The 144,179-nt window shown below is 45.9% G+C and overlaps 1 protein-coding gene across 1 annotated transcript; it reads right to left on the bottom strand.

Moving 5' to 3' along the window:
- Positions 1-42,437: 42,437 nt before the first annotated feature.
- On the bottom strand, positions 42,438-93,976 carry NGF (nerve growth factor). The gene is made up of 3 exons (XM_080800756.1): positions 93,937-93,976; positions 49,784-49,907; positions 42,438-43,336 (listed from the first exon to the last, which is right to left on the bottom strand). The coding sequence occupies exon 3, from the start codon at positions 43,322-43,324 to the stop codon at positions 42,599-42,601; it is 726 nt and encodes a 241-aa protein (XP_080656882.1). The 5' UTR covers positions 43,325-43,336; positions 49,784-49,907; positions 93,937-93,976; the 3' UTR covers positions 42,438-42,598.
- Positions 93,977-144,179: the final 50,203 nt, after the last annotated feature.

Genomic DNA, 144,179 nt, shown 5'->3' with positions numbered 1-144,179 from the left:
GTGAATGCTTTTTCCGAAGAATTAACAGGATATGATGGTGTTGGAGTCAGGAATAACAAAAAGAAAGAGTCAAGAATGCTTACGAAGCTTTCACTCTGTGAGGCTAGAGGGAGAACCATGGTGGTCAGGGAAATAAGAAAGGATGATGAATTCAAGCACAGAGGGGGCTTTGGCTGGTAAAGGCCCTTGTTACACGAGTGGGTGAAAACCCTGGGATTAAACATTCTGAGTATTCAGAGTTGGGCTAGGGCCAATTATGGTTTTTATTTTGTTTCAAACATTTCTGAATGTGGTGAGATTAGCTCACGTCATTTATACGACCCAGTCTCACAGAACAAACACATTTCTGTGTTTGTTGGACACAGGGCAGGGCAGGAAGTAATTCTGGCGTATGTTGTCCTGGAGCCAAATGGCTCCACAGGCTCTTTGGGGCTTTTATGCTCTGGGACTTTTCAAATGTTCAAACACTATGGCTCCTATTCTGGGGCTGATGTGTGTCTGAGACAAATTCATATGGATCCCTAGAACCTCCAAATTGGCTCCTTTCTGCTATTCTCCATTGACGTCTCTACCAGCTAGAATAATCCCAAAACCATTCATTGACTGACCCCTTTCTTTCAAAGATATTCTACCTGCTACCTTCTTCTTGGTCCTTTTGGGAAAGAGTAAGCTTTTGCTTCCTCCTGGTCATTCTTTGCTCCCATCTTCCCCAGAGTCTCATACCACAGTTTTGGGTCTGTTTTTTCCACCAGCTTTTATTTTCTGGATGAGGTAGGGTCTGTCTAAGAGGAAACCTGAATGGTGAGCTATAGGACGGTGATGACCATCTGTTGTCACCCATCGTTCCCCACTGCCATGTGCTCAGCACCTCTCTACCGCTAAATATGCCTCAAGGTCTTAGAGGACCAGAGGTAGGGTAGGGTAGCTCAGGGATGATGAGAACTTGTGCAGATCCCTCTGTTCCTCATCTCTCATGACAAATGACTGGCTAGCTTTGTCCATATTCTTTGGTCTATATTTCTTTGGTATAGCAGTACAATTCCTCTTCAATATGCCTTTAAAGAAAGCAAGTTTCCTGTAGTGCCTGGGTGGCTTAGCCGGTTAAGCATCTGCCTTCAGCCCAGGTTATGGTCTCGGGGTCCTGGCATCGAGTCCCACATGGGGCTTCTTGCTCAGCAGGGAGCCTGCTTCTTCCTCTGTCTCTGCCTGCTGCTCCCCCTGCTTGGGCTCTGCCTCTCTCTCTCTCTGTCAAATAAATGAATAAAATCTTTAAAATGAAAAAGAAAGCAAATTTTCTTCTGGTGGGAGACTGGAGGTCTCAAGATTTATTGAAGAAAACCTTATATAAAATAAACTGAATTTTTCAAACAAAAGAGCTTAGACTTTACAGCAAGCCTCACCACGAGTTCCCTAATCCATAGTAGTTATAATCTAATATTACTCACTAAAAGATCTTTGCACTGTTTCCTTTCTTCCAAAGGCCTCATGTGCTCAGTAATTAGCCCCATTTTACACATCAGAAAAGATCAAAGAGATAGGAAAGGATTGAATCCCTTTCCTGACAATGAAAGTGCTGGCAAGTGCCAGGATGCAAATAAGAACCATACCCCCCCCCCTTCAGAACTATGCCTTTAGCCTCCACACTATGGGACGGCACCCTGTACACTGGAAACATTCACATCTGTCTTCCTAGGAACGTGTTCTTGGAGTGAATCCGCCCATTCTCTCCCCTCTTCCATAAGGTCTCAGCATTGGAATAGCTAATATCTCCAGCTCTATTTCCCAGGCCCAGGTCTGGGATGATGGTGGAAAGTTCTCAGATGATAAACTGTTGACCTCTATCTTGAGTGTCCCCAGATTTCTGGTCTGTTGCTCCTCCTAGTAAAGCTGGGACCCCCCAGGTTCAAATTAGTTCAGAGCTACACAGGGAAAACGAGAGGCTGTAGTTGCCCATCTGTGAGGTCCTTAGGATGAGTGTGGCTTTGAAGGAATCGCTCCCCAGTGGGTAGGTGGGAGTCCCTTAGTTCCTTGTGTGGCTGAGTAGATGGGGTTGGGCATAGGGAGAGAGCAAGGGGAAGGGCCACAGCTCTAGGCCTTTCTTAGCCCCAGAACATTTAAGGATTTGGGGCTTCCCCATGACTTCAGGACATGAATTGTTAATAACTAAATCTCAAAGGAAATAGATAAGAATTAACCTGACTTAATGTTACCTGGGAACACTGTTCAATTCAGCATTGTCCATTTGTATGGCTTAGAGCAGAGAGACCCGTGGGCATTTGTCCCAGCCTGGGGCACTGTGTGTGTAGGGATGGGAGAGGAAGGGGAAGAGGAAGTGCAGGGTCTGGGAAACAAGATGTGGCCGATGGAGCTGGGAAGTGCGGATGGGATGGAGCCAGCAGCACCTTGTGGAGTCCACCACTGCCAGCTTGTGCTCCACTAATGAGCAGGCATCTCTCCCAGCGTACTAGGCTTGGGATGACCACCCTGCCTCACCATCCTACAATGCAGGCAGGCATGTTAAGTCCTTATGAGTCATCGAGGCCACTGTCTCATTTTATGCACAAGGACTCCCCGGCCCCCAGAAGCAAGATGTCTTGCCCAAGGTCATCCAGCTAGTTAGGGACAGAGGAGCAGCTAGAAACTGACTCTTCAGATTTCCCGATTTGTGAACTCTTTCTTGGACTTGGGTGAGGCCCTATGGAATCTTAGACAAAGCTGGCTTTCAGAGTCATGGACACCAGGGACTGCTCAGTCACTTACTGGCACTGTGACCTTGGTCGTTGTCTGAACTCCACTTTCATCATCTGTGAAATGAAGGTGGTAGTACTACAGTGGCAGTGAGGGTTGCATAGACAGGGTAAACAAATCTACCTACTGGAGGTGTTTAATGAACCATCTTCCTCCCCACACAGATTGGCCTCCCTGTCCTGTGAGGGCTCAGTGTGGAGAGCTGGCTGCCAAAGCCTGGTTTCCTTTGGCTCTGACCCAGGGCCGAGCGATCCCGCTCAGAACCCCTCGTCTAACTTCACCCTGATGAAGCTGTGGCACTTGGGTGGTGTCAGCCTCAGGCCCAGGCACATGGGACACCTCCTCCCCATGGACTACAAGGTCTCTGCCATTGCCTTCTACTGAGACACCTTTTCCAAGGTGGCTAGCCCTGGCTTGACTCCCTCCAAGCCCAGTGGACACTGGGTGCTGGAAGGAAGGAGACTGTCTCCATTTTCTTTCTTTGTTTAAACTGCATATACAAGAAAATAAACTCACTTTACCTCCCCCAGTCCCCCAAAGCGCATCTTTCCCTACCATTCCAAAGAAGAAAGGATAACCAGCACTCTGATATGTTGACCCAAAGATCCTAAACCCACATGTTCTTAGACTTCCACTCCATTCAACTCTGACTAGTTGGTTGGCATATTAAGCCCTTAATGATAATTAGTAATAGTTATTACAACAATAATTGCAGTAGTTAGCAATTACTGTTTTGTGGGAGGCTCTATGCCAAATACGCACATTATCTCATTAAATCCTTGCAGAAATGGTATGATGTGGAGTTTATTATCCTCAGGTTACAGAAGAAAATGAGGCTTAGAAAAGTCATATAATTTTCTCACAGTGGCATAGCTAGCCAGTGGCAGAACCTGGATTTGAATCTAGATTTGGCTGACCCTGGAGTTCTCTCAGCCACCGTGGTTTGTATAACATACTCAGTATGTGAGGCTCTGCGGAAAATTGACGTCGTGAGCCTGCCCCCCCAGATTGGGTCCACACCCTACCCCCCAACCTCAGATATGGAGCAGGTTGGCAGCCCCAGCAGGGTTCTCTGCCAGGAGGGACTTGTCTTCATCACTTGCACAGAGACTGCAACAGAAGCAAATAAAATATGAAGAGAAGGCCTCCCAAAGCGCCCAGCCTCCCTGGTGGGGCTGGCTGTTTTAAATCCTTCAGCACAGCCTGAAGGTCATAAAATGGGAGGCTGCAATTTCCTCCCTTCTGCACTGGCTCTGGCGGCATACGGAATTGATGGAGGAAGGGGACACTCTAGCAGGGTCTCCACTCCTTGCTCAGCAGGGCCTGGGATGTTTCATTGGCTGTGCTATAGTTGGGACTGAAATGGCATTTCCATCTCTGGGTTCAAGAACTTGGGAAGTGGTGCCTAACAGAGATTACCAACCACCACTAACACTTTCTTGAGTTTTATAATTTAGAGAGCATTTGTGCTTTATACTTTGTACCTGTATCTCATGATTATTTTCCAAATTTCCTGAGCCAAAGTTTGTGAGTCTTTCTGACCTTAAGTACTGAAGTTTCAACAATGGCTGGAGTTAATCAAGAAAGTTGTCAAATTATTTTGGTCCTTTTGACCTTGAATGAGCACTGCCTTAGAAGTCAGAAGAAATAGATTGCGAGCCTTAGTTTGCTCATGTGTAAAAGGAGGACAAAGCTGACCTTGCCTGTTGTATATGGATATTGTGAATATCTAGTGAAATGCAGGTAAATAGATGTTAGGAGCTCTAAAATCCTATAGCCAGGTGAATTGGAGATAATGTATTATTGCTCCTGCAACATATTATAATTTAATTATAAATGCATACATTTAGCTTCTTATTCATGCCCTGCAAGTATTTCATTGTTCATCCCTGAAATTTATCTATACTTTTTTAAAAATTGCAATCTATTAACTTCTATTAATTTTTCAGTGCATAGGCTTTTAAAAAAACTTTATTTTTTAGAAAAATTTCATGTTTACAACAAAACTGAGAAGAAGATACAGAGATTTCCGACATGCCCCCCTACTCCCACACATGCATAACTTTCCCCATTATCAACACCACCTCTTAGGATGGTCCCTTTGTTACCAAGGATGAACATATATTAACCCATCATAATCATCCAAAGTCCAAAGTTTACCTTAGGTTTCACTATTGATGTTCTGTATTTTACGGGTTTGGACAAATGTATAGCAATATATATCCATCATTATGATATCATACAGAGTATTTTCCCTGCCCTAAAAATCCTCTCTGCTCTGCCTATTCATCTCTCCTCCCCTTCCTGCACCCCCGGCAGCAACTAATCTTTTTATTGTGTCCATAGTTTTGCATTTTCCAGAATGTCATATAGTTGGAATCATACAGTAGATTGGCTTTTTTCATTGAGTAATGTGCATTTAAGATTCCTCCATGTTTCCCCATGGCTTGATAGCTCATTTTTTTTTTAGCATTGAGTAACATTCCATTGCCTGGATGTGCCCCAGAGTGTGTATCCATTCACCAACTGAAGGACATCCTGGTTATCTCTAAGTTTTGACAATTATGAATAGAGCTGCTATAAACATCCATGTGCACATTTTTGTGTGGACATAAGTTTTTAATTCCTTTGGGTAAATACCAAGGAGCACAACTGCTGAATTGCATGGTAAGAGTATGTTTAGTTTTGTAGGAAACCACCAAAATATCTTCCAAAGTGCCTGTACCATTTGCATTCTCTCCAGCAATTTCTGTGGCTCCTCACCCTCATCAGCATTTGGTGTTGTCAGTGTTCTGGGTTTTAGCCCTTCTAATGGGCATCTAGTGGCAGTTTATTGTTTTAATTTTCATTTTCCTGATGACATATGATATGGAGTATCTTTTCATATGCTTATCTGCCACTTGTTTATCCTTTTTGGTGAGGTGTCCAAGTCGGCCTATTTTCTAATTGAGTTGTTCAGTTTTTGAATTGTTGAATTTTAAGAGTCCTTTGTATATTTTGGATAAGAATTCTTTATCAGATGTCTGTTTTGCAAATATGTTCTCCTAGTCAGTGGTTTGTCTTCTCATTTTTGCAATAAATGTCTTTTGAGGCAAGAAGTTTTTAATTTTATAAAGTCTTGCTTAGTGATTATTTCTCTCATGGATAGTGTCTTTGATATTATATCTAAAAAGTCATCATCACACTCAAGGTCATCTAGGTTTTCTCTTATGTTATCTTCTAAAACTTTTATAGTTTTGCCTTGTACACGTAGGCCTCTGCTCCATTTTGAATTAGTTTTTATGAAGGGCATAAAGTCTGTGTTTAGATGTTGAAGTCCACCTGTTCCAGCACCATTTCTTGAAGAGACTATCTTTGTTCCATTTTGTCATCTTTGCTCCTTTGACAAAGATTTGTTGACTGTATTTATGGGGGCCTCTTTCTGGGCTCTTTATTCAGTTCCATTGATCTGTTTTTTCTTTTGTTAATACCACACTGTCTTGACTACTGTAGCTTTATCAAAAGTCTTGATGTCGGGTAGCATTTTATTTTATATGTATTTACTAATGAGAGAGAGAGAGAGTGAAAGAACACAAGCAGGGAGGAGGGGCAGGGAGAAGGAGAAGCAGACTCCCCGCTGTACAGGGATCCCAATATGGGGCATAACGCTAGTTAGTATTAGTCCTCAATTTTGTTCTTCTCTTTTAATATTGTGTTGGCTAGTCTGGATCTTTTGCTTCTTGTATAAACTCAAGAATAATTTTGTTGACATACATAAGAAAACTTGTTGGGATGTTTACTGGCATTTCATTGAATCTATAGATCAAGTTGGGAAGTAATTATACCTTGACAATATTGTCTTTTATCTACTAACATGGGATATCTCTCAATTTTTTAAATTCTTCTTCAAATTCTTTGTCCTTTTTCTGATATCTTACAGCAACCATAATCAGTAATAGTCATTTAGCAATAAATCATTAATTGTTTCATAATAATCCAACTATTGTTTCAAGCTCTTAATATCACTTAGAATTTTATGTAATACTAATTCCATGCTTTCTAATTATATTTTAAATGCCATCCTCAGGGGAAATAAGTCTTAGAAACATTAAAAAAAAAACTTAGAAAGTTTTAGTATCCTGTCCAGGGTCACATGTGACTCACCTAGGTTAGCATTCTTTTAAGAGTGACAGTTTTCCTTTCTTGACACTATCACTTTCACTGCAAATGTCAGTAAGGTCCATTTCAAATAGTTCTTAACAACCCCCCAAATTCTTTTATGTGGGCTTTCAATAAGAGCAATAATAAGATGGTTGATAGAAAATGAACCTCTACTATAGAATGAACCAAGTAGAATTTATTAAACAGTTAATTGAAGAGCATGGTGAGTGTATGTCTATGTACCCCAGAATACATACATGCTAAAAAAAAAAAAAAAAAGGAAGACTACTACAGTTCTGGTTCTGGTGCTTACTACAAAAAAAAAAAAACCTTGCTCTGTAGGGCACTAGTGAAATACCGAGCCAGGAATGATTAAGGAGCCTGGATTCTAGTTTTGGGTCTCTACCTCTGTTGTTCTTCTCTGAGCATCACATTGATTCCGGACAGTACACATACATCCCTTCCTTTGACTACTCCAAGAGGCTTACACTAACTATGGAAAATGTGCTCCTATGATTCTCTGCTTGTGATTGGGTTAAGATACAAAATTGCCATCCCCTTTATTACTGTGATCTTCACTCTAGCCCTGCTGTTTATTGTATGTCTTTGTGTAACGCTGAACCTAAAGAAAGGACTTTGCTTCACTGTCTTTTCTGCAAATTTTCCTGCTTTGATGACAGACACCTGCTCTCTATGGCCTGTGGCAGTTAAAGAGGATTTATAAGGCTCTTATGGCAGAGCAACTCAGGGCTGAATGATGCCACCTTTGTCTTCCCCCATCACTCATGGTTCCTTTCTGCCCACTGCCAAACCCCTCCCTCCTCACCTGCTGAGGTAAGCTGTGTTTACCAACATCATGTTTACTGTACATCTTGCACTTAAAACTTCTTTTGTAAATTTTGTTAATGCGGTTCTTATTTTGATTTTTAATGACTTTTATTTTATTGCATGTCCTCTGCAGCATTGACACTGGGAAAACTCCAAGGGCGGTTGGGTTGGTCTTTGTCTTTTCCCTGGGTTGGTGGGGGACGGTACCTCCAGGGTCCAGGGATCCCATGTCACCTCTTGCAGACAACAGTCTGTGGCTTAGGACAGCTTTTCTTATAAATCTGTTCTCAGTTCACAGAGAGAAGGTGGTCATCACTGATGTGGGCTTTAAATAAAGTCATGTGTCTTTCAGGAGGAAAAGGCAAGGGACTGGAGTCATGCATCATGACACCCCAACATATTAGAAAGAATAAATGACTTCTGGACTCCTAGGCAAGGTGGGAGAAATAAAGCAAGGTAGAAGTCAGAAGGGATGGTGTTCTGAGAAGGAAAACAGGGATGAAAATGAGTGCTATAGTGTGAATGAGGGAGAGGTCACAGCTGGGGGAGATAGAGGTGGGATAAAAGCAGTGCCTTTGGAGCTATGTATAGATAACTGGGGTGAGAGGCTGCCCTAAAAGGTGAAGCTGAAATGTCTACCGAAGTAGCAGAACACCTGATAAATTCTGGTAATACTTCATACATTGCTCTCTTTGTCCACGGAAGAAGCAGTGAGGGGAGCTGTTATTCTGGACTTCATCTTTTAAAATGTATTATTTTATTTTGAAGAAAAGTGTGGAAAAGTACCCAAAACAATCTAATGGAAATGAATGTATTAACTAACCTCTGGAATTAACAAATGTTACAGTTTTGAGATCGAGATAGCTGCTCTAGACTTTCATTGGCGAAGTAAACCATTTTGAGATCGAGCGAGAATCCCTTTGTCCCCCAACTTCAGTTCTGTATCCCTACCTCTCTTTGAAGACTGCACCTCTTGAATTTGGGAGAGTCCTTGCAGTCTCTGGACTCAAAGGTGAGCAATAAGAAACAACAGAATTTGAAGATAATGAAATGACAGAAAAATTGGGGGGAAATAGTCCTAGATAGAAGTAGCCAAGGATGGCAGCCCTGGTACCTTCCCTAGATTTCATGAAACTAATGCCATAGGAAATCAGATGTCATTTCCAGTCTTTGAAAAACAGAAGCAGGTTTAAAAGTCGTAGAAAGTCTCGGAAATAGATTTGGGACTATTCAACTGCAAAGGAATCTGCTGAGGAAGAAAAAGGGAAACTACCTTGAAGATAATGTAGTTGCCTTCGGAGCTCTCCTTGAGTTCAGCTTTCCAAAAGAACATCCTGGAAACATGGGAGGATGTGAGGAATCCAAGGTTAGCACTGAGGAACCTCCTTTCAAATGGAGTCAGGGTCCAATGTCATGCAGGTCCCACTCATGGCAGCCCGTGGAACCACTACAAGAAGGAAGACCAGGATTATCTTGACAAGCGAGGACATTTCTCACGTAGGAATCTCACCTCCTGCTTTTAAGAGATCCCTCCCTGCCCAGCAACAAAGCTCTAACCACCACTTGCAGTTAATGAGAAAGCACCTCAACCTTGAACTCTTGTTCTTCCGCAATGAACTTCTATTTTAAACAATCCTCCCTAAGTTCCTCCTAAAGCCTAATGAAGGTGACTCTCCCTTTGTCTCTTCAGACTTGCTAAGATTCACCCTACTTTGCTTGTCCCAAATTGCAAATCCTCTGCTCTTCCTGAAGAAACTCAATTTACTGATAGAGTAACTGACTCTTTTATTTTAAGGTTGACTGAAGGGACCTGTAAGAAGAGCGTCAGAGTTCTGAAATTGCCAAAGGAGAAGAAGCTCTCAAGTAGTGTTGAGAACAAGAACAAAAAAAAACTGCTTTTAACAGTCTGATCAGAACAAAAGAGAGATCAAAGGGGTTGCAGGCCCACTTCTTGGGACAGCTGGTGAAATGTTAATGGATGGTTGAAAGAATCCAGAACAACTCATTTTCCATTTTTGTTCATTTGTTCATTTCCTCCCTTTTTCTATGTAGGAAAAATGTAGAATAATCAGTTACAGCAGGGCCTGAGGTCTCAGAGAGGTGAATTGTTGGTAAGAGAACACACAGCATGGCCCAATGAGCCATCATCCCAATGAGCCATCACCCAGGCGGGTGAATGATGTACCAGGGGATAAGTACAATTTCAGATGTAATTATAGAATCTTAAGTGCTTCCAAACACGGGATGGGCAGGTGTCTTAATTTTCAAAATGGTGGAAAAAAATTATTTGGGATTTAGAGGCCAGGAAACTTTTCTTGCTTTCCTGTCTCCTCCCTCCCCTCCCCTCCCCTCCCCTTCCTTTCTCTTGCTTTCCCTTCCCTTCCCTTCCTTTCTCTTTCCTTTCCTTTCCTCTCCTTTCCTTCCCTTCCTTTCTCTTTCCTTTCCTTTCTTTCCTTTCTCTTTCCTTTCCTTCCTTTCCTTTCCTTTCTTAGGAAAGAAAAGAGGTGTGTTATGGAGAGATGCCCGTAGAGGCAGATCTCTGCCAAGAGATTTCTTCCACCTGAGGCCCTTCAGTTCCTGGTGGCAAAGGAACCAGAAGACATAATCTTGAGAGGACACCTTACCTCCAAATGTTACAGTTCAGAGTGGAGCTACCAGAAGGCAGTGTGTTCACCTTTGCGACCCTGAGGAATCCCTCACATCTCTGAACTTCTTTTTGAAAGAGTCTCCAAAAATCCTTTATCAACCTTAATTTGATAGACATGGAAGTTTAGGTGCCTGGATTGGCAAGGTCCAGAGAGAGGAAGCAACCTGTCCAAGTTTACACAGCTGTTAATGGCTGAGCTGGGATCAGAGCCAAATGGACTGAGTCACCACCTGGGGTTCTCCCCCTGTATGCCACAGTTGCACGGCCTCATGTGCACTTTTCATTGGTACCTGTATAGCTTTTATCTACCCAATAAGACTGCATTCAGTTCACATTCATTGTGCATTTGTTGCATGGCAGCCATTATGCTAGCTGTTTTGTGGATGTGAGGGTGATGAAAATCTGGTTCTCGCTGAGCTTCTCCTGTAGCGAGGGACATGAGCAGTGATCCATTCACAGTGTGAGACTCAATGGGCAGAGGAACAGGCAGAGTGCCATGGGATCATGGTGGAAGGTGCCACCGTGGCCTGGAGGATCCAAGGAGCCTCTATCAGAAGGCATGGACTTTCTGTGGACAGGGACAATACTTTACATAAGTATTCTGTATTCTTTCCAGATCATTTCAGTGTGGTAGAAGCCAAGAACACTGCATTGCCACTATCATCCAAGACATTACAGTGCTTCTTGGTTTAGAATTCAGAGAACTAGCCCAATCTGCCAATCTGCTCTTTAAAAAAAAAAAAAAAAAAAAAAAGATTTATTTATTTATTTTAGAGAGAGAGAGGAGTGGAGGAGGGGCATAGAGAGAGGAGAGAGAATCTCAAGCAGACTCCATGCTGAGCCCCAAGTGGGGCTGGATCTCATGACCCTGAGATCATGATCTGAGCCAAAACCAAGAGTCAGACGTGCAACCAGCTGAGCCACCAGGCACCACTAGCCCAACCTTCTCTTGATCTCTCTGCTCTGAAGGGTACCTGAGACCAAGACATATATCTTTCTTCTTCCTCTCTTTTTTCTTTCTCATGCCATTCAGTTCTCCTGGGCTCCTCTTCAAAGATTTGGTGAAGATTAAAATTCATTTTTGAGCCAAGATATGTCACTGGCTGGGAAATGAGAGACCAATGAATCATACCAAGAGGCCGCCAGTTTCTGGTACTTGCACTGGCTCTGAGGCTGGACGGCACCCAGACCTGCCTGCGGGAATAAGAGGGAGCTATGGGGCAGGAAAAACTTGCATCGTGGGGCCTCCCTTCTGAGGCAGCATGGAAGCATCCATAGCCCAATGAAGAAATTCAGAGAAAGAAATGGAATCAAAGATATGGATGTTAGGAATACATTCTTTCCCATTGAGCCTTGCTCCCTGGGGTTCAGGCCTGTGGGGTGGTTTGGAACAGAGACAACTCCCTGGGTGCCGGGACTACACTGGAAAGGATTAGACTTGACCTGGGGATCCTTCAGGCTAGAGGCCAGTGGTGAGAACCAGGATACTCTGGGGCGGCCGGCTGGGGTCTCTGCCCCCAGCCCCAGGTACCCACTAGCCTCCACTGGGTGTCTGCAGCAAGAGCTTGGTCTAAACCAGACAGAAGGGATTGGGGAGGACAGTGCTGTTAGAGCTGTTAGGTTTTAAAAGTCAGCTTTGTTCTCGTACTAGGTTGACCTTCAGTTCAAGTGCACATAACTAATTCTTCAAGGCTAAGGAGGACTCCATATAGCTGGTGGGTGTTTGGAACAGAGAACCTCTACAGCTCTTTCCATCTCAGGAATCTGGGAGACCATAAGATAGAGTTTAAGAAAGCTCATTTGTCTTCTTTTCTATCTTTGTTGCTATGTGTGACCTTGGGCTCTTACCTTCCTTAAGTGTCAGTCTCCTCACTTGTAAAATGGTCATAAAACTTCCTACTGTCCTGGGTTGTCCCAAAGATTAAGTAAAATAATGTATGTGCAAGTGTGTGATTAAGCTTTATAGGATACAATTTCTTTCTTTCTTTGCTTTTTCTCGCCAATATCTTACAGAGATGCTGAACATAGTCAGGCATGAAAACTGACGCAGGTCTTTTACAAACTGAAGTTGCCCTGGTGAAATAGTGTTAAGAAGACCCTCCTTGTCCTACCCTAGACAAAAATGTTATCCTCCAAACCCTGTGTTAATGATTGTGATAATGCCTGTTGAGGTGCCATTAATCATTGTTTTTATCATATGATACCATATTATATGTATTAGTCATTAAAATCTTAGTGGGAAATAATTTTAAAAGCATAGCCCCTCAGGGTTGGAGGTCACTTGATCCAATTTCCATTTCCACCCCACCCCCCAAAATTGTTTTGATAACTCCCTGACAGAGGGTCATCCAGACTCTTTTCGATTCCAATGGCAACGTGCTCAGTACATTATGAGATAGCCCATTCCACTGTGGTGGAGCTGAAGTTGACAAGACAGTCTTTCATAAATAGAAGTAAGTTGAGTTCCCTGGGTCTTTGTTTCATTGGCCTGAGTTCTGTGAAATAGAGCAAGCAGTCTGTTCCCTCTTTCACTTGACAGAACTTTTTTTTGTTGTTGTTTGTTTGTTTGTTTTTATAATTTTTATTAAAATATAATGTATTATTAGCCCCAGGGGTACAGGTACACACTTCACAGCACTCACCATAGCACATACCTTCCCCAATGTCCATAACCCAACCACCCTCCCCTTACTCCCCTCCCCCTGCCCCACAACACTCAGTTTGTTTTGTGAGATTAAGATTGACAGAACTTTAAATACTTGAAGACAGCAAACTTCTCTTTTGCAGCCTCTGTAACTTGTTTTATCTGATCGTTTCTCCTGTGACAGTTTCTAGACCCTGTACAATCCAGGCTGCTCTTCTCTGAGGTTGCCCACAATTTCCAGTGTTCTCTAAATGTCTCACCTGAGTGCAACCCCAGGAGGGTTCTAACGTTGTAAAGGAGAGAAGGTTAAAATCTCCCTTGGTCTGAATTTGGGCTGATAGCATTACAGTTTTTGTTTTTAAAATAAGATTGCATGATTATTTAATATTCAGTGTCTAATCAATTAAAACCTCAAGACATATCCATAGAAATTGCCATCAAGTTAGTCCTTACCTGGATTAGACTAGTACATTAAGCAATTAATATTTTAACCTAAATGAAGATAAATTTATCATTAGGTAAAAATTTCTCTCTCTCCCCCTTCTGTTTGTTTTGGGCCATTGTTCTTGTCTGTGCACTGAATCTTAATTTGTTACCCCACCTATGAGTGTCTCCTCCTGGCTCTGTATCATCTGTAAGTCTGAATAAGCAGGTCCAACGACAGAGCTCTTCAGCCCAACACTGAAGTCTTTCTTAAAACTGGCACATATCCACCATCCCTGAATAAGGTTGCTGAACTGCAAAATTATTTAATAGTGCTGTCATTGAGTACAATCTTGAGAACTCCCAAGCCCGGATGCTTCCATAGTCATTCAGTTAGTGAGTGAAAGTTCATTCGTTAATAATCCGAGTTGGGTTCTTAACATGCGTATGCTTGGCAGACAGTATTAATCAGTATGAGGTTTCTGGATGCCTGCAATGCCACCTACACGGTGGAGTGGCTCTGTCCCAGGGGCGATATACTCATTCACTGAATAACAGGAATATTGAGAAATGCACATGACAAATTCTCGATTTGCCTAGATGTCTCAGAAGGTTGAAGAAGAGCTGGCTGGATTTAATTCTGACGGCAAAAGGAATCCTGATCCACCCAGGGGCCACCATGCCCATTCTTCAAGTGTTTTTTTATTTTCACCTTGCCCCATAAACCAGTAATTGTATGAGTTACTTCTGCAGTTGTGAGAGACTGCTAAGATATTCAAGGACTTGGACGATAGGGAAAGAGGAAGGACTGCCATTAGGAGGAAACCTAAGCCTTATACAAAGGAAGCTTAGAACACTGGGCTCCATGTTGGGAGAAGTGGGCTGGGGACTGAAGTCAGTGGGAGCAGGACATTGTGCCATATAGTTATTTTCCTGAGACCATAGACTTAGCTTGGGCAGTTGAGTTGATTTTCCCCCCCATCAACTGGTATGCACTGTTGTAGGAGACCAGCATGAAGCCATCACCACTCTCAAGTCTGGCCCCAATATGTAGAATCCCTCAGCATACTGGGAAAGCCAGTTATCAGGGTCCTAGCCTCCTCTGGAAATATTTAACAACTTATCAGGGAGGTGGAAGACAGGAATTTTGGGTGAGTATTATGTTTTCATGTAACTGGTCAAGACCAACAGAGAGAACTTCTTGTTGAAAATGGCTTATGGCTTGAGGTTCCCAATACAGCTTCTCAAACTATCCCAATGACATAAACGCCCCTGCAGGACCAGCAAAAAGACAAAAACCAATGAAACCAAACGAAAATAAAAATTATGGAAAACCTGATGCTTAAAGAATCTCTTAAGTGTAAGAGGGAAAGAGCTAACTTGTGGGAATAAATCCTGTATAGGTTTCTCTTCATGGCCCATTCAAGTTTTGTTTAACCTCATGAGACGGAACACCTGGGGGGAAGAAAAAACTACTTCAGAGTTCTTGACATCTGCTTCATTGATTAGAAGCTGAGGGTTTTCACAAACCAGAAATTAGGGAAATATTCTTTTAGGGCCCAGGGTAAAACACTTCAAGGTCTCCTGAAAACTGTTCTCCTGCCACTTAGCCATCTTTCATAGAAAGACAGATACAGTCTCATCAATTATGAAAATGATATCAGTGAGTGTCCTGGGAAAAGCTATTGAACATCTGGAAAAGAGTTGCAATGGCAAAAATGGACAGGGAGGAATTAGAGAAGAATTGGAGGAACTGGGGGAGAATTGCATTTAAATAGGTATTCTCCTGAGCAACGTAGGTGAGAAAAACAGTGAAAGAAAAATGTCACAGAGAAAAACAATGTTGATAACACATGCTAGAAACTAGAGATCTTCTTTTTTTTTAAGATTTTTGAAATTTATTTGACAGAGAGATCACAAGTAGGCAGAGAGGCAGGCAGAGAGAGAGTGGGAAGCAGACTCCCCACTGAGCAGAGAGCCCGATGCGGGGCTCGATCCCAGGACCCTGAGATCATGACCTGAGCTGAAGGCAGAGGCTTAACCCACTGAGTCACCAGGTGCCCCGAAACTAGAGATTTTTTTAAGCCATATTTGCTCAAAGTATTAGAGCCTGGAACAGTAAGTATAAGGGAAAATGCCACTGAAGCTGAACTAGATGAACTAGATATTATCGCAACGTGAGCCATGAATATCAACCTGCCCTTTATTATAAGGTCATACACCCTGTTGTTTGCAGACATTCAGACATATAGATCCTGCCTTATATGAGAATGAGTGAAAAATACAGTAAGATAAAGAAAATTTAATAAGAGTATGAATACTCAGAGGAAGAAGGCTTCAGTTTTTCATTACATGAAGAAACTGGAGAAACTCTCCATGAGAAGAACATCTAAAGATGTTGGATAATTTATTTAAGTGCTTTGCTGAGTTGATGGAAAGATAAGAGAAATCTTTAAAGTCTGGAAATGACAAGAAAGTTCTGGCCAACACTTGCTCAGGATCCCTAGAGCTTAGTATTTAACTAGACAGATGACAGAGCCTCTGTCAGGTGGAAGGTTAGTCAGATCTAAGACTCCTGTTTAAAGCTGGCATCCCTGAAAAACAACATCTTCAGTGGTAAACTAGTGAAAAGACCCACACTACAGAGATAAATAGTAGGAATACTTGCATGTCCCAGCTTTGAGTTTGGGTGGAGGAAAAGAAGACAAAATTCTTCTACAAGAATTCCTAACCCCAAGCTTACCTTGGAGTATCCAGGACCAAAATTTACAACCACTTTAAGATTTTAAAGCCACCTCCAAGGTGAATACTCATTTTAAAGAGATCTCAGGATTCATGGCCCACTAGGTCCCTGGAAGAATTAAATGAAAACCTGTCTGTGGGTATATTTTTTAAATTTCAGGACCCAAAAATTCCTAGAGATAAATTTCCAAGGACTATGATTTCACACACACACACACACACACACACACACACGTGCTAGAATCAGAAGACACAATAAATTGCAGAACAGAAACAGAAAGTCAAAGCCTGAAGATACTCAAATTGTCAAAAATAGGATGTAAACTATGTTCAATAAACTTAAAGAAAAAAGATGGCATCTAAAATGTTACAAAGGGGGATGCCTGGGTGGCTCAGTTGGTTAAGCAACTGCCTTCAGCTCAAGTCATGATCCCAGGGTCCTGGGATCAAGGCCCGCATCGGGCTCCTTGCTTGACAGGGAGCCTGCTTCTCCCTCTGCCTCTGCCTGCCCCTCTGCCTGCTTGTGCTCGCTCTCTCTCTCTGACAAAAAATAGATAAAATCTTAAAAAAAAAAAACACACAAAGGGACAGGGACTACAGTGACTGAAAAGAACTAAAAAGGAACCAAATGGAACTTCAAATTGAAATTAGAAATTCAATGTGTGGATGACTGGGTGCCTAGTCTTGGCTAGGCACTGCGAAAAAGGTGACAAAATAGACTGGATATTTGTTCTTATGAATCAATAAGGGAGGGGAAATGAAATAATCACACAAATACATGTAACTATAAAATGTGGTAAGTGCTATGAAAACAAAGCAAAGAAAGAAGTGAGAGAGTGTGATGGGATTCCTTCCCTGAGGAAGTGGCATTTAAGCCATTTCAGTGGAATGCCTGCCAAATGGAAGGCACCCAGTGTATACAGGTTTTGAATGACTGCTCCTTCTACCTTCTCCATTCATTCAACAGTATGTATTAGGAACTTCTTCTATGATAGGTATCATTATAGGTGCTGGAGATACAACAGTACCTCCTCATAGAAACACATCCAATGAGAAAGCAAGTAAATTGCCTGCCGTATTTGAAGGCACTGAGGTCTGCTGAGAAACATAATGAAGGAAGGCAAGGCAGAGAGTATTGGGTAGGTATTGGCATTTAAAATAAAGTGGGCAAAAAGCTGTATTTCCTTGAGAATGTAAAATCTGAAAAAGGTTTGAAGGTGGTATAAAAGCAAGAAAAAAATGATCAATCTATAAAGGGGAGCAAAGATAAGGGCAAATTGAGGTCCAATTTAGCTAAGAAGTAGTTACTTTCAGTTACAATTTCTAACCCTAGAGATCATTCATCCTAGGGGATTTAAGAAAAGGTGTAGAGAATCTCTTCACTCAAAAGGAGACACATAAATATTCTGGTTTTTATTTTTTTTATTTATTTATTTATAAATTTTATTTTTTCAGTGTTTCAAGATTCATTGTTTATGCACCACACCCAGTGATCTGTGCAATACGTGCCCTCCTCAATACCCACCACCAGGCTCACCTAACCCCCACCCCCCAAAACCCTCAGTTTGTTTCTCAGAGTCCACAGTCTCTCATGGTTCGTGTCCCCCTCCAATTTCCCCCAATTCACTTCTCCTTTCCTTTTCCTAATGTCCTCTGTGTTATTCCTTATGCTCCACAAGTAAGTGAAACCCTATGATAATTGACTCTCTCTGCTTGACTTATTTCACTCAGCATAATCAGAAAATGTGGATTCTGGCTCTGACCAACTGGTTAGATTTCCCTGCATCCTTGATAGAATTCTAGAATCCATAACAAATGAAAGATTTGTGAGCGTTTATTTTACTATTTTAAGTAAGTTCTGCACCCAGTGTGGGGCTTGAACTCACAATTGAACCAGTCAGTTTGTGAATATTTAGACAAGGAAATAGTTAATTGATGTCCCAATATACCCTATTATATAATATACCTCTATATCCTTACACTAGTGTGTGTGTATGTGTGTGTGCATGTGAGTTCCCAGCACAGATTTCCTGGTCAACTAATGTGATGTACTACATAGAATATCACTCTAATTAAAACTTCACAAGGCACATTAGCATATTAAGAGCTCCACAGTGAGTGAACTAATTTAGTTTTTTAACCCAAGAACCACTCCTTAAAAACAAACAAAAAAACCCATCAACCTATTACTGGTAGAAGGCGTGTTCCATGAAACACACTCATAGATACACTGTGTGAAAAGAAAGGATCAGTGATGGGGCTAGAATGCCAAGGAATTCGACTAAGCAGGGGAGGGTTTGGGAATAAGACTCGGCTGGACTGGACTAGAATAAGCCAGAATAGCCCTGTGTGATGACCGTGAGCAGCTGGGTAGGTGGCGTAGGGGAGCCAGGATGACTTAGAGGGCCAGAAGGAGGGCAGACAAGCACTGGTGCCAGCAGAGATCCTCTAAGAGCCAGTCATTCCAAAATAAATCACTTTCTTTGATGGGTTTATTGACCTTGAAGAGCAAGGGAATGCTGTACTATAGACAAGTATGTTTTGACTCGAGGAAAGCATTTGACCGAGTTCCTTCTAATATTTTTATGGAAAGGATGGATGGAAGGAAATAGGTTAAATGATAGTACACATGTCTGACTTCTAGCTGGCTGACTCAGTTGTTCCTAAAGAGTATTGGTCTTTGGTTTAATGATGTCAAAGTGAAGGGAAGCCTCTTGACGTCCTCTAGCAGGGACAATGCAGAGCGCTGGGTAAGACCATATGCTCTGGAGCCAGACTGCCTGGCTTCAACTCCTGCCTCTGCCATTTTTTACTAGCTTGGCAAGTTACTTAACCTCTTTGTGCCTCAGCTTCCTCATCAGGAAAGTAGGGCTACTAATCACACCTATGTATCAGGACTGATAAGAGGATTCAATGCGCTAACTCATGAGAAGTGTTTACGTATTTATTTATTCATTTTTTTAAAGGTTTTATTTATTTATTTGACAGAGGGAGAGAGAGCACAAGCAGGGGGAGCAGCAGGCAGAGGGAAAAACAGACTCCCCACTGAGCAGGGAGCCCGATGGGTACCTCTATCCCGACCTGAGCCAAAAGCAGATGCTTAATAGACTGAGCAACCCATGTGCCCGCAAGAAGTGTTTAGAACAGAGCGTGGCACATGGTAAATGCTCAGTAAATGTTGTTAACTGCTGTATCTTCTGTTCTGGGCCCTACTGTATGCATATGGTTTCCCCCCCCCCAATCTTGGGCTTAGATTAAGATAGAGAAGTCACTTTCCTCCCAAAACCAGGAGGGGTAAATGAAATGTTAGATGACAGAGTCACAATTTAAAATGAGTTCAATAGACTAAATGTGGCCTTTAAACTGTGAACATAAAACTTTCAGAGGTGAATGTCAAGGTCAGCACTATACTCAACAAATTCCAGGATGAGGGACTTCAGGAAGAAACACAGATAAACTACAGAATGCTATGATGGTGTTGTTTTTTTAAGGAACAAAGGACAAGGGAGATAGCGATTCCAGTCTCCTCTGGATACAGACCATGTCCAGAGGATTTTATTCCTATCTGGGAGCAACCTGCCTGTCTGTAAGACATCTTCAAGCAGCAGCATGTCCAGGGGTTGCCCGAATGGGGAAGAATTTGACAATCCCATCGCTTGGGGGCCAGGTTCGGGAAACCAAGACTATTTAGTCCAAAGAAGGGAAGACTCAGAGGAGGCCTGACAACCATTTCAACATATTTGACTGTCTGCCACGGGAAAGAGGGATTTGATGTACCCTTTGAGGCTTCACAGAGTAGAACGGGTCTGATGGTTTGAGCATTTGAGAGTGAAACATGGAGAAGAGCTAAAAAATAAGAGGCCTGGACCACTCCTTGAGATGGCAAGCACCTATCATTGGGAGACCCCCTACAGAGGGGAGATGACACCCCTCCCCCCCAGTCCCTTGTGCCACAGGAAAACTCCCACACGCGGACCAGTGTCCCACTGGATGACCACAGAGTTTCCTGCCCACTCTGAGATTTGCCGTTCTGTGAACAGGCTCTGGTAGATTTGGGAGAAATTCCTTTGAAGAAAAAAAAATTCATGAGTCTGTCTGGAGGGAAATGTAAAGGGGCCTTTGGGAGTTGGTCTATTATTTCTGGAAAGATGGCAGTAAAAGGGGCCATTGCCCATCTTCTGGCCTCAGCCTACTGGCTAGTTACTGGCCTATAACCTCTTTTATGTCATGGATAATGCCTTGAGACAGACCCATTTTTGGAAAAAAATAAAAGAGAAATGAAACAAGTGTAAGCACTATAGAAGGCAGACACTTGTTTGGAGAATTTGTTTTATTCTCCTCTCTTGGTTATTTTCTAAACAGCTTGGCAGCAGGACCTATTGGAAATGGCATTTATGCTCCCAAATGTGAGTTTCCAAGCATTATAGGCACAGATGTTTTGGAAATCTAAACAGGCTGTCTGAAACTGCTTTTTAAAATGAAGGACTGTTTTCAAGTAATGTGGCAGTCCATTTGGACTGAATATTTAAAAAATATTCTGTATTTGGATAAAGACCAGTTTTAACTCCATGGCCTGACCATAACTTTTTCAAGAAGATGATCAGAAGAACCTCTGTGCTATTGAAACCTGGGGCCGCAGGGAACAGATTCTACAGCAAAGGAGGACCTGCCCCCACCTCCAACTCTTTTGTTTCCACCCCTAGAGGATCTTTCTCCTGACTTCTCTCATTTCAGGGCGGATTTAAATGTACTTAATAAGGCTTCTGTGCCTGAGTGATAATACGGTTAGACAGAAAAACAGGGCTCAGGTCTTCAGGAAGCGTAGACTCCAAATCAGAAAATAGTTCTACCTGCACAAAGCGACTTGAGGTTAATTGTACAGCAATTAACAGATCAAGAGGTCTGGCCACGCCAAGGTGGAGGCAAGCCATGTTCAACACCTCACACGCCAACGCAATTTTCTTTTTTCTTTTGTAGAACGACTCGTGTGATGGCAGCTTCTTAGGAAACACAATTACAGAGGGGGTAGTTCCCGAGTCTGTTCCATAAATCTCAAAGCGTCATGGCTGACACAACTGCTCTACTTGGCCTCTGCTCCTCAGGAGGCAAATTACAAAGTATCAAGGAGGAGTTTGGTACAAACTTGCTGGCAGGAGGACACGTGTATCTTTCACTTGGCTTTGAGCAAGAATGGAAACTAGTAAGAGTTCAGACAACTTCATTGAGTAACGCCGCTTAATTCATGCTCCTCAGATGAGTTGATAGAGACTGTCATTCAGCATTCATGCTTTGAGTCTTTTTTATGGGCTGAACTCGGCTACGTGTGCAGCCTCTGACGGCAAGGGAGGGCTTATGCCTGTGTGGGGACACAGATTTGTGAACACAAATTCTTATATGCTATGTGAAGAATTAATCAGGGTACCCTGTTTTCCAGTCACAGAACCAAAAGAATTCTGCAAGGACTACTTTGCTTGTCAAGTCTTCCAAAGGGAGCCTTGAAAGAGTCTTATTTTCTTAACTTCTAGTACATGGTGGCTAAAAAGAAAGCATTGATAGGAAGGGGTAAACTGCATTTCATTTGGGGCCAGGAGAAGGAAGAATGCATATCTTTTTCATTCTTTCTTTCTTTCAAAAAAGATTTTATTTATTTATTTGAAACAGAGAGTGGCAGAGCGAGAGGAAGAAGCAGGCTGCCCACTGAACAGGGATACCGATGCTGGGGCTGGATCCCAAGATGCTGGGATCATGACCTGAGCCGAAGGCGGTCACTCAACCAACTGAGCCAGCGAGGTGCCCCTTCTTTTCTTGTAATGATTACCCATCTGCGGCGATTATGTCATTATTTATACAATCCTCATGATCCTCATTAGTGACAATGATTTCCCTGTAGTGAAAATTATGTAAAGGGAGGGAAATTGGAGGTAAGACTCACTCTCTTGACCCTGAAGGCTTCCTGCGGTGTCCCTTGCCTGAAGGACAGGGGTTGCTGAAGGGAAGTTGGATGTGGTTAACCAGACACATGTACTCATTGCATTTCTTTAAAGATTGCAACACAATGCAGCCATTCTCCCTTTTCTGTCAGGATTCTTCCCTGAGTTTCGTTTCTTCAGAGAGTATTGGGAACTTAGTCTCTGGTTTTAGGCTGGACATGCATCTTCTCTTAGAGCCTGGCGGTTTGTCTTTATTCTAGAGGAGACTGTCCACCTGAATGCTTAGCATGCCTTCGCATCTCACACAGAGTCTTCAACAGGGACCCAAATTACCTGTTTCCTTCTCTCAGAGGTTAAAGAACCATGTCTGCTACTTCAATGTCCTTGCTCCCAGCTGTCTGTCTGCACAAGAATTGATTATCAAAGTGAACAGAGAGCTTAGGGGTAGAAGATCATTATCTGAGACTCAGTGAGTCTTAGTGGTCAAGTGTGCTCCCAGAATACTGCAATGGCAAGAAGTTTCTTATCAAATTCCTGTTGCCTGGAAAAACTGGAGTCATCTTCAGCCTCTTCTTTTTTATCACCTACATCTAACTTTCTAGCAAATCCCCCCGATTTCTCCTCTGTGGAGCTTGGCATTTTCTTCCTATTATTGGCACCCAAGTCCAGGCTGTCATCTCACCATTGTATCTCCATCCACAGTCCCCTCTCTGCGGCTCAGAGAGCTACTGAGCTGCTCACTACTGATGCCAGCCATCCCGCCTCTTCTTTCTGGCCTCCAGCGCCGTCTACCACCAACACATCCTAGACCCCCTTCTCACCGTCTTATTTCTCCTGATTCATTAACATGCATCCCCCACTCTTAAAAAGAAAACAGATTTGCCACCACAGGAATGTGACTTCAACTGTCTGGTTTTTTTATTCTTTTAACCATTTCAATAAGTGAATTTTTTTTTTCCATGTCAGGCATGATATACTCTGTGCTGATTAGTTGAAGTACTATAAGACATAGTCCTTGGTCTCCAGGTTATACTGTGGAGTATGAAAGATCTGGATTCAAATCTTAGCTCTGATATCTGCCAGCCGTGTGAGATGCATAATCTTTGAACCTCAGGTTTCTCATTATAAATGAGATAATGTGCCTGATCGACCCACATTGTTGGTGTTCCATAAATGTTGGGTTTGTTATTGTTGTTGTTATTATTATTATTATTATTAATGAATCAAGTCATCCAACTACTGGAATTCACTCACTGTAAAGAGCTAATGCAGGAAAGAAGGACCTGGTGGGCCCCGCCTGTGGAAGACAAGAGGACTCTGTTTGAGGGAACAAGTGAGCTACTCCTTGGTGCCATCATAAAATACTTGAGAAGAATTTCGTGGGAAATACCAGTTTGTTCTCATGTTGGGTCCTGTTGCAGCTCCTGTGGCTCAGGGAGGCACAGTTACACTCAAGGGAGGGGCCATTCTCCTAACCACCTGCCTGAGAACATCAGGAACACCTACATTTACAGGCTGTCTCCCATCTTTACACTCTGTGCTTCTGTTTCTGCTATGAAACATAGCAGATTCTGCCTGTGCTACAGAATAGCTCTTTTATTTCCTAAAGTTTTGTGAGTTCCTGGAAGGCAGGGAATTTTCTACTAATATTTATGCCTCCCATAATGTTAAAGGAGTAGGTGCTTTCAAAAGTATATTATATATACTTAACTTGAACTTCAGTGAGTTCTCATCATTTATCTTAGTTCCAAACTCAGCCCACAGCCAAAGTTCTCCATCAGTTTTATCTTCTGCTATTTTCCAGGGCTGCTTTAGACAACCCTGTCTCCTTGTGGTCCTGGGAAAACATAGAGCTTATTGCTTTCGTGGCGTGGAGTAGAAAATTTCACAGGCTTCGGGAATAAGCACAAGGTCAGAAGGTGCATCAGAAGGTCAGTTCTACAATTATTAGACATGTTTTTGGGAGAACAAGCCTCATGGTCAGTCTGAGACCCAGTCTCATCTACAAAATGGGGGGCATAAAATGTAAACTTTCCTACAAAGTACTTGTACCACAATAGGTGATATATAAAGTTTAGTTCTCTTCCCACTTTTCTCTGTTGCTCTCCGCCCTTGTGGAAATGTTATTTTCCTCTCTGCAACCCATACCTACTCACCTCCCCGCTTTTAATGTGTGTTCATGTCCCCCCTCTGTCACCAAATCTTCACTTACTATTTGGGTCACATGGCTTCCTCACTAACTCATTAATTCGTCAAACATTCCCTTGACAATTTCTTTATTTAGACCTTGATTAATATTGTCTTAGATTGTTGTCCAGTTGTCACATGTCTCTGTGATACATTTGTATTCATATTTGATACCTTCGTATTTGTGGTAGACATTAGTCCTACTCGTCAGTATTTCTGGTTCTCCTTGTGGGCACAGTAGGATCACACTTCCTGCCTCTTGAAGGCAGTCATGCCATGTGACCTGCTTTAGCCCAACAGGTCAAGCAGAATTGACAAGTATCACCTTCAGGCAGAAGATGAAGAGTCAGTACAGGATTCTCCCTCTTCTCCTCCTGCCATCGCCATGAACAGTGCCCACCCACCCCCTAAAGTTGTTGAGACTCTGTTAACCTGGATCCCTGAGGAGGACAAAAAGCAGAGACCTGCCCCTCCCTGCCCAGGACTTATGAAAGACATGTAGCGTATATGAGCATTTAAGCATTGATCATTTTAAGTCTCAAAAATTAGCCTAACAAGGTGTCTTATTTCCTAAGACTAAGCACCAGGATTGAGACTTCATTTGTTTCCATGTGTCTCATGGTACCACAGGGGTATGGTGTACATACCACCCTCTTGGCATTGGTTAAAGGAAAATGTTTTAATTCAGTCATCTCACCTTAAGGTTGAAGGGATAACTAAGGTCATCTGATAGCAACAATTACTTGTTTGTTGGAATCTCTTCTACAACTCTTCTGCCTGATGTTCAGTCTCTTGAAATAATTTTGGTGACAGGAGACTCCATCTATTTAAAAAAAATGCTAGAAAGTTCTGTCTTCTACTGATCCAAAACTGATTTCAGTATCACATTCTTGGTCTGAACTACCTCTCAAGCTGTGAGGAAAGTGTAGGCTCATGAGGTCAGCCACTCACTTGTTGGTGCAGAGGGGAGGGGTGGCTCCCTCTTCCCTGATAGAACGCCCATCGGTGACTTCCATGACTTGGGTTGAATATTCCTCCCTGTTCAGGAAAAGCCTCAGAAGGCCCCAGGTCACTTGTGGAACAGCTTTCAAAGGTACAGTCATCAGGTGAAGGAAGGTCTTTCCTTTGGCCACTCCCAAGCTGCACCACACACTGGTGGGGGTTGGAGGCAAAGTGGGAGCTCTCTGTGGCTATGAATGGCAAGGACACAAAATTGCTATGTGGAACTCCACTCATTTGTCCCATAGATAGGATAAGCACCCCCAACTGATGGCCGCAGAACCATGCAGAGCTGCTCACTTCATCAGCCCTGGCCTCGGCTGCACTGCATCTGGCCACAGACCCTGTGCTTTCTCCAGGGAACATTCCATGATTGAAAAGATGCGAGAAGGTCCACTTGCAAGGATGCTGCTGACATGGGCCTGAATAGAAGCCCGGGGAATGGTGATTTATTTCTCTGAGCTGTGTCTCCAGGTTCTGCAGCCCGGGGCAGACTCGGCAGAGGAGCCATGAGATCCACCCTTCAGAGTACTCCACCGCCTCAGAGCTGTTCCTGCCTCAGAGGAACAGTTTAGAAAGTTGAAATCTCAGCAGAGGAAATAATATCACAAATTAAATGGTTTTGAACCATAACAAAATGAGTTTTCCTTGGAAACTCTTTTGTTTCTTTAAATCAAAAACCAAACCTCTCAGACTATGGAAAAACATGACCCAGAGACTTAGGCAACGTGGAAAGCCTGGGTCCTCCTTTCTGCCCTTCCCTCCACTTGTTCTGTCCAGGAGGCATGGGACGGGGTGACCCTGAAAGCTGGTGGCACGTGACTTCTTTGACAGTTGCACAGTCCCCAGAAAAGTGTGTGACTTTCTAAGGCCAAGAGATTGAGTTTTCTTCAGGGCACTAGCAAGAAGAGAATAGAAAATGGGAGGAATTTATTCAGTTCCTCCCCCGGAACAATGACCTAACCTACCTCCCAAGCACTGGAGATGTGAGGAGGAATAAGAATCAGTCCCTGTCTTCAAGGTGGGAGAAATACCCACTCAATAAATAATTATGTTTGATACATAGATATTATTCATTATATATTAATATATTGTGTATTTGTTACTTAATATTAAATATATGTGTTTTAGATTTATAGCTGTAAAGCAGCTTTCTTAGGAATAATTCACATTGGTTGAGTGCCACTATGTGTCAAGAGTTCAATATTCCTCAATAAATCCAATGAAGGGGCACATGGGTGGCTCAGTTGGTTGGATGGCTGCCTTCAGCTCTGGTCTTGATCCTGGGGTCCTGGGGTCGAGTCCTGTGTCAGGCTCCCAGCTCCATGGGGAGTCTGCTTTGCCCTCTGGCCTTCTCCCCTCTCATGCTCTCTCTCTCTCTCTGTCTCAAATAAGTAAATAAAATCTTTTTAAAAATCCAATGAAGGTAGAGATACCACTTCTGTTCTCCCTTTATAGATGGAAAAACTGAGGCATAAAACATCTAAGTAATATGTTCAAGGTCACACAGCAAGTAAGAGGTGACACCATGACTAGTACCAGATCTGTCTGTTTCTAGCACCACTGGATTTAACTGTGGATTTATGTACACACAGTCTATTTAGCCCTCCAAACAGACCTAGGATGTGGGAAATCATATTATTGTTTCACTAAATGAGGAAACAGAGGCACAGCTTAAATAATAGCCTGCTCGTCATCTCACATCTAGTGAGTGGCAGAGCCAGGGCTTGGTCCCCGGTTTATGTCCAGCAGTAAGCTCTGGAGGATGGTCCGAAGCAGCTGGTTAGGAAAGCCCTGCAGAGGAAATAATATCAGAGAAGCGGCTTTCCAAGTCAGTGAGCACTCAGCCTGGTGCCTGGCACCTACCACAGTCTCTGTAGGTGTTTGTTGAATACAATTTCATTTGTACTATAACTCCCTTGTAAATGAAGAAACTGAGAATCAGAGAGGTAAGTGACATGTGTGAATTTACATAGCTAGTAAACACAATGAACTAAAGCCGGGGAGTAAGAGGGTTTTGCAAGAAAAGAACCCGGTTATTAGAATAGGGTGAGGTGGTGTATCTGTATTCATCAAGATAAGCTCTGCACATTTCGATAGCATCTCCAAATCTCAGTGGTTGAAAAGTCCATAAACCAAAGGTCCCCTCCTTCCTTCCTTCTTACTTTTCTTTTCTCTTCTTTTTTCTTTCTTTCTGTCTGTCTGTCTGTCTTTCCTTCTTTCTCCAGAGCCAGAGATTGAGCCTGAGATTGAGTTGGGGGTGGGGTGGGGCAGTGAGGTGCTGAGGGAGAGAGAGAATCTTAAGCAGGCTACACACCCATCACAGAGCCCAGTGCAGGGCTCCACCTCATGACCCCAAGATCATGACCTGAGCTGAAATCAAGAGTCAGATGCTTAACCAACTGAGCCACCCAAGTGCCCTCCCCCCAAAGGTCTATTTCTTACTCATGCTTCAATCCTGTAAGTTGATGGGAGACTCAGCTCAGCTTGGTCACTCAAGAACCAGGCTGACAAGGGCCCTACCCTCTTATGATCCCACCAGGTCTGCAGAAAGCTCTGGAGTTTGCTGCAGCAGGGAAGAAGAGTATGGAAAGCTGCACACTGGTGTTTGGATTCTTCTGCCAGAATATGATTCACATCACTTCCGCTCATTTCTCATTGACCAAAGCAAGTGGCCACTCCTACCTTTATAGAGGCTGGGTAGTGTAATCCTCCCTTGTACCTGGAGGGAGCAGGGAACTGGAAATACTGGTGAGCACTAACAGTGTCTTCTTCAGTGGCAAGTGGCTATGTGGGTAGGTCTGGAGTTGGACAGTTATATCTTTGAATTCCATCTGAGACACATACTCATCATGTGATCTTGACTCAGTCTCTCTCAACTGTGGTTTTCTCTTCTGTAAAATGGCGACAGTAGTAGTAACATGTGAAGCCCTTGGTTCAGGGTCTGGCACAGTGTAAGCCCTCAAGAAATGTTATCTACATCTATGAGGTCACAAACACTTACAAAGTATGACAGTAACATTTGTGGCTTAAATAGTGTGTGACCTGGGAGAGGGAGGGGGCGGGTATGAGGCAATGAGACTGGAGGCAGACACATCAGGGAGGAAGCAATTGAAATATTCCAGGCAAGAGATAATGAGGCTTACCACAGGGCAGTAATTGCTGGGAGAGAGGGAACAGGTTTGAAAAAAGGAGAGGCTAAAACTGGCAGGATTCTTGTTGATTCTGAGCTGCATCTTAAGGTTGCTTAAATTCTCTTCACTACCTTAGCAGTCCTTGGGGAGTGAAGCACCATGGCAAAGCAGCGGCATCCTTGGAAGTAGTGGTAGTAGGGGGAGCCCAATACCCCTCAAGACCCTGGAGAGGGTGGTGGTGGGGTGGTGCCTCAGGACATGTCAGACTTCAGCTAAGGCCAGAGGGAAAGAATACAATGGGATATGAAGTTTCTGAGTATGCAAAGGGATGAGAGGAGGAACCAGGGATAAATAGCATAGCGCCATTAATACTTATCCGTGGACTGATTTGAAGCCACCACCCAGACCCCTTGGGCTCTAGATCCTTTGAGGAGAGGCCAAAACCTGCAGACCTGAGGTCTGAGAGTTGCCAGTGCCTTGACCACAACAAGACCACCATGTCTGGTTTCTCTATGTGGTCCCGGGATCTTGGATGTGGCATGGGGTCACCGTCTGATTAATGTTCATTGAGTTGGAAGGGAGACTGACTTTAGAGAAGAGAGAAAGTCTGGAAAGCCCTCTTCCCAGCCAGACCTGAGTGCTGCTGTTGGACCGAGGACATTAGGCAGTAAGCGTCTCCACCATCTGAAGCTGGAAAATGTGCAAGTCTGTTCTTGTAGATTCTTCTTCAGATACTGTGAGCTCTGACTTCGATCACTGTCTCTGAGCAGGACAAGGAGTGGCCCTGAGCAGAGGGTTCCCTGGACAGCCTCCCTGGCATGGAACTAATAGAGCTTCTGAGGACAGGACCTTTGGGAGTGAGCATGTGGAAGTCTCTCCAAGTTGCTGTGTCTCCAGAATGCCTTTTCCTACCAGGAGCAGCTGTGAGCTTGGGAAAGTACGTGTGTCAGTCCATTTTAGCACCAGTCCAAGGAAAGCAAACACAAAGGAGAAGCAAGTGGCTAGGTCTGCATCTGCAGCTACCTGCCATATATCTTCTTGATGCTTCCTGAGGAAGCGCAGAAGCACTTTCTTTGCTTGATCTTCTTTGGGTTACTTATCAGGCCGCTCTACTCCCTATGGGTAGTAACCTAAAGTATCATGTCCTAGAATGGAACTGACAAATATTCCCCCTGCCCTCACTATTTAACACCTAGTAACACCCCATAGAGCTAGTAATCTGCAGAACACACTCTAGGAAGAACTGAGCCAGCTCTAGCTGTCTTTTCAGAGATTCTGTGATTGCTACTAATGTTAAGATTCTCTGTCAAATGAATCAAGATAATACCACATGTGAACTGTGAAATGTGTATGGGCCAACTGGTCACTGGTGTGAGATGAATTAAAATTCTCCGTGATTTTTCATGATTACAAATTATGTCTCTACATCTCTACAACCTCTGCCAGGTTGATCTTCTAAAGTGCCAACTGGGCCTTCACAGGCTAAGCCATTGCCTGTGGGATAAAATCTAGATTCTGGAGAACAGTGTTCAAGGCTCATCACGAGTGACTCCTAACTGCTTTCCCAGCCTCATCTCTTTCTTGACTCCCAAGGACATGTTGGACTCTGTCCAAGCTATCTTCTTCCAGTTACCCAGAATCCCATGCTTCCCTTTGCCTCCCTGCCTTTGTAAATGCTGTTTTCTGTGCCTGGGACTTCCTTTTGCCCTTGTAGTGTGCTCCTACTCATCCTCTGAGCCTCAGCTCAAATTCCCCCTCTTGTCAAACTCTTTTCTGGCCTCTTTAAGCAGAGTTAAAAGACTTCTCTTACCTCATGTTACATTTTATCACATTCATATCTATTCCATTACTCACTACTTGGATTGTGTCTGGTTTTCCCGCTAGACTATGAGCTCTCCGAGGGCAAATACTCTGTCTTATTCATATTCTACCCCCTCCCCATAGTGTCTAGCACATAATAGAAACTTAATACGTGCTTGTTGAAAGAATAGAAGATTAAATGAAAGAACAATAAAAGTAGAGGATGTTGCTGCCTGGTTCCAGATTTGTAACTGGTGTTCGATACTCCAGGAATGAAGGCAAATGAGCTTCAGATTGCTTGGTCACCAGCTGATTTCTTATCAACAAGGAAAAACAGTGAGCAAATGGAAAGCACTGCTGAATGATGTGATCTTTAAGGAGTAGTGAAACCCTTCAGGAAAAGCTATCAGGCAAGTACCTAGTGTTCCCTCAGGAAGGACTTTGTTTTTCACCATTATCAAAGCTTCTCAGCATCCATAGCTTCTCCCTCTTTGACTCCTTCCTTATGCTTTTTTAAAAAATTATTAATAAACATATAATGTATTTTTATCCCCAGGGGTACAGGTCTGTGAATCGCCAGGTTTACATATTTCACAGCACTCATCATAGCACATACCCTCCCCAATGTCCATATCCCCACCTTCCCTACGCTTTTAAGTAGGTTTGTATATCCCATGCTAAACAAGAGAAGCAAACGAGTAACCTCTAATTATGCCTGAAGTTCTACCCCTAAGATCTGTGATGGAAATTCTCAGGGTCTTGATACACAGACAGTATTTTTGACTTCCTCAAGGCATTTGGCAATGTAGTTCATGAAATCCTTGCAGACAGGATGGGGAAAGCGGATTAAAGGTTTACGACAATCCAGTTTAAGGAACACTGGTTATAGATCGAAGCTAATCTGGAGGCAGGTCTTGGTGACAAGCCAAGTGGTTCTCTCCCATGGCCTCATCTTCCTTTAGGCTCTCTGTTCTGCATTCCATTCCAACCATGCTGGCCTCTTTTCAGCTTCCAGTACTTTCCAGACTCTCTTCACCACCAGACCTTTTGCAGGCCTTTGCCTCTGCCTGGCAACTTCCTTACTTGCATCCTCACTTGGTTGGTCGCATGCTTCCCTCACCTCACACATGACTTCCTCCTCCCCAACTAGACCAAACCCCTTTATTGTGATACTCAGAGGTCGCTCATATTTCTATTTGTAGCACTCCTCATGGGTGCAATTTTATTTATTTGTGGGTTATCTTTCTTCTTGACTAGACCCTGAGAAGATGTTTCTTTTCTCATGTCTGATTTTTCTTACTGGTGCATTCTCAGTTCCTGTACAGCTCTTGGCTTGGATGAACAATGAATGAATAGAAAAGCTACAGTCCAAGTTAAGCAAATTCAAGATCTGAAAGTATGTGAGAGGCTTCCTGGGGTCCAAAGCTGACAGGAACAAGCAAACAAATATATTCAGACAAAGTGAGTTTGCAGTGAATTCCTTGGACCAAGGTCACATATGTTGGTATTTCTTTCAAAAGCTCCAGGTAGGCCTGATTCTTCCTCAAGTCACAGTTCTCTGGAGGTTGAGAGGATTGAGCAGTATGTTGGATCACCAGATCAGGATTCAGAAAGAACACAAGATCAATGAAGGTTCAAATCATTGAGCATCTCTCTTATCAGTCCTACACTCTTACCTCTAGGGGGAGCTCTAGGCTTCTCCTCCTCTCACCAGGTGACCAAAGTAGCAGGGGTGGGGCTCCTAGTGGGAGGAATAATGCAATTGTAAGAGGAGCTGGACTGAGCAAAAGCTCTTTTATTCTTCCCCTCTTTCATGGTTTTCTTTTGTTCTTGGTTTATTTTCTTTTTCTTCCCTGCTGTGTTTGTCATCAGATGGGCTTGTTTGGATGAGTTCACACAAGTTCTACAACAGTCAGAGGTGGTCCAGTCCAGGTTGTCAGCGGGGGAGACATTATAGGGATTGCGGGGGGCGGGGGGGGGCACGGGTGGAGGGCAATGCTATAATTAGGGGTAAAGATCAAGCTTTTGCCTGGTGCAGTCTTGGTGCCTTTATGCCTTAAGCTGTCATCATGATGGGAGGCAGCTGTTACAAGACATAGCTAACATGTCAGTGAGCCAGGCACCGTGCTAGGCTCTACAACATCATAACTGGTTAGACACAGTTCCTGCCCACAGAGGCTTTCAATCTCACCTTTTAGCCAGTCACATTCCTATATTTAATCTCAACAATCACTAGCAGAAATGCAAGATGGAGGAGTCCTGGTTTAATAATAGTAAGAAAACAAAACAAAACAAAAAACCCAATGAATTATAATTTACCATAAACTCAAAATGAAAATCTAGAGTGATGTGGCAGCTGAAAAGGTTTTTGTAATTTTAGGCTCCATTAATAGAAATATGCTATGTGGATCAAAGGAGTTAATAGTCCCATTGTAATTAGTGCTGGCCAGTCCACATCTGCAGTATTGTGTTTCCTTCTGGACACCACATCTGAAGAGAAACACGGACAAATTAGAATGTGTCTAGTGAGGGCTGCCCAGGATGGTAAGGGGGCTGGAAACCCTATCATACACAGATAATTGAAGGACCTGGGAATGTTTAGGCTAGGAAATAAAAGACTTAGGTGGGGGACATAATAGCTATTTTCAAAGATTTGTCATACAGAAAGAGCATGGGCCAATTCCATGTGTTGCTACAGAGAACACTTCTCAGGGATAGCACTTGGGTAAACTGGTGGAGATGTTGGGGAAAGATTTTTAGTTTGACACAAGCAGAAACTTTTCAGCATCTGGGCTGTCCAACTGTGGACTGGGTGTTCTCTTTTCTTAGCACTTCCCCTTCTTGTCTTCTTTTCTGTCTCTCTTTCCAAAAACTGGATTGCAGGTTCTCTTTTCCTCCCTAATGATCTCGAATCCTTTGTTCTTCCTGGTTACAATAGAATGAAGATTTAGAATTTTCTTCTGTGTGAAAGAAATGGTAATATAGACCACTGTCACTGCTGAGCACTTTAGAGTGGTGATACTGATTGCTTAATGCAAAGTATGGAACAAATATAGTCATCATTCCATTTTATAGAGGAAGAAACAGAGCTTAACTAACTTGCTCAAAGCCACATACCTATGCTGTGGACTGAACAACGTGCCCCTAAAATTCACATGTTGAAGCTCTAACTCTCAATGTAACTGTATTTGGAAATGGAGCCTCCGGGGAAAAAAATTAAAATTAAATGAAGCCTTAAGGGTAGGGCTCTGATCCAATAGGGTTAGTGTCCTTATAAGACCTCTTCCTTTTCCTCCCCATTACACCCCTCCTCTCTCTCTCTTCTTCTTCTCTCCATGGGAGGACACAGTGACAAGGCAACATCGATAAGCCAGGAAGAAAGCCTGTACCAAAAACCAAATCAGCCAGCACACTGATCTTGGACTTCCCAGCCACCAAAATGGAGAAAAATTAATTTGTGTTGTTTAAGCCACCCAGTCAATGGTATTTTGTTAAGGCAGCCCAAGCTGACCCATACAGTCAGTAAATGGGAGAGTCAGGATTTGAACCCAGAAATGCTACCTTAATAGCCTATTCTAACCACCCTGCTATCCTTGTCTTTCTGCTACAAAAATAGAAATTCATGAAAAAACAAAAAACAAACCAGGTAGATGAGGAGTTAAGACCTAAGTGGACTAATGGAATAGGATTTTTTTTTCCTCCAGTGAAGAGAGGGCAGAAATACATGGCAGAAATAAATATGTAACTTGTGTGAATATGTTGAGGGCAGTGTTGCTTGGTGTGTTCTCCTGGGCTTGTTGTCACTTCTTGCTGCCTGAACAGTGCATGGTGTCTTTGTTAAAAGAAAACAGTGCTCAGATCCACTCTGATGGCCATTCCAGATGGCCTTCACGTGTCACCAGGCTGAGCCTACTTTATTTAGGGGCATGGCCAGGATTCTGATTTAAATATTGCCTTCTTTCTCTGACACCCTCCCCTGGTGCCACAGGGATCTGGGCATTCTGTTTTAATTGTGTCTTTATTGCTTTATGTGGGACAAAGTCTTTTATAATGAGTAAGACAATTGAAAAACTCTTTCCTCTTAAAAACCTCTGTGACTCACCAAATACACTCAAACCACAACTCAATAAAGCCATGATTAAAGTGTATGTTGAATAAATCTCTCAATGAGCAGAGTTTTGCATGCTGTTACCACAAGTCATCCAAACCCTTTGATGTATGTTGGACCCTCTTCCTCATAGACCTCTGTCCTATCATCACTTTCCCCAGCCATGAATCTTGTGCTCGTGTGATTTCTCAGTGGAGAAGAAGTCTTGTCTAATGGGAGGTACAGAGGGAAGGCTTCCTGGAACATGTGGAGAAAAACCAGTGACCCAAATGAAAGGTAAGACTAGAAGAAGAAAATCAGCAGCAAATGGATAGCTTTCCCAGCTGGAATCCTTGCCCGTGCTGAATCCAGGGGCTGCTGGAATAAGTGAGCCAGACTGATTTAGAGGGAGTTTTGCCCACATTTTTGTCTTTTGGCTCTTGTTCTATGTAGAATCATGTTGTGGGGGAAAAAAACACCCCCTTAAACAGTGTCTGAAGCAAAATTCCTTCCAGAGATAAATTTATATTTACCACCTGAGGCTGTAAGTACCAATACCAAGAGGTTCACTGAGTTATAGGAAGATGACTTCTGGTATACACATACAACATTTGCTTTGATTTTATTGCTTCCAGCAACTATTAATTCAGAGAGAACTAACTGGCCATCTGTTCTGATAAACTTGAGGTGGGTTGAATTCTTTGTAATTTTTTCTAGCAAAGCTTCTCTTAGGGCAATTGAAAGCTTCATTTTACTCAGAATAGTGATATTTTCACTTAACGGGTAAAAGAGAGATTGTAATTACAGCAGCAACTGTCATAGATCCAGAAAGGAGCCACCTAAAGGGAGAAGAATAGAACTGGTTGTCATTTTTAAATGATAGTCTTCAACTAGGACGGGCCATAAATAAACTGTATATTGCCCTTTAAGGGTGAAAGCCAGAGGTGGAAACTCCACATATGGCCATCGAGAGATCTGGTTTGGGGTTTTCAAATGCTTCACGTGCCTCCTGACATGGTTGGGTTATGGAATTAATCTATTTAAAGCTGAAGGGAGACAAACTCTGAGACCAATGGGAGCTACTTGTTGTACACACTTAACTGCGACATTTTTCATTTTTATAACCATTGCCGATAGCTATATCGAGTGTTATGTAAACTGTCCCGGGTAAAACAGTAAAAACAGCCTCTCGGGGAAATTTTAGGACAGACCAGAATGTCTCACACTATTGAGGATGACTTTTCATTCCTCTGTTATCAAGATGAAGAGACTAAGGGTCAGGGAAGAATGGGAGCTTGCTTAGATTTATCTTGAGAGGGAGAGACTCTGTTGTGGCCTTTGATTGTCACTGACTCTTTTTCTGCAAGTAGGACTGAGTCTGGTGTTGTGTGCCAGATGCCCCCTTTTCTGCCTTGCCGCTAATGCCCTTTTGAGGCCTGACCATGTGACCCTGCTTCGGCCTCTGGCTTCCCTTTGGGATGAGTTCCTACCTCTTCAAGCCTTGGTTAGAGCCCCTATTGCTCTCTTCCCAGGAGTATATGTATCAACCAAGTCTGCTCCTTGCTGACTGACTTCTCCCCATCTAGGGAGGGCAACTGCACTGAGTCAGATCCCCAGGTGATTCAGGTCAACATTAAGCTTGAGAAGTACTTCCCAGGGTCAAGGTCAGAGCCATGGGCCAGGAGTTTGAAACTCAGTAGGGGCGAGGTGGGAGTGAGAGCAGGTGAGGACAAGCAGGCAGGGGTGCCAAGGTGAGGGGCAGGGTGGTTGCTGCCAACATCAAGTGGGGGTTGGTTTGAGCCTGCCCCTGGGAACTATGGTGTGGGGTATGGGGATATATCCGGACTCAAAGCTCTATTCAGCTTCCTCCTCGGATGGAGGGGTCTAGAGGATAGGGACCTAGCTTACCTTCTGTCTCCTTGGGACCTAGCATGGCACTTACACAGCAGAGAAGTGCAGCTGAGGTGTCTGCCCAACTAAATGGGTCCCCTTAGTCTCTCCTGTCAGTCATGCAGCTTGGCGGGGAATCAGGGTGGAGAGGGGCCAGTGAGTTTGCCTTTCCCTCCGGGGTCTCCTAGTAAGATAGAGACATTTTGGGATCTTTAGCAGAAACCACCCAGCTGGATCAGAGAGGATTCAGCATCAGAGTCCTTGAAAGCCCAGGCGGTGGCCAGAAGACCCAGGCTCCCACCCGGGGTGTCGACCCAGCCACGTGCCACCTCTGTGCTACGGAAAACGGACCTGCTGGTTCTTGCTTTTACTGCCAAGAGAGCTGGTGCCAAGCTGCCAGATCCAGAGCCCTGTAGCACATGGCTAGGGTGGGGGTCGGGGGGGGGGCTCATTCGTGCCAACCTCTGCAGAACCTCAGGAATGAGCTCTGCTTGCAATAGCCTCCTCCTGGCAAGAGTTAGCACTAAGGTGCAGCTGAAGGAATGTGAGGGCCAGGGAGCCAGCTCAGGGGATTGCTATTGCAATGAGAAGACAGCCCAAGTCAGAGCTCCCAAGTCCTTTGAAGGGATGCCAGCGCAGACACATGGTTCCAATTATCGTATGCAATCTCGAGACAGTGTGCAAGTTGCACTTTCATTATGTCAAAGTGAAAGGAATAGCGAGGGCGAGAGAGGCCGCCGGGCCCGAGACGGCCCTGAACTCTGTCCGTGAATGTCAGCCCTGGTGGCTAGCGGGCCTCCAGTCTGAGTCCATCCCAGAAGCCAGGGGCTGGTGGTGCCCACTCGGAGGGCCAATCTTTTTCTGACTTATTTTGGGCGTTAAGGAACACTGGCCGATAAGGGTGGAGGAAGTTGCATCTTCAAGAAGTTATTTGACCAGTTTGTTAGCATTTGGGCTGAGTACGAAGATTTTATGGCTGACATACAGGCACCTTGTGTTCGTCCGCAGGATTTCACACTGTTCTTCCTTGGGTTTTCCCAGGGTCTGTCTCTGCAGGAGAAGCTAGTTCCTTTGCCAGGCTGTAGCTTAGAATGAGGAAGCTCTCCTCTCTCTCCTGCCCAGGGCTGGGCAACCTCTTAGGTGGGCTTTACATGGCTTGTTAATCTGGGAGAAGTCCCAGAGCAAATAGGACTTTTTGCATTTCATTCAACTTCTTTTTCCAAACATAGTTTTTGAAATTGTCTCCTTCAGGAAGTCTTCCCTGATTTACTCTTTGCACTGACTACTTCTTATCACTGTAGCTGTCATTTGGAATGTTTATCTGCACTGATTTGTATGTCCCTCTGTGTTCTTTTCTTAAAGGTTTTTATTTATTTACGAGAGAGAGAGAGATCAAGAGCAGGGGGGAAGAGTAGAGGGTGAAGCAGACTCCCCACCTAGCAGGGAGCCCAACGTGGGACCCGATCCCAGGATTCTGGGTTCATGACCTAAACCAGAGGCAGACGCTCAACAGACTGTGTTTTTAAGTCAGTGTGTGGATGCATGTGGGTGTAGGAGGTACATTTCCTGGCTGCTTCTTAGTTCGCGGGGGCTCTGTGTGTGTGTGTGTGTGTGTGTGTGTGTGTATTTGTGTGTTGTGTCTCTATGTGGACTTATATACATATACATATATATACGTGCATATTTACATATGTTTTATATACAATAATCTACAATGTGCCAAGCACTGGACTGAGTGCCTTACTACTCAACAAGATAGGTTCTATTATTATCATCCACATTTTCCATATAAGAAAACTGAAGTGCAGAGAAATAAGGTAATTTGTCTGATACCACTCAGCCAAGCTGGCAGTGAGGCCAGGATTTGACCGTGGCAGTCTGAATACGCTTGTCACCATGACATCATCCTCAGAAACCCTCTCAGACGACTCTCCTACAGTAGCCTCAGGAAGGACTTTGTCTTTAACCTGTTAACCCGTTTATTGTGGACACAGAGTAGGCACAGACAGGGCGGGGGGTGGCTGGGGGACGGAGAAGAAGATGGGAGTTAAATTCCGACTTACCTGCCCTAAGGCACTGATTGAGCATCTGTCACACGCAACATCGGGCCGGATGCCAAGGGGAACACAGATGGAATGCATCCTGGATTTTAAGGAGCAGCCCCGGGTTGGAGGGATTCTCCTTCCGGCTTCTGCTGCAGGAATTGAATCTTGGCCCTGACCATCCCGAACCACCTCCACAAACCCAGGTGAATGCTGGCAAGGTCACGGCTTTTTGTTGTTGTTGTTGCAGACCCAAGTGAATTGGAGCGAAACAGATCCCACGTGCTTGACACGTGGAAATGCTCAGAGCCAATGGTTTATAAACTTGCCAAAGGCTGGAGGAGTAAACACATCCATGGAGGCTGGAGGCGTCGTCTGGCAGTGATGCATGCAAACAGAGAGACTGGACTTCCGGCGCTCGCCTTAAGGTGGCCTTGGTTTTAGAAGTGGGGGGGCTTGCTCAGAACTTCGCCACATGCACGAGCCTGCGCATGGCAAGCTCTTAGTGACTGCTAACAGTCACTATCATTACTGCCTGTCACGGAATGAACCTCTGAGGCATCCACGAAGCTGTCTGTTCACGAGCCTCCTTGCCTTGCTGAAAGCCGTTCCACCCCGTCCTAACATCCTTTTAGGGTTTCGCGGCCAACTCGGCTTTTCAAAAACTAACATTTATTACGTGCTTCTGAAGCGCCAGGTGCTTATGTATATTTATACGTTGTCTCCTAGAATCACCTCGAGGCCCTCTGAGAAGACTGCTGCTATTTTCTCCATTTCACAGATGAGGAAATGGAAACCCAGAGAAGTGAAGCAACTTGCCTGAGGTCACACAGTCTAAGTAGAAGTACCTGGCTTGTCTGACCCCAGAGCCCACACCCTTGCTCTTGACCTTCTGGGCCTGACTATGCCATACCCACATTCATATTCCATGACGCCCACTGATCAGAAGGTTTCCTTTACTGGATTGATACCTCGGCCCATAAACCAATGGTTCCCAATTACCAGCACAGTGGTTACTGCCCTACAATCAGCACAGGAATTGTTCCGTTGAGGTTAAGTTTCTCTGCCTTACACTTGCATAGGATGGGGCTGTTTACTTTCAGATATGTGGTTTGCCTTCACGGTAACAACTCTGGGAGACAGGAATGATTATTTTCATCTCACGGCTGCAGGATCTGAGGCCAAAGAGGGGCTGTGGCTTGCCGAGGCTCACAGATAGGAATGGGGGAGCAGGGGCTAGAATGTAGCTCTGCTGACACTGAGCTCCTTGTCTGTGGCATCACACCCTGCTGTTTCCTCATTACCAGGGGCCTGGGGGCGCTCACTCTTCAGTTCAGGCCCGTGGAAGAAAGCCTGAAGTCACTGCCGAGTTGGGCCCCTGTGATCTTCATAGCCCACATTTGCACTCATTTCTGTACCCCCATTCCTAATGTCCCTTTTTGTCTAAGGAGCAGAGAACACGTGGTCCATGAGGGGCTGCGCCTGTGTCCTCTGTCCTCCAGGTCTGGGGTGGACTCTTCTCCCAGAATGCAGATTAGACAGAAGAGAAAGTGGTGAGACTTTGAAGAAGAATATTCCCATACCTCATGGGGATGAAACTAGCTGTTTCGTTGGCTGCTGAAAACCCGTCTCTCTGTGGTAGGTGTTTTGCTAATGGTGGAAGCATATCTAGGGGCCGCTAGTGCCCTGGCTGGAGGACAGGAGGTCAGAGGGACAGACTGGGGATATAAACCTGAGTTAGGCACCGTACTGCTCTCATGTCCCAGAACCAGGAGTTTTGCTTTGCTAGGAGGGCTGGGCTGTGACCGGCTGAGGACGAGCCCGGGGCTCACTCTAGTTTTCTTTGGCATGCTAGAGGGAGGCCTTCCGGCCAAGGAAGCTGCAGAGGGGAGGGTATCAGCTCCACTCTCCGGGCTTTGGGGGAACTGGGCAGGAAATCTCGCATGGCGAACAAAGGAAGGGCCAGTGGGATCCTCAGCAGCCTCCCCTCTGTGGGACATAATGGGTGGTTGTGAGCTATCGTTTCAACGGGTTCGAGTGTCTGGCGCCCCGATGACCTGGGCCCGCCTCTCAGAGGCAGCTGGGGTGGATCTGGGAGCCAGAGCTCCCCTGGGTGTGGGCGCAGAGTCCAAGCTGCACAACCACCGGGTTTGGGGTTGTTTTTGGACCACTCCGACTCTCCTGGGCCAAACTGATACCCGGTGCAGGGTGTGAAAACACTGCCTCCCCCACGGTGACTCAGGAGCTGGACCGTGAGCTTTGATGCCTTTGGGGAAGGCCTTGGCATTGGTGGGGTGAAGGGACCTCCTCATACCTGAGCCTCGGCCTCCGTCCTTCCTCAGAGGCTTGGAGGCTGCCTTCCCTCAGGCAGGCCAGGAGAGTCCGGAATATACATTGTCGGCATCCCAGTGGCCTACAGTGCTGGGACAAGCTCCCCAGACTCTTCATGCTGGTGTAGCCGCTCATAAATGGAGTTTTGGGGCTGGGAGCTGGCGAAATGCGTCCCTCACTGCCTGCCCTCGCCACGGCCAGGACCCTGCAGGCCTGCCAGCCCGAGGAGGAAGGCCCTCCAGGAACGGTCTGCAGGCAGAGCCAGGAGGGCCGAAGCCTCGGGCCCTGGAGTCCAAGGGAAAAGCCACAGACACAGGCCAGTGGGAGGGCTCCCTCTCCCCAGCCTTTATCTCACCAAGTATCTCGGCACGCAATGTTCTGGTTGATGTTTCTTGAGCATAAATCTTTATTCCAATTGCAGTAGCTTTGATAGGAAAAATAGGGTGAATTTCATCATGCTTTCACCCTAATCAAATGCCTCTCTTGCCAGAGCTCTCTACATTTCTAATTTGGCCCTATTTGGATTGGGTTGGGGGCAGGAGGGACAGACGGTGTTACAGAGGAATGGATATGACCTTTTTTTTTAAATCAGAGGGACCATTTGGGTCTAAAAACTGGAGTAGGCCTTTCACCCTGGCCAGGAAGGGATGGCTAGGAAAGCAGGAATTCCATTTCAGTGTAAGTGTTCCTCTGGGGGGGGCGGGGGGGAAATGCGCCTTCAGGGAAAAAATAAGGAAGGTACAGGGGAAGGTGGCAGCTGGAGGATGGGTGGAGCCCTGCTCCAGGCTGTCGCCTGGAGTCACTCTGTCACCCCTACCCCCGGCCAAGACCTCTTGAAGTAATTAGTGTTGATGAGCATAACCCCCCCCAAAACACAATTGCTCAGGGTGCTGGAGTTTTTGGAGGCCCAGGATACTGATGCTGGTCAACACAACACACTTTTCTCCTCTTCCTGCCCTGTGGCCCCGTCCTCACCAGCCTCTCCTCTCCCCTCTCCTGTTCACTGTCCCCTGTCAGGGAGCAGCAGGAAGTCTTTGTTCCCTTCTGGCTTGGCCCACCTTTCCTCTGCACCTCCCTGAGTTTTGTGTGGGTTCTCACTGTGTTTACCTCTTTTCCCCTCTACCACCATCTACTCTCCCGGTTTCCTGACCCCTCCCCACCTTCAGTCACTTACAGAAGTCACCCAATTAGTTCTTTCTGGGAAGTTCTTGACCCCGCGATCATGGGCCAACACTGGGGCCATTGGAAGCTGCTGTGGGGCCGTCAGTGGGTGGCAAGAGTGCCGGAGGCCCTCGTGTGTTCTCGGGTAATGATCTCTTTCTGCAGGAAGCCTCTGGAGGATAAGTGGAGGACCCGCCATTCGTCCTAAGGCAATCTTAACATGAAATCAGATCTACCATGGCAGCTCTCATGAGATTATTTCATTACCATTCTTCCAGACAGCATTTCAGCCAAAAGCAGATCTCCCCCGCAAAACAGGCCAGCCTCATAGGTCTTTGGTGCAAGTCTCTTCCTACTGTAAGGCGAGTCCCTCCAGGACTCTGAGGCGGTGGACCTGCTTCTGCCGAGGCTCCCCAAACCTCCCCGAGGCTCACGCACTGGGGCAGTGGGCCAGGTAATCCAAGGATTAGGTAGCTTTGGCTCTGGAATGCTGAGCAGAGTTGCAATCCAGCAGACGTCCCTTTCTAATTATGTCCGGCTTAGGGGAATCTGTGAACCCAGTCAGCTTTCTCCTGAAGTTTGCAGAGCTGGCTGGGGTGGGAGGAGGATGACAGCCGGGGGTGCCAGGGGTAATTCACCCCACAATGTCCCCAGACTTGCAGAGGGTCACACTTGGGGAAAATGACTGGAGTGCCGGCACATGGGATGCTTCCAAAAATTTAATAAATAATGATTTTTTAAAACTGTATAAACTATAAATTACCATGCAGTCCTTATAATTTAAAATAATTTACAGGTTGAGGTAGGGAGGGGCCCAGGAGGGTGTGGAGGGGGAGCTCGGGGAGGGTGGGGGCCGTCCTGCAGGTCAGGCTCTTCTCCCAGCCTTCCTGCTGAGCACGCACACGCAGGCCGTGTCGATCCGGATAAACCGCCAGGCAGCCTGCTTGCCATCCATGGTCAGCGCCTTGACGAAGGTGTGGGTCGTGGTACAATACGAGTTCCAGTGCTTGGAGTCGATACCCCTGCACCCGCTGTCCACGGGCGTGGGGTCCCGGCACTTGGTCTCAAAAAAGTACTGTTTGAACACACTGTTGTTAATGTTCACCTCCCCCAAGACCATCACCTCCTTGCCCTTGATGTCCGTGGCGGTGGTCTTGTCCCCCACCCACACGCTGACGCTGTCGCACACCGAGAACTCGCCCCGGTGGAAGACAGGGTGGGACGACGACCGCTTGCTCCTGCGAGTCCTGTTGGCCAAGGCGGCTCCGCCGGCCTCCAAGTCCAGATCCTGAGTATCTGCGGCCACAGGTGGGGGGTGTGTGCTGAACAGCACGCGGGGTGAGCGCAGTCGCCGCTTTTTAAAGAGTTTGGGGTCCACAGTGATGTTGCGAGTCTGCCCGGCCACCCTCGCAGCTATTGCCCCCGCCGGGGCGCTGCGGGCTCGGCGGAGGGCTGTGTCAAGGGAATGCTGAAGCTTAGTCCAGTGGGCTTGGGGGATGGCGTGTCCTGCTGGGACATGGCTCTCGGGGTGGGCTTCTGCCTGGGTGCCGATCAAAAGAGCTGTGATCAGAATGTAGAACAACATGGACATTACGCTGTGCACCTGGAAGGAGACAGAAACGGGGATTAGTCCATGGGGCACGGAGTTCTGTACAAAGGCAGTTTCTGGGTCTTGACCTCCTGAGAGGATCCCAAAGAGCTGTCTCACCTGGGAGTCCAAGGGCAAGGTGACTCTGGAATTTACCGTTCAAACCAAGAGACTTCTGAGGGTGAAAGGGGCTGCTGGCCACAATGACAGAGGACGACAGGTGTAAACAGGGCTGGCTCAGGTGACCGGGAGTTATGGTCACGCCATTGAAGGACTGGGCTTTTTCAGGAAGGGACAGAGCCCCCAAATTCCACCCTGTGGCACCGTGTGAACTTGGCAGCACCATGTACAGGGTCCTCTGAGTGCTGTATCTGCCAGCTGGAGGTGTCCATGTGTGAATGACACATGTCCTTAGCACTGTGTTGAGCCCAATGACTTGACTCCCCTGGGAAGGCAGTGGGAAGGGTTTCCCAGGACTTGTCTTGAAGCCCCAGCCCTGAATCCACCCTCTTCAGACAGCAGCACTGGTCAGCTCTGAGATCTGGTGATGGGGAGCCCTTGTTGCAAATCCATGAAACATCATGTCTGGCAAAAAAGTACAGAGCTCTGGGACCAGCATTGCCCACCTAGTCAGCCACCAGCCAGCACGTAGAAATACCGACCCTGATATAGCTCCTTGTCGTGTGACATTTTAAAACTTTTCAAGTGCATTCATTTCTAATTTCTTATCAGTCTTGACTTAGGATTTATCATCTTTCTTTCATATACAAGGAAAGTGATCCACAGAAAATTAACCAACAGGCCTAAAGTCATCAGCACAAATAGGAACAGAATCCAAAGCTGACCCCTTCTGAAATCAGTCTACCCTTCCTTCCCCCCTACTTTGTCTTTCATCCTTTTTCTTTCAAAAATATTTTATTCATTTGAGGGGGAGAGAGAGAGAGATCAAGAGTGAGCGCACGAGTAGGGGGAGGGACAGAGAGCCTGACTTGGGACTCGATCTCATGACTTCAGGATCATGACCTGAGCAGAGGGCAGACGCCCAACTGACTGAGCCAGATGCCCTTGTCTTTCATTCTTAAACATGCCTTTTCCTTTTATTATTTACTCCTATGTGAGTATACAGCAAATGGCAGAAATCCATCTGTCCCCAAGAGGCAGCGCAAGCAAGCCCAGACAGGGCTCTGCACTGTACCAGATTGGCCACCTGTGACCACCCTCCAGGGCAGCTAACTGTGGAGGTCCCACTCATACCTGTGGATGGATATCAAATGTCACCTCCTCTGTGAAGCGTCTCTAAATCTTGGTAGGGTTAGTGGCATCCCCTAGAGATGGTGCCCAAACTTCCTATTCATCCCTTCCCCTTTCCCATCCCCGCCCCCACAGGCCATTCTGCATTGGATTTGGAGTTAGAAAACCTTGTTCAGATTCCCATCTTGGCTACTTGCAAGCAGAGGGAAGTCACTTAATCTTTCTGAGCCTTAGTTTCCTCATTGGTAAAAAGCAGGCAATAACAACTATTTCACAGGGACGCTGCTGGGATTGAAAGGTGCGCACACATCTCCTTACTTCTGAGTCATTCCAGTGTCCTGTGGCCAAGGACTTCGTCTTCTTCAGTCACATTGCTGCTTGTTTGCTCTCTGAGCTTACTCCTGTAAGATTTCAGCCTGTCTCCACACTGGCTGCAAGGTCCTGGGGCACAGAGCCGTGTCTCATCCACCTGCCCTAGTCACTCCTTCCTCGGTGAGCCCCTCTCCTGTCTTCCATGGCGGCTTGCCCATACCCTATCGCCTTTCCTAGTGCCATGGATAATCACGTACGTGTCTGTCTCCCGAGAGCGCTTTAGAAGTTGTGCCATTTAGAGTTAAATATTTCTGGAGCCATGTGCAGTGCTGGCACATAGTAGGTCCTCAAAAACTATAAAGCGAACGAATGAAGGAGTGAACGGGGACGGCCCGAGAAGCTCACTGCCTGCCTTCTTTTCACTGTGGTAGGTGTCTTCTCTTGGATTTTGTGGCTATGGCTGCAGGGTGCATTTCTAATCTGTTTCAAAGTGATGCATTCTTCTCTTCAGTACTGTGCTTCCCCTTTCCATCCCACTGGAAATAGGCAGCTCTTTGGTGAAATACCAAGAATAAAACCACCAAATTCTTTTCTCTTGGGTTACTTTGAAAAAACACTGGTGTTTACTCCAGTTCTCCAGCCGGCTGTGCATATCTGGGCTTTTGCCCACTGCTGGTTCTGCTGGCTAATGGTGTGGCACATAAACTGTCCAGCCAACTGCTACAGAACCGAGTATTCAGTTGGCTGGCAGCTAAGTCAAGCCCCTTGGTTTGCTCCTTTTCCTTCTTCTCAATACATGGTATCTCTCATCAGATAGAAGAAGGGAGAAGAAATGAAACCGAAAATTCATCCATTTATATCCGAATTAGTAACGCTTAGAATTTGGATGGGGAAATGGAAAAAGAAAACCACGAAACTTTAGGGTTTTGATGGTAATAAGGGACGTACTGCTCCCTATTTCCCATGACCAGGGGTTCCCACCTCCTCCTCCAGTCTCCCCCTTGGTAAGCTCATCCTCTTCTAAGGAGGCGGCTGAGACTTCTTTGGGATTGATGTCCGGACTGGGATCTCTAGCCCCACTGCTCTTTCAAAAGCCAATTCTGAACCTCCAGGGACTCTCCCCGGATACTGACATTTTAAACACAAGGCATCCCAAGCAAAATCTTCACATTCCTACTCCTCATCAGGACGATCAGTCCTGCCTTCCCTCTCAACAGCAGCAGCCCTGTTCTGGACCACTTGATGGTTTATGGCGTAGTTCCCCAGCAGCTGTCTCTTGTGAACATCTCCCCACACTCCCCTCCTAAATGTGTTTCTCCAACCTTTTCCTTCATTCTGGCCCTGGAACCACCATCCCTTTGTCCACCAGCTCCAAACCTCAGCTCAACCCTGGCCTCTACTCCTTCCTCCTGGCCCTCCCCCCAGCCCTTTGCATTCTTTTCCGGGAGCACCTCTTGAAATTGTACTTTCCATTCTCACCTCCTGATCTTGGTTCAGGTCACAGAGCCATCTCCCAACTGATGTCCTGGACCCTCATCTCTCTTCTTTCAGTGCCTACTGTCCCTAGCCACCCCATTGAACCTCTTGAAGCCCCGCTCTGATCACCTGGCCCTGCCCAGAGGGTCCAGTGGTGAGCAGCTGTCCTCTCAGTTCAGCATCTTCTTGGCCAGGAATGCTCCCCCTCGCCCTCCCTGTGCCTTTTCTGCTCCCCTCCTCTGTTGGTTGGATCACCTTTTAGCACCCAACTCAAATACCACCTCCACTGGGCGGGGGGAGGGGAGGGCCTTTTTCTATTTCCACAGAGACAAACTCTCTCCCTTCTCCACCTCTGTAAAGTATTTCCTTAGTGCTGCCTTAGGGCCGTTGTGTTCTCATCTCCTCCCACCTCCAGGCAAACTCCTGGAGGCAGAAAAGCACCCTGCCCCTCTTCGTTGTGTCCAGGTGACCTAGTGTTCACTGGTGACTCTGGCTCTAAGAGTCAGGGAAGGTGTGGACCCGCCCCTTGCTCCTGTGCTCCTTCACTTCTCCACGCGACCACGGATTCTTGAGGAATCTTCCAGCTCGGACATGCTTCAAGTTTCAGCAGCCATACAGCTTACTGCTCTGCCCAGCACTCTGCAGGTCCTACTGAATTCTTAATGTCGACGGTGACTTCCAGTTCACTGTCACGATAACACATGGTAGTGGACAGCATTTTATCACAGGGGAGGGTTGCATTAGGCACAGACTGCTTCATTAAGATTTTTGAAAATGTTGGAAATGTTCTCTCGTTAAAGTTTTTAATTGACTCACCCCTAATAGCATGCCCCATAATCTTTTTTAAAACTTTAGTTTTTATGTTTAGAATATACTTCTTGGCATTGTTTTTTTTTTTTCAAGTGAGAATATTGCCATGTCTGACATTTTCTCATAAGGCAGAGACAATATCAAATATTTTTATCTATTCATTTTCATTAAGCTTTTTATTTTCGTTCTAGTAAAGTTAACAGTGTTATAGGAGTTTCAGGTGTATAACACAGTGATTCAACAACTCTAATCATTACTCAAGGCTCATCATGATAAATGTCCTCTTTAATCCCCTTCAGCTATTTCTTTTTAAATTAAATAAGTGTTTCTTTTAAAAAAATCATCAGTGGAGAACTAAAGAAAAGAAAAAAAAAACCGAGTGTGATTTCTAGTCCAGTGATAGGATGAACAAAGCGCAGTTTACAAAAGAACATTCTCTCCTTGGTTGACGTAAAACCACGGAGTGACTTGTCTTTCTTTTTAAGAACAACCCTCGAAGCCTTTCTCCTGATGACACGACAGGCGGTCCTCATTGAGGCTTCAAGAAGCAGAGCCCTATAAGCTGAATGATCAGCTGGGGATGATGTCGTTAGGGGCTCACATGGGGGAATGTGTTTTGTGTCACGACTGAATGTTCTGTATTTGTCCTGCTCCTAGCCTGAATGGAGGACATATGATTAAGAGAGTGTGTATGTGTATGCATGTGTATGTGTGTTGGGGGTGCCTTTTATTCAGGGCTCCCCAACTTTTGTGCTCTCTCAGACCAGGGGTACATTCTGTGGGTTTCCATGGTTCCTATGCTCCAGTGATGACAGAAATTTCCTGCACCTGGTGAGTGATCTTCACACAGACTCAGGCTGCACGTGGGGAGGTGATGAAGCTGCTGGACGCAGCTGAGCAGGTGGCCCACATCCTTGCATCTCGGAGGGCTGACAGCACCTGGGGACCAAACCCACGGTGGTTCACTGTCCAGGGAGTATGAGGATTCCTGCCTCAGAGGGGTGGTGCCTAGAGCTGGTAGTGATTCTGGGCCAGAGACTGGGTCAGTGAACTGAGATCATTAGTGCTAGTGAGGCCAAGTGCCTATGGCTGAGGAAAGCCAGCCTCCCCTTCCATCCCACTCGCCATGTTATGAGAGTGGGTCAAGGGTCCTTTTCCACGTACACTTGGCCTTGCTCTCATGTAAACATGCTGCTGTCTTCAGTGTAAAGATGGGGACACCCCCAGTTGTCAGCGCCTGCGTGGAATGTGAGAGGCCTTCTGCCGCTCCTCAGCTCCCCAGGGAGGTCCCCCTGAGGCCTCAGCAGAGAACAGCATTGCCAGGATAGAACCCAGTGAGCGCCTCTGCTGGCCTCTCCCCGGGGAGGAAGCTTGGACTGGAAGGGACATTGGAGATGATCAAGTCCAGAGGTTCAGGGCATCAGAATTACTTGGAAAGTCTGCCAAACTGCAGATTGCTGGGCCCCACTCCCAGAGTTTCTGACCGAGTAGGCCTAGGGTGGGGCCTGAGACTCGACGCTTCTCACAGGCTCCCAGGTGACACTGACGCCGCTGGGCCGAGGACTGTGTTTTGAGAACCAGCAATCTAGTCCAATCCTTGAACTTGACAGAGGGGACACATGGGTGTTGGGGAGTCTGAGTGACCTAGGGTTCTGCAGCTAGTGAGTGGCAGGCTCCACGTACGGGAGTTTCCCATCGCTCAGCCTCAGTACCTTCCAGAGGAGAGAGCCCCGAGGCCACACATGCACTGGAACCCATGGCTACACTGAGTTGGTCACCAACATCAAAATGAGAATTCCATTCAACAGGCTGTAAGTTTTACCTTCCTCGTGCCACAAATCTAGACACTGGGGAACACCTGGATATTCGATTATTTTCCTATTTGGTTGATCAGGTTTCTAAGCATCAGGTAGATTTTGTCCAAAAGCACTTAGAGTGCCCATGATAGAAATATGCAGCCAGACGGCACTAGCGGGTACAGGCACCTGCGCTTTTCTGGGAACAGGATCTACTGGCCTGAAGTCTTAAGCACACGTTTAAAATGAATGAGGGGAGATCATAATTATCATCATTATCCTTTATTGCATAAGTACCTCATTAACCTTTGCAACAAACCTGGGAGGAGGACTTATGATCCCTGTTGTACAGAGGAGGAAACAGACAGGTAGTAAGAGGAAGTACCCGGAAGTGGGCGCACACTCAGCCACAGTGGAACTCAGCACTGGCCTCTGTCCCCTGATCTGGAGCTTCCCCCACCTTCTACTCCATGGCCAAGGGCGTGAAAGTGATCAAGGATACTTCATCTCACAAGGCTGCCTACTCAGACAGACCAGGCGCTGGGTGGAGGGTCTGACCACTACTCTCTGTCTCTTCGAGGCCCTGGGTTCTGTTACTACAGAGGTGGACAGCTCAGACTCTTAACCTGTCCCTGGAGGTATGGGACCAGCTGAGAGCATGAAGGCCACATGTGCTGGATCACTAGGCCCATCCCAGAGCCCAGCTGATTAACAGTTAGATGTGACTCCCCTTCTTCAGCCCGGGGCTCATATCCAGCTGTCTCAAATGCTCCAGAGCCAGCAGCCTCGGTGAGGCAGGAGCCCCTCAAGTGCTTACCTTGGTGGGGCCAGGACAGAAAGCTGCTCCCTTGGAAAAGCCGTTATTGGGCCCGGACGCTGAGCTGAGCTTGGGTCCAGCATGCCATCCAGCCCCCTGGACTGCACGACCACGGGCCAGGACTCTGTGGGATGAGAGAGCTGGCATTAGATGGGCGCTTTACCATATTCTCTAGCAGGTGGATAGCTGTACCCTAGGCAGGAGGGTACAATAGGGTACACGTCCTAGACAGGGACGTGCCAATAGGACAAACCCCATTCCCTGAGTTTTGGGTCTTTACTGGCATCAGCACCCGGGAAGGACCTAGAGTCTAGCTACTGAAATTGCCAGGGGCTGACCTTGCACAGACCTACGGTGGCCCCTGCCTCCCATTCTTGTGCCAAAGTGCTTGGTTTCTGCCTGGATGCAGCCCATGGGTCCCAGTGAGAAGCTTCATGTCCCGCCCCAGCGCCCTGCTCCAGCAGACCCTGACTCAGCACCAAACCAGAAATTATTCTGTACATTACACACATGCAGATGTAGAAGACCCAACTTGGGATGGCCTAACTTAAGATAAATTATATGGAAGAAAAAGTCCTGACAATTGAGACCAAGTTGGTACTCTCATAAAGATTCAAATGAGTAACGGTGGCAAATACTATAACCTGACCACTGGATAGAGAACAGAACACTCTTACGGAATTGGATTGTGACTCTCAGAGAATCATGCCAAAAGTCAAATTTTATCAATCAGAAGATATATAGATGATACAATGAGAAAAAAAAATACTATTCGAGTTTAGGTTGTAGTTCCTAGAAGCAATGGAAGTTTTCTGTTCTCCTCTCACTTCTATAAACCTTGTATATATGTAAGTGTTTCCTTCATTCATTCAGCAATATTTCCTGAGCACCTGCTATTTGTTAAGCACTGATCTGGGTGCTGGGGACCCAGCAGTGAATAAGACAGACAGGGTCTCATCTCTTATGGAGCTTACAGTCTTACATAAATAAAAAACATATCTTCTGATTCTTTACATGTCATGAAAGAAATACACAAGGTATGATGAACAGACTGTAGGGTGTAGCGAGGGGATCCTGTAGACAGGTGAAGAGTTCTTGGAGGAAGTGGTCTTCAGGTTGAGATCTGAAGAATGAAAAGGAATGAGGGAGAGAGCTTAGGCAGAAGGAACAGTAAGTGCAAAGGCCCTCAGGTAGATACAAGTCAAAATTGCTGAACATGTGGAGAAATGAATGGGGAGGTAAAAGGAACTAGGTCTGCAAAGACATAGCTGGAATGATGGTTTTATCCTAAGGGGAAGGGTAAGGGAGTGGAGGGTTTTAAGCTGGAGAACGACAACATTTTTAGTGAACGAGTGAATGAATTATGTCTATTGTAGCACTTATGAAGGATTGAGTCCCCACCCCCCAAAAAAGTTCTAGAATGACATCTGTATCTTTCCTGTTTATAATATCTCTCCAATTCCAAAAACCCCTTTCCACATCACGTTTTTTCAAGTATGGACCCCCACCACTTTTCTCCCTTCAACTCCCTCTCATCTTGTACTACAGAAGCAAATGTCAATGAAGCCACCAAGTTCCTAATCACATACAGGAGATAGAGGACAGAGAGGTAGAAAGAGCATCTGGAGTGGTTTTTCTGCTGTTAGAAATCATGATATTAAGGACTGGGATATTTCCATCCCTCTTCCTTACCCACTCTACTCAAAATACCCTGTTTGCCTCAGAAGCACCAGAAAAACCTTCCCATAGTCAATTGGGATTCAAGTCTAGAGATGGAAATTTACCTAAACACCCTTTAAAAATGTTAAGACTCTGTGGCAAAGTACACCATCATGCTCTCTTGGGGTTGGGTTTAGCACTGGAGGAGGATGGCATGTCCCCGGGGTAATAGGTGGGCTCCTGGGAAAGAGAGTCTGGATCCAGTCCACAAATTCTTCATCTGGGTATTTGGCCAAGACTGACTGACCATTTGACTGGAACCCACAGTTAAGCATCTCCGAGCTTCCTCTTCCAGAAGACAAGGAACTACTATGATGATAGCTAAATTCTCCTCCCCTGACCATCTGTGATTCTATAATGTCAATTCATCTTTGCTGGCCTGTATCCCTACTGGATTCTAAGTAATGCTTTCTCCCACCCAAACACGCGAATTATTTTTTTTCATTAATTTTGTTTTTGTTTTTGTTTTTTTTTATTAACATATAATGTATTATTAGCCCCAGAGGTACAGGTCTGTGAATTGCCAGGTTTACACACTTCACAGCACTCACCATAGCACATACCCTCCCCAATGTCCATAACCCAACCACCCTCTCCCTTCCCCCCTCCCCCCAGCAACCCTCAGTTTGTTTTGTGAGATTAAGAGTCTCTTATTTTTTTTTCATTAATTAAACAGTAAAACTTGCAGGCCCTATGCCAGCCACTATGTTAGGTGCTAAGGACACAAAGAAAAATATAACATAATATTTAACTTCCAAGAGCAAATAACCTAGAGGTGAGGAAAGGCAAACACATGAACACACCTCCAAAGCACAGTGTGATAAGTATGATGTATATTTGACATGATATGGAAACCTAATTGAAGGAGGAACTAGTTTCATCTAGCCAGATGAACCAGAGACATAGGTTCATGGGGGGTGTAACATCTGAGCAGGGTTCTTAAGGATGAATAGAAGTTCATCAGGGAAGAAAGGAAGGAAAGGCATCACAGATCCCCCAGAGTTCAAGAACTGGCTACAGGTTCAACACGGCTTGGGGAAAGGAACAGTGATGGGTTTTGTACCCATACTATTTATAGTAGCAGGTGCTTATGAGCTTGGAGAGCTCACTGCAGTGGCCTGTCCACGGACTATTACTTCCTGTGTGACATAAAAGGTGACCACTTTCTCTCTATGGAATAGTCAGGCAAGTAAGAGTGACTTTCTCTGGAAATATTCTGGGTATTCCATTACAAGCCAGGATGGCCTCCAGTTTAGATGATAAGAAGGAGAGCGAAGGTTGATCTCAATTAAAAAATCCCACAACATCCAGGCAGATCTGTCCCCCCCCCCCCCCCGCCGGGAGACCCATCACAAAAAGATCCCTCACCCTATTGATGCCACCTAGGCCAAGCCACCTTGGTGCACCAGGGTCACCTGCCAAGCTAGATGGCTGAGTGCTATATTTGAGACCCTGTCTAGCATCTTATGCCTTTGGCCTTCTCCTGTCCAGTGTAGGTATAGTTTGCTGTTGGAGAGAACAATACCCTGTCCAGAATACTGAACACTAAATGATTTTCATAGATGCTGCTGTTATTGTGTTTAGTCTTATGCTAGTGAAGGTTAGAGTTCTAAAATTAAATCTGATTTAAATATTACCAATTTCTAATGCAAAGATACGAGGGACAAGCAACCCTAAGGCTTATCTATTTTAAAACTTTGTTCTCATGAGGCAATCACTTAATCAGATGGTTCTCACCCTTTCACACGTGCATGAAAATAAAGCCAAGTTCATTGCAGACCCACATTCCATTCCTTCTTCCAGGGCGTGACGGAATACTCTTTAAAGTCTGGTGTACCTCTTGCAGACCAGGACAACTCTAGCCTGTCCAGGGTCTCATGTTTAAGGCAGTGATTCTCAAAGTGTGGGCCGTAGTAGTATCAGCAGTACCTTAGGACTTACTAGAAATGCAAATGCTCAGGCTGCACCACAGACCTAGCAATGCTGAGTGAGACCCTGTCTAGTGTGTTTTAACAGCCCCTTGGGTGATTCTGCGCACACCTAAGCTCGAGAATCACTGCTTTTGCGGGTCTACTCTGGCTCTCCTCTGTCTACAGTCTCCCCATGGGGTGAGGGATCCGGGACCAAGAGAGAGGGTCAACCCAGAGTCAGTCTACTACCGTGGATGGCTTAATTGATTGGAACTTCCCATATTATAGTCCATCTTGTCTAGACCATGACCCCAGAACCCCAGAACAACCAGCCTCAAGTCAGCTAGAATTAGAGGTTCTTCTGGGGCCTTCTGAGATTAAGCCCACTTGAGTATCTCTCTGTTGTTTCCTGCCTCAGCGTCCCCTTCACTTTCTTAAGGTCTCAATGAGACCTTTTGGTCAATTTCAGCTAAGAAGTTTAGACAATGGCCAATAGTTGAAAATTCAACTTAATATACAGTTTGAGGAAACGAAGCCTCTGGAGAGTTATCAGGGAGTAACGGGCATCAGCTAACAACCTGCTGACTGTCGGTGAGCATCCTGCAAAGTCCTCCAAGCTTGAACTTTGTGGAAGATCTCATCTAACCTCCTCGCTTCCTCTTTCCACTGCTCTCCTCCCCCGGTGGCTCACCACCCTGGCTGACCACTGGAATCACGCAAGGAGCTTTCCAAACCCCTGACACCCGTCCCATCTCCAGAGGTTCTAGCTTAACCGTTCCAGAGCGCTGCCTGGGGGTCAGTATTTTGTAAAGATTCCTGAGCAGTTCCCAGGGAAAGAGCCAAGGCCGAGAACCACTGCTATACAGGATGAACAGGACACTCGACATCAGCTTTGATGACCTAGCAATTAAGAGAAATCATCAAGAAATTAATATATCTCAGAAAATGTGAAGTGCAGACATGGTCACATTTAGGCAACAAGAATCCAGCTTCCAGACTCTCCACCCTCTGCCTGGCCAACCATCTAGATATAATTGATGTTTGTGAATTGGAAGGTTTTCTTTTTACTCCTTGCACGCCACTTAAAATGTTGTTTGGTGGCTGGAGCTATGGTAGCTTATATTAAGCCCAAGGATTATTTGCTGGCAAAGATTTGGGGATGCTTGACCAAAAAGACCTCTTGGACCATTCCTCGCACGTGCTCAGACGCGATGCTTAGTTCCAAGAGCAGCTTAAGCCACATCAAAGATGCCAGAACATCTGGCGCGAACTGCAGCCTCCTTTCTCCTCGCTTCCACCTGCCAGAGCTCTGTGCTGGGAAAACTCACTGGGGATGTCTGGCATTAAGAGCATATAGTTGAGGGTGTAACAGTAATCATAGTTGGTGCTCTCGCTGTGGCCATCCCCCCCTTTATTCTCTCCTTTCTCTGGTAGTTCTTACTCTGAGCCTGTAGGCAAAAAAGAAATTTGAAGTCTTTCGTGTTAAGTCTGTTTTCCTAATTTTTAGCCTAATCAGAAATTTTCTGGTATGGAACATGACCGTGAGGTTTGCTGACTAGGAGCTCTTTTTTGGGGGGTGGGGTGGGAAGGGCATTCAATTTTGGCCACTTAGAGATGATTTGATGTGTTTTAACTATTTAGTGGTTTTGGCAAGTCCAATAGGAAAATAGCACATCTGGCACCAAGGACTTAGGAAGACATTAAGGTTCAGCAAAACTGCTATTCTTTTTGACTGAAAGTTCAATGCTAACAATTCTAGAGTGCCCTGCCATGTTTCTCTAAAAGATAAATGGTCCTCTGGTTCTTTGGGAGACTCTGAGGTAAATTACAAAACCTTGGCATTTCTCCAGAGAGTCGGGCAGCTTAAGGGGGAAACCACCGAGACTGGCTGACCTCAAGCTTCAGAATCAAGGAGCAGTTGCTACGGGTGTGCATGGCCTGTTGGTGTGTGTGGCTGGCCACAATCTGCATGGTATTTACCTGATTGGAGTCATGAGCTGTGCAAGGCCAACACCGCAGGGAGGTTTTCAAAGCGTGGGCAATTAGAACATTGATGTGGCGGTGGGAGATAAGACATGCAAGCACACAGCAGCCTTCCACTACAGAGCTGAGGGCAGCGCACTTTTGCAAGAACATACAGCTAAATAACAGTCCTCGTACTATAGCCCGTCGGCTTAGTAATACTAACGCTATATCTATAATCTCCATTTCCGTGCCAAAACCAATCCAATCGCTTTTCAAACTTCTCTGCAACCCTAAGAAAACATCTCCTTGGTTCCAACTGGCTGATCCTTAAACCACAAGAAAAAGATCCATTTCTTTCAGCCCTCCTTTTGGCCTTTCCCTGCCTGCCATTCCCATACTTGGGGCTAAGAGCAGACAGAAGTATTGGGGGAAAAGGGCTCTCGGGTTGGTTGGAGTTAAAGGTAGTTTTCGATAACACCAGCACCTAGCGAGGTTTCTAACGCACAGCAGACCTCGGGTGACCACCTGGGAAGGAAAGCATGAATGCAAACAAAACCTCGCCGGTGAATGCTAACCCGGATCCAAGTTCTTCCTTCTACTTGCTTTATAGGATTAAATGTCCTCAGCTCCTCTTGAGCTAGCCTTTTCCTCTCAGTGTGTGGTATGTTTTCCAAGCACTAGGTCAAGCAACGTTACAGCACATAAGTCTATAATGCAATTCAGATGTAACTTCAGAAATAAAGACAAGCTAATGATCTACAGTTCTGAGACAGACCAAGAAAAATCCTGGCCTTGCAGACACAGTGTTCTAGGGCTTTTAAAGGCAGGCAGGCCATTGTTCAATTGGTGAGGGATAAGGTATGAGCTGTAGGACTTGAATGTAAGAATCCCGGTAAAATGCCACCCTCACTGGTCCATGAGACACCCACACCTGTCCGTGAGACATCCATACTTGTTTGTGAGGCACGCTTGTCCACGAGACACACTCGTCCATGAGACACATGTGCCTGTGAGACACACGTGCCTGTGAGACACATTCACCCATCCATGAGGTGCCCATGCCTGCCCAGGAGATACACTCACTCGTCTGTGAGACATACTCCCTTGTCCTTGGGAAACCCACACTTGTCCACGAGTCAGGGCCATTTCTGTTTGAGCAGTTGGACTCCCATCTCTGCAAACACTGCCGCACCTCGACCTCCCTGCATCCATGAACACCTGGATCACACCAGCCAGCATGAAACACATCACAAGGGGAAACTGAGTCCCAAAGATGAGTCAGACACTTTCCTATACCGCACCACTCTGGAGTGACAGCTGCCACCGTGTCTCCAGCTCCCTCACTCTTCCGCACTGACATTTCCTGGCTTGTCTGCTGACTTCACACCCAGAAAATCTGACTCAAGGCACGAAAGAGATAACTCAGCCCTGTTTTGCCCAGGCATGCAGCACAGGCAAATCCTAGGGAACCTGAGGCTAAGATAAGAGCTGGAAACAAAGAATTTACTTCCATGTGTGTGTTTGTCAGGGGGCTTTATGCTGTTCTAGCTACTTCTGTGTATGGCTTTAACTATTCCAGTCCCGAGCGGGTTCCTATCGCACGGTAACATATCTCCTTGATGGGGGATGCTGAAACATCACTGGGGTGGTTAACTATAATGAGGCTGTTTGACGTGCATTTTTTCAGCTTATTTGAAGGAGTTTCATCTAGCTCTTTCATTACCTTAGGAAAAAGGTCAGAAGAGATGAAAACCTGCTGTCCCTTCAAAAGTCCCTTGATTCTCATGTAATTATATTTCAGAACATTCCCAGTCCAGTGTTTCTTCTTTTAGGTGTTTTTTGCCCATGACATCATGAACAAAAGGAAAAGTCTGCCCTGCTGCAATTTAGTCCAGAGCTAACAAGAGACTCACAGCGCGCATCCATCTCTGGGGACCCAGAGCACTGTGGGTAATTAGAAATTCCACAGATGAGGGCAGACAGTTTCACCCACTCGACTACCACACACGCTCACACACACATGTGCCTGCGTGCATACACACACACCAGCCATGCATCCTGCTATTTCTAAAAGTAAATTTGGATGTTTAAGATCCAAAGAACTATAAACTAATTTAGAATCTCAGTTGTGATTTTACATAATGACAGACTGCAAGAGCTGTAAAGAAAGGGCCACCAGTGATTCTACAGTCCAGATCCTTCCCTTGGCCCGGGGTTGGGTGCATTTCAGTCCTACCCCTTATCCGCGGTGTGACTTTTAGCAAGTGCTTTAACCTCTCTGTGACTTGGTGTCGTCCCTCCAAATAATAATCCTATCTTCCACGTGGAGTTATTGAGAGGATTAAACAGAAGGAGCATTTTGCCCAGAGCCCGGCACCTAGTTCGTCCTACAGAAAGATCAGGCACTTTAATGACTATCATTAAAGACATCCAGCCAGAACTAGGCAGTGAGTTATCAGCAGGCTGGGCGCGGAAGTGAAAGCAATGCCTTGCGTCCATCTCACGTCCCTGTCGGGCCATCTCCCGCAGGATGGATCCTGCTGTTTGCCCCAGTCTTGGTTGGAAGGGCCGGCCACGCGCATGCTCAGTGGCCCCGTCTGAGCAAGCGTAAAACGCTCCGTCTGCAGCTACAAGATGATTATCTGCAATCATTTCTCAACAAAACTGCTGAGTAACGAACTGAAACATTTGTTTTTGGAATGATCCATTTTCTCCAGCCACGTGGCAGTCAGAGGGAGGAAGCCGCTCTGGCCCTGAGTACAGTTTGGGGAGCACAGTGCTCTTGGGCCATCAGGAAAACGGGCCAGGCCCCATAGACCTGATAGCATCTTTGCTTAGGGTCATCGCTGCTTCACTGGGAGGGTGAATCACAAGGAGACTACAAAACGGAGGTATCCTCGTGGTTCAGTTGATGCTCAGGTTTCCAAGAGGCTGGGGACAAACGGTGGCATCTGCTTGAGTGTTGACTTCTTAAGGTCTTCGGTGTTTTTCGAACCACAAGTTGTCCCAGAGTAGGCACTTAGGGAATGTTTATTGAACAGAACTGAAAACTCTTCCCACAGCTGCACCAGCTTATTCAAAGTAAATCATTATTTCCTAATATATTGGGAAAGAGCAAGTGGTCCCAATTTATATTCCTGGATCACTGGGTCAGCCCCCCTTTCATTTTGGTGAAGCTTCGTTGAAGAAGGAGAATGTCCCATTGGTGGGCTGACAGGTGCACTGCTGAGGAACTAAGAGTCTTAGCTCTCCTAGGACCCTCATCCCGCCTCCACCACCAGCGCTAAAAAGTATATATCCAGGTATTGAGTCAACTCCTTCTTTCCAGCTTGCTCATGTCTCTTGTCCAGAATTTATTTGGGGAAAGCTATGCTTCAACCCAGCCACTGGTTCTATTGTGCAATCCAGTGGGATGGCAATCACCTCATTGTTTAGTTACAACCCAGGAAAAGATGAAAAAAAGAGAAAAAAACCAAAGCACACACATACAGACCGAGGGTGGAGGCTGTGTGATGATAATGAAAACCATTTGTTAGTACTTCACTCTTTTCTCTGTGAATCCCCTGGGTTCCAGGCGCCAGGCCTCTGTCTGTGCACGGAGCTGCACCTCTCAGGCCTTCCAGGGACTCATCCGCCATCATGGCGGACGTCTAGTCTAGTCTAGTCTAGAGTGTCGGCTTTTGTCCTCAGGAAAGAGGACACTTGACTGTCCTGGCTCCTTCTGGGCCCCAGCCACCAGGCCTGGCTCCGGCTCTCACCTCTGTCCCAGGGCGCCTCCCTAGCCTGTGGAATTATGCATTAACCTCGGCTGTTTTTAAACTCTGCCTGAGCCAGACTGTGGTCTGCTCTGTGCAAGAAGGGCTCTCCTCTGTGCCTACACTCTGTCCACGTGCAGTCCCGGCTCTCGATTTAACTGCTTCAACTTTTCCTTCTCTCCACAGAATCTCCATATTCCCAAAATACAGATTTGAACTATTTTGTAGCATAAAAAAGAAAATAAATAAAAATGTAAAACTAAAACAAATTTTAAAATTTCAACAAACACCCCCCCCCCGCCCCCGCAAAGTCACAACCAGGAGAATAGTGTGTATCTATCTGCCTCAGCATGTCTGTTTTGCTTGCGCCATCCCAGGTAGAGGAATCATCTTGAAAGGTACAGGGAGTTACAGGCTTGGACCTGTGCACTTGGGCCCATTAAGTCCTAGTGCCTCACTGCCCACCACTCTGCCCACTTCTCAAACCCATCACAGCATCTGTCCCAGTCATGTCTCTCGTTCAGACCCATGGAGCACGGCAGCGTTCTCTCCAACCCACTCCACCACCATGACTACTGCCTCCTCCATCACCATGACCACCACCACCCATCACGAAAGGCTTAAAGAACTTTCTGGAGTCAGGAAGTCTGGCCAATGTTCCTTCCCCAAGACCTCCTCTTAGGCTGTCAACAGAATCAGCAGAACCAGAAGAGAGGCATGCCTGGGGGTCATCTGTTCTCTCCAGAGTAGTTAAATGAATTGTTCAGGTCCATAGAACTTCCGATGGAGCGGTGAATAGAGCTGGGTCTAGAAATTAGTATTCCTGCTTTCCTGTCTGTTCCATTATATGTTTCCCAGTACCTATTCTGGAAGCTGCTTCCCCCCTGCCCCTTCTTTCTCCTGAGATTTTGTTGTCTTGTTGTTGCTTTTATCTTTGTACAGCCAATAATGTAGATGACAACATTATTCAGTTTTGACCTTGATAAAATCACCTCAAAAGAGGAATATCCATGATGGTCCCAAGGACATTCTAGACATGCACACACAAATTCACAAAGGTAAATAAGGAATTATGTACCTTGGTTCTCCAAAATGAGGCAGGTTCTTCCATTTGCCTAATGCATTGTAGTAAGGATAAGTGTACAGTTTTTGCCAACATCTTTGAGGGTTTCTGTTTCCTCACATCCGAAGACAAGTGTACTTTGTATTTAGGCCCCTGCAGGGACAGAAAGCTCTCCCTGACCCCTCCTGTCAATCTCTGGAAGGAGGTACTCCTCTGACTAGTCCCATTCCATAGTAGTGATTGGCTCCCACTGGTAAGAGAGGAGTTCCCTCAGAGTCCAAGGATGGCTCTCTCACCACCTTCTGTGCCAGCAGGAGAAGGGACCTGCCAGTTGTCCCAGGAGGAGGCTTGGCCAACTCCCTGGCATGCTTCTTCCTCAGCCACAACGGTGAGTACACCAACACTGGAAATTTGAGTCTGGGCTTGGGTTGGGGAGGGAAAAAGGCAGGAGTGGCATAGAAGTACCCCGAGATTCCCCTTAGGCCTCTCCCTTAGGCTGTCTGAGAGGCATTCATAAAGACAGAATTACCTCTATGCTTGGTGTAAGATTAAATGTAATGTAACATTAAAATACGTATTAAAATATGTTAAGTACTTCAGGGGAACCTGGGTGGCTCAGTGGGTTAAAGCCTCTTCTTTCGGCTCAGGTCATGATCCCAGGGTCCTGGGATCGAGTCCCGCATCGGGCTCTCTGCTCAAAAGGGAGCCTGCTTCCTCCTCTCTCCGCCTGCCTCTCTGCCTACTTGTGATCTCTGCCTGTCAAATAAATAAATAAAATCTTTAAAAAAAAAAAATAAAATAAAATATGTTAAGTACTTCATATAAACTATGGGTTGGAAGTGAATACACCTACCATCACTAATAATATGGAACATTCATGGTGTCTTATGTGCCAGACACGCTACTGAGGGCTTTCCATATATTATCTTTTAAAATACTTGTTAGAAATCTCTGAGCTGAATATTATCCCCATTTTACAGATAAGGTAACTTCAGCTCAGCATGAGGTGGACAAGTGCAAGGTGACACGGCTTAGTGGGTGGTGTGACACCCAAGAACCCGGGGCCTCTTGCTCTGTGGTACCCTCCTCCACACCTGCTCTAGATTGCTCACAAACCTGACCATTCAAAGGAGCGAGAGCTTCGTCCTCTGGGTTTTGCACTGAGTGTCTATTTCTGCTTCTGTGCTATGGGTGATGGATAGGTGGAGGTAGCCATTCCATTACTTCTCACATACTTTTTATTCCCAAATTTACCCACCTGCTTTTAAAAATCTAACGCTGACATCTATAATTTTCTATTTATAAAAACCCAGACTTCTCCACTTGTCTGTCAGAAGACTCTCATTGTTCACAACCCCTAGGGAACCCATAAACCATTCTTCCCTCTTCGCTGACATACTCTAACCACCAAGAAATGGACTCTGGAAAGACCAACTCTTCCGACAGAAATGTCGGCACAGCGGCTCCAACTCTTGGTTTTGGCTCAGGTCAGGATCTCAGGATCGTGAGACTGCATCCCCCATCGGGCTCTTTGCTGAGCACGGTGTCTGCTCCAGATTCTCTCTCCCTCTCTCCCTCTACCCCTACCCCACCCCTGCCAAAATAAGATAAATCTTTAAAAGAAAAATGGAGGCACAGAAGATGGATGCTTAGAATGTACAGTTGTTTCTTCCTGAGTAATTTATAGACATTGGAATGTAGCTATTCCACTTACTTTCACACATTTTCTGGATATGATTTTACTCTTAATTGTGAGACCATGAACAATAGCCACAGGCAAGACAGGAACTCCTCTCTCTGGGCTGGGATATGATTCTCTGCTGGTTGGCTTTTTGGGTGTGAAGACCAAGCCAGAGGCTGATGGGGCCAAGTGGAGTCTGTTAATATTTCCATTCATGGACATGCAATAGAAAACCATCTCATACATTTACAGGAAAACATCGAATATAATATCATTGTTGAGCTTAATCAGAACCAGAGTAAAATTCCAGTCACTAAGAATAGAAACTTACCCTAATGATTTCATTTTTAGTCCAAAATATACAGTGTTTTCTCTGCCTGCTCTGTTTGTCACTTTCTAAAACAAGAAATTACCAAGCTATGACTTTGGTTTGAGGGATGGGTAGAAAGCAATAAACACTGAACAGAAATGCAAAGAGATCGAATATCAAGGGTCCTTGGTGCAAGAGCGTTCCAAAGTGGATTCAGCCTGTGAATTGTTGACTTTATTTCCCAGAACTGTGTGAATTACTCAATCAGGGTCCAACTGTCCAGGCTTCAAGCTCTCAGCAGTGACTATTTATACAACAGAAGTCAATCAAAAGGCAAAGAAAAAAGGAGTTGAGTTACCAACAGTGTTTTTTGTTTTTTTATTTTTTTTCCTTTTTTTTGGTGTTTCTTTTGGTTTGTTGTTTGTTTGTTTTAGGCAGACATGGTTGTTTTCACTGTTAAAAGGTGAAATGTTTTTTTTTTCTGAGACGAACAAGAAACTCCCACTATGAAAAACAGAATACCTAGGAATAATCATGCTGCTGCTACGTGTGCACGAGATCGGGGGTTTCCATCTGACGCTCTGGGGTGAAAATCAGACAGTCTCTTTAGCCTACATGCCTGCTGCCTCCAGAAGCCCTCTTTAAAGGACACAGGGTCTCTGTCGTCTTTTAACTTCTGGAGAATAGCATGAGCAGGAAAGTGCAAAGTACAGGAAGGCTCTTCACCAGTGAGCAACGGCTGTCACCCACGGGCCGACAGCGACATTTTGGCAGACACATCAGAATGGCACACACTGGCCATGAATTAAGTGGCTTGGCCCAATCCCCACGGGCACCATGGGGGCTCTGAATAATGCTGGCACCAGGATGGGTCTGGCTGTGGTGCTGGACCTGCTGTTTCCAATTAGAGGCCAGCCTGGGGCCGAGCCCAGGTCAGGGGCAGAGGGAGAAAACGCCTTTCTCATTTCCCATCAGCTGGAGTCTGAGGGGTGTTTGTGGCATGAATAGATGAGTCCTGAACAGATGGGATCGGACCAGCCAAACACCTGCAGGACAAACGAAGCGAGCCAGGATTCGCCCTACCCTTAGGAAACCTGATGTCTTTATTGAGGGAAACTGAAGAAGCGGCCTGAGAGAGAGAGAGCCACAGCCCACCTTTGAACAAGGTGGGGGTTAAGGGCACCGACCCCTCATGCCGTTGAAGATCCACATGACATTTTGACTCCCCCGGGACTTAACCACTGATAGCCTCCTGTTGACCAGAACCCTTGCCAAGAGCATGAACAGTAGATTAACACATATCCTGTATGTTACCTGTATCACATACTGTGTTCTTAACCATAAAGTGAGCTAGAGAAAAGAGAAGGTACTTAAGAAAATCAGAGGGAAGAGAAAATACGTTTTCAGTGCTGTACTATGTTCATCAAGAAAAGTCCACATGTAAGTGGACATGTGCAGTTCCAAAGTCAACGGTATCATAGGAAGCAATCGAGAGAGGGAGGGAGCGGGCAAAGCAGAAGGAGGATGAAGAAGGAGCCCCACGGGGTAAAGGAGCAAAAGCAGGGAGAGGGAGAGAAGCCTGGAGAGGAGCCGGAGAGAGCAGGGGATGGAAGAAAGAGAGAGACTGAGGGAACACTCTGAAGATGGCCTCAGCCTCAGCTGTAGGGAGGTGGAAGGAATCCCCGTCCGAATCACAGACTCACACTCCTCAGCCTGGAGGAAAAGCCCAAGCAACAGGTAATCGGAGCCATTTATAATTAGCAAGCCCCACCCCCAACCCGAAAGAACCCAGACTTCACTGAACTGGCTTCTGGTAACCTTACAAGATAATCCTGACAACGTTTCAATCAACAGTCCATTAGAATATGAGTTTTGCTGGAAAGATTCCAAATTTGAGCCCAAACCCAATGATAACATTGCCTTGGCAGGATGTCACAGTGATTTCATTCCATAGGTTAGGATAAGGCCACATCCCAGGGTACACAACATCTTCAACACAAAATCCTTCAACACAGAGCCGCCGTGCTGGGAGTGCCAGACTGGCCCTTAAAATAAATGAGATTAAATGACCTCACCATTATCAGATTCAGAGAAAATGACTTGGAAGAGAAATTGTGAGGGAAAAGGACAGAAGGACAATATCAGGGGAATTGGGGCTTCCCATTGATGCTTGGATCCAGCTGGAGTTGGTTATAGTGTAAACTTTGTTTAATCAAATCCTCTGTCATTAATAAAACCCCAAACCAAATCCAAACACAGATAAATGATGATGTACTTGGACTTCACATTGGCTTGCATCATTGCTTCCCCAGGTGCCATGCATAAATCTGGAATGCAGGCTTCGGGAGCTCGGGCTGCAGAGAGACTGGCTTCCACCATTCCGCCGGTGCCCTGCCATTTCCGTTACTGGGCTCAGGCAGTCTGCAAAAAGAGGGGACCCGCGACGCTCCTCTCCTCCGCACGGCAAGCATTAAAGGCAGACCAGAAAGGTGAGGCATCTGGAAACCACTCCACAAAAGAAATGACTGGATGACTTGGAGAAATTACAGACTCAGGAAGGCTTTCAAGGGGAGAGGGAGAAGAGCTGCTCTCCATCGCTCCCAGAGACGCAGTTGGGATGAATGGGCAGAACTGGAGGAGAAGCTGGTCCCACCTCCACACGAGGTGGCTCCAGACATCCAGAGAAAGGGATGCGTGGCCCACTGAGCTAGAATCCCATCACAAGCCATATTCAAGTCAGGCTGAATAACTGTAATGGCCTCTCCTTACAACAAACCTGTGTGGATTCAGTTATAAACAAGGCGAATGAATACAAGTAGGAGGAAGGAAAAAAGGAGAGAGAATGGATAACGATTTAATAGTGAGGCTAATTCTTTACATCACTCCACCAGATGAGCACACGTGATGGAGACCATCCTTCCATCAGCATTAGCTCCCACTGACCTCTCATTCTGGGAGCCCATGTGTGAATTTACTGTCAGGGATTTGCACGTTTAAATGGATGGCCCCTTTGAGATCCAACCAGAGAAATCGATCTGTTCTCACACTGGAGGAAAACTAGCTGGTTGGACTTATTGGGGGCATTATGTTATTCTCCAATGTGGGGTCTTCCTTAGGTTTTTTTTTTTTTTTAAAGATTTCATTTATTTATCTGAGAGAGAGAGAGAGAGCATGAGCAGGGGGGAAGAGGGAGGAGCAGACTTCCCACTGAGCCCGGAGTCCAACATGGGGCTCGATCCCAGGACTCTGAGATCATGACCTGACCTAAAGGCAGTCACCCAACCAACTGAGCCACCCAGGCACCTTCCTTAGGGGTTTTTGAAGGTCTATCTGGCAACACTTCACAGACCTCTCGCACGCTGATTTTAGAATACGCCCCGGCATGAGTGCAGCCAGGCACTGATAAGAACGCCGAATGCTAGAGAAGGGTCCTTTTGGCAGGGAGGGCAGAGAGATGGCCTTTAACAGAAGGTGGGCGATGGGGAGGAGGCTTCAGGTGTACCGAAACAATGAGGGTAGCCCCAGAGCCTCCTTCACACTCAGACAAGACCCCTCCGATATATACTTGAATTACTTACCCGTCTTAGTTGAGGCTAGTAACATGTGTAACTGCTCCTTTAGAAAGCCCACTCTTGCTGTCATAATAAAACTAATTTTAAATAGATGCACATATTAAAGACAGATACGGGAAAAACCACTAGAAGGAAATCCAATACATGTGAGCAGCGGTTGGGTTAAAGGGATTATGCGTGATTTTTATTTTTGATACTTTCCAATATTTTCTAAATATTTTGCAGTGAGTCACGGATCGCTTTTATCATCAGAACGATTTTATCGCAAAACTTTGACAATATTATATTTAAAACTGCAGAAGTATTCATGGATTTTTACCTATGAAACCCGACTTCAGAGACTTGATCCTAAGAAAGTGATCCTAAAAGGGAAGAAGCTATATTCGTGACTTTTTTTCCTCAGTGATTTATAACCGCTAAATCAGAAGCCAAGTGTTCTTCAATAATGGACTGGTTAATTAGTGACATCATGGAAAACCTTTTTCAAGAATTTCTCTGTAGTCATTACACAGGAAAACCGTGAAGACAATAAGAACAGAGCAGGGGACACTTGGGTATCTAGTGTGAACTGGGTGGCGGGGGCGGGTGGGGGACAGGTTAGAGAAGACGACACGTGAAATCACGGCAGCCAAGGGAAATCACGTGTGGACAGACCAGGCCTGGAAGTAAATACATAAAATGAAAACAGTTGTACTGAGTGTGAGAACTTTGGGTGATTTCCTTCTCTTCTCTCCAATACTGCAAATGTTTGTAGTGTTGTTATAATGCCTTTATAGTGAAAATAAAGTCCATAAACCTTTCCATCTGTTCTTTCTGTAAACCCCTCGGGTGCTGGGCGATACCAGACACGCTCCCATGTCAGTGTTACCCCCGCGGTGCCTAGTCTGGGCTTCTTCACTCCGCAGCAGCCCAGTCAGCACCCCAGGCTCATCCCATGGCTTTGGGGAGGTGGGCGTCTGGGACATGCTCAATCCATGAGCAGCCTCTTTCTTTACTCAAGTTATAGTTTTATCACGTTGAACAGAGAATAAGAAACCCACGAATGGTTCCGACGTGTGTGGACGCACTCCCTCTATTGGGCAGTTCCTGGGCATGAATGCAAAGGGCTGAGGACTCAGATTCTCCTTCAGTTATTGTTGACTCAGGCGGTTCCATCCTCCGAGGCTCACATAAGGTTTGGATAAAGTGTCAGCTCCTGATTATCTGTTCTACGGAAGGAAAAAATTGGAAACAAACCACCAAGCTATCTGTTGTGCACATCACTGGGTTGTGTTCACCCCTGGCTTTGGGGAAAGAGGAGTCGGGGAGTGGCCGGAGAAGGAAGGGAGCTACTAATATTTAACACATGCCTACCCCTTGCTAGGTATTATACTGGAGGCTTTGCGGTGACTGCTCACTTACACTCTTCAGACAGGCAAGGGAACGGAGACTCTGAGAGGTTAGGTAACTTGCCCTAAGTCACACAGGCTAGAAAAAGGAATTATCTCATTCCAAAGCACAGGGAGCATTAGCTTCCATTCTCTGGGTACATACTAACAGATAATCCACAGAATTAAAAAAAAAAAAAATCTGGAACTGACTTTAACCACCAGGGATCCTTTTATCATCCATGGTCCTCAAGCTGGGATGGTTTTGACCCCACAACCCCACACCAGGCGGCATTTGGCAACACATGGAGATATTTCTGGTATCATAACGGGGTGGGGGAGGTTGCTACTGGAATTTTGCGGGCAGAGGACATGAATGACGCTACACATCCTATAGCACCCAAGACCACCTACCACAACAAACACTCATCTGGGCCAAAATGGGTTGAGAAGCTGAGCCATATCATAATAGAAGTCAATGCAACTTCTCCCCACTAAATTCACTTCCCAGCTCACTTAGGAAATTAACTTCCTGTGGTTCTGAACAATTCTGAAATACATAAAGCATCTGAGGTGCTGTCTGTTGACTGATCATAAAATTAGGAACCACTCAGCATATGTAAATCAAATAAATGTGCATAAAATCTAGACAATGACAATGCCAAGTTTAAATCTAAAATTTATGACGGGAGTTTACAGTGAAATTGCCAACAAGAAATTAACAACTCCCCAAGTGTTACCAATTGTGGCTAACCCTAATCTGTGTTAAATTCTACGATGAATAGCTAAATGTTCACTTGAGTCTCGGGATTCCCATATGTAAAGTCAGAAACTTGGCTGTTTTCCGATTACAAGGTCAAATCACTAAATTTTAACACTTAAGATATGTCTATAAGCAGGGAGTAAATTGCTTTATTTTGCTGTGGCTTGCCTCTTTGGAGGAGTAGCACAGACTAATTTTCTTACTTCTATGGCATTAAGACAGCTTCTGGAAAATTAGAGGCATGAATTATTTAATATTCTTATGGCTCCCCATAATTTTATACACATAGGGTTGTACAAATATTTGACAAAGATTAGGCACTCTGCAAAACTTAAAAGGACTGAGGAATCATCTGGGTTAGTCTTTGTTGTTTGTTTTCATTTGTTTTAGTCTTTAATCAACCAACTAGCATTCATTGAATTGTAGGTCTACTTTGTCCAATTCCATGCTCGGTACCATAAATACTAGACAAGTATAAAGTATGAGCTTTGCCTTCAAGTATAAACAACATAGGGGAGAAGATAAGACCAGTGCACAGGAAATGTTCAGGGAGTAACTTCGCTCCTAAATTGTGTTGTATGGACTGTCAGCAGCACTGGGGTTCGAAGAAGACTATATCACAAGAAGTTGTTGATGTTTCACATCTATCTTTCCCATTACATTGATAGCGAATGGAACGCAGGAACCTAGACACTTGCTTCTTTGTATCTATCTCGGTGTCCAGACAGAGCCTGACCTGTAGAATCCATTAAATTAACATCCACTTAAGAAGCAAATGAATGATCTGAATAAGAAGTGGACCTTGATCTCGGCCTTAAAGTCACAGGGATGTCTAAACCAGTGTTTCCCACCCCAGAATGTACAAAGAGATTTGGTCAAACAAGGGTTCCATGGTCAAATGCATGTCAGAATTGTTGGGTTGGAAACAGCTATCTTTATTGAAGCGTTCCGCGTGCCAATATGCACTGAGAATCTCTGAAACGATTCAATTACGTGAGGTCAATCTTACTTGATCATGGAAACATTCTTTTTGCTGAAGATTCAGTAACATAAATTTGGATCCATATACCAAAAAATTCACTTTGAGAATAAGCTACACCATCTAAAGAGAATGGCTTCTCGAACTGACCAATGCTTTGATAACCAGTACGATGGAGCCTCAAAAATGAGCATTTGGAGATTTTCTAGAGAGAGGAGAAAGGAAGTCCTGTCCCTACAGGCCAGGCCTGTACGAAGGGCAGACCAGGATATTTTTTACGTCGCCCTTAAGTGGCTTTTCCGAGTGGCCTCTGCAGTCCTGGTTTCTCCAATCCTGCTTTGACTTGTTGTAACAGCTCGAGCCCTGGATGCACATTTTTCAAAAATTTGGATGAATCTATTCTTAATATTCCCAGTGGGCTTGTACTTTTATTTTTTAAATGTCTTCTGCCCTGAACTGCTCAATTGGGCTTGATAAATTCTCAGCAGATTGCTGGCCCCAGAGCCCTAGATGATCTGGACCAGCTGCTGCTTGTTTTTCTGTAAATCTGCCCTTGCTTTGATTTCGGTGGGTTTCCTTGCACAGCTTCCAATTATAAGGATCACTTACGGGCACCAATCCACTAAAAAGGTAAAAGCAAAAGCACGTAGCATATTAAGTTTCTTTACCTTATTAAAAGCTTTCCCTTTTGTCCCTTTCATATACCTTTCAAATGTATAGTTGTTTTTTCCTTTTCTCATCAACTTTTGAAACGAGCCTTCCAGATCCCAAAGGGTTTTTATTAAAAGACAAAGCAGTTTAAAAATAATTGACGGTGAACCGGAGGGCTGAGTAACATTCTGCTCCCACCAGGAGAAAACACAAGCAGACAGTGACACATTTTGTGAATTATTTCTATTTAAACATTTGAGCCTCAGGATACAGTTGAGGCAGAGCTAAATCCATTTTCGCAAGTAGCTTTGATTTTAAGATAAATTTGTAAAATCATTCCTAGTACATTGTGTCATGTTCTATCCCAACTTATAATCCTGAATTTTGTTTCTGGATGGCTTCCAAAGGCGCTGGTCGTTGGGAAGGGGCCTCAGCCCAGCCTCACCGACACGGGAGCCTGCGGGTGGCATTGCCAAAAGGCCCAGTTCCTTACCCCCAAAGGAACGGACAGACACGACTTCAAAGCCCAGGAACCGAGTTGTCAGTTTCTGTGGAAGGGTAGCGGAAGAAGACAGGAGCACAGATCCTGGTGTGTCTGACTCACTGAGGTTTGTCTGCGCAGTGCTGCAGCGGCTGTGTGGTTTACCCTTCCCCTCCAACACTGACACTGTACCCTCATGGCTCAGGTCTAATCAGCTCCTTTGGTCCCATTTGCTTCAGCTGCTTTCCCCAGAGCTTGGCTCTCAATGCACAGGCCTGGCCAAAGGTCACTGCAGAGAGCCGTGCTGTGTCTGCACCTCCCTGTTTTCTCCATCACACAAAGCCCCATTTGTGCTGTGCCTTCCCCCCAGAGTTGCTGCCCAAGATCTAATGAAATGCTGGGACCATCTCTCCGGAAAACGAACAAAGCCTTTGGGCAAAATGCCTCTTGTAGATGACATGAACTGGAGAGAAGTCACATAATTTGTGGCTAGTGGTTGGCAATTGTTTGACTTAAATCAACAAATGTATAGCGAGCACCTGTTCCGTGCAGGTGCTCCACGGTTGGAACTACTGGAATCACAGAGGGGAATGAGGCTGGTGTAGTCAGGGTAGTAAGAGAAGTACGCGAACAACTACACAGAGACACAGAATGTAGGTATATTGTTGGTTCACTTACGCAGCAAACATATAATGAACACCTACGATGTGGCAAGACACTGCTCTGGATATGCCAATACGGTAGTGAACAGAGTGGAAAAGTGCTCTGCTCTCAGGGAGCTTAAATTCTAGTAGGTTAGACAGAGAACTAAGAAAAAAATATCCAAGAAAATGTCAGTCAGTGATAAGTGCTGGAAAAAAAAAGGCATGGCAAGGCTTGGGAATTTTAAGTCAGGGAAGATCTCTTACAAAGACATCTGCATGAAGTATGGGAGAGAGCTATGAAGAAACATGGGAAGAACATTCTAAGTAGAGAGGATGGCCAGTGTAAAGGTCCTGAGGCAGGAGTGTGCTTGGCAGAAAACAGTGAACGTGCTGGGGCAGAGAGTTTGCCCAGGAGAGTACAGAGGATGAGCTCTGAGACACAAACATGGCCAGCTTTCCTAGAACTTTACGGGTACTGGTAGGGCTTTGGACTTTATTCTAAAGGAAAAGGAAGCCATTAGAAGGGTTTGAATAGGAAAGTGACATGAGCCGATACATTTTTAAAGGAGCACTCTGACTGAGCCTGCACCGTGGAGAGCAAGAACAGAAGCAAGAAGACTGCCCAGGTGGCAGGCTGTCATAATCTGGGCAAGAGGTGGTGGTGGTCAGGGCTAGGACAGCAATGTAGGGGAGATGAGAGGACACCATGAGCAACGTATATGGAACGAGAGAGGCAAATAAATTCCCTACTGGACTATGAGGTAGAGGAGAATCAAGGATGGCTCGGCTTCCAGCTGGGTGGAGAACATTGTGGAAGGGGCAGGTTTCGGGGGCAGAATCAAAAGTTTAGGTTTGGACATGTTAAATATGAGATCCTTATGGGACACACAACTGGAAAGTCTGAGTAGGCAGCTGACATAGAAATCTGGAGTTAAAGGAAGAGGTCAAGTGCTATAAGTATACATTTTGGAAATATCTAGCTTTGGAACTTGTCTGGGATAAGGAGCCTGGAGAAGCAGTGCAGGGAGGCTTACTATGTGACTTGACTTCTGACCTTCAGTCTTCTGTAGAGGAAATTAAATAAGTCTCCCCTCTCTGAGATTACCCCCTCGTTCCCTGCTGTGCCTTCCCTGGTAAGTCTCCGGAAGCCTCCTGACAGCAGAGACCATCTTATTTAGCTCCCCGTCCCTTCCAGGGCGGAGCATGTACCGGACACATCAGAGGTCAAAACCACTGCTGAATTGGATTAGCAAACCATTTACCAAGTACCTACTACATGCCCAGGCTGGGCCGCCTGCTGTGTGCTATTACTAGTGGTATAAGGCCCACTGGTGTGGGGAGTCAGTGTCATCTATGGTCAGACAGTAGAGAATCTGAGAAATCATCTGCCAGTGTGAGGGATGCACCAATAACAGTCAGTGCCCCAGGGTCCAGTCTTGTCTCTGTTACTCTGTGATGTCAGGTAAGTCATCCCACTTCTCGGCTCAGCTTCCTCACCTGTAAAATGATCTGGTCTGATTATCTCTAAGATTCCTTGTGGGGCTAAATTCCAGCCTCACCAAATTAAGCATTACACGGAGGCTGGAGGGCTTGAGCTGGCCCTGGGTATTTGTTTCACACTCGCATCTCTTTCAAATGAGTCCAATTCAGAAAGAAGACACTCGATATCTGCTCTTTTGTGCACTTATTTTCTGTAGCTCTTGGTGTCAGCTTTTTAAAAAAAAAAAGAGATTTTATTTATTTATTTGACAGAGAGAGAGACAGTGAGAGAGGGAATGCAAGCAGGGGGGGGGGGGTGGGAGAAGGAGAAGCAGGCTTCCCACTGAGTGGGGAGTCCAAGGTGGGGCTCCATCCCAAGACCCTGGGATCATGACCTGAGCTGAAGGCAGACGCTTAATGACTGAACCACCCAGGCACCCCTGGTGTCATCTTTATGTGTATTCATTTCATTCAAACGAATATAGTTCATTTTCATATATATGGCTAACAATAGCTAAAATTTATCAAATATCTGGTCTACGCTATGGATTGTAAATACTTGAAATAGATGACCTCACTTAATACCCATAGTAGTTCCACGTCTGCTTTGTGCACAGAGGAGGAAACCGAGGCTGCATACGTGCTATGTATTTGCTAAAGCAAACCTCAAAAATCAACCAGCTAACCAACAAACTCACACCAACTTCATGTTCTACTCAGATCACATAATTTTAACCTCAAGAATCTCAAAGAAAGTCAACGCCACTTAGATTAAACTTCTAAATCTTAGAGCAACAGAAATAGTTTCATAACTAGCTAGAATTTTAAGATAAATTTATCTTGAAGGATATTGCATTTAAAAAAATTTCCTCATAACCTCAGGAAACCTTGGAAAAGTCTTTGGGGATGGAGTGGAATTTTCTCAAACAAGTGTGCACAATTCCAGGTTTGCCATCCTGTTTTTTGTTCTAATCCCACCTACTCAGAGATAACTAATATCAACATGTAGAGCACATCCTTCTAAAACTGTCTGTGGTATCTAAATTTTTTATACCTAATTTAGCTATCTAGAGGTACTTTCTTTCGACCAAGGCTTGTTGCCCTCAGAGTGTGACAGGGAAGAGAAGGCCTTTCTCTCTTGCCCAGTTGGTAAAAACGGAGTTTCACATGGCAGTGAGGAGAGGGAGTCATGGCTCTTGTAATTTTCCAACGTGATGGCGCTTGCTGGAGGCACCATCTGTTTGCAGGGCAGCTCTGAGGGCTGGACATCTGATTTCAATAAGTCTGGAGAGTGGTTCCATCCTACAGCACATTAGTAGGCAGGCACATCTGCTCTATTTCCACACTCCAGAAGCCAAAAGAAAGCTGGTCTCGTGGAGCCTGTGGTCCGGCTTGACGAGAGAAGATGGTAGTTGCTGTTGGATCTGTTCCAATCCCTTAGAGGTCAGGTTTTGACCCAGAGCCTTTTGGAGTTGAGAAGCCAAGTGAGTATTGTTCTTTATCATTGGTTGTGTTGTCTCAATCAGACACACACAAAAAATCTATGAAGTCTGGATGCAGAATTCTCAAGTCTGGAATTCCGCCCACATATGGAAAACAAGACTCACTCAAGGAAACAATGTCACTGTGTTTGTCACCCACATACTCTGGGGTCTGACCACGGAGAATAATTTGCGCTTTATCTGGGCACTCTTCACCTGGGACTGTCGGGGAGCTGCTGCCCAGCAGAGGCCGGCAGGAGACCCCAGACAGGGGACTGTGGCAGCAGAGTTAACACTTGGAACTCGCTGTGTGACTGCAAGTGCGTCCCTGCTGCTGGCAGGAGCCCCGTGTTCTCTGTGATCTCTGGATAATTATCAGCAATAAGATGTTTTATTTAACAATATTTAGACACTGAGCATAGTAACATCAACAGGCTAATTACTTCCATGTTAATGAGGAGAGCCTCCCTTCATCTCCAGGCGGCGTGCCTTCCGGTGGAGTAAACATAAACCTGTGCCCGCCCAGCCGTCATGAAGTGGGCAACACTGGTCCATACCTTTCCCTCCCACTGACGGGGCCTCTCCCCTGTCCCCCATGGCAGCTGCCTTCCCTCTTCTCTGGGCTTTCCATCCTCTCTGGAGGCCCGGATCATGGTGCAGCTGGGCTCTAGGGAGCCTCTGTGTGAATTAGCAGAGGATGCTCTTTGCTTGGGCAGACGCAGCCTCATGCCAGGGGGACGGCAGCGTAAGCAGAGGCCCCACTCATCCCAGCGGCTAGACACCCTCCCAGGACACAACCTGCACAACCACACCAGAGATGCCCACTGCCCCTACCGCGATAGCTCGTCAGGGGCCCGCTGTGGACTCTCTCACTGACTCCCAGCACCCAGGCCCGGACCCTCAGATGACTGACTGCACATTGCCAGAAGGGCCGGGAGACACCCTGGGGACCCAAGGCAGTGTCAGGAAAGGCACGAGGAGGGGACGCAGTTTCCCCGCAGGACGGCCAGGGGCTTCAGGTCCATCCCCCCTTTCCTGCATTCCCGAAGGCGGCTCACCTGGCACCAGCCTCCTTCCCCACTGCTTCTGTGATCTCCGGCCACTGTCTCCTTCGTGGTCTCCTTCCTACTCCAAACACACAGCACTGACCAACACAACGGCTTGGGCAGCAGCTCCTCCCCCACACCCCAGCAGAACCCCTGCCGGCCTCCCACCCACACCCACTCTGAGACGTCTCTCTCCCTCGGTGCGTCCCCTGCCACCCTTGGCGCTCAGCCTGGGGACCCAGAAGTGAATCCGACACCAGGTGTTAGTAGCTGGGAATGTGGCCCTGATCACTTTTGGTTTTGCTGTCAATGGAAGCCTCCTGGAGACTCACTATCAACCCAAGCGGTGGCCTTGGAGTGGGGCTCGGGGCAGATAAAGGGGGTGGCTTCATGGGACCCCCTGAATCATGCATGTTCACGTCTGGCTTCACAGCAAATCCTGGCTGGGAGGCTTCCTGGTGTGACCCAGCTTTGAAGTCAGATTGGAGGTCCAGGTAGTAAATAAACGCCGAACTTCATAGCACAGGGGGTGCTTTCCCAGCAGGGGCCAACTGTGGGAGCCACTGGCTCCTGCCCCAGAACCAGAAGGGAGCAGCCAGAAAGGGATTCTCTCCATCTCTGGTGCCTGGCTTCTCCTCCCAACCAGACCCATGGCTGGTCTCTTCCTGTGGGATTCTCCATCTCAGAGCCCTGCCTGTCCTCCTCATGTGCACCTGCACTGCCGTCCACAGCCACCGTTTGTTCCCCACGTTCTGTACGCACAGCAGACATTACACACACGTGCACACACGAGCACACACGTGCCCAGGAAACAAAGGTGCTTCCCCTGCAAATCCTGTGCCCTGGATGCCCGCCCAGCCTTGCTTTCTGCTGGTCTTCACAAGGACTCAGAACTCAATTTTTCTTCTGGCAACTTCTCCTCAGAGAACTGGTGGTGGGGCTGCAAGGGAAGCAGCATCAGTTGTTTCAGAAACCTGACTAAGTCATATATATGGTAAACACTGACCCCCACTCCCTCGGCGTTTCCTGTGCCCAGAAACAGACTGGGGAAAGGAGTGGCGGTGCCATCCCCTAATCCCCGTCAGCCGTTGGTTCTTGTGCCCTGAGCAGCCCAAGTTATGTTAAGGAAGAACAATGTCAGCCCGGCAGCCTCAGCCAGGCTCCGAATTCCTGAGGGGTCAAAGCCTGACTTGAGGTCTGCCCAGCCAAGTGTCTCATACAGTGCTGGGCCAGCGTGGGTGGTTGATAAAATATCATTAGATGGCAGGGGGGTGACCAAGACCACAAGAATGGGCTCTTTCTTGCTTGCTACTTGCTTGCTATTAACTTGCTGGGACATCCTGGATCCCAGGAGAAGCCAGATGGCCCGGGGGATGAAGTAAATAGCCCCAAGGCCCAAGTAGCTTGTTGACAGTGCCTTTCCGGGAATTGGTCCTTCGTGGGGTTCCTCAGGAAGGGGATCAGGCATTTGGCTCAAAGGGCAGGGTCTGTGCTACCCGCAATAGGAAGCAGGTGGAATCCGCAGAGCCCAGGGTGTGTTGGGAAATCGGCTGTCCGAGGGGAGAGGAGTCCCGGTCTGTAGCACCTGCTGCCTTCTGTGGTGTGAATGCTCCCACTGGAAACTGCCAGCGTCACTTCACTGAGTGTGAGCCGGGAAGAGAGGCTTACGGGGGAGTAGGTGTGAGCCTGTCGTGAGCCAGCCCCAGCCACACCCTGATCGAACGGGGAAACAGGGCTGTCCTTTACCTTGGGAGCATCTGCCCTTCTGCCCCTGCATGCCTGGCAGATCTCAAATGAACCTTAAATGCCTTCCTGCAGGAATCTGCCCTGCCCTACTAGGACACCCTCTCTAATGGCAGTCTCTTACCCCCGTAGAAACTCGAACTCCCTCGGGTGACTATTGGCCATTGTCTTCCTGGCTAGTCTACGAGCCCCGTGAGGGAGGGAACTGCGTGAAGTTGTTGTGCCCCCTTGGACCACTGATGCCCAGCACAGTGCATGGTACAAAGTTTGCTTAGTAAACAGCCGGGCGCGAGTGAAAGAAAGAAGTGAGCTGAGGCCTGACCTCGGCTTTGCTGCAGGCACTGCGATCATCCTCTAGAGGTCTGATCCTCCAGCCTTTTGGTTTTCTTTTTTTAAAGATTGTATTTATTTATTTGACAGAGAAACACAGTGAGAGAGAGAACACAGGTAGGGGGAGTGGGAGAGGGAGAAGCAGGCTTCCCGCTGTGCAGGCAGCCTGATGTGGGGCTCAATCCCAGGACCCTGGGACCATGACCTGGGCCAAAGGCAGATAGCTTAACGACTAAGCCACCCAGGCGCCCCGCCTTTTGGTTTTCTTTCCTCCTTTTCCCCCCACTCATATATATATCATATATGGCATATATCATACATGCCGCATATGATCTGGAACATATATGTCATATATACAACACATGCTATATGGAACACATGTCGCATATGACAGGCATGTCATATATGACATGCACAACACATATGTCCGATATGCCATGTGTGATATATAACATATGTGATATGGGTCATATATTTTTTATATTGCTCTATATGATTGATATATTGATTGATATGAGATATATATATATTTCATATCTATCTATCTATATACATATAACAAAGATGGCAAGACTTCAGAAGGATAGTGTAATTTTCAAATGTTTGCAGCCACCTCAGCGATGGGTCCACCTTTGTGTGTGTCTGTGTGTGTGATATATGTATGTATGTGTCTATATGTGTTCACATGTGTGTGCATGCCTGTGTGTGTCTGTGAGAGAGAGAAAGAGAGGAAGGGAAGAAGAAAATCTTATAATGAAATGTTTCTGTTTCCTTTTCCTGTCTAAGGCCACTGGGTCATAGGAGAATCCATCTGACAGCCAGCCCTGGGGCATTAGATTCATCTCTGTCATTCTTTTCCCAAAAGGCTACAGGCTTCCTTGGAATGAAAAGGGAACTAAGCAGTGCCTGTGGGCAGGACGCAGTTGTAAGCATCCCTGCTGCCCGCAAAAGCCCAGAAGAGTGCAGCTGAGAGCTCAAAGACGCCTGCTGAATACTTAGCTTCGAGACAGACCTCCCCTTGGTAGTAAGAATTAGTCTTCATTACCAATTTTGGTGGGAGCAAAAAGTCCCTCCATGTTGATCTATCTGCTTAGGGACACGTGGATAGAAACATTTTCAGAACATTTTACTAGTTTTGATCATAAATGAGACAACTTACAATTTACTTCTCCCCAGAGTCTAAGAAACATAGAAGACGCTTGTCTCTGGGATTTCTTTCCTGTCTGCATCCAGCACATTCTGGCAGAGCCAACGGCAAAAGCTAAGTTCAAGGCCACTTTTCCCTTTGCTGGTTGCTGAACACATTCATTTCAGGGGCCATTTCATTTCAGGAGCCAAGGTTCCCTAGCTTTTGTGGCCATCCTAGGAATGAGAGGTGAGAGCCAGGTAGGCCCACCTCCAGGTTCCTGCTAGGAATAGAAAGGGGCCGTTCCCCATCTGTGCCTAGCATGACAAAGCCACATGGAGGCAGTGAGTAGTAGATCCCAGAAATCTGTGGGAGTGATTTTGAGCTGGCTATAAATGCCGCATGGCAGGAACAGACCCAGAGAGGTGGGGGAGAGCTGTCCCGGCCTCAATTCTGGAACAGGGCTTAGGAACCCAGATTGGTCCTGTGTATGTAGAAGCTAGACCTAAGAAAAGAGTGGGTGGAGAACTAGTGTGGGGAAAACGGGTTGTGATTACAATAACAACAGTGCTAAACTCTTCGAGACTTATGTGCCAGGTGCTCTGTAGTCATTTTGTAAGGATTCCTCGCCCCATCTTACAGATGGCTTTACTGAGGCTCATGCTACAAATGAGTAGTAAATCACAGTGACACCATGACATTGAACTTCTGTCTTCCTTGTCTAGGGATTTAAACTCCATTCCCTTTCTCTCTCACTGTATGAAGACCTTAAACTCTAAAATATTTCCATGAATCACTGATATCTGAAATTTAACTTTCCAAAATTTTAATACTTTAGTGACAATATCTACTGTTTGAGGGGCGCCTGGGTGGCTCAGCGGTTAAGGATCTGCCTTCGGCTCAGGTCATAATCCCAGGGTCCTGGGATTGAGTCCTGCATTAGGCTCCCTGCTCAGTGGGGAGTCTGCTTCTCCCTCTCCCTCTGCCCCTCTTCCCCCCAACCCCGCCCCTGCTTGTGCTCTGTCTCCCTGTCTCTCAAATAAATAAATAAAATCTTAAAAAAAAAATCTTCTGTCTGAACAGCTTTTATGTGCCAAATACTGTGTGGTTACACACATTCTCTCGTTTAACCACTATTTTATAAAGGATGTATTATTATCATTATTATTATTATTCCAATTTTATAGTTGAGGAAACTGAGAATCAAAGGGAGTTAATATCATGTATTTAAAACCACACAAGCAAAATAAATAAAGTCACACAATCAGCAGGAAGGAAGGACCCAGGCCAGCCTTCTGCTTGCCCTTTTGTCTATGAGTGGTTGGCTGCCTTCTGATGGAAAAAATATGATGGCTGCTAAAAACATCTGCACCTAGGATAAGCATCGGTCTGAGCTCTTATCAGCCCCATATTTCTTTGTATGATGAAGGGTCAGAGGTCACTTTTGATGGAGAAGTCTGAAAGCATCAAACCTCTGTACACCAGGAAAGGGACCTAATGAGGGAAGGGGCGGGGCAGTAACAAGTTGGCAGACAGGTTCTCTGAGGGAGCAGGGAAGGGAAGGTCCCTCGGCTGGCTGTTTCATGACTTCTGAGGCGATGTGACGGAAAACCTCATCACCTTCACCCTCCAAGGCAGCTATGAGACCACGTCTGTGGGGAAATACATATATCTATGGACTGAGTCAGGGCTAAATTAGACATTAGGGTAATGCGACACATCTGAATTTCATCACCATGACATCATCTTTCAGACCTTGTAAATGTTCATAACGGTATTTTTGGTAGGCTGGAATAAGCTGTCTCCATCCGAGGTGTATTACTTTCAAGCTACATTTAACAGATTAATAAAATGAGGTGTTAGCCAGCTAATCCCCTGTAGTCATATCCTCAGAAGTAGCCACGCAGCGAAAGGGACCAGAGTTATGAGTAAGTGTCCTGAGGTGGCCGTGAGGGCACAGACCCTGACCACACTGTGTCACTTAGAGGAGATGGTGGGATGACCAGAGCTGTGTATTTGGGACCAGGCATTCCCCTCCCACAGGAGACTCCATTATCTACCACCTTGGAGTCCTGAGACCTTAGAAAATGATCCCTGGTCTGAATCGACTCCCCACCCCTGCCTCAAGAACTGGACATCAACATCCTTTGTGAGGTGGCACAGGGAGCTGCTCTGGGGACGCGGGGAACATCTCCTCGTCACCCGCCCTGGGCTAAACATCAGCACTTGTGACATTACGGGAATCACTTTCCTTAACTGAAGAACAGGACCAATGTCTGACACCGAAGACTATCTTTGAACCACGATTTGCATCATTACTTCATGTGGTACCAACTTAACACAGGTCAGCGTGTCTGTTCAGGACCCAGTCTCTGCCAGGCTGTGCGGGATGCCTGACTTTGCCCCTCGCTGGCCTTCCCAGCGAGGGGTCCTACTCAGCCCCTCACCGGGCTCCTGGAAAATGATGGTAGAAGGCCCCCCTCCCCTCCTTCGCCAGGAATGACCAGTGGCCCTTCAGGATAACGTGACCCAGAGATTTGCCCCTGGAGCTGGCTACTCTTCCCTACCTCTCTTCTGGGGTCTGCTCCCGACCAGAACCAACTTGAACTTAGATTTTGCCCCCTTGCCCCTGTTTTTCTCCCACTCACTTCCCTTCCCTGACTCCTCTCTTCAGTCACACATCTCAGAGCCCTCCAGTCTTGCTCTCTGTCCCATTGAATATTAAAGTTCACATCCAGCTCTGGTCTACAACAGCTCCTCCGTACATCTACCAGAGTAGGCCAAGCCTCCCGAGACCTGCTCTCTCTGGGGCCCCTTAGCAGAAGGGGACTCCACAGACTTGCAGTACAGCCCATGTCACACCTCCTCCAGGAAGCCTTCCCTGAAATGCAGGATCCCACTGATGTCCTTTCCTAACCTTCTGTCATAATCCATGTCTGCGCCATACTTATCAACTTCATTCATTCAATCAATACCTACTGAGCTTCTACTACGTTGTAATGCACACTTGACGAACACAACAAAGTTCCTGCCCTCATTCTTACCTTCCTGTGGAGGAAGCAGATTAATACTGAAACAAACAAATACTAGAATTAAGTACTGTGAAATAAATAAAGCATGGTAAAGGACTATAGCCTATTGGTGGCAGGGTTTGGTGGGAGGGTAAAATAGATATCTTAAATTGGGGCAATCAAGGGGCACCTGGGTGGCTCAGTCTGTTAAGTATCTGCCTTCGGCTCAGGTCATGATCTTAAGGTCTTGGGATGGAGCCCTGTGTCGGGCTCCCTGCTCAGCGGGGAGTCTGCTTCTCTCTCTGCCTACTGTTCCTCCTGGCTGTGCACTGTCTTTGTCAAATAAATAAATAAATAAAGTCTTTTAAAAAATAATAAATTAGGGCAATCAAGAGGGGACATCTGAGCAGACCAAATGATGAAAAGTGAACCATGCAAAGAAGATCTGTGGGCAGAAGTTATCCAAATAGAGGAAATAGCCAGTGCAAAGGCCCTGAGGCAGTAACCATATTAGCATGCTGAAGCTATAGCAAGAAAGTCAGTGTGGCTGCCACATAGCAGGCAAGGAAAGGAATAAAACAGGATGTTGGAGAGAGGGAAGGGATCCAGTTCATAAGAAGGCAGGGATTCTCCTAGCAGGTTTTCAAACTTACTGACATTTTGTGCCAGATAATTGTTTGTTGTGGGGGACCATTCTGTGCATGGTGGGCTGTTCAGATGCATCCCGGGACTCTACCCACTAGATGCCAGTGTCACCAACCCCACCCTCACTTGTGACATTAAAATTTGTCTCCAGATGTTGCCAAATATTCCCTAAGGGGAAATCACTCCTGAAATAAGAACCACTGAAATAAGGTCATGGCAAGACTATAGATTTGAGTCCATAATGAGAACCCACTAGAAGGTTGAGGCCTGGGAAATAAATAAAATAAAGATGGACATCTTAATTTTTTAAATATTTTATTTATTTGTTTTATAGAGAGAGCAAGCGAGCATGAGCAAGGGGAGGGGCAGAGGGAGAGAATCTTAAGCAGACTCCCCACTGAGTGCAGAGCCCAATGTGGTGCTCCATCCTACGACCCAGCGATAATGACCTGAGCTGAAACCAAGAGTGGGATGCTTAATAAACTGAGCCAGCCAGGCACCCCATGACTGGCATCTTTAAAAGGGTGCTCTGACCATAGCTGGGCGAAAAGGCTGGAGAGGGAGAAGAGTGGAGGTAGGGGGCTGCATGAGGGGGCTGCATGAGGGGGATCATGGTCTGGACAGGCAGTGGTGGGATGGTGAGTAGTAGCTGGATCCAGAATTTATGTTAAATCCAGACTTGCTGGTGGATGAGAAGTGAAAGGTGACAAGGAAGATAGAATCAAGGATGATTTCTAGATTCGGGGTCTGGACAACTATGGGGATAATGATGTCATTATCTAAAAGGGAGAAGACTAAAGACTAAAGTAAGACCAAAATTTACAATATCCAAGAGGACATGACAGTAACGCCCAAGAGCCAGGAGCCCAGGGGAGAGGTCCGCATCGGAAACAGACACACAGAAGTGGTATTTAACACCTAGGGAGGATAAGGTATGTAGGAAGAGAGTGATACGGAAAGGGAGGGAGCCTGGACTGAGCTCCAGGGCACTCCAACACCTGGAATCAGGAGAAGGCAAAGCCAGCCAAGGCGAAAGAGAAGGGAGAAGGGACATGAGTTACATCTGGCCCGTTAACTCCAACACCTCATCCTGTCCACGGCTGGGTCACCGAATAGTCGGGCCGCTCCATAGGCATATCCACTTGTGTTCAGTGCCAACAACCCTACAAAACCAGGCTGGGGCCAAGCAAACAACTCAGCAAAAGTCACCATGTTTAATCCTTCCTAAGAAGTGCTATGAGTCCCATTTTCAGCAGACGAAACTGAAAATTGGAGAGGTACGGTAAGTCACTGTCGATCACAAGTGTTTTTAGCCCCAGTCCTGGACCTGGAACCCTGGAGAGTCTGATTCCACTTTCACACTTTTTCCACAGTGCCCTTGGCCTCTTCCATTAGGGGCCCGCTCCATGCCTGGCACCGGCTCTGTTCCCAGTGTGGCCGGAACGGTTCATTTTTGCCCAGGCTTATAGGAAAAGCTTTCCCATCTGCTGCTGCATTCGGTATGAGCAGGAGGGTGGTAGGATCACTCCTGCAGGGCAAGTGACTGTTAGGGGTCTACCCTACCCCCCACCCCCAGCCAACCAAGGGCAGAGCCGGTGCTGGTACCGAGAGTCTTGAGCTCCTGTAATAAGTCTCACATCTTACTTTTATACCCACGGCCAAGGTGCTTCCCCCAGCTGGCAACCTTATTCAGCCAGCCCTACCCATTCACAGGGGCAATATCATTACTCTCATTTTATCAGATTAAGACTCGGAGGCTCAGAGAAGCTCTGCGATTTGCCCAAGTTACAGAACTTGGGAGAAGCCAGAGCCAAGGGTAAACCCCTGGTCTCCCGAATCTCAGTATTACTGAGATGAAATAAGAACTCCCTGTCTGACTTAACCATTTCTTCTTCCTTATATAACAACTCTCCCAACCCCTGAAAGAAAGAAATTACAGACAGGTTTGTGGAATTTTCCCAAGCATGAGTTTGCCAGTCAGAATTCTGTAACAGGTCCATAATCATTTCAGAAGGTGAAATGATTAGGAGACGGACATTCTGTGTACCCTGCCAATTTGAATTCTTATTTTGCTTAACTGTAAAGATCCTTTAAAAGAATCTTTGAAATGTAGTTTTGCTTTATTAAGCCCTCCACTTCCTGACATGTCCCGCTCTGTTTCAGAAAAATTCAAAACAACAACACTTAAAAGCCCTTCCCTTCCCCCAAATATTTTCTTTCATTTCCAAGATACAGAGATGCTGACACGTGGGCATGAAGTCTGGAATCAGGCTTTGGTGTCTGACCTCCTCAAAAAAGAAAATGAAAACATTTCTGGGTGTTCACACTTTCCCCAGGAAAGGACAGACACAAGACTCTTGAACCCGGATGAAAAGAAAGGTAATTCATTTCATGCCTAAGAAACATTCTTGATGGTGTGTCATGTTCTGGGACAATTGAGTCCATCTATCATTGCAAGTTTCAGAAAGGGTAGAAATAAGCTCTTCCCCTCTCCCCCCGGCTGTGGGTACAGAAAAAGTCAGTCAGTGAGTGTGTTTTTCCTTAAAAATAAAAACAACAACAAAACCAGGTGCAATGGTGATGTATTTAAACAGCCTCTTGGCTGCTTTCCTTGTAGCCCCCCTCAACTCCTGTGCTTGGCTCAGTACAACCCACCTGCCTGCGGGAAGGGAGCTGGGTTTGACGCATGAACGTTCCTCTGTTATAAATGTCAGTTACAATGTGCAACTGACCTGGTGACATTAATTTTATAGGTAATAGCGGAATGGGTGGTGGAGAGGAGGGAATAATGCTCTCACAGAGATGAAAATTATCCCCGAGAACCAGGTCCTTTTTCTCCCCTTCTGCCCCACTCCCCTGAAACCTCAAATAGAGACGTCTTAAGTGCCCCAGAAAGGAGCGTTAAATCTTTGGTCTGGACAGGAACTCAGCATTTGAGGAGAAATCACTAATAATCCTCTTTGAATCTTAGTGGTGAAAATGGGGCCCAGTGGGAGGGCATTTTATGAGGAGAGGGTTGGAATGAGCCCCAGGGGAGCGTGAAGAAGCACAGATGAGGGGGGAAGGCGACAATTCCACGGGAACAAAGAGGCAGGCAGTTTGTCACCACTGACCTGTCCTCAGGGGCTGCATTAGCTAGGCTCTCAAGAAAATTGGGACAAGTCACCTTTGTGGCCCCAAAGTAGAATCTTGGCACAGGTTACTTATGTCCCCTCCACTGGGAAGGGAAGGTCTAGGGTCAGTGACACATCGTGGGCTGGGGTGAGGACTGGAGTTAGGATTAGGGTTTGGTTAGACTGAAGGTGGCCGCTCTGGTGTCCACAGGAGGAGCCTTTAAGTTATTTATCCCAGGAGAGAAAGTTAAACCCCCTGCGTTGGGGCAGCCTGGAGCCTAGCTCATGAGAAAATGTTAGGCTCTCTGCTCTGGGCAGGAACTTCTTTAGAATTTTGACAATGTCAACATTTTAATGGCATCTTAGCTCTGCTGCCCTTATAAAAATACACTAAACGGGAAGGATGTGATTTGTGGGAACAGAAGCTCCTTCCAGAATTACTGCACCCACACTAGGACCAAAGCATTTATCCTGGTCACATGGCCAGGAAAGGCAGAGATACCCCTCTGATGGTTCCTGTGACAGAGTAAGACTCCTTGTGCCCCTCGGACAATGATGTCATGGTCCCGAGTGGGGAACAGAATCACAGGAAGATGGCTTTGCAAGCCGGAGATGGAGAAAGGTGATACAGGAGGTGGGAACGAAGACAGGAGATGACTGTTGCTGTCACTTTGCTCGGTTTGCCAGAGAAACGGCAAAACTCGGGAATAATCACATTTAGGGAAGTCATGGTTCTGATGAGGTTGAGGAGTAATAAAGAAGGAGGAGGAGGAGTTAGAGGAGGAAGGAGAAGACAGATGCTGATAGCAGCTCTTACTTCCAGAGGGTCCCTTTGGTGGCAGACACCTCACATATCTTCATTATTTAACCTACACAATGGCCCTATGAGAATGGAATCCTTGTGACCTCACGGAGAAGGACAGTGAGGCCGTGCGAACTTAGGTCACCCGCGATCAAACAAGTGGGACTCGCAGAGCTGAGACTGTCTGGCTTTGGAGCTACGCCCTTTCCTAAATCATGCTATCGTCCCTACCAGTAGCTTTTAACCTTTTTCAGTGACTCACAGTGAAAAAATTCATTTTCCATCACGATCCAGTTTGCACACATGTATGCGTAAGCATATGTACAACTGAAACAAAAGTCTCACGAATGCTTCCCTTTGCTACATGCAATGCATTCTGGCTTTTAACAGTTTTGTTCTAGTCTCTTGCATTAAAAGAGAGAGAGACCTGTAGCACTAGACTGGTTTCACAGCCCCTAATGGGTCTTCGTCTTCGAAAAACATTCTCCTTTTCTCTACTCGATGGCAGTTGGCTTGAAATGTTTTTCAACTTCCTGCTTGATCTTGCTGGATGCTGGGCAGTATCTTTGCTTCTGAGGCATGCTGCTAATTATGTACTCTGGACCATCCCTCTGGTGGAGGGGTCATCATTAATCAAATATTTCAGAAATTACAAATATCTGACAAAGCCCTTTGCTTGGAAAAGAGTCAGTCCAGGAAACCATCCAGAAAACATAACCGCTGATCTCAGGCACCAACTAATACAATATTTTAAAAGCAGCTGATGCATGCTTGCAAAAGAAACTCTTTTCTCTGCTTTTAGAACCTAAAGGACTCCTCTGCTCTCATGGGGCAATGCATGCTCACCATCTCGCCGTAATGCCAAAGGAAAAGCAACACGCAAGGGGTTGTGGCAATCCATCCATCCACCATCAAGAGCGGTGCTGCCTTTCTCAGTTTTTCATGAGTACACCTAGGATCTGCAATCAGACTGCTTTGCAGGGGAGTGTGCGTGTCTCCACCCCGGTTTAGGATTTCGGGGACAATTCTGTTTCGACAGCTAGGGACAGTGACAGGGTTGGCTGAATGAGATTTAGGTCATGGAAAGAGAAGTCCAGATCAGATGGCTCAGCGCGAGTCAGCCCCAACGAGCCGCGGACTCAGTGACTTCACTTCAAGCAATGTGCACACTAATTGAGAAAACATGTTCCTGTGATGGCCTCATGCAAAAATCCAGATTTACGAATTTTTTTTTTTATTCCTAAGAATTCCTTGAATATTTGCCGTGCGTGTCTATACAGCTTCCCAGAGTACTTTTCCTTCCTCCTGAGGAGCGTTGTGTTTTTCTGCTGTGGCCTGGGTCAGGTTTTTAAAAGGGTGGGATCCTGACAGAGAACAAGTGGGCACGTGGCCACAGGCCTTGGGGAGAAGGAGGAGGTGGGCAGGAGAGGAGAAAGATAACCGACACCTTCTGTCCCTTTCTTGGGGCAGAAAAAGCGACTGAGATCCAAGACCTTGAAAAGCAACCGTCCACAGAGCTCAGCGAGGGACCCTTCTCCTTCATGCTTGTGGCCCTGCATTCTGAAAGCCCTCTGCTGGCCTACCCCCCACCCCCGCCCCCACCCCCAAGCCCCAGCATTAGGCTTCTGGGACATTCACTGCATTGCAGGTTCTGGGCTAAGTTTGGACTTTCCGGCATTCTCCTCTCTCACCTCACTGCCCTCTGAGATCGACATTAGGATTCCTTTCTACAGATGAGGAAACTGAGGCATACAGGCATTAAGGAATGTGGCAGAGAACCAAGAAGAGGATCTGAAGTGAGTGCTGTCTGATTTTGTGTCAGGGCTTCTTCCAACCAACCCTGCCCACCTACAGGATACGCCACCTCCAGGAAGCCTCCCCGGAGTGCACCACACCATTCAAACCTCTCCCTTCCTGTGGCTCTTAACAGCCGCATCAGCGGTTCTTCCACTTGTCCCCCTTCTGATGCTGCTCTCCACTGCCCCAAGCATGTTAATCTAAACAACAAGATAAACAAGCCTGCGAACAGATTCTGTTTGGTCTGCAGGGATGTTTTGAAAGTGAAGAAATTACACATTTGGGCTTCAAGTTTTGACTTTTCTTGAAAAGTTGAAAGATCTGGCCACCCTGGACCCATCACCCTGCAGAGCAACAGAAGGCCTGTTCCCTTTCAATGGGGGCACACTCTCTGTAGTTTACTGTGGTCCCCACTGGCCTCCGGACTCACCCCACCTACATTATCTGATGAGCCTGTAAAGCCATTTTATTTCTGACTCCTGAGCAAGCCCTTGGGTGGGATCATGACTCATATTTATCACGAACAACCCCCTCCCACCCCTGTGCCCAGTCCCCTGACTAGCACAGTAATAAAGACGTTAATCTGGGAGAAGGAAAATCAATCTGGTGGCCTGATAACCGGGGACCTACCTCCCCAGTGGAGTGGGGACTGTCTGCCCTTTAACCGCAGGTTCAGCCCTAGCTGCTCAGCCACAGACCCCGGGTATGGGGAGCACGGCTGCCCTGCTGTCATAGGAAACCCACCTTCTCCTTCTTTCTTCTCTTGTAAACTTGATAAGATACATAAAATCTTAAAGACACAAGTGGTTGGAGGAGGAGGCGTTGGTATGTGGGGTAAGAAACCAAAACACTCTTCAAGCTGCCAGTACAAATGGCCATTCTCAAGAAATGCCTTATTTAGAGAGTACTGCATAACAACGCTGAAAGTCTGAGAAGTTTGCCGCTGGAAGAAAATCACACGAGACTCTCCGTGCGTCTTTTTTTTTTTTTTTTTTAACCCGGGTTCGATGAGGCAAAGATCAATGAGAAATGAAACGTTTGGCTAAAATTCTATCAAAATGAGAGTGTTAGTTACAGAAGGTCCAAATATAGGTGCGTAAATTCCTAGAGAAGCCTTCAATGCTACCAAAGAGATTTCTTCTCCCAATGCGGCAAAGTTTTATATATGCAGAGATATAAAAAGTGCAACGATGAGATCGTGTGAGCTGAAGTGGAAAGCATGAAGGGAGGGCTGCCCCATACTAAGCAAGAACACGAGGAAGGGCAACTCACACCCACAGAGGGCTTCCTATGTGCCAGGCCAGTGCTGGTGTGTGTCCCGTGTCTGACACGTCCACCCACCCACATGTCTGACAACCTGATGGGGCAGGTACTGTTGTTACTCCTGTGTCATGGAAGGGGAACCCACAGGGGAGATGCCCTCCTGCTGTGTGATCACCACCCCCCACCCCAGTCACCTCGTCCAGCACATGTTAGGCAGTGAGAGCCCAGCATGGCTCCAACTTCAAAATCACTGTCCAAAAGGGATCCTGTCTCTCCTGGCAACTCCCACACACCTCAGGGAATCCACTTCTGGTTATTGACAAGGATGAGGGGGTAGCTCAGTGCGTCAGCCTCCCAGCTGGATGTGCACGGGGCCAAACACAGGATGGTAATTCACCAGACTGAAATGCAAGTCACTCTAGCCGTGCCTCAGATCTGCCGTGATGAGGAGGCGACACAGGACCTCCCTCGGGCCCCAGCCGGGGCTGAGCTATCATGGCTTCTACCGGACAGTCGGTCCTCCTCGGGCTCACTGAGGAACAGCATGCAGTAGGCAGACGCATGATAAGGTTACCAACCCTGGCTACTTGAAGGCTCAGCCAAAGGAAATGGGATGGGGAAATCAGCCCATCGGTCCCCAAGAGCAAATACCTTGTGGTTATCGGGAAGCGAGTCTGGGAGTCGTGGATGGTAACTGCCTTCGACATGGAATGGCTTCTGTGGGAAGCTGGGGCCGTTCACTCCCACTGACTTGGGAGCCAGGTCCTCACACTTGGCGGGCTCCCCACCTGCCGAAGCCACCACGGGCAGTGTCAACACAGCTCCCTCTGCTCAGCTTCGTGGTCGATTCTCCAGGAAACCCTGACTGTCTGTCTCTAAGACTACCACTAATGAGAAGCTCTCCACACGTGAAGAGTTGGTCCAACTTTTGGGGCAATTTAAAAAGCACTGTTGCTAGTCCCACCTGACAGAATGCGTCATCAGATGCTTCTCAGCCTCATTAGAAAATCTCCTTAAGTCTCTTATGTCTCCTCTCCCAACCCATTAGGAATCAACTCTGAACTCTGCCGGCCCAATGGCTTCAGTAGTTTTCTCTCTCCTGCTACTTGGGGATGCGTAGCAAGCAGGTGTTTCCATAATCCCCTCCAAGGATAGCATTCATCTTGACCCATGGCACTAGGAATAACCACTGCTTCCATCTTTTGTCCTGGGTGAGAGCTTGGGGCAGGGTTAGGCACAACGCGAGCTATTCTCCTTGAGAATAAATCCAGGGTCACGAGAACCACCTCTCCCGCATAGTCCTGCTCGCTGACTTTTTTCAATCAAATGTCCCATTTTTGATTCCCATTTATTCTCACAGCTTGGGCACAGTTGTATTAATTTGATATCAACATGTTCCCATGTTGATGTAAGTGCTGGCCATGCTGGAGAGAGTTCTGCTTCCTCGTTCTCTTGTTCAGGGAAAGGACCTCCCAGTGCCAGAATGTGATCCATTTAGTAAAGGAGGGAAGGATTCCCTCCCAGAGCTGTGGACACCCGGGGCAAGCAGTCTGCCTGTATTTTTAAGAGCATATGGCAGAGAAGAAAAACAGCCATGCTCTAATACCACCTGTCCCTTCCCCCGACTCTCTTTGGTTTTCTTTTCATGTGGGTCATTTGTAGTCAAGCTCCACTGACAAAAGGCAAAGAGTGATGCCTGGCAGGACCACAGCAGTGAGGTTCCTGCCAATGGCCTCCTGGAGCCTGACATGCTGGTTCTGGGAGAGGAAGCCCAGGCCTGGACTTCTGAAGCCCCATTTCAATGATGAAATAATTGATGCCCTCACAGTAGGGCCTAGAAAAGAGGCCCTTTTTGGTAATTTCCAAAGGAGGTTTTGACTGGGAACAGTATTATCCTTTTAATAAGCATTTAGCCATGTATGAAGGTGCATTTTTGGTCGTCACCATGACCTCTGGCACTTAGTAGGCAAGCTAAGGATATTAAACTTCCTGCATTAAGTAGGTCACACTTAACCAAGAATTGTCCCCCAGCATTGGGAAACACTATTAATTCAATACAATAATCCTATAGATTGGAAAAGCAAAGCCTGAGAAGTTCACTGAGTTGCTCAAAGTCACAAACACTTTTTTCTCTTCTGTCTCCCAACTCAGGAAACTATCACAGAACATTTGCCCAAAGTACAGCAGAAAATTGTCAAGAGATCATCCCAATGTTTCAATCCAGTTCCTACTATGTCAAGGTCTAAAGCCAGCAGTCTATAAAGGCTCCTCAAAAACACATGAAGCAGCCAATTGAAGAATAACGAAAACGCCAGGAAGCACAAGAGACACTTCTTTATTATACGTTGTCATTATTCTGGTCTTGGCCAATCGCTGTGGCTGAAGGTCTAGCTTCCTTGGCTCCAAGGATGGGACAACTCCATCCCTGTGCACACCCAACTGAAAGATCGGTGCCTGGGCTTCTCCAGCTGCATTTCTGGCTCAGGGCCATCCCCGTGTTACTATTCTTTGGAGTCAGGACATGAACTGTTTGCCTACTGCCAGGTAGAAAGGTCCCTGGGAATGGGCTGGGGAAGGGTCTTCCATCTACATTTATTTGCCTGGTGCCACCATATGCTGTTCTGTGAAACTGGCCCATCACACAGTTGATTTCTCAAAACTGGCTAAACCTGAGAGCTGACAGTTTGGCTGATGGTTTGCAAGATCAGAGGGGCCAGTCAAAGAAAGAGAAACCCTCTGGGAACCCAGGTTGTTTGCTCAGAGATACCCAGAGATTTTAAGGGAATCCTCAGCAAACCTTCCACTGGGCCCGGAGAGCAGAGTATTTGCTGCAGGCAAAGGTCTCCAAGGCATGATCAGGACCCCCTTAGTCCCTCCAGGTTTCTTACTGGGAGAAGACAAATGGCTGAGGCTCCGGACCAGGTCTTGCACTGATGGCTGCTTGGGGGCCTGGGCCTCACCCCTGCTCCAGACACAGTGGGGAAGAGCAGCAGCATGTCTCCTGGTAAGTTCTCTGCAGCCCCAATGCAGCTGCCCTCCCAATAGGGCAGTGAATGTGCTGCAGTAGGGCTCAGCACTTGTTTCAAAGGGAAGAGGTGAGATTTTCTCATCAATTTAATCTCAGTAATGATGAGAAACTTCCCTCAGGCTCCAGCCCTGCCCTGCCATGCCCTACCCTCCCTGCTGATGTCGGCAGCTGGGGCCCCCTTCCTGGCCACGGCACAGATCTCTCCACGGAAGAATAGCGTCAAGCCTCTCTCTGGCCCCCCGGCTGGCGGAGGGGGTGGGGTGGGCAATAGGAGGAGGTAAGAACCTCACTCTTTAGAGAAAGGCTAAGAGTACAGAAAGAGTCACCACGACTAGGATGACTGTCCCGATTGGGACCCAGTCTTCCCGACAGGCTAGCAGGCCTGGGCTGCTTCAGGGGTAAGATGGCCGCCCAGGGAAGGCGTGGCCCTAGCAGCGGGTTATGAATCCTCCGAGCTGCTCCTACAGTTCCATCAAGACATGTATCCCCACGCCCCAGAGACCTTGGTTTCCCACTTGTGGTGCCTCCTAACACTTTCCCCTTCAAACCTGCCCTTTTCATGACCTGCTTAAAGATGTTGGGAAAAAGAGGAGGAGTTTGGCACCATGTGACCTTAACCTGGCCCCCTTCAACGACCCAAGTAGGAGGAACACGCCTCTCTTCTGTGAGTCAAGACCAGCAGTGCCGGTGGCAGACCCCACAACACTCCTCCCCACCATTGCTGCCCAGTCCCACAGTCCCCTCTGAACCTCTGGGAACACTGCCCATAGTGGATTGACATTTGGGTTGCCGGGGCTGACATATGACTTATTCCAGAATAAGACCCACCGAAGGCACCCATCCAGATCCAATGGAGCCTTTCCTCTGCACAGGGAGTAAGTTTCAGACATTCAGTAAAAACCAACCAACCAACAAACAACAACAACAAACCTGTAAACACTGCTCAACAAGTACGGGCAGGACCCAAGAGCCCCTGCCCATTCTGCTCTGCTCCGGGAGGGAGAAGTATTCCCCTCCAGTGGCTGAATTGATAGCTTCAAGAGTCTGAAGACCCTGCAAAGATGTCACTGGAGGGCCTTCCACCACTATGTCTGAATTGGCCAGAACGCAGCTGGCCACGCACGTGTAGGGGAGGAGGGGGCTGGCACTGGCAGTGGGTGGGGCCAGAGGATGGAGCCAGGACAATTAATCAAGTGTCTTTTCTCCAGGATTTCCATTGGCCTCAGATGACAGATGGGGCAGAGACACCCAGGAGAGCACTATTTTGGTTTCCAGCTGGGAACGTGTACTAAGTTTTCCTTAATATCCACAGCACCCAAAAAGCTTTGCTGTAATACACTTTAATGCATGAAACACCCATAAATTATCCTTCAAACTGTTACAACTTCCAACCTGGAACCACTTGGAAAAACCAGCCTAGCAAGCAGGATCTTTTTTAATCTCTCAAGTCACAAGGGAAGAGAAAGTTCAAGCAGAAAACACCTTCCACGAGAATCTAGGAGATTTTTTTTGAAAAAAGGAGAGCTGTATCAAACAGAGCTAAGCCACTTGTTTATGTTGCCTCAAAGATGCCGCTTCCTGACCCCTGGGTCCTCTCTCTGCCTCCCCTTGGTTCTTGCCGCCTGGACCCAAGGCGCTGCTCGCCCCACCCCTCTACGCCAGCTTCTCCAACACCTGGCAGCAGACAGCTGGAGGTGAGCCGTGTGACCCAGGTAGTAGGGCTGAGCTTTGGCGACCTCGGCCCAGCGCAGCTCCTTGGAGGTCCCCTGATGCGTCGAGTCCCAAGCCCCTCACTCGGGTCTCCCAGCCCTCCAGCAACGCGGGGAGGAGCCCGAAGACCCTTACTCGGTTCCCTGCAACACTTCTAGAGCGCCCTGCCGGGTTTGTCCCGGTACCTGGAGGCGGCGTGGCACTTTTCGGACTCGGCGCACACAGCAGCCCAAGCGCGGGGCGCACTGGCCCTCCGCGGTGCAGACCACCATTCCTCTCGCCCCGGCGCGCCCGCAGCCCGCGCATCCCTCTCTCGAAGCTCTTTCCCGCTTCCTCACTTGCGCGCTGTCCCCTTCCAGCCCTCGAACTAGCAGCCCCAGGCATCGCCCTGCGGCTACTGCAGCCTCCGGGGTTGCCTCCCCGGACTGCGGGCCATCGGGAGACAGGGAACTCCGGGAAGAAAGAGAGAGAGAGCGCTGCCCACCACCACCACCACCCCCACCGCGACTGGCCCGCCTGCCCAGGCTCCCGCGCTCCCGCACCCATTCGGGACACTCCTCTCACCGCTGCACTTCAGCCCGCGGGAGCCTCGGGGGTGCCCGGAGATCTCGCCAGACCGGGATCCATGCACTCTCTCCCAGGGAGCCCAGCCGCGCTAGCCCGCGCCCCTGCCCGCGCTGCGCCCCTCTCGGGGCTCGGCTCGGGGCAGCCTGACTCACCGCTGCGCTCCCCTCCGGCTCCTAGCGCTCTCTGCTGTGCATGAGCGCCGAGCTGCTCAAACACCAGCTTCTTGAATTCTTAGCCCCTCCTCCCGGACTCCTGAGTCACTCACTCCAAATCCTTCCCCCACTGCAACCCTCCCCAGCCCGGGCCCCGCACCTGCTCTGGTGGGCGGAGGTGCCGGGCTGTAGGGGGTCCTGGGTGCTAGAGGTCGATCGCTCCCAGAAGGGCTGGCTCGGCACAGCCGGGGAAAGGTTCAAACCTCCAGAGCTCAAAGGGAAACACACGAGGGTCGGAGGGGCCTCGCGGGCAAAGTCTGGACGGGGATTTTCTGGAGCACCCGGCGGGGGTGTGGGCTTCGAACGCCTTTTGGCCGGCAGGCGGTTGTGGGCGGAGTTGTCCGAACTTCCTCGCACCTCTCCACCCTTGCCTCTAGCGTCGCCCGAGGCCAGCGCTCTGGGGGTCCGCCCGACGTCACGCTCGGTGCCCAAGGGCTTGGCTGCCTCTGCTCAGAGCAGCGAGAGAAGAGTTCGGAGAGCTTTCGGCCTGGGACGCCACCCATAGCCTCGGGAGAAAAGAGCACCCAGGGGAGCTTGGCGAGATGCAGGTACCGGGGTTCCTCCAATTCAGGGGAAGGCGGGGGCTCTGAGAACCAGAACCAGCTTTTTTTAAAAGCCGCCCCCCCTTCCCCAGCAGGAGCGAGTTGGCATGGGGACAAGGGCTAGAGGATTTATGAGGCAGGACCTAGACTCAGGGCTTTAACTTAAGGGTCTGGGTTCCAGAAGCTTCCTTGCTGGGGATGCTGACCTCTCTGAAATTGTGGGCGAATTTGTATGTCTGTGTTGGGTGTGTGCCTTTTTCTGGCTAGAGGGTCTGCTGCTTTCTTCAGTTTTGCAAGAGTTCTGTCACTCTAAGCTGATCTAGGCAGAAAGAGCCTGGTGCCCTACCTTAGGCCCTAAACAAATTCCTTTTTATCCTCCCAGTGTGGACTTCAAGTGAAGTTGGATCCCTGGGCTGTCTTTCCAAGATTTCTTGGGTTCCTGGATTCAGAGTCTCACAGGGGAGCTCCTCTGGATCCCCTGCCTGGCCTTTCCCACCCCAGCCCCAAACTAGCAAGGCAGATTTCTCACCAAGTGCTCATCATTAACTGTCATGTTCTGGAGGGTCTGTCATGTTCTGTCATAGGTCTTTGAAAATTCACACCCCGACTCCCTCCGAGGGTGGGGGGGGAGAGCTTCAGATGTCTTCACTCCTTCCTTGCATAAACTGTATGCTGAACCCCCTACCCCGTTTCTGATGCCGCTGGAGGAACAGATGTGGGGAGAGAGAGAGAGGTTTCTGATGAAACCATGCCTGCACTCTTCAGGCAAAGGTCACCTTCAGGTACTGGGATTTAGGGAGACACAGCGGGGGACTTCCTGTTCTAAGCCCAAGAGTGGCCCTTTATGCCCAGTGCAGGTCACTTGAGCAAAGTCAGGCTCTGCTTAGGCCCTGGCAATGCCCTTAAGACGTATCGGCCTGAGTTCTTCCCTTTTTTCTGTTTGCACCTTTGTCGGGATACCTAAGTCCACTCCATGGATGCATGCTGAGAAGGATGAGGTAGGAAGAAAGCCCCAGAAATGAAAGTCAGCCTTAGCTTTGGGATGAGCTCATTATTTCCCAGCAAAGGCTCTTTCACTGCTGAGTTGTTCATATACACCCTGGGGGCTGAACGCACTTCGGGGGAGGGGGCTAACAACTGGGGACACCATAAACGGCCTTTCTGTGGAGGTAGCATTGGAGTCTGGGTGATGCATGAGGAACTTCAGCATCGTCAAGTTAACGAAGAGATTCCCAGACAATAGGACAAATTCATTCATCAATTGTGCCATGTAGAAACTTGTCTGAAAGCACCAGCCCTAAGTCTTACCTAACAGCTGCCTGAGAATTTAGGGATGACGTTCTAAATTTTAGAATAGCAGAGAATTTGCTTGTTGAATGCAGAGCTTTTGTACGCAAACTTGTGGCATCACCCAGAAGGACAAAAGGATTTGGGGCACTTGTGGTTCTCTTTCATGTGGTGTGTAAGGGGGAAATTTAAAATGATGTAAGCAGAATATAAGCCTAGACGCCCCAGCCCCCAGATTGTTGATTATATTCTGATGGCACATGTTGGTTTAATAAGAGCTCTTTCCATCCCTGACTAGCTCAGTTTCTGTCCCTGAACTTAAAGGATCTCAAGTAAATCAGAATACGTAAATGACAAACAAATAAACAAACACTCCAAAGAGTACTCATCGAGCACTGGCTGTGTGCATGGCGCTGTGAGATGGCCACTGTCCCTAATCAGAGAGCACGTGCTCTTGTGTGAGCTGGATTGTTAGGCCCTACCTGTGTTTATCACGGTCTCCCCAGGTCCTGGCACAGGTCTTGGCACACAGTAGGTGCTCAGTAAATGCTTAGAGCCATTTGTGACTGTCAGACAACCCATTCTCACTGCAGTAGTTTCCAGCAGGTTACTGATCAGGCGGGGCCTTGGCCCAGAAGCCGCAGCCAGGTGTGCCTCCTCTTGCCTCTTGAACTTGCATAAAGGGCCCCCAAGGCAATGGCCTTCTCCTGGGTCACTGAGACAAGGACGTTAAGGCCCCGACTCACTATAGGAATGCAAAACAGCTCAAGGGACAGCGAGCGGAAGGAATGGTGCGGACAAGCGGAGGATAAGAATGTTTTCCTGTACTAGATTTTCTCGAAAGAGCTTTTTATCTAGGGTATCAAAATAACCAGCAGCTGATGCATTTGCTGCCTCGGAGGACAGATTGTGGCGTGTGCAGCAATTGTTATTTCTGAGGCTTCGGGAAGCCTGCAGCCACCGAGTGCCTCATCAACAGCGACACTCAGCTGAGCATAATGCTCCTGCCCGTCCGTTGCTTCGTTCCAGAAGCCAGGACAAAGTGCACATGCTATTTAAAACACCAGTAGGCTCGGCAGCGATCTGCCAGCGCTGATGGAATTGCCGGATTCGCTCGCAAGACGTGGGGAACAGAAATATTGTCCCAGTTGCTGGGGGACGTGGTAGCTCCAGCTCCAAGTCGGGTTTTTTTTTTTTTTTTTTTCCTTCTTTCTAATCAGAGTGGAGAAAAACTTCAGGAGAGAAAACGTTTTATAATGCTTCCTGAGACGACATGGCCACGGAATCAGAGATGATTACCCTGCCACCTCCCTGACACGGGGAGACAGGGGCCCCGGGAGGGACGAGGGCTCCGCCAAGTTCAAATGGCCAGGGTCATGGCCAGAACTTGGCTCTGGCTTTCTACCACCCTCCCTGAAAGAGACCGAGGGAGAGACCTCTGCCGCACCCGCCCCCCCCCCCCGCCCCGCCAACCCTGCCCTAGTGGGGAGGCTGGTATGAGAGCAAAGGCAGACCAGTGTGTGGACAACAGTCAGGGACTCTGTCTTCTCCCTGGGGGGAAGGGGGGAATGTCCCTGCCTGCTCCCAGGGCCCACCCCTAGTGTCTCTGGGATCTTCGGTTTCTTCATCTCTACGGGGTACTGATCTGATGAACATTCACTTGCCTCTTCTCTCTCAAAGAAACTGCTGGCCCTCCTGCCGCCCAGCCTCGGGATTTCTCAACTTCCTTCCACTATCAAATTCCTCAGCAGAGTGATCTACACCCACCATTTCTTTGGCTCCCCTTAACTTCCTGCAATCTGGTTCCCATCTTCTTCCCCTCCCCTCCCCTTCCCAGTACCGAACTGCTGTTTTCTCCTTAAAGGTCACCAGTTGCAATAACAGCACGGCCACCGACATAATAATCGCAGTGTTTCTTGAGTGCGAGCTGTGTTTCCGGCCCTGGGCAGGGCGTCTTCTGGGCTGAATCAGTAGGTATCATCCCTTTGTGAAAGAGGAGGCTGAAACTAGGAGGTGCGTCTCTCGCTCATCCTAAGTTCCTCGTAGCCAGTGGCCTGGCCACAGAGAGATGTGGACAAGCTCTCGCTGTTAAACTCCATGCCTCCTCCTTCATTCAGCCCAGCTGAGCGGACTTTCCTCCCCTTTCCTCCTGTTCCTCCCCTGAGGATTTCCTGCACCAAATGCTTCCTCTCTAGGCATCTGCGACAGTGGTGTCCTGGCTTACCGTTGTCCTCTCTGATTTCTCCGTCTGTCCTTGGAGTGCACGTACACGTGCTTCCATGGCTTGACATTCTTCCCCGCTCAGTCCTCCCCACGTTAGGGTTCCACACCCAGCCCTAGCTCTGACCTCTCGCCCTTGCTCCTTGGGTCACTAACATCTTGAGCATTCCTGTTTGCAGAGTACTACCTAGGTTCTTGTTTTAGGCCACCTGCCCAGGCACTGGCAAGGCCTACGCAGCCATCCCACCTCCCACCCTCTGCGTCCCCATCCAAAATCCTTGGTCTCTGCTTAGTTGCCAGAGCCCTGAAGATGCCATCACAGGAGCAGGTCAGAGAATCTAGTTGGGCTCGGGGTAGTTTGGCTCTTCTCCAGCAGGGGCACCGCAGTCCAGGAGAGCCAGCAGCTTGGAACCTAGAAGATTTAGCTCGTCCATCCCATCTACTCTCTAAGGTCCTGTGACCTTTGGGAGAAAGGTCTATCCCCTTGGAGCCATGATAACTCTAACTCCTTGTAATTATGTAACTAGATATCTCAAGTAACTCACTTCTGAGCACCTGCTGGGTGCCAGTCCTGGTCTAGGTGCTGGGGGTTCAGCAAGTGAAGAAAACAGCCTCTAGCCCTGTGGCACTTAAATTCCAATAAAGGACTCCATCCATCTCATAAATATTCGTGTAACGTACATGATACGCCAGGCCCATAGAGAGAAAATTGTGATCTTGGCGAGCTTAGTTTGGAAAGGGGCTGGGGGGGGAGACAGACAGAGAGACCGGCAGCGACGATGCAGAGGACCATCTCCTTAGTTGCAAAGCGAGCGGAGTGAGCCTCCCAGTGGATCGGAGTCTGCGTGCTGCTCTCTTGACCCAAACAGCTGTGATCCTCCGACTTCTGACTGCTTTCTGTCCCCACAGGGCCTCCAGTGACCCCATGGCCACCGCGTGGACAGCAAGCTCAGGTCTTCATTGGTGCTGTCTTCGGAGACCTCCGCGTTTGTCAGAGGGGCTGGCCCTCCGTGCTCCCCCTGAGCCTCCCCAGCCCTGTACTGCCCCCAGAGTCTTCACCTGGGTCCTCCCCACACCGCCCATCACTACTGGTGTGGGCCGTTCCTGACTGGCCACCCCAGAGATGTCCCCAGGTCAGGGACCCCCTCCATGGCCAAATCCTGCCCGTAGAGCATCTCAGTTATACTTCCGTGTCACATGGTGTTGTGTCGACAATGAGGGTTCTGTGGTGCCGGGGCAGGGAGGAGCCTGGGGTAGGTAGGCTCTGCTTCACCGTGGGCGGCTCTCTGGCCCCTCCATGGTCCCGCTGAATGCTGGATCTGTGTTCGTTCTGGGGCAGGGTCTGTGTTTGGTATAAGGAAAAAGGTTAAGAAATGCTTCCCGCCATGTATGAGTGTCCTATCCACTGGGGAAGCAGGCACAGAAACTAGTAAGACCTACCCCAGGGAAGATATGGAAGCTCGGGGAAGCAGCATATGACCAGCTTGGAGCTTCCAAGACTCTTCATGCTCGTCTCATGGTACGAGCATCGAGTCCATAGTCCTGAAAATGATATGAAGCCCTGGGTCATCCTGCACCCTCATGCCCCCTCCACTCCCGTCTTGCTCCGTCCTTTTCTCTGCTGTCACTCCATCCGCGGCCAGTTGTGTTTGTTTTAGTTCATTTAACAAGCTGCTCTGGCATGTCTGGGTCCTTTAAGCCATTTCCAGGGCCTCACAAACGGTCAGCCCCCCACCTCCTTCTTCATCTGACCCATCCCTCTTCCTTTGAGGCTCGTCTCTTAGAATCTTAAATGACACTTCGGATGGTGTGCTTTCTTTGGTCCCCTAGAGAAAGATTTGGTGCCCTTTCCAGGTACTTCTGCAGCATTCTGTATGGTACAGAGCAAATGCTTAATAAATCTTTGTAAAGGAGGTTTTGTCGGAGCCGAGCTTTGAAGCATGAGGAAGAGCCAGGGAACAGTGCAGGGAAGGGCATCGTTTCAGACAGAGGGAACAGCATGAACGAAGGTGTGCAAGTGTGAAACAGCGCAGTGCATGCGGGAAGCTACAGCCAGTTCAGAATCAATGAGCTCAGCCTTGCAGGGTATGGAGCCAGAGTAGTCAGGGATGAAGGAGGCCTGGATTATGGAGGGTGGGGTGGAGTATGGGGAGAACAATTTGGAGTCCTGGCAGAGTGATCATCCCTCTGCCTCATCTCAAAAATGGTTGAAGGTAATTTCAGGGGAGGGAAGAATAATCTTCTGTCCTTACTCTCTGCCTCCGGGGCTCTTTGAACACACTCCTGCATCCAGAGAAAGCCTCTAGGTGCTTACAGGAAAAGGCCATGAGCATGCACCACAGTCGTGGGATGGGAGGGAATGGGCAATGGCACCAATACTTTATGCCACGTCCTCAGCCTGATGCCCCAGAGTCTTCCATCCTCTCCACCCAGTTTGGTCTCCCAGTCTCCTGGGATTGAAACATGAAGTTTGATCCAAGTGAACAATGATGATGGCAGCCTGAGAGCTGAGCTGGGAGCTGAGCAGACAGAGGAGACACATTCAAAATAAATCCAGGGGGAGATCTGTCAGGACGTGGGGTATGGTGAATGGTGGGATGAGGGAGGGAAAGAGGTCTCTTGCATGGACCCTGGGTTCCCGATTTGCCTGACCTGGTAAATGGTGGTGCCAACTGCCAGCTGTGGAGATGGGGTATCTGAAGGGGGAGCCTGTGGGAGGGCGGGACACAGAGGTCTTCAGCTGAGGATTCTGTGTGACCTGTGGAACAGTCAGGGGCATACATGCAACATGAAAGTGTGAAGGTCAGGAAAGGTGTTCAGGCTAGCTGTCTCTGCACACTGCATGCAGGCTGAAGGGAACCGCCAGCATTATCTCAAAGTCTCCACTGCGGCCTTCTCTCCCCATTGATGCCCTTCTCATTCCTCTACCTTGTTGGTCCAAGGATAACCGTGGAGCATCTCCCAGAAGCCTGGGCCTAGGGGAAAAGGCCACTCCTTCCAGCAATCTCTGTTTCTTTCCTATCTGTTTCAGTAGCACTCGCTCTGCACCCTCCCACTTTAGGGACAGGCCCAAGAGGGGGCCTCCTATCCCCACTAAACTCTAAATCCTGCCAGCTCTCAATTCCTAGTAGCCATCATAACACCTGGAGTATGGTAGGTCCTCAATAAATGCATTTTATATGACTGAATAAGTTGAAGCTCAGAGAGCTTGAATAACCTGCCTGAGGTCACACAGCAAGGGAAAAAGTAACCTAGTCTGTTGGCCTATCAAGCCCGCACCCCTGGTACTACACCTTATTGAGGGATATTTGGGAAAGGTGTTAAAGAACCCAGTCTTGGGTCTCTAAAATCGTTTTTTGCCAGCATGGTAAAAGCTAAGAAGGCTATACCACTTAGACATGCTGGCAGGCTTAATGCCACTGCAACCCTTGGCCACGGGCGGGGGCGGGGGGTGTCAAGAAGGCGTGGGGGTCCTTTAGCCCCACCCTCCCTGGCTGTGGTCCTGCTGAGGAAGCCTGCAGGAAGTTGCTGGGAGCCCTTTCAGGCTAGAGGGGCACTTCCTCAGCATGGAGCGCAGGCTGGAGGCGGTGCAGGTGTGAGGCAGGGGTCACCTGTGCAGGGGTGAGAATCCGCATCCCCGTGGGACCTCGCTGCCAAACTGTGAGTCTGGCCAAAACTGCCTCCCTCGTTCTGCGTTCCCTTCACCAAGCTGACCCTGCTTCCTCACTGAGGTCTCAACACAGGTGTGACTTTGGAGGCAGCCTGACTGCTCACCTCTGGGGTAGGGTCTTCCTCAGGGGTCCCGGCGCCCCCTGGGACCTGGCCTCCATGGTCTCTGCACTTGATTATAAAGGCCTGTCTGCTTGATTGTTCCCCTTATCTCTCCCCCAACAAACTTCTGGCAGGGGCCACGGCACCCCCCGAACTTAACACCCCCCCAACACAGCGGCTGCTCCATTCCCCATTGCTGCTTAACAGGCATGTCTACATGTGTGCTCTGCCACTCTTTCTTTGCCTTTCTGGGGATGCAAGTCAAACGTATGCAATCACCAATCACGGTTTGTCCTTAGCTTCCACCTCTCCCTGAGAGAAGCAAAGCAAGCCAGGCCTCTAGAAACAGAAAGATCTGGGTTCCTTATTCCAGTTCCTTTGCTTATTGAGCCCAACACCTGTAAATTAAAGTGACGGGTCCCTATCAGGCACTGGTGTTTAGCTGTGCTCAGCACAGAGCTGGGTGTATCCCCCCGCCACCGTACCCCCGGGTGCGCACGCCGCATGCAGGCACGCCCTGCACGTGCCCTGCCAAGGGCCAAGCTGCACGGACTGTAGAAGTACTCGCAGACGGAGGGAGGCTGGAGTGCCCACTGCAAGGTCAGAGAAGGAGAGGCTGCCAGACACTTGGGGACAGCAGGAGGCGAGGTTGCAGACCAGAACCCTTCTTCTCCAGGCTCCTGGCTCCTCCGGGCTGTAGAATGTCCTCGGGCTGTCTTTCCTCCCTCATTCTGCAAGCCTGCAGAGGTTTTTTTTTTTTTTTTCCTCCTTCCCCAGGAATGGAGATTCATTTATCGTCATTCTAATTTTAAAAGTTCTCCATGTGCAGAGATGACTTTGATCTTCAGCAGGAGTTTATTTCTTCCCATTAGCATCACATTATACAATCTCTGACAGATTAATCACAGCTATTGTTCTACTGTTTATTCTACACACTGTATCATTTTACTTTCAAAATGTTATTTTAATTAAGAAGGAAGCGCATTAGGGGAAGACATTTTCCTGACAGACGGGCTTCTCTGGCCCCTACCAAGCAGGTGTATGCCCCTGCTGCTTGCAAGGGTAACGTCTCCGGCAAGGAGCTCGGGGAGGAAGTGAGACCTGGCCTCCTATGATGTGATGGGTAGACTGGAAATATCTTGGTTGAAGCGGAGTTATATCTTTTCCAAGAAGATTTCTTCTTGGTCTTTTTAAAAAAGTAACATGTGCTTGTATTATGCAGCGTAAAGACCACTGCCCTAAATGCGGCTGGCTTTTGATAGAAGGCTGCACAGGCATAGAGATTGGGCCTGTGGCCTTCATGGTTTCTTCATCCAAAGTTTGGATCCAGCCTGTCCTAGACACTTACCACCTCTGTGACATTGGGCAAGTGAATTAACCTCTCTGAGCATGGGATTCTTCAAAAGAGGACGATCCTCAACAGGGATGCCTATGGAAACTTTGGGAGGTTTAAACAAGACACTGAGGATAAGCCACTTTGGGATGTTTCTGGGCAATGATGAGTGCTTGGTGGGGGGATCATTAGTGATTCCACAGATGCATTTCCTTGTGCTCAGATCAAACTAGCTAGGGGTGACAGGAGGGGGAGAGGCAGACTTAACCAACCTGCCAGTTTTGCGGAGGGCCCACGCTGGGTTGGAAAGAGTAACCGCTTTGAAACCACAGAATCCAAAAACACATTTCGACTTCACCATCTACCCTCAAGTTCTGGACCCAGAGCCAGATACCAAGCCAGTTGGAGCAACATGTTCTTTTTTTTGAAAAAGAAAAACATTTTGCAGTGAGGGGAAGAATGCCTGCGCAAGTGTCCTGAGCAGCAAAGCTCCTGTGTTTGACATCGTCCCGCTGGCCTGAGGTGACAGAAAGGAGCTGCTTGGCTACCAGGTTCCCAGGATGGGTGACAAGCTGGTTTAACCCGTGCATCTGATGTGTGTGCCTTGATGCAGACAATTCTGGCTCAGCCATTGCAGCATCAGCGCCGGCATCATCCAGTCAGTCCTGATGGGTGTGATTAAGGGGACAGGAGGCCTTTTCAGACCCTTTTGGAACTGAGTTTGTGTTGTCAGAGGAACAGCAGTGGCTGAAGTACGTCTATCCCTAGATGGAATCCAGAAGCCATCTAAGCCCTGACCAAGGAGCTACAGAAATGAAGAAAAGGGGCGCCTGGGTGGCTCAGTCGGTTAAGTGTCTGCCTTCAGCTCAGGTCATGCATGATATCAGGGGCCTGGGATCGAGTCCCATGTCAGGCTCCTTGATCAAAGAGGAGTCTGCTTCTCTCTCTGCCTCTGCCCCTCCTCCTGCTCGTGCTCTCTCTCTCTCTCTCAAATAAATAAATAAAATCTTAACAAAACAAAACACTAAAATTCCTAGAGAGTAAAACTGCCCTCCCTACTTGGAATTCTCTGTTAGGTCCCCTCGGAATAAAGTTTAAGGGATAACCACAATTCTTTTGTTGCATTGGAATTTTGTCATTTCAAATACTGGGCGCTCTGAGATCAGATATTTGGCTTTTTTTCTTCTCTGCGCCAGCAGATCTGAGTACATACAGTACCTGGCAGAATTGTCTTCAGTAATAGTTGTTAAGCTGAGCTGAGTGAAACGATGCCAAGAAATGGGCCGTTGTCTGGGATCCTTCGTTATAGAGAAACCTTCATCGTAAGGAGACTTAGCCACTTCAGTATGAACAGCTGGGATCTGTTAGGGTGGAGTAAAGGTATAAATGGGGGTAAAAACCAAAGACAGCACACATGGCATTGTCATTAACGGCATCTAGAGTACAGTTAATATATGAAACGGGCCGTGTGTCCAGAAGCAGTGTACAAAGTCACATTGTTCCAAGAGTGGCTTTAGCAATTTTTCCATGCTCCTTGCATGTGTGCAGGGAAAGACGGATCGGTTTGCATTGGAAGAAAGGGAGGTTTACCGAAGACATCAAGTGCAGTATTTGCAGCTCTCTCAATGGAGGAATGAGGCACAGAATATACCTTTTTATGGGGATGTTTCCTTTCCAACAAAAGCAAAAATCCTTGGAAATACTCTTAGTTAACATTTTTATAGGCTTTGATATACTTTTCAGCACTTTCATATATCACAAATATTCCTTTAAACTTCAGAAACAAAACTAAGCATGATTTTAGTTTATTCTACACATTTTTCTAATACTGGGACTGGTAAACATTGTAAGTGTCCTTGGCTTCCAGTGGCTCTGAAAGTTGCTGCTTGACCTCTAAAGTTGTGAATCTCTTCAGGTCATTCTGGTCTAAACCTCCTTGCTGCCTCTTACGGGGAAATTTGTCACTTATGGGAAATTTCCGATCATTCACTACCTAGGCAGGTGGCTTGGCTTTCCTAGACCCCAGCGTGGGTCTAAGACAAAAGTCACTAAAAATGACACCGTCCAGGGCTTGCCAAAGTCAGAGACGGGTTTCACCGTTAACAGTTTCAAATAGCTGTTTTAAAAGGTACAACTAATAATAAAAATCTAATAAAAATTGTAGTCAGGCACTTTGCAAATATAATACATGACATAAAAATGCATAATACAAATGATTCTAGTTGGCGTGCTAGGAGACAGTGTGCTAGGATATGAAGAGGCGTGTTGGCACTGTCTGTTTTTAGCTGTGCCCGACCCATGGGGTGCAGCTCAAAGAATGCTTTGCAAGAAGAATGGCACAAAGCTGGCAGGGCAGGAAAATACCAAACAGGACTGAAGGGAGAAGGGACTTGAATGTGCTCCGTGTTTGGCTACGTGTAAGTGTCCAACACACTCACACGCAAAGTCGAATGCGATGCATTTTTTTTCATTGTGCCTCTTAATAATTTTATTCTCAGCCTTCCTCTGGCTCAGGAGCAGCAAAGTCAAGGTTAGTGTGATGGAAGGATTTGCAGCCTTGAAGGAATATGCTTCTGAGTCCAGCTCAGGACTGGTCTATGCAAAATGATAAAGGGACTGCTCCTTTTACATGGCTTCCCCTCTCCTCCCTGCATCCCTCCAGGACCCAAGCACAGTGGAGCTCCCTGCCCAGGTGGGACAATAGGCAGTGTGTCAGGAGTCCTTCTCTTTGGGTCTCGGCTTGACTCTAATTTCCCGCATGACCTTGGGCAAGATTGTTTACCTCTCTGGACCTCGGTTTCTTCAAATGAAACAAGAGGCTCGGACTAAATGGTGTCAAGAGTATATTTGAATCGCAAGTTGCTAAAATAAATCAATCTACATTAAGCAACCTCTCTAGTAGGTATTTTCATTTTGAAATAAGCTGCCTGAAAAGGGCAATGCTTATCCAAGAGGAATGACTATTTAATGGTGAAATTTCGGGCTTCTGCCAAATGAAGAACAGTTCTTTTTTTGAAACGTGTGTCTGTGTGTGTGTGTGTTTTGCATGGAAGGGGTGGTTTAGATGGTGAAGAGCTTGACATCCTTCTAGTTGCCCACACCAAAAACACTGGGGACATCGTTGACTTCTTCCTCTTCCATCCAGTATCCAGTTTGTTAGCAAATCCTAGTGGTTCATTCGACTTAACCTACCTAGACTCTGACCACTTTTCTTTATCTGATTGTCTGTAGACCGTCGTCATCTTTATCTCTCCCCTAGATTGTAGCAATACTCTCTTAACTGTTTTCTCTGCTTCCGGCTGTGTCTCCCTTCAGTCCAGCTGCTGCCAAAATGATCCTGCTGAAAGTCAAAACCCTCTCTTGGAATCTCTGTAAGTCTCTTTGGACCGGATGATACGGAGGTAAGAAACAACACCAAAACCTCAGTGGCTTAACCCAATCAAGCTTATTTCTCCTCTAAAGCTTCTACTTGAAAGTGACCACATCACACCTACTCCCCCATTTTGTTGGAGCAAGTCACATTCTCGTCCATTCTCAAAGGACGGGAAGGTCCCTCTCCTGTGACCGGAAGGGGGAAGACGGGAAATAATTTGTCCGCAGCATAATGGCTGCCACAAGTCCCCATCTCACTTGGAAAATATCCCGAATCCTCATCACACCCTCCAGGCCCCTGCAGGTGTGACTTCCAACTCAGGTGTGACTTCCAACTCCGGTGTGACTTCTCCGTCTCACCTCATCCTACTTTCCCTCTCCCTCCACTTCAGCGGCTTCCCACTCTAGGCAGGATCCTGGAGATACTGTGAGTTACTACAAGAAATGTATATATTCGGTCTTGGACCAGCTCCTGGCACAGAGCTCCTCAAACCCTTGGAATTTCCTGTGAGGAGATCTACAAAGGTATCTCTTGTTATGTTAATGAGCGTCTTTTGGACCCCACCTAGGTTCCCTGGTGGCTGCCAGTGGAAGCAAACAGATTAGAGGGGTGGAACTTTCAGTCCCACCCCCTGACCTCAGGGGCAGGGAGAGGGGCTGGAGGTTGAATCAATCTCGAATCAATCACCAGTGGCCGAGTATTTAATCTATCATACCTGTGTCAGGAAGCCTCCCCAGAGGAGCGGGTTCAGAGTGTCTGGGTGGGTAAGCACATGGAGATCAGGGGCAAGTGGGGCACTCAGAGAGGGTCTGGAAGCTCTCTTTTCCGCATATCTTGCCCTATGACATCTTCCATCTGGCTGTTCCTGACTTAGATGATTTTGTCATAAACTGGCAATCCCACAGCTAAAATGTTTCTCTGACATATTCTAGCAAAAGAATCAAACCCAAAGAGAGGGTCATTGGAACCTCTGATCTATAGCTGATGGGTCAGACGCACAAGTGACAACTTGGATTGGCAATGGGCATTTGAAGTCAGGGGAGAGGGGACAGTCTTAAAGGACTGAGCCCCTAGCCGATGGGATCCCAGCTCAATAGCAAATTGAGCTGACTTGTAGAACACCTGGCAGGTGTCAGAACTGCTTGATGGTATGGGACTTCTCTACCCTCACATTGAAATTGGGTGCAGAACTTTCACTCCCTCTCAGGGCCTTTGCACTTGCTCTTTGCTCCTTGGAATGCTCTCCCACCAGAAGCTTGTGGAGCTTACTTCCTCAATTCATTCAAGTCTTTGCTCAAGTGCTCCTTCACACTGAGGATTTTCCTGACCACTATAATTAAAAACACAAGTCACATTCTCCCACACATACACCCCAGCATTTCCTATCCTGCTTCCCTGTTCCTAGCTTTTTCTCCTGAATTTATCATCTCCTAATACAACATGTAACTGACATTTATTTCCTGGCAGAGAGTAATTACTGTGAGCATGATCTCTGTATTACTCAGGTTCTAATCCTTGACGCCTCTATTTCCCAGCTAGTGACCTTGGGGAGGATATTTGACCTCTCTGTGTCTCAGTTTCCTTTCGTGTATGTCAGGGTTAATAATAGTGCCCACCTTATGGGGTGGTAGTGAAGGTGGAATGTGTAAGATCACCAAGAACTGGCACACAGAAATAGTCTTTGCTCTTCCGATCTCTTGTCTGATTTGCTGCCATAGGCTGTCAGCTCCATAGGGCAGGGATTTTCATCCTTTTTCAGCCCTGGCCCCAGGGCAGCATCTGGCAACCATAGGCACAGCATAGATACTTTTTGCATAGCAAGTGACTGACTGCTTGAACGCCTGGCTCATTGGGCGAGCCAGCCAGCGCTCAGTCTACCCTTTCCCCTGCAATACCCTCAACGCTCCTGGGCCTCAGCATGGGGACGACTGTGGGGGACCGGCCCCTCCATCAGGCCAGACCACACAGGCTCATGGGCACTGCAGCATCTGCCTCTACAGGCTCCTTGGAACATCCTTCGGTGGATTCGCTATATTGGGAGGTGTCCTGGTACACTTGGATTCTGAGTATAAACCTGGATCCCAGAGTGTGGAGGAAACCTGAACCTGCTCTGTAATGGTGAACCCTTTACTGGGTCAGCCTCAGCTGTGGCCTTGAACTCTTGCCCTCTGCTCCCCTGGTGTCAGGTGTGCCTGTTCCTATTGCAAATTAGCCACTTACCGCTGTCCTGATTTGTTTCCAGGGTGTCCCTGGACCAGGTACACAGGAGGGGCTCAACACTGGCTAGCTAAATGAATGAGCCAACGGATTCGGAAGCCCACTAGGTGGAAGGCAGGTTTCCCTCTTCAGTAGCTGGAAGAATTTTGATCTCCTCAACTGTGGGAAATTTCAAAGAGAGCTATCAGAACCCGTTTTTTCACTTATAATTCAACAAATTAATTTAACATCACAAACCTGAAGTGTCTTAATAAGGAGCATCTGGATTCATGGGATGGGGTAGCACATCCCAGGCCAGCAGATCAGGCTTTCCCAGGTGGGTGCCTGCCTGAGGGAGCTCAGGGCAGCCAGCAGTTGCTTGATCCGCCCCACACAGGGAGCACCAGAGCTTTCCATGACGGAACACGCCTAGGGTTACAGAGCAAAGTGTAGATACTGAGAGAAAATTCCTGGCAGCGAGGACCCCAGGACGGTTCGTGTTGTTAAATGCATTACATATGGCAGTGTTTGCGAAGGGGGGGCACAGGGAGAGTATCAGGTGCCGTAATTCTGAGTCCTGGTCTTGATTCTGTTCACCTCTCCACCCCCCATATCAGATTCTGTGCAAGGCCTGTGGGGAATGTTTTTCCTGTCTGCAGCTCTCAAACTTCAGGCCCCAGGTATGTAAAAGGTTGGTGAGATGGGAACATGTTTATTGTTGATGGGAGATAAGAAGGGAGAATCACTTGGATCCTTTCTTTTCCACCTGGGAACCTGGTAGGGGAAAATGAGGCCAGATATGTTTGCTCAGATGGGCCCATGGCTTGTAGCTTACTTCCTCTTTGGCTGGGTACCTGCTCTCGCCCCACCCGTGCCTGTTCTGGCCCTGCTCTCTCTCTGGGGCGTGGGGGAAGGCATGAGGGGGACACAGAGCTGTGCTGTGCTTATTTGGGGGCTCAGCCCTAGGAACAACTGAGAAGCAGGTGAAACCTACCTATTCCCATACTGTTCTAATCCCCTTCCCAACCCCTTTGCTTCTTGAAACCCTGTGTGACCCAGGCAAGTTCCTTACTGTTCCTTTTTTTTTTTTTTTTTAAGATTTATTTATTTATTTGAGGGAAAGAGACAGCATGAGCCGGCGTTGGGGCGGCTAGAGGGAGAGGGAGTAGCAGGCTTCCCACAGAGCAGGGAGCCCAATGCGGGGCTCAATCCCAGGACTCTGGGATCACCACCTAAGCTGAAGGCAGATGCCTAAACAGCTGAGCCACCCAGGAGCCCCACCTTACTGTTCTTGAATGTGAGTTTCCTCATAATGAGCATATGCCTGCCCATCAAGTTGCTTGGAAGATTAAATGAAGTAGTTCCCAAAATGAACGAATGATACCATCAACTCAGCTTCTCAGCAAAGCCTCTGTATCACTAAGGTCCATGTTAGTGGATTTAAGCCAGCATTTCCCAGAACAGTTGCCTTTGAACTTGAGGAACCAAGTAATGTGACCTTTATGGAATGAGCTTTGGCATCAGCAGAGCACCTGGGGGGAGATGGTCCTTGGGGTGAGGGAGGTGCCCCTGAAACCCTGCTAGGAAGAGAGTTGCCTGATCCTTCCAGGAAAGGTGTTCTCTTGCCTCCTTCCTGGGAGGGCAGCAGAGATGGTGAAAGTAAGTCCTTTGCAATGTGGCTCTCTTCCTTTTATGCTTGAAAAGGAGACTTATTATACAGTGGCTGAAAATATGCCCTCTTTCCTTGTTGCCCTACTTTCAGATGTTTATGTCAAGATCATGTTCATAAATCCCAGAGAATTTCCGCTGGAAGACAGTGTTCTTAAGAGATTGCCACATATGCCCCTGGCCAAAGGAAATCTCTGAGTTCCCAGCCTATTCAAGAGAAAACTCCTAATAAACACAACTTATGTTCTAGTACTGATTAAATATCAGCTTTTATCAACAGGGCAAGTAAAATTTCCAAATGACAGATCAGAATAATCCTCACATAATCTATGCCTACTTTGGCATCTGTCCTTATGGCCCCGCAGCATGGGGTGGATGTTGCCTGTGAACTCTGTTGAACTTGCTGGAGCGCCCTGCAAATTGGTGCCATCGAGGTGCACGGGGGCCTGACCTTGGAGCCAATGGAAACTATTGAAACAGAGTTTTGTTTCTTGGCTCAGGGAGCATTGGTTCCTGGAGTCTTTCTGCTGTCAAGTCACTGGAGGGCCATTGTATGGAATTTGTTGTCCTGGGAAGAACATAGTCTGGTGAAGTTAATTTAAAGAGATTTAGTCCTACAAGGATGGACTCATATGCAGAAAGACTGCTGGGGGGAAAAAAAATTTAAACCTCTCCTACAGGCACTGCTCTGGGGTCTGTGGATTTTGGAATAGAGTGTATGCATGTGCACACATTCACATGTGTGTGTATGTATGTGTGTGTGTTAAGAATACTACCGAGGGGGACGCCTGGGTGGCTCAGTTGGTTAAGCGGCTGCCTTCGGCTCAGGTCATGATCCCAGCGTCCTGGGATCGAGTCCCACATTGGGCTCCTTGCTCCGCGGGGAGCCTGCTTCTCCCTCTGCCACTCTGTCTGCCTGTGCTCACTCTCTCTCTCTCTCTGACAAATAAAAAAAAAAAAAAAAAAAAAAAAATCTTTAAAAAAAAAAAAAAAGAATACTACCGAGGTCTCACTTTAAAAAAAGCCAATAGGCCACAATCCAAATTTATAGTGAAAATAAAGGAGAATTTTCACACCATAGATGAATTTGCAGTGCCCCTTTAAGGAATCCAAATCGGAAAACACAATCCACTGGTCTCAGTCTCAGTTCATACACTTGATTTCAGGAATGAATGCACAGTGAAAAGTGAGGCACAACTGTATTTATTTAAATAGGAAACATTTCTTTAGGATCGACCAACCTTTTGCAGAATCTGAGGCCCTGAGTTTTAGGTATGAATTTTGATCTTAAACTCCACCTTTTAAGTTATTATTTGGGATAAAACATTTCACAGCTCGATGATAAACTCAGTGTACTGAATTACTGATACAAGTCAGCCTTTTCTTTGCCGGTGTTTATCTGTTCTCTTGCGGTCTCACTCTTTCCTTAACCTAGGGGTTTGCTTTTGAGATCTAGCTGGGCTCGGCTAGCCTATGGTGACAGGCACGTGTTCTTCGTGTCTTTGGTACCCCACACCCATAGTGGGGCTGTGTCTGCAGAATCAGGGTGAAGCATGTGGCCTAGGCCCAAGGCAGGTGGCACATCATATCACATTCTGTGGCCACAGGGATTGGTCCACGAATGGGCATGTGGCCCCATCGGAGCCAGGGAGATGTAATGAGACTTCGCTGGGAATTCTGGGATGGGAGGCGGTGCCGCCATCCAGGCTGCCCTTCCCGCTTGAATCTGGAAGCCGTTTTTCCTTCACCGGGGTGTGAGCTTTTCTAAGAACGGAGCCTGGGGAGAGCACAGAAAGCTGAGATGCTGGGAGAGAGAAATAAGCGAAGAATGGCAGCTCTGAATTCCTGTAGACAGCCGTGCCTGAAGCTAGACCTGCGTCTTGGTCAGCTTAGGCTGCTATCACAAAATATCATGGTGGGGGTAGTGCAAGGCTTAAACAACAGATTTTTACCTCTCATAGTTCTGGAGGCTGGAAGTCCAAGGTCGGGGTGCCAGCATGGACAGATTCTGGTGAGGGTTCTCTGGCGTGTATGTAGCTGCCTTTCTTGCTGTGTGCTCACATTGTGTGTGTGTGGTGGTGGTGGGGGGTGTTGTGGAGAACAAGGGGGAAGGGGAGGGGGGGGAAGGGAGGGAGATGCAGAGGGAGAGAGCTCTTCTCTTATGAAGATATTGATCCCATCATAAGGACTCCACCCTCTACCTCTTCTAAACCTAATTAGCCCAAAGGCCCCACCTCCAAATAGCCTCACAATGAGGGCTAGGGTTTCAACATATGCATTTGGGGAGGGGGACAGCAATATTTGGTCTATAACAACCCATCTCTACACTTAAAAGTTATGTGGACCTATAAACTAATATTTGGCTTAGAGTTACTTAGGCTGGGTTCTTTATTCCTTATAGCTGAGCTTGAACTGATAGAGAAGTACATCGTGGAGACAGACATTGTCAACCCCCACCCATTAAGAATTTCCATTTCTTCTAGGATTAAAGCTGTTTCTCTCTCCTCCACCCCATCTTTCTTCCCCTCCTCCTGGGCACAGGTGTGTCCCATATTGGAGTAACGGGAATCGGAGTTCTAGAGGCTCTGTCGCTTCCCAGCTGGGAGGGCTCTCAACCAATTACTCTAATAGAAAGGTTTGGGAAATGATTTAAACTAAGCTCTGTTTTCATTTTCCTCCAGGTTTTCCTCCTTGGTGGCTTCCACAATAAATCCTCCTATACCTCAAGTTTATTTTGGGCTGTAAATGGTTCCATAGAATCAGTCTAGTCTCATAAAGGTTACCATTACCTGCTGTTTTTCAGACTGTCTGGAAGAAAAAGTCTGGGCAGCCAGAGAGCAGTTTGATGCTCTAGAATGTCGCAGTGGGCAGCCATGTTTCTGTTTAAAGCAGTCCAGCTCTGAAGGGCCTTTTGTATACATGGGTCAAGAGCTAAAACTGTGGCAGCTCCTCGGGTGGCAGCTTCTACTGCAGGACCAGTCTCTGGCGCCCCACCCCCTACCCTGAGTCTTGTTTCCAGAGTGGAAGGGGAACCTGGGAGGCCTCCAAGTGTGGACTATGACAGGTGGTGAAAAAGTTGGCTTTTGAGGTCAGACAGGGTTCTGAGCCCACATCCACCATGGAAGCTTCAACCAGTCACTTAACTTCTCTGAGTCTTATTTTCTTCATCTGTAAGGTGGGAATACTAATAATACTTACCCTATACGACTGTTGTAAGGATTTTAAAGTTCCTGAGGCACAGCCTGACAGATAAGCACGTAGTAATTTGCCCCGTTCCTCCACCATAATACAATGGGCCAAACCATGAACATCCCAGGTCAAGCCCTGGCTCTATTCCTAATCCCTTATGATACTGAGTGAGTCTGTGTCTTTTTCTTTATTGTGGTAGCAGAAACTAGATATCCTTACTGCTATTTTATAGATGAGAAGAATGCTCAGAGGCTTGGAGAAAGCCACATATAGGTAGGTATTGGAACTGGGAATTTAACCCAGCTTGAAAACCAAGGCCAATTCTATCCATCCGTCCTCTGACCCTACCACCCCCACCCCCCACCTACCCATCCCTCTGCTGAGCAAATATTTGAGTATCCACTCATGCCGGGCAGTATAGTAAGAGCTCAGGTTACAGCGATGAACAAGGAGCTCACTAGCCTATGGAGCCGTTTCCTTTCTATCTCACAGAGCACACCTGAGGCCTGCATGAGGGAAAAATGTGAAAGCTATTTTGTCAAGTGTAAAACACAGGAACATGTAAGATATTATTATTCTCTGTTCAAACATATTGGTGGCATTGGCCATGCAATGAGGTTTCCCCAGATGCTGATTTGAAGTTGAGAAAATACCCAACATATAGGTAAAGGGGGGTTGGGAAAAGGGACAGATTTTAGTTCGAACCCTCAAGCTCTGAAAGAAGACTTGACCCTGAACCCAGATGAGGTCCCAGGCAAACCACAGAGAGGTCCCTGCATCTGAATCCCAGTGCCCAAGGAGATCTGCTGCGCTGTGTCTCTCCAGTGTCTGCCTTGGGTCTGGGGGCAGCCTGTTGCCTGGGACCTTTCTCATTGCACCTCAGATGGATGTTTTCCTTGGGCATGTTGTGCCCACTCTTGGTTCTGGCTTGGCCCCTGAGACCTCTTGGCTTTTAACCCTGTCCAGCCCCAGCTCCCAGAACCAAGGACTGACTCACTGGCACTCTACCTGTCCTGCAAGACAGTTTAAACATTAGAAAGGAGACCCAATTATGAGAAAGTTGCACTTAAAAAAAAAGTACTTTCCATCTTACCACTATTCATTTCCTTGGCACTGGGTTGCCTGTCAGTGGAGGAGGTCCTGGACTTCAGGATCTGGGGGCTTATGGGCACTGGGCTCCCAGGGAACATCAAAAGGAATGATGGGGAATCATCTTTGACTACTGCAGGCATGACCTCTCTCTGATCGGAATGGGGCCCTGGGATCACTTGGTTTTGTGGTCAAGCTCAGGCTGGGTGGATTCGGAGATGAGCCATCTGTCGGGTTTTCTACTTCTGACAGGTGGACTCCCTTAAGACTTCCTCATGCTATCCTGCAAGAGGACTGAGTGCCCTCCACCTTCTGGCAGGCCTTCCAGCGGGTGCCAAGCCCCTGTGCACCTGGCCCTGAAGTGAAGGAGGATGGCACACATAGGAGACCTTGCTGCTCTCTGTGTGGGGTGGACCCAGAGCCCAGGGCTTGTGCCTTGCCTCTCTCCTTGGATTTGAGGTCCTTGAACATGGAACCGGAAGCAGGGTGGTGTGGCCCTTCCTGGCCAGGTCAGCGGTGCTGCACTGCCCGCCGTATCACACGCTATTGGCGCCTGCAGGACACAGCAGCTCCATCCTGCTTCAGGCTGGCCTCATCGTCCCAGGCCCCTGCATGCGTGTGGGGCGACTCCTGGTGTTTCACAAAGTCCCCACTGGAACCTGTGCAAGCCTGGTAATATATGGCTGGGAAAAAGCAAAATGAATGTTCCCAGTATTTTTCCCATTCCCATTCCCTCTTCTACCAAGAAGACCTTAAATGAAGAGGGGAGGGGAGCTTCATACCAGAGGCAAGTTTGCAGTGAGAATCTCTGAGTCTATTTTCGTCCAGTACCATCTGGACACAAATCAAGAATCTAATTTTTCCCACTACTTTCTCTTTTTTTTTCCCCCTTTGTACTTTAGCTGACTCTGAGAGCACAGAGTCTGAAACCAAGTCTGGACCACAGAATTCCATTAAAATATAAAGAATAAACAGAGAGAAAATGTCAGAGTTCCATGGATAATTTCCCCCACCTACAGTGCCCAGGGCAGCCAGAGCCCCGGAGGCCCTCCCTCGAGGACCTTCTGGAGGTAGCAGGGGTGCAGTGAGAAGCTGGGTGAGAATGGCAGTGGTTGGCCCCCTCCTGCATTGCCTTGCACCTCAGGCTGCGGATGGAGTGTGCTCTGAGCCCCAGGGTGGGGATCCAGGTCCAGCCATGTGATGGTCATTAGCCAACCTCCAGGAAGCACCCGCAACCTACCAGTGGGATGAGCTCAGCCCGCCCGCACCCTGCAGCGCGCCTGGAAATCCTCGCAGCTGAGCATCATTGCCCAAGTGACAGAGACCCTTGCTGCAGGCCTGAAATAGCACCCAGCTTCTTCTGTGTCCTGGCCTGTTTCCCCCTCTCCAGGGCTGCCACACACCCTGACATAGCAGAGCCGTGGATTCTCTGAACATTCTGCTGGGTGAGGGTTTCATGCCAGCGAGGTTTGCGTGGAGGGTCAGGTTTTCTTAAAAGTCACTGGTGCCAGAAAACTTTGGCTTGAAAAGGAAGTACCTGAAGTTCTAGGCTGGGTCTCTTGTATAATAATAAACATATTGACTCATGAGTCTGGACATTGGGAATTTAGCTTTATGCTCTAATGGTGCATCTAGCAGAACCAGACAGATGAAAGTGGGGCTTTGTTTTTTGTGTTTCTAAGAGAATGTAGTTCTGGAAGCAGAAAGAGTTGGCATTATCTGGTCCTTCAGTCTGATTCTCCTTGCTGGATGTCTGGATCTCCCTTGTGCACCTGCTAGGGTGGGAGACTGCTTGTGGGGTACCTGGGCCCATGATATGCCCAGCCCATCAAGCTGTCTTGGGAGGGATGCTTGCTTCTTCCAGAGTGAAGAATATCAGGGAGCTCCTCATTGGACTGAGCCCCTTGGAAGATGCGAAGGGCCAGCTGGACGCCTGGTGGGCCTCTGGCTGCCAGCAGGACAGATGTATCAAGTCAGGTTTATAGGAGAAGTTTTCCCAGACTGCTATGTCCAAACTTCTGTCCATCCTGCTATAACCTCTGCAGTTAGATGGATGAAAACCAGACCAGTCCAGCCTTGAACCAGAGCTGCACAGATAAGAACCCAAAGAAGAAAACAAAGGAGTGCTCTTTTTACACTTGAGCAGAAAAACCAGGGACTGAAGGGAACTAAAGAAAGTGGCCTCTGAATGAGCTTTGGTGACAAGACAGCAGGCGAACACAGGGACGTTTGCTCAGGGGAGCTTTACTAGAATGTCCCATGGTGTACTGGACCTGGGACCTTCTGGATATAGAAATGACCATAAAAAGAAAGCAGACAGATTCCCAGGCAGAAAAAGTGACCTCTCCTCTGAATTCCACGCTTGGAAAAATACTTATTTAAAGGAAGAAAAAAAAGTCCACACACAGAAAAACCTGGCTCATTTAGATGATTTGGCCAAAGAATGTGGCAGAAGCTGAGCCGGGAGAACATGGCTGCACAGGGCACGGTGCTGGGTGGGAGTTGGTTGTCTTCTCTGAGTCCGTGGCTCTTGGAAGTATGACACTGAGAGACTAGGGGTGTGGAGAATCTGTCTCATTGCAACCAATCATGTTGCAAAACATGCTGAGTCATGCTGGGTCATTCCTCTGGACTAGAGTGGCCTGGATAGGTTCTTTGGAACTAGTCAAGGCAACCCCAAGGTCTGCTTTGGTCTCCATCATAAACAGCAGGTGTGGGAGCAAGAAAAGTCTTGCTCATAGGACAGTTGTCAGGGAGAGAGCTTCTCCGAGAAACAAATATCAGATCAAGCCATTTGGACACAGAAGATTATAGAGGCTACGATAATAAAAAAGTAGTATTGATGTGGTATTTTCAGTCTAGACTTTATATGGTGGCTGCTATAAATGGTCCTAAACTTGAAGAAACGTATCAGTGAGAATATTAAGAACTTGCATATGCCCTTTGTTTTTTATTTTGCTTACTCTATTTGCTAGCTTTCCAATTTATATTTAAAAGACAGTTACTGTATTTCTGATTAGTTGGGATAAAAGGAATTTTCCTCTGTAGAATTTTTAAAGTTGTTTTATTTGGAAAATTTGAAAATTTTAAAAATATTTTAAATTATAGGGTGCCTGGGTGGCTCAGTCAGTTAAGTGTCTGACTCTTGATTTTGGCTCAGGTTGTTACCTGAGGATTGTGAGATCTAGCGCTGCATCAGACTCCACAATAAGCCAGGAGTCTGCTTGAGATTCTCTCTCCCTCTCCCTCTGCCCCTCATCACACTTGCTCTCTCTCAAATAAAAAATAAATCTTTAAAAATTTTTTCTATTACTTTGAACGTGTGGAAAAAGTTACAAAAATAGTACAGAATTCCCTTCGTCCAGCTTCCCCAATTTCACTATCTTATATAACAATAATAAAATACATTGATCAAACTAAGAAATGAACATTGATAGAGTACTGTGATCAAACTATAGACTTTGTTGCACTGAAGTCCTTTCTCTGGCCTGGGATCCAAACCAAGGTCCCATATTGCATTTAGTTACATGACTCCATCTCCTCCAACCGAAGACTCCTCTCAAACTTTTTCTTGACTTTCACAATCTAACATATTTTTAAAAACTTCTTAGGTAGAGAAGAAGAAACCTGCAGTTGAGGCGATAATGCAGAGAGATCCCTATGCACTTCACCTGGTTTTCCTCAATGGTAACATTTTGCGTAACCATTGCACAAAGTCACAACCGGGAAATTGACATTGATATAATCCATGGACTCTCTTCAGATTTCACCACTTTTATATGGATTTTGGTGTATATGTGTGTGGTGTGTTTAGTTCTGTGCTGTTTTATTGTGTGTGGATTTGTGTGACAAACATCAAAGAAGAGTTCCATCGCAAGGATCCCTTGTAGTACACAAGGAAGGAGCCACAGTGATCTCCTTGCCTCTCCCACTCCCCAGTCCTGGAAACCATTCATCTGTTCTCCATCTAGAGTTTTGTCATTTCAAGAAGGCTGTGTAAATACAATCTTACAGTAGGTAACCTCTCAAGATTGTTTTCTTTCACTGTTTATAATTCCCTTGAGCTCCATCCAAGTTGTGGTGTGTATTGATCGCTTTCATTCTTCTTGCTGAGTACTCCGTGATAGGATGTGCCCCAGTTTATTTAAGCACTCACCCATTGAAGGATATTTGAACAACTTCAAGTTTTTGAAGAGCACTGGTTAGTTTTTTGTAGGATGTCTCTTGATTTGAGTTGGTCTGATGTTTTTCATGATGAGATTATGGCATTTTTGGTATGAATACCACAGAAGAGATGTGGCCTTCTGTGTTCATCATATCAGGAAGTAAAGTCAATATGGCTTATTACCAGTAATTTTAACCTTGAACAATTGGTTATTTGGTGTCTGCCATGTGTTTCTACTATAAAGTTACTGTTTTTCTCTTTGTAATTAATAAATATCTTAGGAGGTAGCTTTCCTTATTGGAACTTCGATAAATAAGGAGAGTGCATTCCTGGCTTTCTTAGCAAATCTTTCCCACAAGCCTGCACCTGAACCTCTAGGCCACTTGGTCCAAAGCAGTGCCAGAGCTTGCCATGAGGTGGCAGTGATTGGAGGAGAAGACATTATCCAAGGAGGAACTATATATACTTCTTAGAGAATGTTCCACCATGTCAAACCTTGGTAGGAAAAGCCAATTAGAAATGCTGGCACTCTGGGTACAGGCATACTTTTCAATGGTTTCTTCTGGCCCGGCTCAGCAGCAGCCCTGAAAGCAGAAAGCTTGTCCCTGTGGCAGAAAGTGTGGCTGGAAGTGTGCAGTGGGTGGATCCACTCAGACTGCCGAAGGAAACGAAAGTAGCTAGCGTCACCTGCCCAGACTGGGACCATCTGCTCCTCCTTGTCTCCTGTTGCAATAAAGGAGGGCTCCCCTGCCTACCTGGGCCAGTCCCTCTCCCTATGTGCTTTGACTCCCATCCCCTCCAACACTCGTGGAAGATTTATACTATTGCATTTACCATCTTTCTCTGTTATAATCAATTGGCCATCATAGCATGAAACATAAACATGGCATGAAACACAGCATGAAAAATCATTTCAATCTTAATGATTTAAAGAATATAATAAAATAGGTGAGTAAGCAATGAAGAAATGAAATGCTCTGAAAAAGCCCATGGGTCCCCAAACTCTAAGGACATTTCCATCCCCCATCTGGTGACTGGGTTAATAACCGTGTAACCCGGTTCTGACCAGAATGATGCCAGGAGAGGTTTGCTGAGAAAGTATCTTCTTGTTCTTAAACAAAAGACACCTAAGGTCGATCTTGTTTTCCAAGTGGCTGGAACCAGGAAGCATGTAGCCCTGAATTCTACAACAGCCTTCCTCTACTATGATGTGAACCAGGTTTAAGATGGAGCAGCCACCGTTAGGCAGCAAAATGGAGAAACAGAAAACATCTAGCATTGAGGAGAAAGCAGGCTATAGCATGGCTTCAAGTAAACCTAGTTTAAGGTCTAGCTCTAGGTTACCTTGTTCACCCTCAACTTCCCTAGAAGATGAGAATAATAATAGTAAGAAAAATTAGCATTCATTGAGATCTAACGGGCTTGCCAGTGTTCTAACTCACTACGTCAATCATTAAATATTTACATGACCCTGTGAAAGGGACTCTCATTGTCCACTTTTATTGACAAGAGAACAAAAGCTTAGGGAAATTAAGTTTCTCGCACAAAGTCACAAAGAAGAGCCGAAATTCAACCAGGTTCTGTCTAACCCCAAGTTCAGATGATGTATTTGGGAGGAAATGTGATTTGAGTTTGGGTCCCTACTATCTAGCACAAGGTGTTTAATAATGTTTGCTGGATAAATGTGGACTCTTTATATACTTCCTGCCAGCACAGAAATTGAGATAGTCCTTTAGTAAGTGGAGAAGTGCTGAGAGAGAGAGATTGGAAAACAGAAGCACTCTGACTGCTGACAAGTTCTGGTTTTCAGCTGGGAAGATTGAATGTTACCAAGCTGCAAGCTAGTGATGTGCTCTCTGTCCCTGGAAACCAAAATTATGCTTTTAGACACCTAGCAGGGAATTGTACAGAGGCCTCTGGTGTGTAGGGCTCTCTTTACAGCCATACAAAGGGAGTTGATGTAGGAGTAAAACATTTTTACTTGTAATACTAACAGAAAGAGATTCCATCAAGAAAGTGAAGACATCTTCATTATGAGGAACCCCTTAAGCAATATTATGATTATCTCCCACTGAGTAAAAGTGGAAGGAACATTATTTTGAGTATGCTTAGGTTTACCATTTGAGTGTGTGTCAGTTTAGAAAGCCAGGAGATTGCAGGAAACCTTTTAATGCTCTGCACAACTTGACAATGAAAATGTTTTAATTCTTAAATATAAATGTCTTATAGCAAATAAAGCAATCAAGCCAGTACTGATGAAGCCTCTGATTCTGATGTAATATGATGGAAATGACCCTGTAAGGGATAGGCCTGTTTTTCATGAATGGAGCTGGGAAGAAACACTAGAAGATGCCAGAACCTAGTCACAGCCTGGATTCCTGCAGTTGGTGCTATATCCATTCTGTTTAGATGATACACCAAGACCCAGGCCTATTCCTTTGGGTTTCCCTGGACCAAAGTCTGGGCAAAGACCCACATGCATCTGAACTTTAGTCCAAAGGAGACATTGACACCTCATTTGTCATCCATCACATCCAGCCCTAAGGGGAAAGTGCCTGGACCATGATGATATCCTGCCCTGGGATCAAGGCTGGGAGAGTAGGAATGTACACAATTAGAACCAGTTCTTTCTTTGCCTACTGAACAAGAAAGGGATGCCTTTTCTTCGTTAGTAGTGTTCTGATTTTAAGAAATGCCTAATTTGAACAGGTTGTGCTGATGGGTTAGAGACACTAAGGAGATGCCATCTTTAATTGCTTTGAATAATTTAGGGGCTGCATTAAAATTGAATATCTCTTCCACCATGAAGGATGCTAACGAAAGGTAACCACATGGTTCCTGCCACAGTTTTTGAAAGAGATCCCCCAGCAATCAGATTCTGGGGAGAGGAGGTAGACTCTTTCCACCAGTTATGGCATTCCTGTTATAGTTCTTCTTATAATATAGGGCTTCATGCTGTTGTCACCATCATACTCTGAAAACCATGACTGTTTCTGTATTCTGCCTGTTTTTCCTCTTTTAACCACTCAGTCTGGCGGGTACTCGGGAATTTCTGTCCTTAAAACCTTTTTCCAGCAGCTTGACTTACCAATCTCATCACCCTGAGGTTCTTCTGAAGGATTTAGCATTAAAACTTCTTGCTAGGTAGAAGTTTTTTATTGACACTATCTAATTTAGATAGTCCCTTTCAAGCTTTGCTACACAACTGTAAATGTGACTTTTCCTTTTTCTTCCACAATGTCAAAAACACAGATCCTACCATAAATGGCAAGGTTATTCTGTTTTGCAGATCTGTGCAGATCTGGAAAAATGCCATTCAACCTCGAAGATGAAGCTATCGTTGCCGTATTCAAGGTGAAATAAGTAAGCTGGTAACAGTGACTATTACAGTAAATTCTAGGCTCCCTCTTTTCACAAAATCTCTGTCTGATTCATTCTTATGTAAACTAGTGAACATTGGCTTTGGGTCATACAGATCTGGGTCTGAATCAAGCTCTGTGACCTTGGGGAGTCTCTTCAGTGCTCTCCCTTAGTCAGGATAGGTCAAACTATGCTGTGGTAACAAACAATCTCAAAATGTCAGTGGCTTAAAACAAGAAAGGTTTATTTCTTGCTCAAGCAAAGTCTGATCTGGGGCTGGCAACTCTCCAGCACAGCTGTTCTCATGATGCCTCAGCATTAACTTTCCACGTCTATGCTGGTTTCCATGATCACCATGGTAGAGGGAAGACTGGTGGAGAGTTAAGCACCCGCAATTAAACACTCCTATCCAGAACTAACACATACCAGTCACATTTCACTGACCATATTTCATATGGCCACAACTAATATCAATGTGGCAGAGCACAGTTACTCACACATGTCCAGAAAGAGAACAGAACAGGTTGTTGCTGAATAATGGTAATGCCATGTTGTCTACCCTTCATCTTCCTCATCAATAAAATGGCTATTATAACTACCAGAAAGTGTTGTTGTGGCAAGTTAATAATGTATATAAAATGCTTAGGATCCAAACTGCAAAGACTCAAATAATTTGTAGCTTTTATTACATATATTTTATTAAAACATAATAGTAGGAACATAATTTCACCCTATTTTGCATGAAGGGAAAGTAAAAGGCATAATATTAAGAACTCTACACAATATTTCCAGTTGAAAGCACCATCGTATACAACTGCCATCTGAGCTCTGTGAGTTCAGGAAATAATTCTTTGCATCATGCAAAGGAAAGACTGAGGATATGCACCGAAGTGGTGCTTATCTCTAGCTGTGCAGTGATGAGTAATTTAGTTCACTTCTCCATCTGATTTTTTTAAAAGATTTTATTTATTTATTTGACAGAGATAGACACAGAAAGAGAGGGAACACAAGCAGGGGGAGTGGGAGAGGAAGAAGCAGGCTTCCCACTGAGCAGAGAGCCCGATGTGGGGTTGATCCCAGAACCCTGAGATCATGACCTGAGCTGAAGGCAGACGCTTAATGACTGAGACATCCATCTGATTTTTATGGATTTACTACCTTGAACACATATTATTAATAATAAAATGGTATCACTTATATGTGGAATTTAAGAAGCAAAACAGAGGATCATAGGGGAGAGGAAAAAATAGAACAAGACAACGTCAGAGAGGTAAATAAACCATAAGAGACTCTTAATCATAGGAAACAAAATGAGGGTTGCTGGACGGGAGGAAGGTGGGGGGTGGGGTAACGGGGTGATAGACATTAAGGAGGGCACGTGAGGTAATGAGCACTGGGTATTATTTAAGACTGTTGAATCACTGACCTCTACCTCAGGAAAGAATAATATATTATGTGTTAATTAATTGGATTTAAGTTAAAAAATAAAATGCATAACATAAAATATATCAGATTATAAAGTAAATCAATTGCATCAAAATAGTTATTAAATCTTAAAAAATAATAGCTTAAGACATGCCAGACACCCATTTTAATTTTCACATTGTCATATAAATACTATTATGACCCACATTTTAGTTGAGGAAACTGGGGCACAGAGAGGTTAAGTAACTTGCCCAAACAATGAATGATAGAGTCAAGATTTATACATGAATCAGAAAATGATTAATATAATTTGTAATGGGACAACAACATATTCATGACCCCAATATTAAGTGCATGATATTTGCCAGGCATTATACTAGGCCCTGTGGCCAAGATGAGAAGGCTACAGCCCCAAGGAAGGATTCTACCATCTTGCTGGGGAGGTAAGTCACATATAAATGCAAAAAAGTAGGTCAGTGAATTCGAGACAATATTCAAGGGTATGTATGACATGGTCTTTTTCTTACTCAGAACCTAGCATAGAATAGCTGTTTAATAATCATTGGCTGAATGAGTAAATGAATAAATAGAATTTCAGAGCCTCTAATTTTATTTTTTTTAAAGATTTTATTTATTTGACAGAGAGAGAGATCACAAGCAGGCAGACAGGCAGGAAGAGACAGAGAGGGAAGCAGACTCCTTGCGGAGCAGAGAGCCCAACACGGGGCTCAATCCCAGGACCCTGAGACCGCGACCTGGGCTGAAGGCAGAGGCTTAAGACACTGAGCCACCCAGGTGTCCCTCAGAGCCTCTAATTTTAATGGCAAGAAGATGAAAGTCCAGCGAAGTGATCCAGCTTATTAGAATCACACAGCTCTTCAGAGTGTGGACTGATACTGTCAGCCTCCACCTACTTCTTTCCCAGTGTATCACACCAGTTTCCACAGAGGGGAGACTAACTCTGGGATGGGGCAGGCTAAGCCATGTCAGAGTTGTCACCCCGATTCATTCTGCATCACTAGGGCCTGAAACATCTCTCCTCAAGGCCACCCACGACTTCCATGTTGCTGCATCTTGTGGGCACTCTCCGTCTCCATGTTACTTGACCTTTCAGCAGATTCAGTGCAGTTGACTACTTCCTCCTTCTTGAAATACTTTTTCCTTCAAGCTTCTGTGATGGCACAATGATCTGTTTCTCTGTGACTTAATTGACCGCTTTGTCTGGTGTCCTTTGCTGAATTTTCCTTTTCTAGATGACATCTGAATGCTTGAGTTCTTCAGGGGTGAATCTCTTCTCTATCAATCTGCTCTCTTGACATAATCCCAACAAGTCATGTTGTTCAACTGCCATATGATGCAGATGACATGCAAATTTATATCTCTATTTCCAGTCTTCCCCTCAGTTCCAGATTCTTATATCCAATATTTACTTGACATTTCCACATGGACACCTACTATACACCTCAAGTAACCTTCCCAAACTCAGATCTAGTCCCCTCCCCACCAGTCTTTCCCCCATTTTCGTAAATGGCATTGGAAGCCTGATGCATTAGTTGGTCAGATGATAATCTAGGACTCATTCTAGTGCTTCCTTCCCTGAATGGTCACATCCATTCTACCAGTAAGTCCTATTTTCTGCCTTAAAAATATATTCCCAAATATATCCACTTCTTTCATTTCTGTAGCTCTCATCCTCATTCTTGCTTGAACAACTTCAAATAACTCTTAACTGGCTACCTGCTTCTATTCTTATTGCTTATTCTTATTGCTTCTATTCATTCCCCACATAACAACAGGAGTGATCATTTTACAATGTAAATCAGATCTTGTCCCACTTCATTTAGAATGAGATCCAACTCCTTACTTGGAAACTCTGGCATCTGCCAACCTCTCTGACTTCTCACACTCCTTCTTCCTCAGTTCCTGTCCCTAGTCACCGTGAGCTCCTTCTTGCTACAATGCCTTTCCGCAAACTCTTCTTCCTTTCAGAGCATTCTTCCAGTGGTGTGCTGGAAATGCTTTCCCCTCCCTCCAGGCTGGTTGGAGCCAACCTTTCCTCCCAACTCTGAATTCAGTGACATCATGTTGACATCTGGAAATTGGCTGGGTGTATATACACCATGGAAATCAACAAAACTATACAAGTTGGGGCATTTTTAAAATCTTTTTTTTTTCTCTTTTGAGAGCCAGTTAATCAGAACACCACTACCCTCCCCCCAGCTCCAGGATTTAACTCAAATACGACTTTTTCAGTGAAGTTTTTCCTGACCACTCTATATCTAAATAGTATTCTCTTCCACCTCCTACTCAAATCTACCAAATCATCCTGCCAACTTCTTTCAGAACACTTAAGTTATCAAAATTGCCCATATTTGTTTGCTTATTGTCTCTTCCACTAAAATATAAGCTTTGTGAAAGTGGGGGAGAATGTCTATTTTGTTCTCTGCTATATGTTCAGCACTTTGAACAGTGTCTAGCACATAGTCATTGCTCAATAAATGCTTGTTGAATTTTGAACAAGAAACTCCTGTCTTGCTTCCACAATTATCCTCATACTGATTCTGGCCTTTTCCCTCAAGATTCACCCTCAGCTGCTCCCTTCAAACTCCTTACTCAACCCTCAATGGTTCCCTCTGAGAAGATGATGTCATTGCCTATGCCACAGAAAATAGAGAGCTCATCAACTTGCTGTTCTTCACCTACCAACCTCTATTCATGCCATCTTTTCTTCTTTTCCCACCCTAGGAAATGGTCTCAACATTTATTACCCACTTGATGTGCAAAGATAGGTACCATATTTCCTTTGTCATCAAGGATAGGGACAGACTGCTGAGGAACAGAGGTCCCTCTTTTTTTTCCTTTTGAGCCCCCTTCTACCTCCCATCTGTTCTTGGGTACTGTTTTTGCTAAGTTCGCCTCTTTTTCTTCTGTAATTCCAGAATCTTCTTCTCTCAAATGGCTCACTTCTCCCCAACCTGTAACCATGCCAAGTCAAGCCTATCCTACAAAACAAGCAAAGAAATCCCTTGATTTCGTTCCTTGTCTAGCCTTTGTCCTCTCTCCTTCTTCCTTCCATATTTTTCAACCTTTGTGAGAACCACCAATACATGCTGTCTCCACTTGCTCACCTCCTTGCCTTTCCTCTGGTCACTAAAATCTGGCTTCTTCTGCTACATTTGGAGAGAAGGTTTTCCCCAAAACAGGTCACTGATGCACCTTTTGGATTTCTGATGAACATTTTCTTCTCAAAACTCTCCTTTGGCTTATATGACAAAGTATTTCCTTAGTTCCTCTTCTACCTCTCTGATCATCTTTTATACAACTCATGGGGCATATGATGTAATTATTATTTTATCCTTATCTTACAGACAAGGAAAATAAAGTTCATGATGTTATTACTTGTCTAAGAGAGTGGGAGAACTTGTATTCAGGTGGCTTGACTTTAGAGCCCCAGGGTCTTGATGGCAAACTGGTGCCATATTGCTTCCTTTTCCTTCTCACCCCATACCCTCTCCGCCTAAGCAACCCCAAGCATTCGGCCTTGGCTTTGATTTCACTTATTGTCCGGATTATTTTAGAATCTATTTTGTCTTGAATTCCTAACCCGTACATAAAATCTACTAATGTGGAAATCTATTGCACTGACCCACAGATACTTCACCCCATCATGTCCTGCAAACTGCTTCTATTATATTCCATTATGCCGCTCTTCACTTAGTCAATAATTTAACCCCTATCTATTGGGTACTCGTCATCTGCCAGGCTCCACAAGTAAGTACCAGGGATCAATGCTGAATAAAAAGAGGGAGTCCCTGCCATTAAAGAACCTACAATCTAATTGGGACAAGAATACATATAAATAAGTGATTATAATGAAGCATTTTAATTGCTGTAACATGAATGAGCATAGTTTGCTACTGAAGCACTTAGGAGGGGCATCTAATGCACTCTTGGTTGGGTTATTAAATTGTAGGTCAGGAAAGTGCTGTTAAGTTTGAGTTTGAGTAAGGCATTTGACAGTTCCTCATTGTATCTTTTTGAACAGGACAGAAATTAGGCCAGGGATTGCTGGCTGAAGAACCATTAACTAGGTGTTGTTGATTAACTAACTGATGTAAAATTGGGGAGGAAGAGGAGTCTTTAATTCCATATTAAGAAGTTCCATACTGAGCCTATCCCAAGCAATATTTTCATCAATGGTTTAAATGAAGACAAAGGATATTTTTGTCAACTTTTCAGGGGAAAGCAAGCTTGAAGAGAGAACTATTATGTATGTTGATGGAACGGGCAAAAAACAAACCAAACCAAACCAAATCAAAACAAACAAACAAAAAACACTTCTGGAACAATGAATAGGAAGAATGAAACAAGATAGGACTTGAAAGCAAAGTCCTACATTTTAGTCCTAATGGTCAAATAAACAAGTACTAGACAGAACAGATATGACTTAAGAAAATATAAAACTTTGAAGTCTAAGTTAATTATAAGGCAAGAAAGCAAGTTTGTTGCCAAAGTTGGCAAGTCACTAGTAAGACCAATTTAGAGGAAGGAAGAGAAAGGGGAAGGTGTGGAATCTTCCATCAGACCATACTAGTCAGGCCACGTGAGGAGTTTTAAGATCTGGACGAAAGAGAAAAGTTGACAAATTGATGTGTGCTGACAAGCGGTTATCACGTAAGTGAGGAACCGCTGAAAGAAATTAGAAATTTCCATTTGGAAAAGACATAAGGGAAGATGTAAGAGCTGCTTTTGAAAGACATCCCTGGGCTTGTTCTATGTGGGTCTAAGGGGCACTACAAATAGGGGGAAGTTACCTGAAGGAAAATCTTGGCTCAATAAAAGGAAGAATTTTCTAGTACTTGGAGATGGGTGACAATGAAATGGGCTACTTTTTTGAAGTGCTGTCTTCTTGCTGAAAGTTACAAGTGGAGGCTACAGAATGGTGGGGGCCTGCTTTATTTGGGTGTTACTTGATAATACTTAAATGTCCTTCTAATGCCTCATATCTTTGATTCTTTAAGACCTGAGATGAAGAGAGAGAGAGTCACAAGCAACACAGAGTAAAAACAGCAGAGAAAAGACTTTGTGTACATGTACCTTGGAAGATGTCTGTTCTTTTGCCCAACCATCTGTGCATACAATTAGCAGTCACTATTAGCAGTCTTATCTTAAATGCAAAGCACATGGATAAAATGTGCACAAATACATTTCTGCCCAAGCAGTCAATCAATAAAATAAACGACAGTGGACTAGAATGCCTAAATATATATTTATATGTTTAAATAAGAGACCAGTCCAATTTCAGCTCAAGAACACTTTTATAACCCACTGTGAAAGATGGGGTGATTTTTAAAAAAAAAACTGTTTGGTCTTTGTGAAGAGAAAAGGGAAATTAAATATACAGAGCACTATTTAAACAACATCAAGGCTATGATTCAAGAAAACAAAAGGCAGGAAATTCAAAGTTGAGGTGTGATGTGTTATGCTTCATTCCAGCTGCTGTGTCCATTCATAGTGGCAGCTGAAAAGAAAACTGGAACACTACGTAGGCACAGTTTTAAAATATATTTACTTAAGGGAAAACATGGCAAAGATCTTTCATCTTATTTATGGAGAAGAGATTAAACACTGACTCATCAGAGTGTCTTAAAAACATTTTACAAGTTCAGAAAATATTTGCTAATTCCTGTTTTACTTCCCATATGTAAATCAGCTATGTCATTCAGAGGCAGATTTTCTGAAATTGATTGAGTTGATTGAGTTGATTTTCTGAAATTTATTGAGTTAAGTAATTCTGTTAGATTTCTCTTTGATTTCTCAGAGGTCATGTCAAAATAAAGTATTTGTATCTAGTCCTGTTGAAAGTGGCCACGCAGATGGAGCAGAAATCATAAGAGAAAACAAGGGTGCATGAAACAGTGATGCTATCTCTTCTTTTTGGCCCTGATCATAAGAGGAGGAAGCACCCACGGTGTGGGCACATTCACCTGCTGTCCAAGGGACAATGGTGTCTCCAGTATAGGAGTGACATCAGCTGCTCCTTCAGCTCAAGGTCTTGCTGCTATTGATGTGACCTCATCTCCCCATTCTGCTTAACAAAGAGATGGGAGGGCGTGTTTCTAGAAGTGGTAGTCAGAAATGACAGGGAAGAACAGAATATGATGGGTTTGAAAAGAAAACAAATTGAGAGTCCTGAACCACGGAAACAAAGCCTAAAGCAAAGGATCCCAATAGCCTAGTAGGATATATGCGCTGAGTTGTCCAGGCAACAGAAATGGATTTTACCTCAGTCTACCCAGAACCTTCGTGTGACTCCTCCAGCCTCCTTAGCATGGTGTTCAAGGCCCCTCATGATCCATCCCAACCTGCCTGCATTCTGCCAGTCCTATCCTACACAGTCCTCACACTGGACCCCTCACACTTCTGACTTTGCTTCTGTTGCCAGTTCAGCTGGGGGTGTCCTTCTACCCTTTCCCATCCAGTTCTGATAGTTGGTCCTCGGGCTCGGCTCAGAGTCCCAAAGCTTCTTCTCTGCCTGCTCTCCATAAAGCAGGCAGCACACTATTTGCCATCACTGGATTCTCTACTGTCCTCAAATGCTAAATTTTAGGCTGCTGGAGAATAAGAAGCTCAACATTCCATCCATCCATTCATTTGTTTATTCTTACCCTATTGCATTTGTTTTCATATCTTTAATAGTCAGTAGAGTGTGTGGTGCATAGGAGTGCGCCATACACTTTAGATGAGTAAATGAATGCTACTGGTAATAAAACCGAATTTGTTATCTTTTAGTAGCCTCTAGTTACAAGTATAACATTGATATTATGTTAGGTGGTTTTGTTTTAAGTCATTAAATCCAGTTCTTCAAAATAACACTTACTGGGTTTTGTTTACTTTTTAAAGTATCATTTTGTCCGCTGAAATGTGAACATGCTCTTAAAAAATAAACATCTGGGGAGATTTGGGACTGCTTAGTAATATGGCAGTGTCATGGGGAAGCATTCTGAGGGCAGCAGCAGGCCACAGACTCAGCGGTGTACCGCCCAGGGGCCCACTTCAAGGGAGGATGTGCTACTGAGCCACACGACACGGTCAGGAGGCGGCCTGGAGTGGGCAGCACCCAGGGCTGTCTCAGCTGCAAAGTCCCCTTGTTCAAGGTCACACTCTTCCTGAGGCAGCCCCTAGCCAGTGGGTGAGTGAGGTGGGATTATGAAAGCATGACCACTGGGGCCCAGTGGGGCCATTCTAGGAGCAGTACTCACTCCAGAGCTCTCCAGTCAGTTGGCCAAGACTCCTATGGTCTAAACAGTTGTGTGGCTGATCCCTTGACCCAGTCCTGCTTTTTCTCCTTCCTTTCATAGGAGGTACAGAATTTGCACCCCTCATTCTGTCATTCAGCAGCTGCCTCCACAGAACACAGCCTGCAACACACAGGAAGACCTGATGTGTCTTTTCCTGGTTGGCCAGGGTAAAGCTTATTCAGGGAATCTCGGTTTGGGCTGAAATGCTCTAACCACTGTGCCCGAGCGTCACAACCACACAGGCTTGTATTGCAAAGGGTCAGGCTGGAATAAAAAATATTGGTATTGTATCCTTGTGCAACACAATCAGATAGAAATAAGTGTTAAAACAGCATCTGTGCAGGTTGTGGGGTAAGGCCATCATTTAGAGCACAGACTTGGGGATCAGCCAGACCTCCTGACCAGGGAGTGACTCTAGACATGTAACTTGAGGCCTCTGGTTCAGTTCCCTCATCTATAACAGGGTGAAGCAAGAACACTCACCTCAAATGGTTATTTTGAAGATTGAATGGGATAAGGCACCGTAAAGGGCTAAATCCATGCTTGTCACAATGTAAGAATTCCAGGAAGTGTCCCTACAGCTCTTCTGTGGCTGCCGGTGCAACCACCACCCACTCTGACCCTCCGATCACGAGGATTCTGATTCCTGAAGTCACTTGGTGGAGCGAATTATACACCGTCACGTAATAGAACGTTTTATCATCCCAGAAAGTTCACTTGTACATCTTGGCAATCAATCCCTTTTAGTCCCTAGCAACACTGACCTCATTTCTGTCCCTCTTATAACTGAAACCTAGAATTCATATAGAAAACTCCATCATCTGTAGTCTTTTGTGTTGGGCTTCCATCTTCAACAAAATCGTTTTGAGATTCTTCCCCACCATTGTAGGTATCAGCAGCTTGTTTCTTTCTGGTGCTGAGCAGTATTTTATTGTATGGATACACCACAATCTGTTTATTCCCTCATCTGGTGATGGACACTTAGCCTGTTTCTTTTCTTTTCTTTCTTTTTTTTTTTTTTTTTTTTGGCAATTAAGATAAAGCTGTCATGAATATTTGCCTATAGGTCTTTGTGGAACATGTTTTCATTTCTCTGGAAAAGACATGTAGGAGTGGAAATGCTGGGTTTTATGTGTCAGGAACTGTCAGTGGTTCTCAAAGGGGCTGTACCATTTTCTAGACCTAGCCACAGTTTATGCGTGCTCCAGCTGCTGCACAAATCTGGCAACTAGGTGTTGTCAGGTATGTTTCTCGTTTGGTTTTGTTTAAAGAAATCATTAGCCATTTTGATGAATACACTGCATCAACTCATTTGGGTTTTAATTTAAATTTCCCTGATGGCTAGTGATTTGGGGAATCTTTTTATGAGCTTTCATCTGCCGTTTGTATAATCTTCTTTGGTGAGTTGACTGTGAAATCTTTTGCCCAAATTTTACTGGGCTGTTTTTCTTTGAATGAGTTGTCAGAGTTCTTTATATATTCTGGACACAAACTGTTTATTAGGTATATGGTTTGCAGATATTTTCTCTAAAGCTGTGGCTTGTTTTTCATTTTCTTAACAGTTTCTTTGAAGAACACAATTTCTTTCTTTTATTATGGTGATTCCCAATTTATTATTATTTTTGTGTGGCCTGGTCTTTGTTCAAAAAATCTTTGCCTTGCCCATGGTCATAAAGATTTTCTCCTACATCTTCTTAGAGATAATTCTATAGTTTTAGCTCTTATGTTTTAGTAGATGATCCATTTAAAGTTCATTTCTTTTCTTTTTTGTTGTTATTATTATTATTTTTTATTAACATATAATATACTATTTGTTTCAGGGGCACAGGTCTGTGATTCATCAGTCTTACACAATTCACAGCACTCACCATAGCACATACCCTCCCCAATGTCCATCACCTAGCCACTCTATCCCTCCCCTTCAACCCCCCAGCAACCCTCAGTTTGTTTTGGGAGATTAAGAGTCTCTTATGGTTTGTCTCCCTCCCAGGTCCCATCTTGTTTCATTTTTCCCTTCACAACCTCCTGCCCTGCCTCTCGAATTCCTCATATCAGAGAGATCATACGATAATTGCCTTTCTCTGACTGACTTATTTCACATAGCATAATATCCTCTAGTTCCATCAATGTCGTTGCAAATGGCAAGTTTCAGGGGTTTCAATGGCTGCATAGTATTTCATTGTATATATAAAACACATCTTCTTTATGCATTCTTCTGTTGTTGGACATCTGGGCTCTTTCCATAGTTTGGCTATTGTGGACATTGCTGCTATAAACATTTGGGTGCATGTGCCTCTTTGAATCACTACATTTGTATTTTTAGGGTAAATACCCCATAGTGTGATTGCTGGGTCGTAGGGTAGCTCTATTTTCAACTTTCTGAGGAACCTCCATACTGTTTTCCAGAGTAGCTGCACTAACTTGCATTCCCACCAACAGTGTAAAAATTCCCCCTTTCTCTGCATCTTCACCAAACCTGTTGTTTCCTCACTTGTTAATTTTCGCCATTCTGACTGGTGTGAGGTGGTATCTCACTGCAGTTTTGATTTGTATTTCCCTGATGTCGAGAGATGTTGAGTACTTTTTCATGTGTCTGTTGGTCATTTGGATGTCTTCTTTGCAGAAATATCTGTTCACGTCTTCTGCCCATTTCTTGATTGGATTATTTGTTCTTTGGGTGTTGAGTTTGATAAGTTCGTTATAGACTTTGGATACTAGCCCTTTATCTGTTTTGTCATTTGCAAATATCTTCTCCCATTCTGTCAGTCATCTTTCGGTTTTGTTGACTGTTTTCTTTGCTGTGCAAAAGATTTTGATCTTGATGAAGTCCCAATAGTTCATTTTTGCCCTTGCTTCCCTTGTCTTTGATGATGTTTCTGGGAAGAAGTTGTTGCTGCTGAGGTCAAAGAGGTTGCTGCCTGTGTCTCCTCAAGGATTTTGATGGATTCCTTTCTCACATTTAGGTCTTTCATCCATTTGAGTATATTTTTGTGTGTGGTGTAGGGAAGTGGTCCAGTTTCATTCTTTTGCATATGGCTGTCCAATTTTCCCAACACCATTTGTTGGAGAGACTATCTTTGTTCCATTGGACATTTTTTCTTGCTTTGTCAAAGATTAGTTGACCATAGAGTTTAGGGTCCATTTCCAGGCTCTCTATTCTGTTCCATTGATCTTTGTGTCTCTTTTTGTGCCAGTACCATACTATCTTGATGATTACAGCTTTGTAATAGAGCTTGAAGTCTGGAATTGTGATGCTGCCAACTTTGGTTTTCTTTTTCAACTTTCCTCTGGCTATTCAGGGTCTTTACTGGTTCCATATAAATTTCAGGATTATTCATTCCATTTCTTTGAAAAGATTGATGGTGTTTTGATAGGGGTTGCATTAAATGTGTAGATTGGTGTAGGCAGCATAGACATTTTCACAATATTTGTTCTTCCAATCCATGAGTATGGAAAGTTTTTCCATTTCTTTGTGTCTTCCTCAATCTCTTTCATGAGTACTCTATAGTTTTCTGAGTACAGATTCTTTGTCTCCTTGGTTAGATTTATGCCTAGGCATCTTATGGTTTTGGGTGCAATTGTAAATGGGATTGACTCCTTAATTTCTCTTTCTTCTTTCTTGTTCGTGTATAAAACTGCAACTGATTTCTTTGCATTGATTTTATATCCTGACACTCTACTGAATTCCTGTATGAGTTCTAGAGGTTTTGGAGTAGAGTCTTTTCGGTTTTCCATATAAAGTATCATATTATCTGCAAAGAGAAGAGTTTGCCTATTCAGACGCCTCTCATTTTATTTTATTTTTTGTTGTTGTTGTCTGATTGCTGAGGCTAGGACTTCTGGTACTATGTTGAATAGCAGTGGTGATAGTGGCAGCCTTGCCATGTTCCTGACCTTAAGGGAAAAGCTCTCAGTTTTTCCCCATTGAGAATGATATTCACTGTGGGTTTTTCATAGATGGCTTTGATGATATTGAGGTATGTACCCTCTATCCCTACATGGTGAAGAGTTCTTTTTTGTTTGTTTGTTTGTTTTTTCATGGTGAAAGTTTTGATTAAGAAAGGATGCTATACTTTGTCAGATGTTTTTTCTGCATCTATTGAGAGTATTATATGGTTCTTGTTCTTTCTTTTATCAATATATTGTATCACATTGATTGATTTGCAGATGTTGAACCAACCTTGCAGCCCAGGAATAAATCCCACTTGGTCATGGTGAATAATCCTCTTAATTGTACTGTTGGATCCTATTGGCTAGTATTTGGGTGAGAATTTTTGCATCCATGTTCATCAGGGATATTGGTCTGTAATTCTCTTTTTTGATGGGGTCTTTGGTTTTGGGATCAAGGTGATGCTGGCTTCAAAAAATGAGCTTGGAAGTTTTCCTTCCATTTCTGCTTTTTGGAACAGTTTCAGGGGAATAGGTATTAATTCTTCTTTAAACATTTGGTAGAATTCCCCTGGGAAGCCATCTGGCCCTGGGCTCTTGTTTATTGGGAGACTTTTGATGACTGCTTTATTTTTTTTTTAAATTTTTTATTCATTTATTTACAGACAGAGATCACAAGTAGGCAGAGAGGCAGGCAGAGAGAAAGAGGGGGAAGCAGGCTCCCCTCTGAGCAATGAGCCCAATATGGGGCTCGATCCCAGGACCCTAAGACCATGACCCGAGCCGAAGGCAGAGGCCTTAACCCACTGAGCCACCCAGGCACCCCTTGATGACTGCTTTAATCTCTTTACTTGTTATGGGTCTATTCAGGCTTTCTATTTTCCTGGTTCAGTTTTGGTAGTTTATATGTCTCTGGGAATGCATCCATTTCTTCCAGATTGTTAAATTTGCTGGTATACAGTTTCTCATAATATGTTCTTAAAATAGTTTGTATTTCTTTGGTGTTGGCTGTAATCTCTCCCCTCTCATTCGTGATTTTATTAATCTGGGTCCTTTCTCTTCTCTTTTTGATAAGTCTGGCCAGGGGTTTATCATCAATCCTATTAATTCTTTCAAAGAAGCAGCTCCTACTTTCATTGATCTGTTCTACTGTTCTTTTGGTTTCTATTTTATTGATTTCTGCTCTGATCTTTATTATTTATCTTCTCCTGCTGTGTTTAGGCTTTCTTTGCTGTTCTTTCTCCAGCTCCTTTAGGTGTAGGGTTAGGTTGTGTACTTGAGACCTTTCTTGTTTCTTGAGAAAGGCTTGTATTGCTATATATTTTCCTCACAGGACCACCTTTGCTGTGTTCCAAAGATTTTGAGCAGTTGTGTTTTCATTTTCATTTGTTTCCATGAATTTTTAAAATTCTTCTTTAATTTCCTGGTTGACTCATTCATTCTTTAGTAGGATGCTCTTTAGTCTCCATGTATTTGAGTTCTTTCCAACTTTCCTCTTGTGGTTGAGTTATAGTTTTAAAGCATTGTGGTCTCAAAATATGCAGGGAATGATCCCAATCTTTTGGTACTGGTTAAGACCTGATTTGTGACCCACAATGTGATCTATTCTGGAGATTGTTCCATGTGCACTGGGGAAGAATGTGTATTCTATTGCTTTGGGATGGAATGTTCTGTGATGTCCATCTGGTCCAGTGTATCATTTAAAGCCTTTATTTCCTTGCCAATCTTTTGCTTAGATGATCTGTCCATTTCAAAGAGGGGGGCTTTAAAGTCCCCTACTACTATTGTATTATTGTCGATGTGTTTCTTTGATTTTGTTATTAATTGGTTTATATAGTTGGCTGCTCCCATGTTAGGGGCATAGATATTTAAAATTGTTAGATCTTCTTGTTGGACAGACCCTTTAAGTATGATATAGTGTCCTTCCTCATTTCTTATTATAGTCTTTGGTTTGAAATCTAATTTGTCTGATGTAAGGATTTCCACCCCAGCTTTCTTTTGATGTCCATGAGCATGGTAAATTGTGTTCCACCCCCTCACTTTAAATCTGGAGATGTCTTTGGGCCTACAGTGAGTTTCTTGCAGACAGCATATCGATGGGTCTTGTTTTTTAATCCATTCTGATACCCTGTGTCTTTTGATTGGGGTATTTAGCCCATTTACCTACAGGGTAACTACTAAAGGATATGAATTTGGTGCCATTATATTGCCTATAAAGTGACTGTTGCTGTATATTATGTCTGTTCCTTTCTGGTCTGTTACTTTTAGGCTCTCCCTTTGCTTAGAGGACTCCTTTCAATAGTCCCTGTAGGGCTGGTTTGGTGTTTGCAAATTCTTTTAGTTTTTGTTTGTCCTGGAAGCTTTTTATGTCTCCTTCTATTTTCAATAAATGGCTAGCTGGATACAGTATTCTTGGCTGCATATTTTTCTTGTTTAGTGCTCTGAATATATCATGCCAGTGCTTTCTAGCCTGCTAGGTCTCTGTGGATAGGTCTGTTGCCAATCTCATATTTCTACCATTGTAGGGTACAGACCTCTTATCCTGAGCTGCTTTCAGGATTTTCTCTTTGACTTCATGACTTATAACTTTTACTATTAGATGACTAGGTGTTGACCTATTTTTATTGATTTTGAGGGGGGTTCTCCATGCCTTTTGGATTTTGATGCTCATTCCCTTCCCCAAATTAGGGAACTTCTCTGCTATAATTTGCTCCAATATACCTTGCCCCCTCTCTCTTCCTCTATCTCCTGGGATCCCAATTATTCTAATATTGTTTCATCTTATGGTATCACTTATCTCTTGAATTCTCCCCTCATGATCCAGTACTTGTTTATTTCTCTTTTTCTCAGCTTCTTTATTCTCCATCATTTGGTCTCCTATATCACTAATTCTCTCTTTTGCTTCATTTATTCTAGCAATTAGAGACTCCATTTTTTATTGAACATCATTAACAGCTTTTTAAATTTCAACTTGGTTAAATTTTAGTTATTTTATTTTTTTAAAGATTTTATTTGTTTAACTGACAGAGAGAGAGATCACAAGTAGGCAGAGAGGCAGGCAGAGGGGGAGGGGGAAGCAGACTCCTTGCTGAGCAGAGCGCCAGATTTGGGGCTCCATCCCAGGACCCTGAGATCATGACCTGAGCCAAAGGCAGGGGCTTGACCCACTGAGCCACCCAGGCGCCCCAGTTATTTTATTTCTCCAGAAAGGGATTTTATTTCTCCAGAAAGGAATTCTCTAGTATCTTCTGTGCTTTTTTCAAGCCCAGCTAGCATCTTTATAATTGTCATTCTGAGCTCTAGTTCTGACATCTTACTAACATCAGTATTGATTTGGTCCCTAGCCATTGGTACTGCCTTTTTTTTAAGGTGAGTTTTTCCACCTTGTCATTTTGTCCAGAGAAGAATAGATGAATGAGAGAACAAAACACCAAAAGGGTAATAACAACCCCAGAAAAATATACACTAACCAAATCAGAAGAGACCCAAAACTGGGGAGAAGAAAGGAAGAAAAAAAAGTTTATATATATAATATATAAATATATATTTATTTTTTATTTTTATATATTATGTATTATAAATATATATTATATTTATATATTTATTTTATATATTATTATATATTATTTATATTATTATAATATATAATATTGATTGATTGATTGATAATATTTATTTATTTATGTTATTATATATAATATATAACATATATAATTATATGTATATACATATATATATATATAATTAGACTAGTGAATAGAACAGAGCCACACACTTGATTTTGGGTGTATTTTGGTCTGTTTGAAGAAACTGCCTCCCAAAATTTTAAAGAAAGAAAAACTTACATATATACAAAAGTAAGGGTAAACATGATGGAACATGACTGTAAAGATTAAAATTTAAGAAGTTTTTTTTTTTAAGATTTTATTTACTATTTGACAGACAGAGATCACAAGTAGAAAGAGGCAGGCAGAGAGAGGGGAGGGGAAGCAGGCTCCCTGCTGAGCAGAAAGCCCAATGCGGGGCTCAATCCCAGGACCCTGAGACCATGACCTGGGCCGAAGGCAGATGCTTCAACCCACTGAGCCACCCAGGTGCCCCTAAAAAAGATTTTAAAAAATGAATTGCTAAGATAAAAAGTTGGTTGAAAAAGGAAAAAAAAAAAAAGGAGAGAATGTGGTCAGGCTGGAGATTAGAACAAAGCCATATACTAGATTTAGGGTATATTTTTTTGTTAGAAGAAAGTGTATCCCAAAATTTTAAAGAAAGAAAAACATATGTAAATAAAAAATAAGGTTAAATACAATGAAGGATAGAATATGACTATAAAATGAAAATATAAAGATTTTTAAAAAGGTATTTATAAAATAAAACAGTTAAAATAGGTTAAAATAGGAAAGAGGAAAAATCGAGAAAAAATAATGAAAATTTTAAAAATTTAACTTTTGAAGACTGAAGAATCCTGGGGAAAAAGTCATGAATTCTATCGGCTGTATTCCCCTAACACTGGTGTTTTGCAGTTCTCATTGATCAGTAAACTTTGTCTTGGCTGGATGTTCTTGCTGATCTTCTGCAGGAGGGACCTGTTGTGGTGATTCTCAAATGTCTTTGCCTGAGGTGGAATTGAACTGCCCTTCCCAAGGGCTGGGCTAAGTAATCTGCTCGGGTTTGCTCTCAGGAGCTTTTGTTCCCTGAATGCTTTCCATAGAGCTCTGGAGGATGGGTGTGAAGATGGCGGCCTCCCAATCTCTGGCCCTATAGGAGCGGAGAGCTTGGGGCCACACTCCTCAGTGCACCCTGGGAGAAAAGTAATCAATCCCTCCCACCCCCCTGGTCTCTGGTCACACTCCCTGCTCACCTGGCCTGTGACCAGGTGTTTCTATCGCTGGCGCATGGCCCCATTTGGAGTCTCCAGACCCAGCACATTCCTGCAGCGCACTGCCGTTCTGCAGTGGGAGGAAGGTGAGTCTCCCCGGATCTGCCACTTGTGGGGTCCCTGTTCAAAGAGCAGTGGCCCATCTGTGCTGCAGATAGCAGTTTAAGGTAACCCAGAGCTGAGAGCCCCTACCTTGGCTCCGTTCTGCAGCCAGCTTCCCTGCTGGGAGATCTGCCACATTTAGACACCCCTGGTCTTTCTGTGACCCCATGGGTCCTAAGACACTGTCCCTGCAAGGTCTCCACCCCTGGCTTAGCCTCTGGAGTGATGTCTCTCAATGGAGCAGACTTCTAAAAGTTCCGATTTTGTGCTCTGGTGCTCCACCATTTGCGGGAGCCAGCCCTTCCCTCCATGGTCTATCCTCCCAACTCGGATTCACTTTTCCTCACCTCCTACCTTCCAGAAAGTGGTCATTCTTCTGTTCCTTGAATTGCTGTTCTTCTTCTCTTCAATCTCCTATTGAGTATGTAGGTGTTCAGAATGGTTTGATAACTATCTAGCTGAACTCCTGGGACCAGGAATTCAGGTCTCCTACTTCTCTGCCATCTTGTCCTCCTCTGAAGTTAATTTCTTATATAGTGGAAGGTTCTTTTTTTTTTTTTTTCCTACAAGAATAGCTGATCTTTTTTCCCAGCACCATTTATTGAAGAGCCTATGGATTTCTTTTTTTTTTTTTAAGATTTTATTTATTTATTGGACAGAGAGATCACAAGTAGGCAAAGAGGCGGGGGGGGGGGTAGGGGGGGAAGCAGGCTCCCTGCTGAGCAGAGAGCCCAATGCGGGACTCCATCCCAGGACCCTGGGATCATGACCTGAGCCAAAGGCAGAGGCTTTAACCCACTGAGCCACCCAGGCACCCAAGAGTCTATGGATTTCTTTTACCATCAAATTACCTTGGTACTATTCCTAATCCATTGTCCTAATAGGTATTAGACCAGTAGTTCTCAACTGAGAACCATTTTGTCCTCCCAGGGGACACTGGCAACATCTGGAACATTTTTGTTTGTCATAAGTATAGGATGTTACTGGCATTTAGTGGGTAGAGACCAGGGATGCTGCTACACATTCTGCAATGCCCAGGTAAGCCCTCCAACAAAGAATTATGCTGCCTAAAATGTCAGCAGTGCAGATGTTAAGAAATCCTGTGTTAGGCTATTTCTGGATTCTGTTCTCTTTTAATGCTCAGGAGTTGGAAGACTTTTACGCAAAAGACCAAAGAATAAATATTTTAGGCTTGTGTCATAACCTGTCAACTTTGTTGTTATTGTGCAAAAGTGACTGTAGACATTACATAAATGAATAGGTTGCAGTATTCTAATAATGTTTTATTTATAAAAACAGGGAATTAGTCTGTGGCCTGAGTTTTGCCAAATGCTCATGCCTTATTGCCTTATGCCAATATCACATTGTGTTATTTGCTGATTTACTTTATAGTAAATCTGATAGTCAGGTAGTATAAGTCTACCAGCCTTATTCTTTTTTTTTTTCCTTTCCAAAATTGTTTTGACTATTCTAGACCCTTTGACTTTCCATGTAAATTTTAAAAACAAACATTAAACTCTACAAAAATATGCTGGGATTTTGGTTGGTGTTAACTTAAATCTTTAGGACATTTGAGGAGTGTTATGGACTGAACTGTGTTCCCCTCAAATTCGTATAATAAAGCCCTAATCCCTAGTACATCAGAATGTGATTATATTTGGGGATGAGGCCTTTAATGGAGTGACCAAGTTAAAATGAGGCTGTTTGGGGCCCTAGGCCAATATGCCTTATGTCCCTATAAGAAGGGGAGCAGATCCCAGGGATACATATACACAGAGAAAAGTCCATGTGAGGACACAGAAGGCAGCACTCTGCAAATCAAGGAGAGAGGCCTCAGGAGACCTCAAACCTGCCAACACCTTGATCTTGGACTTCCAGCCTCCACAACTGTGGTAAGATGAATATCTATTGATTAAGCCATCTAGTCTGTGGCATTTTGTTATAGCAGCCTTAGCAAGCTAATACAAGGAGAATTAGTCTTTTTTTTTTTAAAAGATTTTATTTATTTATTTGACAGAGAGATCACAAGTAGGCAGGGAGGCAGGCGGGGGGTGGGGAAGCAGGCTCCCCTCTGAGCAGAGAGCCTTATGTGGGGCTCGATACCAGGACCCTGAGATCATGACCTGAGCCAAAGGCAGAGGCTTAACCCACTGAGTCAGCCAGGCACCCTGAGAATTAGACTTCTTATCAATATCATCTTTTAATCCATAAACTCCATATCTAGTGTCACTTAAGAATTCCTAATCTTTTTCAACAATGTTTATAATTTTCACTGGACAAGTCTAACACCTATTTTATTAAATTCATCCTGAAGTATTCAATGCTTTAGATACTATCTTTAAAGATTTTAATTTCTAATGATTGTTTCTAACATATAGAAACACCATTGATTTTAGTATATTGACCTTGTGTCCTGCAATTTTGCTAAATTTATTTATTACTTCTGATATTATTAGTTCTTTTCTGTAGATTTCTTAGAATTTTCTATTTAGATAATCATGTTGCTTGTGTGCAAATAAAGACCACTTCATTTTGTTTTTTGTTACCTGAATGCCTTTTTTCCTTTCCTGATTGGAATAATTAGTATCTTAGGTAAACTGATGAACAGAAGTACAGTTGACCCTTAAACAACAGGGGTTTGACCTGCACTGATTCATTTATATGTGGCTTTTTTGTTTTCTTTCCAAAACTTTGTTGTTTCCATTTGGTTCACAGTTTGGGAGAGAGCTCCAGGGTAGTTAAAAATTTACTTGGTGGCTGTAAGGAGAGACTCAGAAGACCTGACACTGGGGAATGCCAGGGGGGTTGGGCTCTAGAAGCTCCTAGATGTGCTTGAGGGTGAGGCTTTTGAAGAGATACTCACCAGACCCAGCTGGGGGAAGGGTGGGGGAGGTGAAGAGGGAGGGCAGCCTGCAGAGGTTAATCTGGTGTTTACTACCTTCTTGATGAGTTTCCCCTCTTTATTCAGGAAGTGGCTCTCCAGAAATTCACTGAGTCTGTGTCAGCAGAGCCCGGGGGGTGGGGGGGGGGTGGATCACAGATCCAGGAGGCCCCAGATCAGGTCTTCTCCAATACCCTGGTGGCTTCCATGGCTTCAGGATCCACATCACTCATCCTAGGATGGCTTCTGCACGTCCTGAGAGAGGGCACACCCCAGAGCCATCTTGTTGGTCATGGTGGAAATAGCAGCCTAGAGGCAGGTAGGTACAGGAGGCTGACAGAGGCATGTTGACCAGGAGGATTAGGGGGGACTTTCTTTGGGGGGAGTACTTCTGAAGAATCTGGGAGCTCATGGTCATTGGGCAATAAAGAGCTAAGGTCTCAGAGCATCCAGATGCAAAGAATGTCTGAGAAGATGGTTCTGAAGATTGCAACTAGAAAAGAGGTTGGAGGGTGTTTGGAGACTGGAAGAAGGGGTGTTCCTGAGTGTGTTCCATCCAAACACTGTTGAAGCAAGGCACAGATCCCCAGGACTGCCCAGCACACTGCCTAAAGTGGAGTGTTAATAGTATAGCAGTGTAAGTCTATTTTCTCTTCCTTATGACTTTTTTAAGATTTTTAATTTCTGTATTGGGGGGGGTCATGTGCACTGACCTTCATGAGCGGGGGTGGCTGGGACAGAGGAAGAATTAGACTCCCCACAGAGCAGGGAGCCCAATGCTAGGCCAGATCCCAGGACCCCAGGATTATGACCCAAACCCAATGCAAATGCTTACCTGACTGAGCCATCCTGATCCTTCTGGCTTTCTAAGTAACATTTTCTTTAGCATACTTGATTGTAAGAATACAGTATAAAATACATATAACATACAAAATATGTGTTAATTAACTACTTATGTTATTGGTAAGGCTTTTACTCAACAGTAGACTCTAATAGTTAAGTTTTGGGGGAGGCAAAAATTAAATGTGAATTTTCAACTATGGAGAGTGTGGGTTGGCATCCCTAACCCTAGAATTTTTCAGGGGTCAACTGTAGTAAGAGCAACTGTCAGTCCTTTTTCTTGATCTTGGTAGGAAAATATTCCATTTTTCACTGGTTAGCCTGTAGCCTTTTCCTATAGGCCTTTGATCAGATTAAGGAAGTTCCCTTCTATTCCTACTCTCCTAGAAGGTTTTTCTTTTTTTTTATTTCCTAATAATGAATGGGTGTTGAATATTATCAAAAAATTTTTTCTGCATCTATTGAGCTGATTGTATGATTTTTCTATTGTTTTTTCTATTGTTAGTATGATGAACTACATTAATAATATCCAAATCCTAAATCAAACTGGCATTCCTGGGATAAAACTCACTTGGTTTATTAGTCATTTTATGTATCGCTGCATTCGGCTTTCTAAAATTTTGTTAAGAATCTTTAAATCTATGTTCAAAAGAGATGCTGATCTATAGTTCTATTCT

The sequence above is a fragment of the Martes martes genome (genome assembly GCF_963455335.1).
Source record: "Martes martes genome assembly, chromosome: 4".
Taxonomy (NCBI): domain Eukaryota; kingdom Metazoa; phylum Chordata; class Mammalia; order Carnivora; family Mustelidae; genus Martes; species Martes martes.
The sequence above is the reverse complement of the archived record's forward strand: the minus strand, read 5'-3'. Positions and strand labels throughout refer to the sequence as shown.

Excerpts from the sequence above, each read along its gene's own strand:
- NGF (XM_080800756.1), bottom strand. The coding sequence starts at position 43,324 with ATGTCCATGTTGTTCTACATTCTGATCACAGCTCTTTTGATCGGCACC.